The sequence below is a fragment of the Tenrec ecaudatus genome, chromosome 8 (genome assembly GCF_050624435.1).
Source record: "Tenrec ecaudatus isolate mTenEca1 chromosome 8, mTenEca1.hap1, whole genome shotgun sequence".
NCBI lineage: Eukaryota > Metazoa > Chordata > Mammalia > Afrosoricida > Tenrecidae > Tenrec > Tenrec ecaudatus.
In genome coordinates this window covers 123,781,759-123,916,550 of record NC_134537.1, presented here as the reverse complement: position 1 = coordinate 123,916,550, position 134,792 = coordinate 123,781,759, and the positions used below count along the sequence as shown (strand labels likewise).

General features: G+C 46.8%; 1 protein-coding gene across 2 annotated transcripts; it reads right to left on the bottom strand.

Annotated features, from left to right (window-relative positions):
* Positions 1-13,497: 13,497 nt before the first annotated feature.
* On the bottom strand, positions 13,498-91,977 carry ACSL1 (acyl-CoA synthetase long chain family member 1). 2 transcript variants are annotated; one of them, XM_075556824.1, is made up of 21 exons: positions 91,828-91,977; positions 57,161-57,387; positions 44,635-44,749; positions 40,566-40,630; positions 36,414-36,515; positions 35,138-35,237; positions 34,741-34,919; positions 33,141-33,173; positions 32,557-32,608; positions 31,998-32,071; positions 29,677-29,754; positions 28,441-28,575; positions 27,349-27,483; positions 24,565-24,660; positions 23,837-23,909; positions 21,109-21,197; positions 20,366-20,482; positions 18,066-18,209; positions 16,294-16,395; positions 16,108-16,179; positions 13,498-15,148 (listed from the first exon to the last, which is right to left on the bottom strand). In XM_075556824.1, exons 2-21 carry the CDS (start codon positions 57,353-57,355, stop codon positions 15,008-15,010), a joined length of 2,097 nt encoding a protein of 698 aa, XP_075412939.1. In that variant the 5' UTR covers positions 57,356-57,387; positions 91,828-91,977; the 3' UTR covers positions 13,498-15,007. The 2 variants fall into 2 exon arrangements, with proteins under 2 accessions (XP_075412939.1, XP_075412940.1); XM_075556825.1 differs by lacking the exons at positions 36,414-36,515; positions 40,566-40,630; positions 44,635-44,749; positions 57,161-57,387; positions 91,828-91,977 and adding an exon at positions 36,151-36,267.
* Positions 91,978-134,792: the final 42,815 nt, after the last annotated feature.

Here is a 134,792-nt window from a genome sequence, read left to right as displayed (position 1 = left end):
GGCTCTGGATTCTCTGGGGAAAGGTGGGTCTCCATTTCTCAGGGCTCCTCGAAGGGAAAACCACACTCAAAGGCATGGGGACGTGCTGGCTCCCAGAGACCCTGGAGGACAAGTGGGACTGTCGTGTAAGTTTCTGCGCTGGTGACAGTTGACAGAAAGTCCCATCTTTCTCCCGAGGAGGACAACTCACCTTAGCAGCCCAAATTGTAATCACTATGCCCCACAGAGATCTCTCCCTCTCGCTTTAAAATAAATCATTTTATTGAGTATCTTATAGCTCTTATAACAACCCATACATCAATTGTATCTAGCACATTTGTGCATATGTTGCCATCAACATTTTCAAAATTTTTTCATTCTACTTAAGCTCTTTTTCTCTTCCTCTCCCACCCTCCCATCCTCATGAACCCTTGATAAAGTATTATTATGTTCATATCTTACACCATCCTCTGTCTCCCTTCACCCACATTTCTGTTGTTCATTCCCCTTGGGGGGTGGAATGTGTGTAGGGGGTGCATTGTACAACAATCATTGTGATCAGGTCCCCCTTTCTCCCTCTTCTCCCTCCACCTTCCCCTACCCTCATGGCATCGACACTCCCATTACTGTTCCTGAGGGGGTTTGTCTGTTCCGGATTCTGTGTGTGGAGAGCTCTTATCTGTACTTTGTACATGTTCTGGTCTAGCTGGATTTGTAATGTAGAAATGAGGTCATGATAGTGGTTATTACAGAACCAGGGGAATTTTGTATGTTTCATTGGTGCCATACTGCACCCTGACTGACTTGTCCCTTCCTTGTGACCCTTTTGTGAGGGGATGTCAAATTGTCTACAGATGGGCTTTGGGTCTCCACTCTCCTTGTTCACTTCAATATGATTGTTTACTTTTGTTCTTCTGATGCCTGATACCTGATCCCACCAATACCTCATGATCACACAGGTTGGTGTGCTTCTTTCATGGGGGCTTTGTTGCTCCGCTGCTAGATGGCTGCTTGCTTAACTTTATGCCTGTAAGTCTCCAGACACTATATATTTTAATAGCCGGGCACCATCAGCTTGCTTCACCACATTTGCTTATGCACCCATTTTGTCTCCAGGGATTGTTTCACGAAGGTGAGCATCACAGAATGTCAGGTTATTAGAACAAAGTGTAGGTCTTGAGTAGAGGCCCAATGCCCATCTGCAACCTTGATACTTAATATATAAATATATGTACATAGATTTATATCCCTATCATTATATACTAACATATTTACATATATATATGCCTCTATTTATACCTCTATAAATGTGTTTTACCTCCTAGTTCTTTCCTCTATTTCTTTTTACTTTCCTCCTGTCCTACTATCATGTTTGACCTTCATTCGGCTCTCAGTAATCCTTCTCTGCTATATTGCACTTGATCAAATCCCACCAGGCATTTTACACCCTCATCACCATTGATTTTAGATCTCTTGTTGTTCCCTTGACCCTGGGTTTGTTGGGTCCACCCTCCCTTTCTCCCACCTCCTCCTGATCCAGTATTGTCATTTCAAAGCTGCTGCTGATGATTTGTATTGCTGAGGGTGGAGACCAGAGTGCTTCCATGAGCTTCAGGACACATCAGGACAGGCTTAGAACCTAGGTTGGGGTGGGCATTAAAGATGGTTAGTCAAGGACATTAATAGAAATGTGGGGGCCAGAGGTTGATAACTGGAGAGGGGGGAAGGGTCTACAGAGAGAGGAGGGGCTGGCACATAGAGAAGCTCCTGCCCCAGGAGAATCAGCCAGTGAGAAACTCCCAGTGGGGAGGATGGCAGGGCCATTTCCAGGAGAGCACTGGTTCATGTGGAAGCCACTGTAAAATGGTCCTGTGGCATGTTGTAGCTTTTACATCACTGTGTTAACCTTTAGTAAACATTTGTGTCTTGTGCCGGAGGGTGAGAGGTTCCACTAGTGGTGGTGGCCAGGATGGGTGAACCATTGTTTCTGGAAGAGGACTGACAACCAGGAGTGGAGGCAGCTGGGTTGAGAGCCCGGAAATAAGCAGGAATGATGATGTGAGCAGCCAGGGAGAAACTCTGACAATTCCTGCGAGCAAGGACCTTGGCAAGCTGGAGGATAACCAGGTGGTCAGCCCTTGCATTTCATAATATACTTTCACATTTGTGAAATGAAGAGAGAAAAAATGTTATCATACAGTAAATAACAACAAATTATCTTGAATCCTGGGGATAAATTAAAGGAGCCTCTGGAGCCCTATCGACCCTGTGGGATGAACATTAAACCGCTATCTCAAGGTCAGAAGTTCAAACCCACCAGCCACTCCTCAGGAGAAAGAGGAGGCAGCCTAATCCCTTAAGGATTTCATGTCTTGGAAATCCCCAGGGGCAGTTCTGCTCTGTCCTAAAGGGTTGCTATGAGTCAGAACCCACTTGATGGCAGTGGGGTTGGTTTGGGTTTGGTTTGAGCATGAATGCTTCCTGTGGAGCTACATATATAGTTTTAAATGATTAGTTTGAGGTTAAGATGAGAATATGATTCTCTTACAGGATTGTCATGATCATGAGGCACAGAATAGGGAGATTACTAGGTGCAAACCTGAAGGTTTGAAGTTCAAGTTCACACAGAGGGTGCTCAAAATAATAGCCTGGTGGTCCACTCATGAAGAGCCAGCTATTAAAACCCTACAGAGCAGAGTTCTACCTGGGCTCCCTTGGGGTCGCCATGAATTGGAACAGCCTCCATTGCAACTGGAGCCTGTCATTTCTTTTTAGAGTTCTGCAGCTGAACTGTCAGTTCAGGACTCTGTCCACCAGGGGGCAGATCAAGAAAGCTGCTGGAGATTTGAAACTAATTAGAGAGCAGCGTTCCTCATTTTCAGGCCTGGTTAGAAAATTCTGATCAGAGGTTATTTCACACAGATTAATTTGACAACTAGATATTTTAACTGCCCGTGCTTAATTCGTTCCCCTTCCAGAGAGGAATACTTTTCATAATGTATCCAATTCCTTTCTCTAGGTTGCCTCTACCTGGTGCCAACAGTTAACTTGCTTGGTTGCTAACCAGAAGATTGGAAGTTCTAGTCCATCCCCGGGCATCTCAGAAGCACAGCCTGGCTATCTCCTTCTGAGAAACCAGTCATTGCAAACCCAGGTTAGTTTTCTGGCCCACCTGGGGTCACTAGAGTCAGAATCCACTGGGATTTTCTGTTAGGGAGAAAAAAATGTATACTTCTCAAAAATTCCTATTCTCTCTTTTTAAGACTTCCTACAGCAGCTATTAATCAATAATTGATAGTTCACACTCATAACTCCCTAAGCTCAACAGCTCTCCTAAGGACTCAACTGAAGTGTTTATCTGTTTAAACAGACCAACTGCTCCACATCTGTAACCATGACTTTGCAGAACAGGAGGGCCAAGGTGGGGGGTGGGGTGGGAGGGAGTGGAATCAGGAAGGAGGGCACCTTGGCTAAGAAGGCCGCTTTAAGAGAAAGAGGAAATAAAGTTCAGAAAGGAAGTGTTAGCTGTCTTTTAAAGTTGGAGACAGAAAGATTTTCCCACTGTAGCAAGCTTCAGTGAGATTAGATTCCTTCTTTTCTCACACGCTGGTCAACGTTTCTCTGGCTCTTTGCTCTGTAACCAGTGTTGTTCCACTCTTTCCAGATCTTGCTGGCGCTGCTCTGAGCCAAGCTGAGATCACACGGCTAAAGAGGTCTGACCACTGCAGGATGACGGTGCAATGTCACATGTTTCAGATTCCGTTCTCTGCACCCTGAAGGGCTGAGAGAGGGAGGCAGGCATGTGCCAGCAGAATCCAGTATTCCACAAGCCAGAGAACAGCACCTTGCAAAGAAAAGGATTCTGTACTCACTGATGTAAGCAGAAGGGGGCTTCAGAAAGTTGGTGGACAAATCTAGTGAAAAGATAATAGTCTTTCCTTATTAACTATTGAAGCTCCCTCATAGATCAACAGAGCACACACATTCAGACAGAGGTAAGAGATGAAAGAACACCACACACACACACACACACACACACACACACACACACACACATATATATATATGAAAAAATATCCTGAAAGCACTTTTTCTACAGTAGAATCTTCTCATCATAATTCTCTCCCAAGCTGATTACCTTGTGATTGGAACAGAACTTTCTGGGCAAAGGTTTCATGCTTTTCATGAGCTTGTTCCTTCTGACATTACACTGATTGACCCGAGAACACCCACAGTTGCATTAAACAAGTTATTTGACCTTGTTCAAAGAGCATATGACATTCAGTGCTCTTCCTTCCAGACTCCCTCTGCTCAGCCTGGCACTTCAGACAGAGATTGGGTCTGACAGGCTCTCCTCTCTAAGCTGGAAAAAATATTAGCAAAATTAAAGTTACTTCCAGTGTCTTCTGGTCTCAAGAGTAAAACTGATGTCCGCATGGGTCCACTGGTCATGTGTCTTCAGTTTTTTTTTCTCTTTTTCCCTCTGGACATGGAGAAGCCCAGAGTTGCACCTTAGCTGGTCACATGAGCTCTCAGATGCCAGTCATGGCTCACCAAAGGAGGAGGGAGAGCCTGGTCTTTGTGGACTGTGTGAAGCCAGTCGACTTTGGTGTCCAGAGACCATGACCTCCCTCTTTATTCTGGTACCCTATCTCTAGTTATAGATAGATAGATAGATAGATAGATAGATAGATAGATAGATAGATAGATAGATAGATAGATATAGATGGACAGATAGATAGATATAGATAGACAGATAGATAGATAGATATAGGTAGATAGACAGATAAACAGATAGACAGATAGATAGCATTTGCCAATCGCCCAGCGCTTACCTGTGCAATTAAGTGCATTGGCTATACTCATCATATTGTACAACCAGAGCCGCTGTCTTTTTCTGAATGATTCTGGCACCATCAACAGAACTGAGAAGGACTCCCCTTTCTCTCCCTCACACTCCTGGAAACCACTAGTCAACTGTGGTCTTTTATATATTTGCCTGTTTCATATAAGTGGGATCACATACCCAAACCAACTGCCAGTGAGTTGATTCTACTCCTAGAAACCCGATGTATTGGGTTTCTAAAGCTATAAATCTTTATGGGAGCAGACAGCCTCAGCTATCGCCCAAGAAGTACCTAATGGTTTTGAACTGCCGACCCTGCAGACAGCAATCCAACAATTACTTGACAGTACCACCAGGATCAGACTCTATCTGTCCTTTTGTAACTGACGTATTTCACTCTGTATAATCTTTCCAAGCGTTCTAGTGGTGTAATGATTGTGTGTTGGGCTGCTAACCACAACGTCAACAGTTCAAGACCACCAAGCAACTCTTGGAAGAAAGACGAGGCTTTCTACTCCTGTAAACAATTACAGTCTCAGAAAGTCACAGGGGCAGATCTATGGGTCACTAGGAGTTGGAATCCACTCTATGGCAGTGAGTTTTAATGTTTTCAAGGTCCATCTACATTACAGCATATATCGGGACCTCACTTCTTTCTGAGTGAGCAATATTTCATTGTACGTCTATGTCATGTTTTGTTCATTCATTCATCTGATGGACATTTAGGTTGTTTCCACCTTCTGACTGCCATGAATCGTGCTGCAATGAACATTGGTGTAAAACATTCTTTTTGGAATTCTGCAGAATTCTCTCACCCTCTCAACTCTACCTTTGTTGTAGGCCAGCTCACTTATGACTTTGATCTTGTCACTTAACAACAACAACAAACACTCCCCACCCTACTCCTCCATCTCACATGACTACCAGGTGAAAAACATGCTCCATCCTTTGCTTCCTGGCCGTGGAGAATCAAAGAGGGCCTTCTATAAAAGGTGACAGCTGTCATCCATCTGAAGTAAAGGAAGGAAGGGCAGGAGCCAGCAGGGCCAGAGCATGGACAGCGTACACAGAGGCCCAGCAGTGCGCAAGGGCATGGTGCATTCTGGGTCACGGAGTGAGTTCAGTGTGACTGTAAGTCCCGGAGGCACGGTGGTTTCCCGTAGGACTGCTAACACAAGTCAGGAGTTCAAAGCCACCAGCTGCTCTGCAGGAGAATGACATGGTTGTCGACGTTTGTAAAGAGTGGCAGTCTCAATCAAACATTGGGAAAATAAGATGCAAAAACTTCAGAAAGGCATTAAAAAGCACACACACACACACACACACACACACACACAAAACCAACACAAAAAAACCCCCAAAGAGTTGCAGTCTCTGAACCTCATGGAGGCAGTTCTTCCATGTCCTACAGGTCTCTGTAAGTCAGCAATGACTCAATGGCAATGAGTTCGAATAGAGCTGGGGAACTGGCAAAAGATGAGGCCAAGAAGACAAGTAGGGGTCTGCCAGACCCATGCTACCTAGTGTAGTAATAGATCAGCAATGTTAGCATCAACAGCCCCCATCCTGGGGAAGGGCTTGTTAGAAAGGCAGAACTTCAGGGCAGTCTCCAGATTCTGCATTTAAGAAGACCCCCAAGTCAGCGATAGACAACCAAGCAAGCGACAAGCCCCGCTCTCAGCACAGTCAGCAGCTCCGGGAGCCGTGGAAATTTTAAGCAAGGAAATGACCTAAGATGTGTGTTTTAGAACAATCAATCTTGCTATCAAAGCAGAGGAAAAGCAGCTACGTTGGAGAGAGCCCAGCAGTGGAGGCAGGGAGGCCATTTAAAAGGATAGTGTGCCTGTGCAGACATGGGATGGCCACAGCCCCCATGGGAACAGATGAAAGTGGAAATGGGCGGAACAGGCAGTGGGAAGGGGCAGGCCTGGGTTTCTCCCCAGCGCAGGGCCACTGGCAATGCGGAGTGGGTGGAGCTGAGGTGCCAGCAGGGTGGGGGGCAGGCAGCATCAGTGGGTGTGGGAACGCAGAGTCCCTCTGTGCCTGCACATGTTGCTTGTTGCAGAATGTGCTCAGACTGGTTTCCACGCATGCTTCTCGTGTGTCCACGCCGTCCCGGTGCCTGCCTACCACGGGGCAGGTTTCACAAGCCACCCATGCAAAGCAGCGAGCCTGTTGGGAGTTCTTGGAAGGGAAATCCTGCAGCCATGGATGTTGTAAGGCAGCTGCTGCCAGCCCAAACCTCCACCCAAGAGTGCAGCGAATGACGGAAGAGCAAGACACATTCATGAGGAAACCCTGCTTCAGGCCACAAGCAGAGCCACTCGGACCCTGAAGCAGCCACGTTCATTGAGCAAGACTTTCACCTTTGGAGCAAGTCACAGTGCAAAGGGATTAAAGGTCCAAAGGAAAAATCTGGGTTAAACAAATATATATACATTTGCTTATAAGTAAAGTGGGGTAATTTCCCCATGACCCGTGTGAATGAAGCAGTGGATTTAATATGAACACCCAGTTGGGCCAGTTCTCAGTCAGAGATGAACAGTCCGGGGGCCTGGCCTTCTTCAACTCATGTACTGGAACCTGGATTTCCCAGCTCTGGGCAGAGATGGAAGGTCATCTCTGTGCTGGGAACCTTGGGAGTGTGCCTTACCACCCCTGTCACTGTTACGCTAAATGAGGTAGGGCTTGGGAACCGAGGGCCAGGGAAGGAAGTCAGGACTTGGCCAGGCCCACGGACTCAGCCCTCACCCGCCAAGGAGACGTCAGGACTCTGCCCGCTCAGCAGTCAGTGGGCACAGACGGGTTGGCTCCTCTCCTGCCACAGCAGTTTATGCGGCTGTGTCCCGGAAAAGAAACGGGCTGGAAATGCAGCTGAAAACCCGGGAAAGGGAACTCCGAAGGCCGGGGCATTCACCCTCCTTCTGTTTTGTCACATGACTAACTGAAAGCTGCAAATAGGCTTACTCGTGCTGGACCTTTTGGCTGCATGGAGGACTGAGTCCTTAGGATCACTCATTCAGTAGAGCAACTGCACACACAGGACACCCAAGGTGCCGGAGCCCCACCATGTAGGGGGGTGAGGTGGGGGGAGAGGAAGGGCCCTGGAGTCAGAAAGTTTAGTTCAGCTTGTCAGCCAATCTCTCCAAGACCCCATTTCCTCACCCATAAAAACCCAACGCACTGCTGTGAAGTCTCAGAAATCCCCAAGGTCAGGGGCAGTTCTACCTTTTGACCCGAAGGCAGGGCGTTCGGTTTTGTGAGTGAGAGGAAAACCTTGTCTTGTTCCTTTCAAGCTGGCTGGTGGTTTCGAACTCCTGACCGTGAGGTTAGCAGCTCAATGTGTCACCACGGCGCACTCAGCGAGATAATAAAGGCCAAACCAAACCTGCCGCCACTCAGCCCCTTCTCAAGTGTCACTGTGTCACAGGGGAGCACGGCCCCATAGGGCTTTCTTGGCTGCTATGTGAGTGGAAGCAGATTATCAGGCCTTTCCTGTGAGACGCTGCTGATGAGTTCAAACTCTGCACCTTTGGGTTAATAAAGGGCACACAGTTGACACCACCCATGGACTGACGGCATAGAAGCATTCAGTAAGAGCTCCCCTATCTTTCCACCAAACACCTTACAGAACCCACGCGCTCTAGCTCCTCTGGTTGGTTAGAAGAAACATACGATGGATAGGCCTCTCTCCACGTGACTTTGGGTTCCAGCCCCCTCACCTCCTCAGGACTTGCCTCTGTCAAAATCTTCCCCTTCCTGAATCACCTGTTTCTCTCTCCCTATTGAGTCACTGTTACTAGTGTATCACCATGCTCTGGTACCTCCCATCTTCAAAAGAGCCACCACCTACATACAGATAAAGCCGTGCCTCTCCACTTCCCCAGTTTGGATTCACTCATCTTTATAGCAAAACATCAAACAAGAACTGGCTCCTCTTCTTGCCCACTTCCCAGGAATTCATGGTTAAACCCACTCCCAAAGGGCCTCTGTCCGCCTAACTCGTTCCCAAGCTTGCCACCAGGGCCCAATCAGGTGGGCTTCGTCTGTTAGTACCTACACCAGCTTTCAACAGTCTGTGGTATAATTCATTCCTCCATCCTGAAAGAGTTCTCTCTCTTGGCTTTGGGGATGCCATGTTCTTGGTTTTCTGTCTTTCTTAGTTCCTGTTGCTGGCTCCTCTAAGGCCCCTGTAAATATCAGAGGACACCCAGGGTTGTGTCTGGGCCCTTCCTTTACATCCCGTCTACACATCTCTTCCCCGGGCCCATGATAAAGCCCCATAGTTCTAACAACTTCGAGATGCTGACGGACAGCCAGAAAAGAAAATCCACTTGTCTTAGCAGAAGTACAGCCAGAGTGCTCTTTGGAATGGAAGGTGGCAAGATTTGGACGGATGTGCTTAGACATGTTGTCAGGAGGGACAAGTCCTTGGAGAAAGACATCCTGCTTGGTAAGGTGGAGGAGCACTGGAAACGGAGGAGGCTCTCGGCGAGATGGGTGGATGGATAGACACAGCGACTCCAACAAAGGGCTCAAACGGTACGATTGTGAGGATTGCACGGGGCTGAGTAGTGCTTGGTTGTACTATACAGGACTCACGGTTGCACTAACCACAACGTGGCCGCACCGAACAATGAGGTGCTTTGCGGATGGAGCCTTGGTGTCCAGTGGTTCAGCGCTCAGCTGCTAACGTAAAGGCCCACAGTGTGACCCATGACCCGTGGCAGCTAGTAGGCCAGTGTGTAACCCATCATACCACAAGGGTTCCCGCTACTAGACACCCAGAGGCCTTATGCTGCTTATACCTGTCGCCATGGTTGCATCCAGAAGCCCCGAGGGAGCAGTAAAGACTGGGCCGCTAACTGAAAGGGTGCCGATTCGAACCCGCAGTCACTCTGCAGAATGCTGCAGCAATCTCTTCCCAAACAGATGATACCCCAGTCACCTGAAGGCAGCCTGCGCTCCTCTGTCTTCTAGGGTCACCAGGAGCCCGAATCAACTCGATGGCCACGGATATTGTTATATCTCTAGTTTGCGATTCCTAGAAATTCTGAGGGAGCTCATGGATCTGTAGAGCATCTGTTTCTCGGCTTCAAGCATATTTTCTTCCTAACACAGAATGGCTCTTTCTTTTAAGCTTTCTATCCTTCATGGATGGGGGATTATTAAGCCTCGCAGACCGTATCGGTTATGTTTGGAAGCTATAAAACACAAGACTGAGAGCTTCTGAGACTATTAACTCTTTACAGGGGAAGAAAGTCTGTCGTTCTCCCCAGGAGGGGCTGGTGCTTTCTAACTACTGAGTGACCCCGACACCACCAGGGCTCCATTGGCAACCCACAGGGGCAGTTCCACCCTGTCCTACCAGGTTTGCTCTGAGTAGCAATCACCTGGATACCAGTGAGTTTAGAAAGCAAGGGGGGAAAGTGCAATGGTATTAGACTCCCTTCTGGGAAAGAAGCACCCTTAGGAATCAAAAACAGAAACCTGAGATTGAGCAGCAGATCTGCTGGTCCACAGAACCAGTCCAATGATACACTTGTCAGAAACTTCCTTGCCAAGGACTGGTGAGGAGGAGCTGGGGGGGGGGGCGGGGTAGAGGGGGGAGTGGTTGGTCTAACAGTCTAGGCAGCCTGCCACAGACCAAATACCCGTGGGCTCATTGAGTCATGTCTGACTCAGTGATCCTCCCTGACAATGCGTTATGACCCCTTTGGGGACCGAACGACCCTTTCACAGGGGTTGCCCGATTCCCTAACAGTAGCAAAATGACAGTGATGAAGTAGCAACAACAATAATGTTATGGTCGGGGGTCACCACAGCATGAGGAACTGTATGAAAGGTGGAGAACCACTGCTCCAGGACAAAGCAGGACGGTCCCCCAGGGCGTCCCAGGCCATGTTCTGCACAGAAGCAGGCTGGCGGAAGTTTCCGCCTACCGTGGCTGGCCGATTCCAAATACCAGCTTTCTGGTTAGCAGCTGAGTGCTTAAACCATTGTGCCACCAGGCCTCCGACTGACCCAAGGCCCACCAGTAAATGGGGAAGCAAAAATAGCTCAATCTAAATAAAATGCTTAAAAGAAAACACACAAAAATATCTGCTCTTGGCTCACAGCAATTTGCCCATGCATTTGAGTTCATTTTATGATTACAAGCTAAGAGAGGGTGGGGCAAGATATTTTACTGTCCAACGTCAAATAGACTTAAAAACCAGCTGCGTTTCCAAGTGCAGGCACAGAATGAGGCGTGTCTTGGTTGCGGGTGGAGGGGCAGGCGGGCCCAGTGCCTTTCAGGCTGGCTTCTGGCTCCCCACACTAGCCTACCTCGGCCCACGTTTCCCACAGAGGTCGCTGAATGAACTGACCACGCAGGAGCTTGGGGGCACAATCAGCCAGCCAGCCAGCCAGCCATGTTGGGAGCCTCCGTCTGCCTGTTTTTGCTCTGTAATCATGTTGTTGGGAGCTTTTACGGATATCATAACAATCCGTCATTCAATTAGATCAAGCGTAGTTGTACAATAGCTGCCACCATCATTTCCAAAACATTTTCTTTCTTCTTGAACTGATATCAGCTCCCCTTCATCCCTTCCCTGTCTACCCTCCTCCCCAGGAACCCTTGTGATTATGTTATTTTGCTGGAGTTTGTACACCCGCCACCCCAACCCCACTCTCCGCCCATACCTTGCCATGCAAGTCCTGAGCCAAGGTAGCAGTTTGCCAACCTCTTCACAAGCCGAGCTTTGTTCAGCAGTCCAGGTGTTTGTTCAGTCACGGTTTATTTCGTGAACACCTGCGCCTTTATGTTTTTGACCTCTTGATACCTGATCCCACGAGCGCGACCTCGTGATCACAGGCTGGTGTGCTTCTTCCATGTGGGCTTTGTTGCTTCCCTGTGAGGTGGCCACTGGTTTCTCTGAGCTCCTGAGACTAACTAACTCCTTACAGGATAGAAAGCTGCATCTTCCTCCCTCAGGGTTGGGAAGAACCATGCAAAGGAGGTGCTTCTAACCAAGCAAAGGGGCTGAACAGCTTTCTAATGCACAGTAGGCACACGCCGCCCTTGTGGCCTTAGGGCTGTGTAAATAAGGTGAATAGAACCCTAATAAGGGCACTGGCCAGTTTTGCATCTGGCTAAGCCGAAACTGAGCCATCCTACAGACAGACAGGCGGGACCTCACTCCCACCAGGAAAGGGGCGCTAAGAGTAGAGTCTACCCTTTGGAGCAGAATCCCTGCGCTGGGAACCCCCTAGACCCAGGAGACAGAGAGCGAGGGACACAGTCAACAGAGAGACCACAGTGGCAGCACAACCAGGACATGGGCAGGAGGCTTGCTGGCAGAGCGAGGTGCCTCCTACGGAGCTGGAGAGCTGAGAAGCTGTTGGGCCAAGGCTTACTGGCCCTTGTCAGTGGGGCTAAAGAACTGGGAACACTTGCCTAGACTGGGCCAAAGGCCAGGCCAGAAAGCCTGCGGGGCTAAAACTGAGGGAGAGGATAGCCCACAAACACAGCTGAGAAAATGTCCTGACCCAAGCACTGTCTCCTGAACCATTCCTGATCCTGGATTGTAATCCGCTGTTTCTCTAATAAGCACCATAGTCCTGAGTATTACACGTAGTCATTATAATGAATTATTGAAGCCAGTAGGGAAGTAGAGAGGACCAGGAGAAGTCAGGGAGAGGCGGTATGTCTGAGTTCTGCTTTATAAAAATCAGCCTTGGGTCGGTGCGTTTAATAGTGCTTCTGACGTTAGATGAGGCGGTTGGCTAACACTGCCACCATGGTATTTAAAAAAATGCTTTTTTTACAGTGGACTCATACCTGTGAGAAAGGTAATTTTTAAAATATAAAACACAGGGTGAGGTAGCTGCCGCCATAAACAAAGCATCATCTAAGCTCATTCTACAAGAGACTCCGTCAAGTATAGCCGAATTAAATCAGCCACAAAACTACCAGCTGGAGCCAATCATCGTCCAGAGGCAGTATCTCTCCAGCAGAGTGCTTACATTTTCAGATACATGCAGCTCCTGGGTCACTCACCTCTGACTTAGAGACCACTCCTGCCTGCCTTTTAATGCTATATAAACTTGCCCTACTGTGAAACCATTAAACCAAGCCGACATTCTGTGCCAGCCTCTTCACACACAGTTGTGAAGATGGCAATGCATCTCTGAAAAAAGCCTTTGACTCTTTCCTCGCATCAACTCCAACCCAATGCCATCAAGCTGGTTTCAACTCACGGTATCCCCCCATGGGGCTTTTCAGGGGCTGTAAATCTCTACAGGGTCAGATAGCCTCATCTTCAAGCTGTGGAGCAGCTGGTGGATTCGTACCGCTGACCTTGCTGTCAGCAGCCCAGTGCTTACCTGAACAGCCCCGCCAGGGCTCCTTTTTACACACCCATGTGAAGTAAACAAAGCACCGGTTCTGAATGACCCACAGCATCTTGGGAACAGATCTTGTGGGTTCATCCCACTGACACCCTTGCCCAGGGCTGGGCAGGGCCGGAGTAGCCAACGCTGCCTGAGCGGCGGGCGGCCTGGGCACAGGAGGAAACTGCTGGGAGGCAGCTGGGCTGAATGTCCTCCTTGCTCTTTGCCAGGACCCACGTGCCCTCACAGGCTGCTTACCCCCACCTGAGCCAGGACCTTAAAAGAGATGCTTCACTCACTTGAAATGCAGAAATATTTATTTTGGTTTCCTTCATTGTTTTTGGAAATTCTGTTTTGGTTTATAAAACATAGAAAGAGCCAACACTTAAAGCAAACATCCAAAACCCCAAGGTGACAAATTATTGACTTTTTGTGCAATTCAGAATACACAGATGAAGGCAGGCTACCAAATAGTGTTATTACAATGACAGTTCTTTATGCAAACCCTGTTGTGCTTGATTAACACACAGATCCCCACATACCCCAAAAACAACTGCTTCCAATGTATAAATAACTTCATTCAGTCAAATGTGGCAAAGGCTTGCAGTAAAATGAAAAACTGCTAATTTACCCAAATGACCTTTAAAAAAAATTCCCTTGAGAAGTTAAACCCAGGAAATGATTTTTTTTCCTCCAGCTATCTACATTCTAGAATTTTGGCTTTTCAGATACATTTCATAGAAATCAGGTAGCACTGTGATAGAAGACCATTTGCTTATCGCTGCCCATTTCAACAAGGACCGGAGACAATCTCCTCCCGTAATATTTTGCCAAAGACAGACTTTGCCTGAGAGTTTATTGTGGTGGGGGGTGGGGATGGGGGTGGGGGTGGGGAGAACAAAAGCGAGTTAAGCACAGCACACACAGTCGTCTCTTTTTAATATGAAAACCACATGACACACCTGTTGGCCATTACAGACAGAGTGACTGGTACAGTGAAGATCAGGTGGACATAGTTGATCCAGGCCCTCACCTCGGTCTTCACGGTGGAGTCTAAGGCAGATTTTCAATACCCCCTGGGGGGAGGGACATGGAGAGAGAGCCAGGTCCGGAGAGCAGAGTCTGGGAGACTCTGTGCAGCATGGGCGACATCCATTCGCCCCGGTGAGCGTCCATCGGAGACACAGCATTTGGCTCTGTCCTTCTGACTGAGAGGGGCCGCAGGGAGGGGTGTGAGCTTCACCACCTTTAATCAGAAGGGCTGTGTGAGATGGGGAAAGATGGGGAGCGTGACTGGAAGGAAGGAAATCTCTGGTCCACTTTGACTTTCTCCAGCCTGGACAATTGCCTGTGTTTTCCAAGGGCAGTTGTGCTCCAGCGTGCTGTACTCTTCAGCACAGCAGACGGCTGCAGAATCTGTATCAAGTAGCAGACATCTCGGAAATAGCAAAGTCCTAACCCCCCGTGGTTAGAAAAACAGAGAAACAGAAGTTTTAACACCTACTTTTTAAACTCAAGGAAGTCTCAAATAACTTAGCACGTTTATAGTTCCCCCTTTACAATTTTTAAGGCTCGTTTTGGGAATTGTTTATCACTATAGACATGGTCTGCAACACGAGGTGACGGTAAGGCAGTGCTCCATTTCCTCCGACAGTTCTGTGACAAGCACCCCGAGGGGCTACGTCAGGCATGAAGGTTTCCTTCCCTGTGCGTGCTGCAGTCCAAACTACCAACCAAAGGGCATCACGAGAACTGACTGTAGAGGTGTGTGGTTTTGTTTATTTCTGTTTCCCAGGCTCCTTCTTCACATTAGACCTTGATGGTCGAATAGAGTTCCTCTATCTGGGGCCGGAAGTAATTCCGTAGCTCTGGTCTTTTAGCCTTCATTGTTGGAGTCAGGAGGCCATTGTCAACAGAAAACATTTCCAAGTGTAGGACAATGCCCTTGACCTGCAACGAGACAGGGCTATTACAGGAGGAAAGCTGCCACTGGAGTCTTGAAGGCACAGCTACTGCTGTGGGCAGCAAGTCCATTCTGCCTCAAGAGCACCCTGCAGGCCAGAGTCTCACTGCCAGCCATTCCACCGCTAGGGCACCCTATGGAATAGGGGAGAACTGCTCCCGTGGGTTCCCGAAACTGTGACTCTATACGGAAGGAGAGAGCCTTGCCTTTCTCCTGAGGAGTGGCTGGTGGTTTCGAACTGCGGACTCTGTGGTTAGCAGCCCAACAAGTAATCACTATGCCACCAAGGCTCCTGTACAGGACCGAGGAAACTCACTGTCCTCCAGTCAGTGCTGACTCGTAGTGGCGCCCCCCATCGGCATCAGAGGCTGTGGCTGTTTAGAGAGTAGAAAGCCCACTCTATCTCTTGCGGAGATGCTGGTGGCTTCCAGCTGCGACCATGCGGATCACAACCCAACCCATAACTACAACACCAGAGCTCCTGTAGGGCAGAGCAGGACACTCTAGCTCCTCGGCTATACAGGAGGCGAGCGCCAGCTATCTTCTCCAGTGAAGCTGCTGGGGGGTTTGAATCGCAGATCTGATGAGCAGCTGATTACGTAAGTGACACACCACCAGTCCTCCTGAGAAAGCACATAAACCACCGAAAGGTATAAAGACCCCTGTGAGGGCGCCAATCCATCTCTCACCCAGGCCAGGCTGCAGGTAAGCACACTCCACAAAGGCAGGTATTCTATTCTTGGCACTCAATTCAGGATTGTATCTTGACCACCAAAAAATAAAAATGAGAGAAAACTCATACCCTAAAAACTCTCTCCCCTGCCCAACAGTCCCCCAGTGATTCTGCATGGATTTCTTTAGATCATCTCTTTCTGTAGTATAATTTATTTGTTAAAAATTTTAAAATGTAAGTCAATAAATGAGTGGATTTTGATGACAATCTTACCTGTTCAAATGGTTTCAGACCGGAATCCTTCCCAAGCCTCACCATGTCATCTAGGATAGCCTTTTTGACTTCCTAATCAGGTAGAAAAACAAAAGATGTCCTCTGTTGGTGATACCTGGATACCCACAGGTACATGCAACACAAAGGCTAGATAAAGGAGATAGAACGCCCACTTCAGAGCCATACCTTATTTCTGCACAGTTCTTCAAAGGATCCTTCAAACCCTTTCTTCTGGGCCCACTGGACTAAGGTTTCAACATCTGGTACCACAATTGCTATGAGAAATGACTTGAATATGGAGGGACATGGGCATTATTACATGGGTGGATTCAAATACTTTAGAATAGTGCTTCTTTCATGATTCTGGGATGACAAGCCTCCAGGGGCAACCTGATGAAAGCCTGAGCCTCCAGAACATACTTAGCCAGGTGAGAAATGCCTGGCTCCAAATGATGAATGGCATTGGGCATCCTACCGTAAATGCTTGAGAAGAAACACCGCAAATTGCCAACTTAACAAAATCGCTCTTCATGTACTTGTACGTGCACTTTTCTATAACAGGTCCAAGTGACCAGGCAAGGTGATACACATCTAAGCACTGCTTGTTTAAAAAAAATGCTAGAAAAATATGTACAAATTAACTTGGGGAAGAAATCTTCAATACTTTATTTTTTGCAACATAACAATAAAACAAGATAAAAAGCAAAAGGACCGTAAGATTCTGGGTCAAAGGAAAGAAGTAGATGCTGTCTTGCATAAAACAAGAAAACATAATTATAAAATCATTGAAAGTATCAAGATTTGAAAAATAGGCTAAATGTCTGGGAACCAGGCCACCTTCTCTTCCTTACAACCCTCAGCTCGGCACCCTGGCAAATCTGCATTTTTCTGCAACAGCTCTAGGGGTGACCCTGGGCATGCTTTGGTTCACAACTACCCTGAGATAAAACATCATTTAGAATGTGAGTTATCTGTCAACACAACCGTTTTTAAAACAATAATACTGTGGGAGACAGTTTTGAAATAAGCTTGCTTTAATACGCAAAGATTCTTAATAACCTCAGGATTTTCCATCTTAATAAAGTTTCAAAAGACATCACCCCTTCCTCTTCACACACCTTTTCCTTGGTACACTAGACCACTCTCGGTAAAATAAAATGATAGAAGCTAAAGAGAAAAATGTTTTCTGGGTGAGGTAGTTAGTTTATTGTGCCAGCCTGGCTGATAAACACATTTGGGATTAATTGAAGGGCGGAGAGATAAATGGCTCACCTTTCTTGTCTCTCGCTCTTTGATCATTGGACCAGTGTGCAGCTTCCTTGATTGTTCTGTGCCTCCATTTGCAAGCTACACTCCCTGTGGGACACCTAACCTGCGGACTGTGCCGCTGTAATTTGAGGTCCTTTTAAGACCTCCTTCACTATACAATTGGTATTTACATCTCTTGAGCTAGGGACTGGCTGTTGGTGACTTGGCTGACAGGTGGTGACCTCCCTTGCTGTTTGCTGCCTGTGCCGGGATAGCCTGGATCTCTCTACTACCTGGCGGCTCTCAAGACTTGAAGGACTGCCAGTGTCTCACAACTCTCTCACGGGAGTGAGTTGCACTGAGCCATTTGTACTGCTTTATAATTTAACTGTTCACTTCTTGTATTATATATCTATCTGTATAAAATTTAACAGTTCATTTCTTGTGTTATATAATCTATCTATCTTTATAAACATATATATGTATTTATAAAAATTATTAGCAATCTGGTTTTGTCTCTCTAGAGAACCCTAACACACTGGGTAAGAAATAAATGCCACGGAGCAAAAACCAGGAGTGGATGAAGGCCATCCCAGCATATGAGACATGGCAGTGAAGTCATCCTAATCCCCCACTTCCTCTCTCACCTAAAACCCCTGAGAGGCCCACTGCAGCCACCCTGCACAGCAGACTTTAAACCTAGCACATACCTGCAAGCTCTCTCCATGGACAAACACCTGAGCAACAGGTTCACTTCGCATGTAGATGTTTTCAATTTTTTCAGGTGCGATGTATTCTCCTTGTGCCAGTTTAAATATGTGTTTTTTCCTGTCAATGATCTTCAAGGTGCCATTCTGTTTTGGAGAAGGGAGGGGGCTGTGGGTAGGTCCCGGGAAAGCGTCCACCCAACATCAGGCATTGGCAGCAGAGGGTTTTACGTGTACTATTTGTTTCAGCGTCACATCATCCCATTTTACGGAAAGCAAAACAGAGTCTGAGAGAGAGGGAGTAACTTGCCCAAGACCCTTCAGCTGAGCACGGAGACAGACAGGGGACGCCGGAGCCCAGGCTCCATCCCCCTCGCCAGCCAGCAGCGGTGCTATACTTGCTCCTTTTGTGTTAGCCTGCTTCCCCGTTCTTCTCATAGCTGAGCTAGGTACGCGCCTCGCTGGCTCTCCAAATGAGTGTAGCTCCTTGACAGCAGGGACCTGCCGCCTGTTGCCCTGTCGGTTCGCTGCACAGAGCAAAGGCTCCATAACCGGTCACGAGACACAGGCAGGGTTTCAGTGTCTTCTATCACTGTTTTACAGGAGGTGGGGAGGGTGTTACTGGCCATGTAGGTAAGGTGAGCCTCTGCACAAAATACCACACTACCTAACTGCTGGAAGGTTAGCGTCCTGGAACTAATCGACCACACGTCTCCTGTTGGAACGGTAGCCAGCCTCACACCTGGTAGCTCTACGTATCGCTACCCTGAAGCAATGTCGTGCCATCCAAAGGCATCTGCTGCAAGGATTCTCGCTCCCTCGCTCCATACTTCTTCATCATAAAAGGAAGCAAACCGAGGTCGACAAAGTTATAGGGCGTGTTTGCTAGAGTCAGAGCTAATGCTGGCAAGTAATTCCTCTTAACCCTGAAAAGAGGGACTGAGTTTATTCCTAAGCAATGGCTCTGCATCACATCTGAATTGATTTCAGGGGGCATTTTTTACCAATGGAAATTCAAGAGTATCAGGTCCCATTTAAATCTATAACATTAGCCATTACATAACATAAAATTAGCCATTTTAGAACCTGCAATTAAACACAGACCACAGAAAGAGCAGTGCTTGTTTGAACAGAACAAAGGAATATTGCATGGTTCACGGTAAGGAAAAGTGTGCATTAGAGGTCACATCCTTTCCCTTGTTCCATCCGTGTGCTGAGCAAATCAGCCGAGAAACTAGACGATGGGAAGAAAGCGGTGTCAGGATGGCTGGAAGATCCATTAACACCCTGTGATATGCAAAGGACACGGCCCAGCCTGCTGAAAGTACAGAGGGCTTGAAGCACTTATTGATGAGCACCAAAGACGACACTCTCCAGTACGGATTACGCCTCTACATACATGAAACAAAAATCCTCCCAACTGGATCAGTAAACCACACGGTAAGTGGAGAGAATGCGGAATTTCCAAGGGCTTCATTTTACCCGTGCTAGCAACTGTCTGTCAAGACAGCAAGTGATGTATTGCAATGGGGCAAATCTTCTGCAAAAGATTTCTCCTCTTTAAAGGGTTAAACAGCAAAGATGTCACCTTGGCCAGGGTGTGCCTGACCCAAGCCATGGTACTGTCAATTGCTCCATATGGACACTGAGTAAGGAAGCCCCAAGCGGAAGCGAGGCCTCTGAGTTGCAGCTCGGGTGAAGAAGACTGACAGTACCGCTGACCGCCACAAGAAGGAACAAATGTCTTTCGTAGGAAGTGCCTTCAAGTACTCCTTGGACGCGAGGATGATGAGACCTTGTCTCACGCACTTTGCACCTGTTCTCAGGAGGGACCAGTCCCTGGAGAAGGACACCATGCTTGGTGGAGTAGAGGGGCAGTGACAAAACAGAAGATCTGATGGAATGCTCTATTTTTAACAAGATGACAAACCTAAGAAACACCTTTATTCACCAAGCCTTGCTATTCACAACATTCCAGGAAGACTGCCACCGTTTCCAAGGGCCTTTGTTTCCCCCATGCAGCAAGGTCAATGCACAGCATGTACCCTGTACTAAGTCATGACCTCCTTTGACTTCAGAGAGGCAGTGACAGCCAGCAAGCAGCAACAGCAAGCATCCAAGCAAAACACCTAGGCCATGGTTCAAGGGAAAGTCCCACACAAGTATGCGGAGAGTCCAGCCGCTCAGCAAGGAGGAAGGAATGGAGAAGGCGAGGGTGCCGCGTGACAGCCAGACAGCAATGGGGACACATGCTCCCCTGTGTCAGAACAAAACCATCTGTGAACAGGGAGGTGGCAACTCACCGGCAACCATTTCCCAATGTCCCCTGTGTGCAACCAGCCGTCTTTATCTAACACTTCTGCTGTTTTTGCTGGGTCCTTCATATAGCCCTGGAATACATTTGGCCCTTTCACACACACCTGAAGGAAAACACAACAACAACCAACAAATGATAGGTTAATGGCAATTATTGGGGATTTTTTAAAATAAAAAAGCTGTGCATGTATGCAACCCAACCTGTAGCCAGAAACCCTAAATTCCATAATCCAGAGGGAACCATCAGAGCCCACTAGGACCAGAGAGGCACCCCACTCCCACCCCCAAACCCCCGTTTTCCCATTCTTGGTCGCTCCCATGGCAGTCAAACTAGAGGGCTGATGCTTGCTGAAGTCCCGGCTCAGAGCTCTAATCACTTTGAAGTAATTAGTTACCATTAGCAGCCAGTAGCTTACTAGGGCAATTAGCAGATGGAGTAGGGCCCTGACGGCTTGGGTCATAGGAGCCTCTCTTAGCCCGGTCTGGGACCCATGTCTCTACCACGTCAGGCAGAAGGCAGGCGTCCACATCCCCTAGCCACCCCCACCCAAGTGTTACACTTCCAACTACCTTCATAGAGAGGTACCTGTTGGACCCCAGATCACCCATCACGCCAAGCACAGGAGCTTTAGAGGACCCTGTGCTGGGCGAGGGCCCTACATCCCTAGTGGCTGGCTCTTAGCAGAGAGGGCATGAAGAGTGAGCTCTCGACTGATGGGAATCCACTCACCTCACCCTCACCCTTGGAAGCCATGTAATTCATTTCTTCCACATCCACAAGTTTTACATGATTGCAAGGCATTGGGGCGCCGACATGGCCTGCACAGTAAATAAAAGAATGAACACTCGGAATGTCCTTGGGCAGTCTTCACGTTGTATGTATGACAAACAAGCCTCTTTGCAATAAAAGAGAGGCGATGTGAACACCTGGCCTATGCAATTATAGCTGTTCTTCCTCTCATAACATGACTCAGAGTTTATCCCTACAACAGAGACTGAAATGTTACAAGGCTGCTTAGGACACTGCCTAAATGTGCCTCATTCAAACCAAACTCACTGCCGTGGAGTCTGTTCTAGCTCAGACTGACCCCACAGGGTGAACCAGAACTCTCCCCATGGGTTTCTGCATCTTTCTCCTGAGGAACAGCTGGTGGGTTCAAACTGCTGACCTTGAAGTTAGCACTCCGACCCATAACCCACTGTGACACCAGAGCTCTCGGCGGTCTAAGTTTGTTGCTCTGAATTATTTTTCAAAGCATAAGTAATCTAGGTGTGAACTTTGAAGGTGGCCGTGAGTCCTCTTGTGGAAAACACTGACCTGGCTTCAATAATGTGATGCCCCCTGGCTACTAATTATCATTCCTTTTAACCACCCACCCCTCCCTTACACAGACTTACTGTTGTCCCGGTGCTCCACAAGACGGAACAACATAGGCAGCATTGGCAAGTGAGGCAGTTAAATAATCTGGGGTTGACTTTGAGATAATTTCGAGTGAAGGGGTGGAGTTTAGCCTGTCAATCAGGTAGCAGCTTGATGACCTCATTTGGAGGAGCTAGAGATAAATAGCTCACTGGAGGCCAGACCCACACTCTCTGCTAGATTTCCACTTGACAAGTTACATGGAGCTACACTGATGGAGTCAGAACCCTGAAGTTGGAGGAGCCATGTGGAGACCCCTCCCAGAGCTGAGACGCTTCCACCAGCCCCTGGATCCACAAGACTTTCCAGCCACTGGCTTGTGATTTTCCTGCATTTGGCATCATCGCATGTGTTATGTGCATGTGAAGAGGAATTCACAGACTGGTATTGGACACATGGGCTAATATCGGATTTATGGACTTGAACTGGACTGGGCTGTGATGTTTTCTTAATCTATAATTACTCTTTGATAGAAAGCTCTCTCTTACACATATACGTGTCTATCAATTTGTTTCTCTAGTCCACCCAGACAGACACAGCAAGCCCTCTGATCAAGATGGCCTTGTATTGTTGGATCAGCGTGGATAAACATGTTTTACCCTCCAGTTTACGGAGATAAAATAAAGCTTACTCACTCTCTTATCAAACGGTTTGAAGACTGGGTTGGCTGTTACACCAACAAAGTGACCTGAAGTTAGATGTGTCTCAAGACAAGGGGACCTGGCGGCGGCACAGTGGGTGAGCTCCTGCCTGCTCCCCAGAGGCTGGTGATTCAAACCCACCAGTGACTCACTCGGCAAACAGACGGTGTGGCAGCCGTCTGCTTTGGGAAGAAGCCTGATGAGGAGTTCTACTCTGCCTGCAGGGTGGCTAGAGTGCAGCGCTGAGAGCTTCACAATGCCCCTTCCAGTGCTTTCATCCTTCGAGACGACTGAGACCACTACTCCACATTCTCTACATGTTCAGGAACCTGAGATTAAAAATTAATCCAACACCACGGCGAAGATTCGCCAAATGTTAGCATCAAGGCTAGGAGAATCACACATTTATCTAGGCTACCTTTTCCCCTGCCATCAAGTTGATTCTGGCTCATAGCAACCCCAGAGGGCCGAGTTGAACGGCCCCACGGGTTTCTGAGACTCTCTTTACAGAAGTTGAAAGCCTCCTCTTTCTCCCTCGGAGAGACTGGTGGTTTCAAACTGCTGGCCTTGTGGCTAGCCGCCCAACACATAACCACTGCGCCGTCAGGCCTCCTCCCTCTATCTGTGGCATCTTAGAAACCACTCGCAAAGAGTGGTAATGCTTAAAAGAGAGCAAATAAACCAGAGAGGCGTCTTTATCATAGTATAAAGTGTATTCTCAGTGCGGAGCAGAGGAAAGTGCAGAGATTTACAGGCAGGCCTGGGTTGGCATCCTGGCTCCAAAGTATAAGCCAAGTAAGTTCTTATAAATGATCAGCATGCTATCTGAAGCACAGTTTGCAGGTGACTCACATCTCACCAGGGGATAACTGGGATCAAACTCACACTGCACATCTTAACACCGAGCCGAGAGCCTTTTCTACGACAGGTGCTCAATGAATTACTTTTGTGTTTGCCTTCCCCTTTTTCTCTTTTGGGGAAAAAATGAAATGAAGTGAAATGAAATGAAATAAAAAAGGGCTGTACTTCCAACGCTTAGCATAGGCCACCAAGACACGATGTGTATTGGGTCACTATTTGTGTGGAAGCATACATACTTTAATAATTACAAATAATTAACTAAATACAAATAACCAGGCCTGCTAGCTGTAATTTGCCTAATCAATTACTAGGAAGATCTGTTGGGTCAAATATTCTTAAACTGGTCAAACTAGCAAATCGCTCCTGCCACCCTGCTGCTAGACACCGCCATTGCCCTGGCTTCTGAGCTTGTTGCCCCGCGGCCTAAAACTCCGAGCTAAAGTGGCACTAGTTAGTGAAGTGGGTTAGTAAGTCTATGAATGATAAATGAGATCCCAACCACCCGGTTCCCATGAGCAATCTTCGGCCAATCCTACCTGCCGTCCAGTCTCCAGGCATACTCAGGCAGCAGCCGGCAGTGCACTCTGTCTGTCCGTAGCCTTCATAAAACTGGGCCCCCAAGAGATGGCACACGGTTAACAGGGGACAGTCACGCTTTACTGGAAGTGTTAAAGTAATTAAGTTCTTCTAGCTCCTAAGTAACATCTGGCTGGGGTGCAATCTCTTCAAGTTTTCTGTTCAGTAGATTCTTTCATTGCCAATTCCTTATTTCCTATTGGCACCCAAACACCTTCACGCTCATGCCGGACACCAGCGGTGGTCCATGTTCGCGTTCTGCGTAACTGCCTGCAGACAGCCATTGAGAGCATCCAAGCTCCAGGTCATGCTGCGAACCAGGAATGCACCAGCTTGGTCGGCCCCGGGCTCTGTTCCCCACCTGCTCTCCTTGTCACAAGCCCCTGCTGTCTCCTGACCCCTTTGGAAGATGCTCTGTGTGGGTTCCAGGTTGACGTGTGACTCACTTGTGATCCCTTCTTATGCTTTCCTGCCCGACCTCTAAATGCAAGTTGTGCACCTTACCCTGGAGAAAAGGGCACCCACGGTGGGTCTAATCTCTTGCCTAGGGCAGGATATATGCATTCATTTCTCCAAGCTCTCTAGGACTAACACGGCCTTCCAGACAAACACAGAGAATAAAAAAAGACAACATTTGATGAAGACAATGGCTCGGCAGTATAAATTTGGACAGGAAATCCCACCTCACCTGACAGCCAAGCGCTGCTCTTAGAAACGTCAGCACGGTGGCGGACACAGGCGCAGCTCCCGTGATCATCAACCTGACCTTCCCCCCCAGACTCGACTTCGGGGGGAGAGAGGGGAGGAAACGTGTGTTAAACATCTGGAAAGAGGTGGCCCTCAGTGAGAGTAACCTCTTAGATTCCCGACGGCGCATTCAGAACCTAGCCACGTTCACGAAGGGAACACAAAATTGGAGTGGGTTCCTACCCGTGACCATGCCATCCATTCTCAGTAGGTGCAGAGATAAACCAGCTATAAGAAGACTTCAAAAAGTTCAGGGAAAAAAACACCACCCAAAAAACCCTCACTATTTTCCCACCCAGCTTTCTGAAGCCCTCGTCATAGAGAACAAGAGTGCGGTGTGCTTGTGGCAACTGTCACAATTGTGGGGACTTAGGACTTGAGTGTTAAAAACATGATCTCAAGAGTGACCAGCACAGGACAGAGCTGCTAAACAGAACCAAGAAATGGTAGCACTTCCACGATGTGCATGCAACATGCCAGTATGCAGTAGGGAACCAGGTGAGAGGTCTGAGGGGCCGGTGCCAATCCCAACTACATGGACAGCTGCCCCTCCCCACAGAAGAATTTATTTCAGAGGACAGCACTGAAGCTGTAGCTCAGGAAGAGGGACGTGTCTGATCAGAGCACATGGGAGCAAATGAAGGGGGAGGAAGAGAGTGGCGCATATCCTGGCCCACCAAGCCCTGAGGACGACATTCCCTCTGGGAGCAGCTAATCCACAGAGAAGACCATATGGCCGGTCCCACTATGAGACAGGACATCCCTCACTGACCCATAGCCCTACAGGGTACAACACTGGAGACACAGTGTGGGAATTCCGCCCGATCTGATCCCACCACATCGAGGCAAAACACTAAGGGCATGGAACAGGGCAGCAAGGGGAACAGAGCAACAAAGTCCCCAGGGAATATCAAAATTAGACTTTGGGGCCAGGGCTTGGCACCCTGTAAGACTTGACCAGAAAACACTCCTAAAGGCCGATAAACAGTCCTTGAACTAACTACAAGCTTTGTTGCTGTTGTTGTTGTTGTGTTGTATTCTTTTGTTTTGTTTTCTCATTGCTTTTTGTTGTTTTGTTTTATTTTGTTGCTTGGTTTTGCTCTGTCTTGTTTTTGTGCATGTTATTATCTCCGCAGGTCCGTCTAAATAAGATAGGCTGGATGAAGAATCTGGAGGAAAAACAACAGGACCGATAGTTCCTGTCAGGGGACATGGGAGATGGGGAGGTGGGGGGAAAGGAAGTGGTGTTAACAAACCCAGGGACAAGGGAACAACAAGTGATCCAAATCGGTGGTGAGGAGGGTGTAGGAGGCCTGGTAGGGTGTGATCAAGGGTAATGTAACTGAGAGGAATTACTGAAACCCAAAAGGCTGAGCAAGGAAATAGAGGAAAGAGCTAGGAGGCAAAGGGCATTAATAGAGATCCAAATAAAGGCATGTACATATGTAAATATATTTATATATGAAGATGGGGAAATAGATTTATGTGCATATATTTTTAGGTTTAGTATTAAGGTAGCAGATGAAGGTTGGGCCTCCACTCAAGTACTCCCTCAATGCAAGAATACTTTGTTCTACTGAACTGACATTCCATGATGCTCACCTTCCCGACAGGATCGCTGAAGACAAAGTAGGTGCATAAACAAATGTGGTGAAGAAAGCGGATGGTGCCCGGCTATCAAAAATATAGCATCTAGGGTCCTAAAGACTTGAAGGTAAACAATCAGCCATCAAGCTCAGAAGCAACAAAGCCCACATGGAAGAAGCACGCCAACCTGTGTGATCACGAGGTGTCGAAGGGATGAGGTATCAGGTATCAAAGAACAAAAAGTCCTATCATTGTTAATGAGGGGGAGTGCAGAATGGGGACCCCAAGTTCATCTGTAAGGCAACAAGACATCCCCTTATGGAAGGGTCTCGGGGAGGAGATGAGCCAATCAGGGTGCATTGTAGCAAAGATGAAATATACAACTTTCCTCTATTTCTTAAATACTTCCCCGCCCTACAGACCCCCCACTATCATGATCCCAATTCTACCTTACGAATCTGGCGAGACCAGAGGATGTACACTAGTACAGATAGGAACTGGAAACACAGGTAATCCAGGGCGGATGATCCCTTCAGGACCAGTGGTAAGAGTGGTGATACTGGTAGGGTGGAGGGAAGGTGGGTTGGAAAGGGGGAAACCAATTAAAAGGATCTACATATAACCTCCTCCCTGGGGGACGGGAAACAGAAAAATGGGTGAAGGGAGATGTCCGACAGTGTAAGATATGACAAAATAGTAATTTATAAATTATCAACGGTTCATGAGGGAGGGGAGACCAGGGATAGAGGGGGAAAAATGAGGAGCTGATGCTAGGGGCTTATGTGGAGAGCAAATGTTTTGAGAATGATGAGGGTAACGAATGTACAAATGTGCTTTATACAATGTATGGATTGTGATAAGAGTTGTATGAGCTCCTAATAAAATGATTCTTTTAAAAAATGGCAGCACTGTCATGTCTTATAGTGGTGCTCATGCTTATCCAGGGCACCAGAGTTTATTTAGCAGCTTTTATCCTCAAATTTTAGAAATGTTCCAGAATTAATAAAAGTACTTGTTCTTTCTCTTGTCTGCACTACCTGCCCCCCCCCCCCCGCCCTTCTCTCTCTCATAGAAATCTCTCAAGGTCAGACTCTCAGGGCCTGACTTCAGAAGCACAAGGTGCACGCCCACTGGTTACCTGTATTTTGTGGAAGATGAGTTTATCCCACAGGCTGTTGTTTCTAATGATGCCACTGCGAAGCTCTGCTTCTTTTCGCTTGTAAGCAAAGTCCAACAGCCAGCGCTTCACCGCGGTGTTCGCTTGCCCGAAAATCTAAGGGGCCACGAGATGGGAGAATTCTCAGAGAGGCCAGAAAGCTCTGGCTCCCAATGAGGAGTCCTCCACGCTCATTCTGGAGGCTGCTCCTGTAGGGTGGCCCTGGCGTAACGGCTGACAACAGTGGCAGTCTGTCCCTCCCGCCCGGACTGTCTCACAACCACCGTGTGTCAGAGGGAACCTTTGCTCCCTAGGGTCTCACAGGGGCTGGTTTTTCAGAAGCACATCTCCAGGCCTTTCTTCTGTGGCCCTTCTAGCTGGGGCTGAGCCTCTAACCTCCAGTGGGCAGGCAAGCGTGACAACTTGGGACTCTCCCCCAGGGACTCTCGAGGCGGCCGTGAGCCCAGTGAAAGCCGTGAGAGCAGACACTGGCCAGGAAGGCCTGGCTTCTCCGAGACTCAGATTTTCTGCCTTTGATGGGATGCATGCTTCGGGTTTTTCTAGTGCTCTAAGCAGACCATAACTGAGTTTTGCTTCTCTCACAGGCTTCCATCTTACAAAGGTTCCAGCTTTTGCAGGTTTTGCTGTACCATCTGACATACGCAAGGAGCATTAAATTAACAAAACCATTGCGTAGTATTACTTTCAAGGGAGTACGTGAACAACCTTATGAAATATCTATGCATCAGGGGGAAGGAGGTAACCGTCACTTTCGTAGATGAGAAAACGGGGGCTCAGTGATTCAATATAAAACCAAAAGGACCACCCACCTCACATCTGCATTTTGCCTGTCAGTTCCCAAAGAGAGTTCATGTGTTTTCTCTCAGGTAATTCTCACCAATAACTCTTGTGAGGCAAATGGATTCTTATGGACGAGGGAATGCTGGCTCTATTAGATTAAGAGCACTGTCCACCTCGCACAGCTCAATTCCCAATTCCAACCCCAGTGTCCAACCCAAAGTCCAGAGCTCTGTCCCCCACACACTGTGTACCACCCGCCGCCCTGGAAATTACTCGGTCAAACATTCGGTTCAGCAGCCTGGGAACCACTGGGAAGATAGTGGGTTGAAGTGCCTTCAGGTCATCCATCAGCAACCTGATATCTCCTTGGAAAAATCCTATTTTAGCTCCATGACACAGCATGACACACTGCAGAGGAACAGAGGAACAACAACACATGTCACGGCCCCCGCAGTGGTGTGCCACATTATCCTACATGAGCCACATATGTCACACACCAACAATGGTCCATTACACACAAGACTGTGCTTTTACTATCTTTTGTTGTCATGCTCGTGTCATGGGACAACACGGAAGCTGAGCTCTCTCTGATCCTTGGGGAGATAAACAGGTGAACATGAACCCAGCACACCACACGTTGTGTCCGGCGGAGATGACAGAGCGTCTGCTCTATCATGATGAGCTTCATGATGGCTGTCTTTGGGATGACTGACGGGGTACTACATATTCTAGATATTTTGAGCCTTCCCGAAATTTGAGGCCTTAACTGCTTGTCAAAATAAAACTTAACTATTTGCTGACTAAAGCTTATTAAGGTCTCATCATCTTCTTTTACCAGAATCTAACTCAAATTTTCTGAAAAGTGGCTGAGTATGCAGGAGCGATACCAGGACACCTCATACCAGTGCCTCGTCAAAGTACTGCAAAATAGCGCCTCACTCCCCCCAAGACAGCCAGGCTCAAGAAGGCAAGAGATGATGATCGGTGTTGGTGAGGAGGCTGCACATCTCTTCATGTGTGCGTTAGCCATTTCTGAATCTTCTTTGAAACAGTGTTTATTCCGATCCTTGGCCCATTTATTCATCGGGTTATAATAATAATAATAATAATTCTTATAATTATAACTATTATTTATCGAGATATAAGAACTCTTTCTATATGATACATTTGCAGATCTGGTAAGAAAACATTGCCATTTCTCTTTCTAAAATTTCCAAATTTTAACACAAGTGATTAAGATTCTAGAGCCCAGGACCGGGGAAAGGGAGGGTTTTCCTTCTTTGAAATAATCTGCACAATCTCTAAACTGGGGCTAAGTCAGAAACCGCACATGGGATGACGGTGAACGCAGGACACTTACCTGCAAGAGTTGCTCATACATGTGTGGGAGTGGTAAGAATGAAATGTGTGTGTCACTAGCAGTCAAGGTAATCACTGCCTGGAAAACATAACCACTTAGCACAACACAAACAAATAAGCAAGCAACAGGTAACAAAACACAATGCCTACCTCAACAACTCTTTCAAACATGTGGGCCAGAGGCAAGAAAGAAATCAAAGTATCGTCTGGGCAAGGAATGACTATGTTCTGAAAGGAAAGACACCGGCAAAGCAGACAAAGATTAAGACCCAGCAATTTCCCCCATTTATTTCAAGACACATAATACCCCAACTTAAAGGAGAGCTTAACTTGGCTCATGAGCTCCAGTTACTTCTCAGTCAAGACTGAGACGAAATGCCATGATTTAGTTTCTCAGATAGGGTGAAGTCTGAGGTGATTCCAAATGACAAAGTAAAGCTAATCACGAATTTAGTCAAAATAAGGACATTTTTTTGCTCTGAGTGAGATGTTGGGGATTACGTGTTCTAATGTGCTTCCAATTTCCGATTCCTCAGACCCGCTTGCCCCACATGCTCAATTCCATCTTGGGGTTATGAAATATTAGCTATATTTCAATATACAACAGCGGAGGGGAAGAGGGGAGGAGACAGAGCTGTTGTATATCCACCATCCTCCATGGATAGTAGGCAGGTACCCAGAATATTGCAGTTCGATCAACATTTTTAGCTCGGAGCCCTAGTTTGCTGCTGCTGTCCTATGCTGCTGAGTTGGCCGTCAAGTTTCAGGGGCTCATGTTCGGAAGCACATCACCAGCTCTTTCTCCCTGGTCCGTTTTAGTCAGGAAGCACCAATGAAACCTGCTCAGCACCATAGCAACGTGGGCGCCTCCCCTGGGAGAGAGGCGGTAGCTGCCTGGGGGAGCGGCAAGTACCAAACATGGGTCTCCCAGAGAAGACAAAACATCCCCCACTGAGTCACCGCTGCCCTCATCGTGCCCACCTTGACTCCCTGAAAAATACTCCAAATGGCTTCCTGTGAGCTCAGGTTTGTCCTCGACTACAACACTGGCCACGATGGGCCTGTTCCCAGTCTAAGTCTGCACATCACGTTTTCACCCCAGGGCTCCAAATGGGCTTTACTGAGTTATATAAAGTCTTTGCTGTGGAGGGCATCCTCACGTTCTTAACAGAGAACTGTGGCCCAAACGGGAGGCTGCCCACAGCAGCTGCTGCTACATCAACTGGGAAGTGAGAGGGAGAAGCTGTCACATTGCCTAGTGGGTGAGGGGTCCACTTCTGAGCCCTGCCTTCCTGATCCGTACAGCTGAGTCAGGCTTAATCATGTCGTAAGATGTGAGCAAGCCCAGGAGGTTACTGACAATCTCACTTCAATTTTATTCAAGTGTGACCTGTATCCCAACAAATTCTTTGGATCATCATACAAAGAGCCACCGACTTAATTTTCTGGTTTAATAAAAAAATAATAACCATTTAGCATGAACAGAAGTTTTACAAAGTTGAGACTGCCATTTGACATGATGATCGGCTTTCGGTGCTGCTGTTATCAAAGCTCGTAAGCACTTGTCTTGGGGAGTTACCAATGCCTTTTTAGTTTTCTTTGAAGGGAACGTAGGAAATGAAAATCTCACTTTGGTAGGGCACTAAATGTTGATCTCTGCTTAAAAAGCACAAAAGGTAATTTGGAAGTAGGGGCATGTGTGTGGGATTAAGAAGTGGTTATAGCCCTTTATTTTGCAGCCATCCAAGATGTCCCTTCCCCAGTACCCTTAAGCACGGGAGCCTGCTGTGAGAACAGGCCCCAGCCTACATCCAAGAGACCGAAGGAAATTAAGGAATATGTGGAAAGGGCACGGAGGAAAGACATCGAACTGTTGAAGGTAAAGTTAGTACCTTTCTAAAGGGCAAGTCTGACTTGTATCTTTAGCTAGAAAACTTTAAGACAACAAAAAATTAAAGTTCTAGGCTTTAACCCATCTCAAAATGGAAGGCAAATGGACCAAGTAACTAATCATTAAAAAAACCCCAACAAACCAAAACCCCACCTCAGCAACAGTCAACACTTCATTATCAACTTAATGTCATTTCCCCAACCCTGGAAGAGTCAATAACATTGCAGATTTTGTCCTCTGTCTTTTCCTGGGAACGTGTATAGGGCAGGGGCCAAATCAAGTTTCCCCTTCTTAAATGACAGCAAGTTTTCTCCATCCACCTTAATGGGCGCAGGCAAGGGCTGGCGATCAGGATCACAATGAATATCATTTGAGAGGGGAATGTCTGGTAGGATTCCAGGTATGTCTGGTAGGATTCCAAATACAGCGTGGACCTACACAACGCACCGCCCGGGGACGCCAAACCCAAAGGGGTCGCTCCCTAGATACGTTTCTATCTAGCCACCTTACCCCTTTTCTCCTTGAGGCCTAATGCCAAGCAATGAGCATGAACAAAGATGGCAGTGCCCCCAAAGGTTACCTCTGTCGTTTTCACAAAAGCTGAGCAATCGCTCACTATATTTCGGTGGGTGACCAGGGCTCCTTTGGGGTTGCCTGCGGAACACATACGAAGCAGAGCAAAGTTAGAGTCGATGCCACTCTTTCCAAGGATTCTAGTCAGTGAAAAGGCTCAGACACCCTGGATGATTACCATCTCGAGGGCCTCTGGCTTTGGGTCCCCTGTGAAAGCCAATTGTTGAGTAACCTTAGATTTACAGAGCAACCAGAAATCCTTTTCAAAGCACCTCATTAGCTGAAGTCATTGTTAGGAACATGGGCAAGTTTTAGAGGCCGTCTGCAGCAAGGAGGGCAGGACGCCCAGGAATGTGACCCGCACAGCTGGCCCAGGAAAACGGCCGCAGTCAGCACCTGTCTGAGGGAAAGCCCAGCAGTGTCTGAGCATGTCCGCTGCTAACAAGGAGGCCCCACTTGGATTACTTCCAGTCCATCTAGAGGTCGCTCATACGTGATCCCCCCAAAAGGGATGGGAGTCCAAACTTCCAGAAGCCACGGAAAAGCGATCCCATTTCCAAACGTACCTGTAGTCCCACTTGTGAAACAAATGACTGCAAGATCTTCAGGCCCTGGAGGCTACACGAAAGAGAGGGGCCCGTAAGGCATCAAGCTAGCGCTGCCCGTGAGGTCACGCCAACTGATGCAGTGGCCCCCCCTGTGCCGAGGGGCACTGCTCGGCACGGTGTAAAGGGGAGCCGGGGGCGCGGTGCTTCTGAGTTGGGCTGCTGACTGCGAGGAAGGTCGGCAGTTACAAATCACCAGCCCCCTCAAGGGAGAAAGTCGGGGCTTCCTATTCTCCCCGAGTTCCGGTCTCAGAAACTCACAGCGGGCAGTGCTACTGTGGCCCACAGGGTCACTCTGAGCTGGCCTGGGCTTGATGGCTCTGAGTTTGGTTTGGCTTTATCGGTTTCAAGGCTGTCAGCTTTGGGAAGCGGATCACTGGGCCTGTCTTCCCATGGGCCTCTGGGAAGCAACAGAGTGAGCGCTTAAACTGTTTGCACGGCTGGAAGAACCCGAGCCTCAGAGCAACATCCAGGATTTCAACTCCCAAGGAACAGACACCGAGAACCTCACGGGGCTGTGGCAGGGTCTGGCACGAGGGACTCACCTTGGGCTTCCGTCTGTTGGCTTTCCCCAGGTTCTTAGGAAAAGAAGAGGAAGAAATAAAAGAAATCTTAAATGGAATTGTTTTCTAGATGTAGAGAGCAAAGTCACATCAAGTCATGTAAAGCTGACCTTACTGTGCGGCTCATTCATAGCCGAACTAAAGATAACCTTCAAAGTGAACCAAACTACAGCAGTTTTAACCGATCAGAACTGACTTCCTACATGTCTTTCCTCTTCCACGAAACCAGGCATGCGGCCCGAGAACTTATCTTTGAAAGAGAACTTGTTCGGAAGACGGCAACCCATGTCTTCAGAGATGCACTTCTTATCGCCACTCTCATGTCCTATGAGAGTCTTCTAAGCCCCACTTTGGACTATTACCAACGGGTTAGAGCCGTTGGCTAGAAACAGGAACTTTAATGTCCAAAGAAAATGAAATCAAAATAATCAGGAGCTAAAGTTCGACTCATTTGTTCAAAATGTACATGCAGTTATCATATTAAGCAGAAAAAAATGTAAACCAATTTCCTTTACAAATACAGAATTAATATCAACTTACATTCTCCTCTTTAATCATATATTCATATGACATCTTATCTTAAAATTACTTCTCTATTATATAGTTGGAAAAAATCATATCCCCCCCATTATAAAATTCTGTTAGTGTCTTCAGACAAGGAGAGGGGAAGGAAGAAGGAGAAAGGAGATTATAGTCTGTCCAAACAGATTACAAAGAAATGTTTTTAATGGTATACAATCAGCTGTTAATGCAAATGAATGGTCAAATACACCAGTTTGCTCCGTGGAGTTACATTTTGTGGTGCTGGGGAGGGGAGATGGTTCAGTAGAACCGAGAGCAGTTTCCCCTTGACTGACTCCCAGAGCCCTCAGGAAATAGAGTTATATAAACCTTTGCTTGTAGCCTGAAACTCTCGGTCGAGGCAGGAAAACTACAATGCATTTTAGAAACAATTGCAAAGGAAGAAAATGATGTGCTCCATAAATACCCCTCCTCGGTTCAGCCCTTTATCCTCCATGGTGGGTACAAAGAAAGACGCTTCGCAACTTCCTTGGACTGAGCTGCCATCACACTCCAACCGGGACAATCAACCTCGTATATGAACTGCCATCAAACGGCCAATTTAAATGTGGACCACACGCACTTGCCGGGATCGGTTGTGACTAACGTGAACCTTGAGCGATTTAATATGAAAACAGAAAAATCTGAAGCCAACCAGGACTTAGACCCAAGAAATGTAGGAAGAGGGCAGCGAGGCTGATTACTACATCTGCGTCTGCTTCACAGACAGATCAGGGAGTGGAAGGCCACTGTGGAGCCAAAGAGGACATCGTTTCCACCCGTCTGAGTCTGAAATGCACCTTGCCAGCACTCACCTAGCAATGCTGTACAGTGTTTTACAGTGCACATGGGAGCACTGAGCTCACTTCACGGGGGCGCTTTCTGTAGGATGGGCTGTGTGGATACACGGGCATGCCTACGGAATCTGTCTTTGCAATAAAGAGCCAGGGTCGCTAAGATGACCAGCCCCAACGGGGCATATTTGAACCCAAACACTTGCACACAACCCCAAAGGACTCACCTGCAACGCCTGCATGCTTGTGATTTCCACCCCACACTTCTTGCCTCGTTCCGTCAGATCACTGCTGAAGCAGTCCATGATGATAATGTATTTAAGGCCTGGGGTTGACTTATTCTCTACACCATCTAGTAAGACTTTGGCCTTCTCTGCCTTGTCAACAAAAATCAGGGAGAGCTCGGCTGGAAAAGAGGAGCTACAATGAGGAAGATGGTGCTGGGATCCTGAAAGCTTGGCTCAGTAATATCAGGCAGGTGATTATTCTCAGTACCACATTCTCTGACCAGAAGACTGGGAGATGGGCATTTGAGACTCTGAAAAGCCCTGTGTCGAAGCAAATGCCGGCAAACGTCTGGTCACCGAATCTAACCCCAAACTCGGGTGCTGTTGACAGGCGTACCTTTGTTGATTATGTATGTGATCGCGTCAGCTCCAAGGGTGTCATAGAGTGGAACGACCACCATGGAAAAAGCAAAGCATCCCTGCTCGATGATCACCCACTGTAAAACAGGCCGGGGAGAGAAAACACAGGCTTACCGCACAAAGCCTCCAAGGAGGGCAGCACTTGAGAGAGATGTTCAGGGAAGGCGCGGGGGATCGACCGCCCTGTGGCAGGGCACCAGGGAGGGCAGCACTTGAGAGAGATGTGCAGGGAAGGCGCGGGGGATCGACTGCCCTGTGGCAGAGGTTGGAAGAGGACGGCTGGCTCGGGCCTGCAGGGGATGCAATGCCACTGAATTTTTAGGCAAAACAATGGTCGTGATGTTTGAGGAAGTTGTTGGTAGAAGTGTGCATAAGGCTTGGGAACAGGAGAAGGCAGGCACCTACTTGCCTAACAAAGGTCTTCGGGGCAAAATTTCCCCTGGAAAAATGATATAGAAGTGATACAAGAGCTGCTCAGGTACCTCAACTGTCAATTCGGTGAGATCACCCATGTACTTATAATCCCTCAGTGTCCCATTTCCTCCAGCTACAGCTTTCAAATGAAAGGCTCTGACACACAGCATTGATGAAGGCGTGCACGCACGCACGCACGCAAACACGCACGCATACAATCACGACTGCTGTGGGTGCGAGCTTCACCAGTCGCTTGGCCTGAATAGTTTGTTGTGGTTTCCCATCTGAAATGGTTTCCAACCTACCAAGGTTGTGGTCAAGTTCAAGTTTAGTGACAGGAGACAACCAGGGGCTGGCTCTGATCTCTGATTCCTGCCTGTTATCCTTGCTTCCCCAGGCCGGCTATATGCTTTACACACACACACACTCTCTCTCTTTCTCTCTCTCTTACACACACACTTTGATGTGCAGACACACTAGCTTCTGCCATTGCTTCTGCCATCCACCCGCGTTTCCTTTGAGACTTGTATCTGAGGATTATCAAAGCCACACAGAGTTAGTCCCTCATGGTTATACCTCAGGTCTGTTTTGAGCAAAGATGCCAATGTACTGGTCCAGGGAGAGCTTGAAGCCCTTCTGGATCAGCGCCGAGCCCATACATGGCTATATGCTTTACACACACACACACACACACACTCTCTCTCTCTCTCTTACACACACACTTTGATGTGCAGACACACTAGCTTCTGCCATTGCTTCTGCCATCCACCCGCATTTCCTTTGAGACTTGTATCTGAGGATTATCAAAGCCACACAGAGTTAGTCCCTCATGGTTATACCTCAGGTCTGTTTTGAGCAAAGATGCCAATGTACTGGTCCGGGGAGGGCTTGAAGCCCTTCTGGATCAGTGCCGAGCCCACACATTCCGACATTTCTGCAACCTAAAACAGCAAGAGAGACAATCAGCAGAGGCCCGGTCTTGAGTCACAACGCTTCCCTTTGAGGAGTGGACAGGCCTAGACTCTCAGTGAGCGAGCTGGGCTGCACAGAGAAGGGCGGAGGAACAAGCAGGTATTCCTCACGTATGCATTTTTGTGTTTAATAAAAAAGATTTTGTGCACCAGAATTCACTATTAAGAAGTTCTTCCTTCCGCAAAGCAAATTAATCTCACTCCAACAGCTGCAGGCCATGGATGCTTATGTCAGGGTTCTTACGTAGTTCTCTGTAACATTTTGGCTTTTAAAAACAGGTATGAAAGAAACAGCATGAGAGGATGTTTTTATTATTATTTTGATATTATAAAGACCAGAAAAACATGTCATTTTGCATATACAGAGAAACAACAATTTTTTAAAGAGTAGGCTTAAAATAACAAGAGCAAGTTCTTATCATTGACTATGCAATTCCATTCCTGAGAGTATGTTCTTAGGAAGGGGAAAATCAATCATAGGACAAAGGATTATTTTTTGAGTCCTCTTTATGTTGCTTTTTCAAAATTACTAACAAATGCTCAACTCTGAGAGAGGGAAGAAAACACACTAATGACTCCTCAGGAAACAATGGTGAATTTCTGAGAATATGCTGTATACTTGTATCTAACCATAGTACACCTACGAAGACCATACCGAGCGTAGCAGACATCTACAATCATGTCAAATAAGTAAACACACACGGGTATATTATCACTACCACATCCACGTTAACTAGGCGGAGTCACGGAAACAATGGCACAGTCAAATCCCTCCCTCTCTCTGTCCTTTTCGCATGCCCACCCCAAAAGCGTACCATTCAAACAAACAAGAAAACAACCCGGCTTTGGAGTTCTTTTCTTATTTGCAGTTGGTGAGTGCTAAAATGTGGACACCTACCCACATCCAGAGTCAACAAAGCCACGCCCAGCCCTGTGCTGGAACCTTGCTGGTCTGGCCCCCAGCACCATCCCCTTCCCCACTTATGGCCATCAGAGCTGGCACTGGCAAGGAGGCAGCAAGAATTAACATTAGCATGAACATGTTCATCACCCTCATGCTCCCTGCACTAGTTCACAGCGCAGGCTTACATTTAAGTAATACTTAACCTGGAAACTGCTGGCAATTGTTTGTGCAACTTCTTAGGATGACACGCATACATTGTGTTATCTAGAAAGCAGGGCCTGTATCTTCCCTCGAACAACCTCAATGGGGGTTTTGGTCAAGAAACAGGTCAGAATTCCAGGTAGTTCCCAATATATTCCTCTGTTGTGAGTCAGTTCCAAGCAAACTAGATGTTTTCCTTTCAAAGTTTCCATTTATACTACCTTTTATTATCAGTCTTATCTATCTATCTATCTATCTATCTATCTATCTATCTATCTATCTATCTATCTATCTATCTATCGTCTTTTTGAAAATAAAAGCTATTTCTGTGGTGGTTGGAACTATTACATCTGAGAATAACGCAAGCAAATTACATGCTACTACACGTATGTGGTACATATTACTAAGGATAAGATATGCCCCCACCAGGAAAGGATGGTTGTAAACACAGTCTATCATAGTATATCGTAAGTCAGTGGCAACTTGTAGGGGATTAGTGGGAGGAAAAATGACTTTAATGTATCAATCTAAAGTTGGCTTCAGGGAAGTCCAGTTCTACATCTTGGGCAGTCTCTTGAGAGAGGGGGGCTTTTAAAAAGTTTGTGGGAAAATTCCATTATCTTGTTACTCCATTTGTCTATGAACTTTTTGAAGTCCTCTGATATTATAGATTACCATCTTCAGAAGCTCCAATGATTTCTTTTTATCTGCCTTGAAAAGCCAATCTGAAATACACATGATGCATTGGGTTGCTGCCACAGTTGCTAACCACAAGGTTGGTAGTTCGAACCTACCAGCTGCCCCATGAGAGAAAAATGCTTCTGTAAAGATTTACAGCCTCAGAAAGCCACAGGGGCAGTTGCTTTAGAATCAACTCCATGGCAGTGAGTTTTCTCTCTTATAGCCAACAGATACAACAAAAATAATTCAGTAAGCACATGAATAGTCTGTGTGACATATTCAACATGTATGAACTATTGTCACACCATTAGTGAAAATGAGGGAGCCTCAAAAGTATTACTTGGGTGGGAATCAGTTATTTGGCTGTAGTAAGGCAAAGTAAAGACAGAGAAATCCCCCTGGTCACCTGAGATAGGGCTCCTTACTCTTTCTAGAGGTCAGCCGACAGAGAATGAAACACTACCCAAAACATCTCTGGGAAGAGATTGAACAGTAACCCAAACAAAGCCTTCCACATTATGGCTGTCTGCAGTTAGGTAAGCAATAGGGCTACAAAGCGAAAGGTCATTGGTTCCAGTCCACCCAGAGATGCCCTGGAAGAAAGTGCTGGTGCTCTACTTCTGAAAAATGTGCCACTGAAAACCTCATGACACACCATTCGACGGCGACACACTCGGGTCACCAGGCATCAGAGTCGAGTCTCAGGCAACTGTTTGTTGTTTGTGACCCCGTGTCAGAGAAAGGGAAAACTGAGGTGGGCTACAAAGCACTATTCTATAAGGGTGGCTTTGGGGCTCCACACGGAACACCCCATTCCTATTCCAGAACACCAAACAAAAGAACAAACAAACCCAACGTCACTGAGTGGATTCTGACAGACAGTGACCCGTAAGACAGGGCAGAATGGCTCCTGAATAGAGCAAGTGCTAAAAGCACAAACCCAGAAGGGGAGAGTTCATTTGTATTTACAAATGTCCCAGGATTCCCTGCTCCTGGGACAGGGAAAAACAGGAGCCTAGGGACACAGGGCCATTTCCTGGACAGCTGGCTGGGAACAAAAGGCAGCCTCGCTGACAGCACAGCTGGTCCTGTGTGGACTGGAGAAACCAGCGGGCATCTGGATTTGTTGTGATAGTATAAAGAGAAAAAGCACCGTATTCCCTGCTCTGCGCCCTGAGATTTACGTGCTAAGTGGCTGCACTGCAAATAGCTGTAGCTGTGAAGCAGTCAGGAACGCAGAGCGGGGAGAGAGGGAATCCTGGTCTTCTCTGTGATGAGACAGTCACACAGGTGTCTGCTCTCACCGTCTGTGCTGCTTGCTGCCCTGGGGATAATGTCTCCCATTTCCAGGGGGAACATCAGCAGGACTCACTAGAAAGCCCATTGAATGGCCACAGACCTCACCCCGAGGGTCCTGGTTCTGCCACTGAGCAGCTGTGGCCTTGGACAAGCCCTATGCTTCCTGGGGCACCTCTTTATCCTCTATAAAATGACATGGGCACTCCAGATGGAGGCTGTTAGACCTTCTCTGCACATCTCTATGCAGAGGCAGAGGCTTAATCCAACTCCAGGGGGTCTGGGAGAGGAGTCACCTACTTCAAGGAACATTTCTTGAATATTTTTTCTTACCAAGTTTCTTTCCACTTAAACCAGTGTTTTCCAAACTTACTTGACCTACTGTCCCCTAGTCAGGGGATAAAAAAAAAAAAGGTACTCTGTGCCCCCTTAACCCAAACCCAACTCAGTGCTATGGTGTCGATTCTGACTTATCCAACCCTATAGCACAGGGTACAACTGTCCCCGTGGGTTTCTAAGACTGTAGCTCTTGATGGGAGTATAAGTCCCATCTTTGCACTGCAGAGAGGCCAGTGGTTTTGAACTGCTGACCTGTGGTTAGCAACCAATATGTATCCCACTATTCCATGAGGGCTCCTCACGCCCCCCCCCCGGCAATAAAAACACTTCTGTATTATAGATGATAATTCGGGGGGGGGGATGTAGGTATTGGTTTTTATAGGCCCGCTGGATCATCCCAGCAACCCCCTCCACTACCACCCACCACTTTGAGAAATACTGATTCAGACCATCCGCGTTTATCCCAAAGCTCTGAGCTAGTCTGGCACCCAGGCCTTCGAGAACTTCCTGGCTCAAACGTTTAATGGCTCTAAGAACTAAGGTGTCTAAGCACCACAGGCCGCTTGAGTAATCAATCCCCGACAAGCCAGGAGACTCACCTCTTTGTATGAAAGCCACTCATAGGGCTGGTCTGGTTTCCGAGAGCCTAAACAAGGTCCGTTATCTAAAACGACAAACCAAAGGTGAACTTAGCAGGTATAAAAAACCTGAAATTTGGGTTGTATCGCACTTCATTCTCCAGAGCATCAGCTTCTCAGATTAGAAAGGAGCTTTCCTCCTGAGTGTTTGGTCTGCTCTTTCGCTGTCCCGGTTGTTTGTGTGTTTTCTCTCTTAAACAAAGCAACCGAGCCCATTGTCACAGAGTTGATTCTCACTTCAGCTGCACAGCAGGGTAGAAGGGCCCCCGTGGTGGATTTCCAAAAGCACCCCTCTTTGTGAGAGGACACAACCTCCTCTTTCTACCAAGGAACAGCCCACTCGGGGGTTTGAACCGTTGACCCTGCTGTGAGCAACCTAATGCTTAATCCACAGTACCACCAGGGTCCTTTGAAAGAAGAAAAGCAAATACCATATGAAGCCTAGTGGATTTCTGAGTTTCTCTTTAACACACTACTGGTTGACAACAGGAGCTAAGGTCTGAGTGGTGAAAAGACCCTAGTATCGACTTCCAGAATAGCTAGTCTTCAAAATTTCTACAGATGCTTAAAGTACTCTAACTCAGAATATGAACAAGAACCTATCGTTTTAAATGCCCAAATTCTGACGATCGAAGCTATCACCATCTCCTAGAGTCCTAACTACATGGGGGAAGTCCTGATTACAGAGAAACAACAGTCAAGCAAAGATGTCAGATGAGAGGGATGGAGGGGTGTTTATGAGCACAGGCTAAGAGATAGCCTGCTCCTTCGACTTGTCTTGATTCAACTTTGGGTATGAAAGTAGCAGAAAGTCATGTTAAGTTTTCACATTAAGGACTAGCTCTCTCTGCCATTGAAGCAAGGTCAACTCAAACCAATGACCTTTCGGGACAGAGTAGAACTGCTCCTCTGAGTTTCCAGGAAAGTCACTCTTTATGGGAGCAGAAAGCCTTCTCTTTCTCCCTCAGAGCAGCTGGTGGTTTCCAACCACTAACGTAGTTAGTGGTCCAATGAGTAACCACTATGCCATCAGGGCTTCTACTCCCGTAAGAGTTAAGAGTCTCAGAAACCCACAGAGGCAGTTAGTTCTACCCTGCTCTATGGGGTCTCAGTGGGTGGGCATCGATTCGATAGCAGAGTGACAAGGACTAGACTAGTGCCAGGAGTCTCTGGGTGGCACAAATCAGTTAAGCCCTCATCTACTAACCTAAAGGTTGGTGGTTCGAACTCAGCCCCCAAGAAGCGCCTGCCTCTGAGGCTAGGCCTAGGAATCTGCATCTGAAAGACGTCGTCCTGGAACAACCCTGTAGAGCACGTCTACTCTGCACACGTGGGGGTGGCCATGAGCTGGAGTTTACTCAATGCAGGTGGTTTGGAATTTTAGGGACAGCCACTGAAATAACGATAATTATGCAGATTACAAGGGAGGCTCCCGAAAGCTCATGGGAAAATTCCATCATCTTCATTCCATTTTCTTACAAGCTCTTTGACGCTCCATCATACCAGTGTCTCTCGACAGATTGCTCTCAAGCTAACATGCTGTTCACTCTGTCACCTCTGTGTTTAGGCCAGAGGTGGGGCGTTGTTGTAACAGAAAGCGTTGTCTAGCTAAAGATGCTCAGAGCTGACTACAGCCACAAACATTCCCAAATTCGGAACTTGCTCTCCCCTCAGCGGGTCACCCTATTTAAACAGTGACCTGCAGAGGAGCACCTTCCAGAGAGAGCTTTGTCCCTGGGCGTTCAGTCATCTCCCCTCTGCCCACAGTATCCACATTCCCTTTTGGAGAACAAAACACTTGGGGCATCGCCGTCCTCGGTCTGGGTGTTGGGCGATCGGCTGTGGCTTGGGGGCTAGGGAAGTGGGAAGGAAAGGAAAGCAGGGAAGGTCCCATGCGGGGTGCTGGCCAGCCTGGCTCTGCCTAGAGGTCCAGTTAGGAGGCAGTGTTGAGGGAGGGGAAACAGCCCATCACACCCTCCCTTCACGCAGAGCTTCTCTGCAGTCTTTCAAGCAGTCCTGACACAAGCAGGAAGGTGCTCCCGGAGGGCTTTGTTCTCAGACCCTCGTCAGTTAATGGGGACTGTAATGAAGATGGGGGACACATGGCAAATCCCATCCAAGAAGGGAAACATAACAGAGCTCGGCAGACACTGAAGGCAGGGGCAGTTCACTGGAATAGCCATGCTCATTCATTTCTGCACCCAGCAGGGCTGCACAGTTGTTAGGACAGGGCCACGTGGCCCACAGACCCTAAAATATGTACTCTCTGGTTCTTGACAGAAAATGCTTGCTGGTGCCTACTCACACCCCAAAACCAAACCCACTGTCTTCGAGGTGGTGCCGACTCAGGGCGACCTCACAGGTCAGGGTCGTACTGGCCCTGAGAGTTTCTGATGTTATAACTCTTTATGGGGGTCGACAGCCCCATCTTTCTCCTGAGGAGCAGCTGGTAGTTCCCAACTGCTGCCCTTGTGGTTAAACAACCCATAGCCACTGCGCCACGTGGGCTCCTTCTCCAATTGGGGTAAGTAACCTCTAGCCTTATTTGGGGAAGTTATAATACTACACCGAGGCCCCACTGACTCGTCACGAACCTGTAGGACAGAGTAAAACTCTCCCCAAGGGTTTCTGAGACTGTTCATCTTTACGGACACAGAGAGTCTCGTCTTCCATCTGCAAGGCTGCTGGCAGGTTCACACTGCTGATCACGCAGTTGGCAGCCCAACAGGCAAGTACTCCACTGGCATGAGAGGGAGTGAGGTCCTACCCACGGGAGGTCTGATATACCGTATATACTCGAGTATAAGCCAACCCGAATATCCACTGAGGCACCTGGTTTTACCACAAAAACAGCATTATCCTGCAATGACTCTGCAATGATCACAGTAAGAGGAGTGGCAAAACAACAACAAACCAGCTACCTCCTAAAGATTTAAACTAGCCAAGCAGGAGCCCCATGCACGATTTCCAGAGACAACCAGGCGTAAGCATGTAGAAAGCTTAAAACACAAAAGGGTAGGGAGGAGAGCAGGGGCGGCTTTGACAAGCAGCTAGCTGGGGTCAGATTCAGCGCGGGCACCCAGAGAGGAGATCAGCGATGGGTGCCCTGCTCTCGGTGCTATTACAGAGGCGTAGGATGCTGGGAGGTATAAAATGCTTCACTTGGAGGTGAGCATGAAAACAGTAGACTGGGAAGGCTTTAAAATAAAAAAAGTAAAATGCGGTGGACTGTTAAAAGAAGACTAAGACTACATCAACAGCCCTGGCTGAGGTGGGCCGAAGAGGCAAAAGTGCACCGACGTTTGCGGTTAGAAGCAAGCAGGGCCATCAATGCTCTGCAGTGGGATTTTTGGCATGATTCTCGAGAGGGCCATGGAGGAGGGAGCAAACAGGAAAGGAGGTGACAGGTAAGAAGGGGTCTCTCGTGCCATGGTAAGAAATTTGGTGAGCCAGCAGTTCCCAGAGTGTCTGATGGAATGCCGCACCCTTGGGCTGCCAGTATTTCGTTTGTCAAATATGTATTTCGTGGTCAGGTGAGTTTGAAAACTGTTGGACTAAACAGGCTCTCTCCTTACTGCCAGAAATGCCAGAGCCCATCATGGCCGAATGGTGTGCAGGTGAAGGGCCTGGGTGGCGTAGTGGTTGCATGCTGGGCTGCAAACTGCAAAGTTAGCTGTTCAAAACCACCAGCTGCTCCTCTGGGGAGAGACGGATTTCTACTCCCATCAAGAGTCACAGGCCTGGAATCCCACAGGGGCAGCTCTACTCTGCCCCGTGGGTTGGCACTGACTCAACAGCAGCGAATTTCTTGTTTCTTTTTTTGAGGCATTCCAGAAACACAGGATGTACAGGGAGCCTGTGCACTCACAAAGCCCCCTGCTGGGACTTACTCTGGGAAGGTTAGGGAAGGAGAGACAGAGACTGAAGCAACACTAAGTGGGCAAGTGACCTGAGCAAATCTGCCTGTCTTACTTGTTCCTGCGTGAAAACCCTGGCGCCCTCCTCACGCAGCCTCCCAGGGGATGCTTACTTGACACCTGTATGCCCCGCTGAAAGTTTTCATAGAGTGTTCTGACATCGTCATAGTAATAGACCAAGGGCTCGTCACTGCTAAGTAGCATGGATCTCCGAGCGCCATCACTGCCCTGGGGAAAAAAGGAAAACAGACGAGCGTGTTAGAAGGAAGCGCTGAACAAATACCCAGCCCGCATGTCCCAGCGGACTCGCCACAGCCCCCGCCGCAGCCTCCTGCAGGGCAGGGGAGCAGTGATCTGTGTGCAGTGACTGGCAGGGCGTCTGCTGATGTGCTAATATAAATCAATCGCTCACCTGGCACAAAGACAGAGCCAAGACAGATGGCTGTCTAAAGGACCCCTGGGGAAAGGAAACAACTGAAGGCATTCCTGTCCTGACGGACAAGACACGCGGGAGACCAACCACCACCACACACGCTGTGATCCTTTTCAAATGGCCGCCATCAATGGCGCAAGGAGCGGCTCTGCTCGTGGACATGACACTGCTCGATTTCCTTCTACGCTGCAGTGGTCAGCTGCTGTTGTCCAGCTGCTGTGCTGTCCTGTCAGGCCCGACTCCTGGCAGCCCCACCCACAATGGGATGGACTGCCGCCAACTGTAGGGTGATCACTGCTTGGTTGATTTTCCAGTCACTCCTTCCTGCTGTCTTGGTCTGGAGGCGCCACTGAAACCTGGTGCGCATCATTGCAACACCCACCTCTCCACAGACAGAAGGAGGTGACGATTCCACCACTCAGCTGCCACTGCCCCTGTGCTACCTACTTTCTTTCCCACGTTATGGCCATGACTGTACGTTTCCACCAAAAGCAATAAAAATCTGCTAGGAACTCCAGTTTCTCGTGTAGTACTTCATATGGGAAAAGCACCGCAACAACATGTATTGGTGGAAAGAGGTCTGTCTTTATTGGCTTGATTTGCAGCACTGACAAGTATGCAGAGCACGCAGACATGGTCATCCGCCACACCCTTCCTTAAGTTACCTTCACTTGGTGGCTCAGTCAGCACTGTTTGCCGGCTGCTAGCTACAAGACACACCTAACCATACACACAGCACAGTGATACCCTCACGTAGGAGCAGTAGCAGTCTTAAGAAGTAACAGTTAATCAATGTGTCAGCTGCTGGGCTCTCTGGGGCCACAGAGACACAACTGGTCTAGACCTCCACAGGAACTTCCTTCGACATGCATCAGGAAAGACTCAACCACGACGATGTTACTACCACCACGCACCGCTGTCAACTCTTACATGCCCATCCTGAGGACATAGAGATTTAATCTCAGAGAAGAGCTTTCACATTTGTGATGGACAGAAAATGCTTTGTTGGGAGAAATTTGACAACAATTTAGGGGTAGACCGTCTGGTATGCCATTCAGCTCAAAAGCGGGAAAGAGGATTTCTGGTTGGAAACTGGTAGCGTAGTGGGTTACACGTTAGGTTGCTAACCACGAGGTCAGCAGTTTGAACCCACCAAACACTCACCTGGAGAAAAATGAGACGACTTGCCCCTGGAGAGATTGACAGCCTCGGAAATCTATAAGGGCAGGGCTACTCTGTCCTAAAGGGTCACTATGAGTCAGAATTGCCTAGATGTCAGTGGGTTTGTTTTTCACTCAGTATCCCAGAGATGTGTATTTAACTTTTGATAAAACTTCTGACGGTTTTCTGGAGTGAATACCACACAATCACATAGTTTAATCATACACTTTTTTCTTACCTTAGCAGAAACTTTCTAATACCTCCAATCATGAGACTAAACATTTCCTTATAACATGCTACTCCGTGAGGCAGACAAGGGATCCCCCTGTGCACATAAAGACGGGAAGACTCCTTCTCTGGTGCACCATGCAGCATTATTTCTGAGTCTGCTTGCTGTAAAATGGGGATACCCTGTGTCCAATTCCAGGGGTATTCTGCAAGAATGTCCCCATAAAATACTAATGTGTGGGTTAATACTCAGACACCCTATGGGTGCCCCAACTATTATAAAAATCCTGCTCAGCCTATATCTTTACTCCAGAAAATACTCAGACTAAAGTTCAGGAGCAATTGTGTTTCAACCCTAACTACACAAAACTCCCAGGACATCAAGGCCAAGACAGGCAGAGAAGACGGGAAGAGGGCAGAATGGCAGAGAATGGGGAGAATGGATAGGGGTTAAAAAGAGAGAGAAAATTAAGAAGTGTGCAAGGCAATGAGGCAACTGACACAGCTGGGATGGTGGCCCTTTCCCGGGATGTCAGCGCCCTCAGTGTTACCCTCAGTGACCTCTGCCCAGTGGTTCTCACAGCTGTGGGTGGAGGCAGGCGGGAACGGGGGAATCAAACAAAAAACATGTCCTGAAGCAGCCCAAGTCTTATCCTTAAGTCACCAGAGGGACCACAAGAGCCATGGCTCTGGCCGGAGCACTGACTGGACAGAACTGCACACGAGGAGGCCTGGCACTTCCAGAGTTCAGGCTGACCCTAATGTCAACGACCTCACACTGTGGGCTGGGACAACCTGGCCCGAGCAAGGAAAGCACTTCTCCACACTTCAGCCCTAGGGAATCAGACATGCTGGGCATGTGACGAAGTCCCGTGGGATCCAGCCAGTGCTGGGTGTGGAAGAGGACCAGGCCAATGAAAGAATGGTTACACAACAAAAGACTCAGGTTAGCACTGGATATACGAGGGGACTTCAGAAGTTTGTAGAAATGCTACCATATCTTTAATTCCATTGTACCAGGAACTTTTTGAAGTCCCATGTACACGGGCATCACACCCATTCAAGATGGTCTTGCAACTTCCCAATTCTTAGACACTTCCCCGTTCTACCAACTCACTGCCATCAAGTGGATCTCAACTCACAGTGACCTAACCAATACAGGGTTTCTGAGGCTACACATCTTTACTGGAGAAGAGAGCGTCTTCTTTCCAATCAACACTCTACAGTAAAATTTCAGAACAAAACTTTTGGCTGTACAAGTCTTTCACTAGTTCAATTTTCAGTGGTATATGCTCTTCTAGATTTTGAGAAATATGGAGGGGGAAACAACCAAATCAAAGTTAGTGAAGTCAACTTTACCCCCGTGGGGGGCGAAATGGGAATATTAACGGTGAAAATCAGGAAAATGTTGCCTTGCTACCCAGTTGCAGGGCAGAGGCTAATGTCAGGAGGGAATACAGTAAACAGAGGGAGGTGCTAAGCTACAAGATCTGCTGTGAAATGTATCGCTCTGGTCACACTTCGCAGAAAGCACCATCCTGTTCATGGGCGTGAGTGCTGCCAGGCTTCTGAGTGAAAATGCCATCCTTAAATACTGAGGGTCCCACCGCTGGTGTGGAGTGGATTTTGACCATAGCAACCCCATTTGTGTCAGAGTAGGACTCCACTCCGCAGAGTTTTCAATGGCTGATTTTATGGAAGGTCAGGTCTACTCTGGGTGGGCTCAAACCTCCAAATGCATGTGGCTTCTTGGCTAAGCCATTACTCTCGGGGATTTGGTTGTTACAGCACGACATAGCATTTGTGCAATGATACAGTCTGACAGCTGGGTAATGATCTAATCGTCTCCTGAGATATGATACCCTCCATCTGGGGTACACTGTATATCCTGGACCTTTATGTATCATTGTTATTTTAATAGCCTAATGCATAACCGACTACTCCACCAGGACTCCTTAGAGGAGGTCAATGGAGAGAGAAGACAGAGAAGCAAGCAGAGGAAGTACTTCAGTACCATCAAGAAAGAAGAGCCAGGTGCAAAGCCTGTCCTTTGGACCTCAGGTTCCCATGCTGACAACTTTGTAGACCCAGGGGGAGATTGCTGCCAAGACACATGGAGATCTCCAAAGAATGCCAGCCCACAGACACTGAAAAGAGGCAAAGACCTTGCAACTAAGCTGAGAGCTGGCAGAGAGAGAAAACTCTCCAACACAGCTTACTGTGAGAGAATACATTCGTTTGTGAAAGCTCTCTCCTTGTGGTATATCTGTCATAGCAGCACTAGCTAATTAAAGCAGGAGCCAGGCACATTCACTAGTCCTATCACCTAGGCTGGCAACCTACAAAGGTGAGGACGTGCACTCTCAGTGTTGGGAAACACAGCTCTAACACCTGCACCCCAAAATGCCTGTGTCGAGAAACAGAGCCACTTCAAAAACAGAGGATTTCATTATGCAAGTGCATTTCTAGGCACATCTAATAATAAAAAACACTATTATGCCAGTGGGCCTTTGTGGCCTTCTAACATAACCTGCAGCTTGATGGTGACAGCGGGTTTTAGCTGTGCTAAGACATAGGGTCCCAGGTCTGGAATTGGTGGTCATTGGACTTTGGCTGGGATCTCTTGTTTTCAGGGTGCCCAACGAAAGGTGGCCCGGGACTACCATATATTTACCATTTTAAGGGCCTCCTTGCTTTCTTATGACAGGTATTAGTCTGGTAGACATGGTTCTGCCTTAGTGAATGAGTGTCATTGAAAGTCTTGCCTGATCATGAACCTCTGTTTGTAAATAGTGCCCAGTTACTTAACAGATGAATCTGTACAAGTCAACAATTCATGTATTGTGATCTGCAGCTGGCCTATACTTATATAATGTCCTTTTCTCAACAGTGTTTAGCTAAATAATGACACTATCAATAAAACTACATCATGCCCCAGAGAGATGATTTAGAATGTTCTATCATAACATGAAAATGATGCCGCTAATGGGAGACACACACACACATACACACGCGCGCGGCGCGCGCACAGGCGCGCGCGCCATAGACATATGAATGGATTTGGGGAGGGGATTGTATTGACAAGGGGGTACCCACCGCCCCTTCGGGGAAAAAAAACACAGAAAGAAGCTCAGCTGGGCAGAGCTTTTGTAAGATGCATTTTCCCCCGCTGGGTGAGCATCCAGCAACTTTGCCCTCTGAGTTAGTGCACCTGTGGTGTCTCCTGGAAAGGTTCTCTTTGGTCAAAGTGGATTTTTTCATAAAAGCAGTTTTGGGGTATTGTGTGTGTGTGTGTGTGTGTGTGTGTGTGTGATGGCTGATTGAAGGGAAAATCGTGCGGCTGTGAAATTTGTTTCCTGGTCGGGAAAAATGCTGCAGAAACTGTTGAACACAGCTTACAAGGACAGTGTTGCTTACAAGGACAGCGCTATGTGGAAAAACTCAAGTGTACGAGTAGCTTTCTTATTTCAAAAAAGGTTAAATGTCGATTGATGACAAACCTCGTTCTGGACACCTGTCAGCTTCCTGAATGGACGAAACTGCTGACAGGTAGTGCATTTGGTGTTCATGCCACCAGGTCAGAGTGTTAATCAAGCTTTTTATTATTTAGAGGCTCTGAAAAGACTGTAACAGTGTGCAACAAAAAAGGTCTGATTTGTGGCAGACGGGGGACTGGTTTTGCCACCACAACAACGCACCTGCTCACGCAGCCGTCTCAGTGCTCCAGTTGTTGGCAAACACCAGCATGCTTCTCTTGCCTCACATACCTTATTCACCTGACCTCACTCCATACAACTTCTTTTTGTTTCCTTGAATGGAGAGGGACATGAACGGACATTGATTTGAGGAAGTAGAAGAAGTGAAGAAAAAAATGAGGGAGGTGCTATCAACCATCCAGATGAGTTTGAAAAATGTTTCCTAGAATGGAATTGCAGATTTGACAAATGTAGAAAGTGTAATGGAGAGTACTATGAAGGAGATACAGTTGTTTTATAAATAAATAAAAATGCTGATACAGAACTTGGGTGGTGGTGGGGATCCTTTATTCTAGCCCAAATCTAAGAACAATTTGTGATTCTAGCCCAAATCTAAGAACAATTCGTTCTTAGGACACGGTCCTGCTCCATGTTTGCCCTCGTGAAGAGATCACTGAAGATGTGGGAACTATAGCAAAGTGCAGTGAAGAAACCATCAAACAAGCAGCCATCTAAGTGAGGCATTAACTAAGTCCACATGGAAAAAGCACACCAGCCTGAGGGACTGGTATCAGAGTTGAACTTCTCAACACCTGGTTTTCAAAAGACTAGGAATGGCAGGGGAAGCGCAAAATCGGTCTGCAGGGTGGGTGCTCTCATGCATGAAGCGTCTGGTGACCCCCCCGACCACAATGGGATGTGAGTACCCTGGCTACCAGACAGCACGGTAAAGTAGATCATGGAAGAGGTAGTTGGATTCAAAATGTAACACTTCATTACTTGATACTCCTTTTGGACCATTTCAAAGTTGTTTCAGTGTTCAGTATTTTCTGTTTTCTTTGAAGTTAAGGTTTTTCCTGTTTTGTCTAGTCATTATTGTTTTTTGTTGTTAGTTTGCTTCATGTTTGTGTTTTTTATGAATTTCTGTATATGAAACCCAGGATAGGTGGACAGATCTAAAGAGACAGTAGCTGGATTGATCACTGCCTCGGGGCAAGGCAGGGGATGATGGGTGGAAAATATTCTGAAATTGATTATGGTGATAATTGCACAAATCTTAACGCGATTGAACCATTAAATTGTATGCTAAGTGAAGTATATGCCAATAAAACAAGCAAGCAAACAAACAAACAAAAAACGGTCAGCTGAGCAGACAGCTCCCATTGAATGAGGGAAAAAAATCTGTCTTTAAGACTGTGAGTCAGAGGCATTATGGTTCTGTTATTTCTTCTGCTACATGCTTCTTCAAAGTAGTTACATAGTTTCCTCACTTAAAATAAGAAAACATTATGAGTCAAGCACACGACAGTCAAATCCGTGGCCAGGAGTATGCTCTGCAATATCTACACAGGTTAAGGTCCTCTTAAGTTCATGCTCACGATATGGGCTAAATTAGACAACCAAAGTTCAAATTCCCCTTCTGGTGAGAACAGGGGAGGTTGGGATCTGCAAGGGCAGGGTGGCAGAGAACAGCTGATTATCAATGACTTCCCAAGTCTGAAACTCTTGCCAACATGTGACAAAAAGGAGCATTGGATGGTGAGTTTTTTTCAGGCCACTCCCACTTTTACATGCAAAGCACAAAATATCCTGGAGCTTTTCTTGCAGGTAGCATGGCTCAAGCTTTGTAGTCTCATTTCTCGGGCCATTAACAGTTTTGAACAGTTTCATTTATTTAACAGTTTTACTGGCATATAATTCACATATCATGCAACTCAATAGTTCAATCATGTCAAGAAGAGTTGTACAGGCCATTAACAATTACATACTCAAATTACCACTGTTTATTCAAATTACTATGGTTTGTTTTCTCTAAGGAGAGAGGGGATCAAAGGTTGGAGGGGCTGCAGAGAGGAGGAAAGGGCAGAGAGACTCTTGGACACTTGGCTGCCTATTAAAGCTACACCCTGCTCTAGGGAAGAGAGCAGAATTTGGAACCACGGTCCTGAGGGGAAATGACCTTTCCTCCTGCTTCTAATACCCTCTCCGTGAAACACACTCCTAGCGCACGGACACTGCCTTTCCCCCTGATCAGACCATCACCTGCTGCTTTGTACACACCGCCAACCACAGCAGTCTCTGGCCACGCTTGCGTCTCCACACCGGTCCTCTGAGCCTGTAAAGGGCAATCTATTGGCACTTTCTGAAGGACAAGGGCACTTTGGTGGCTGTTGTCGTTAGGTGCAGGCTTCAATTCACAGTGACTCTGTGTGGCCTGATAGCCTGCCCCATTCTCACAAGGACAGCTAGCTATGTTTGTAGTGAGTCCATTGTGGTAACCCAGTGTCAGTCCACCTCACTGAGGGCCTTCTAGATTTTCACTGACCCTCCCTCTACCTTACGAAGCATGGTGTCCCTTTCTAGGCCTGTACCCTCCCGAGACCCGTCTTCAGAGGACGTGAGATGAAGTCTCACCACCTCACTTCTAGAGCACATTCCAGGTATACTTCTAACAAGGCAGATTTGTTTATTCTTCTGGCAGGCTAGGGGCCACGAGCAAGCCAGTATTTAGATAAGGCTGTTTTAAAAAATACCTGGACTCTCCAGCACGCCGAACCATCACGGAGGAGGAGTCACAAGGAGCCCTCAGGTGTTGGCCGGTCTCCCTACGCTGCTCCCCCATTTCCCCAAATCTTGCCCTCAACGCCTCCCAGGAGCACAGAAACAAGAGAGCACAGAAGGAGTCCACGCTGGGCTGTGTAAAGAGGGGGTGAGTGCTCCGCTGAGGGCCTGCTGAAGCACAAGCCCTGTCTGTGGGAGGCAGCTCCCTCAGCAGGAGGCTTTCCCTCGTGGGGTGCAGGGTGGAAGGGGGGGGGTTCACATCTGCAATGTGAGGGCAGCAGGGATTCAAACCCAGCACAGGGGGACAGCTGGCCATGTGAAGAGTTGCTTCTAGTTCATAAGCAAGTCCCAAATCTGTTTGCACATTGAAAATCTCCAGAGCAAAGCTGGGTGCTCTGGTTTCTAATCCTGGGGACGTTTTGTTTTTGCTTTAGTTTTTTTCCCATGCCTTGTTCATGACCCAGCTCCCAACTTCCTGAATTCCTCACTGTCTCCCTCTGAGGATCTGGGTGTGTTAGCGTCACTACTTAACACAACAGAGCTCTGCCCTACCGCAGACACACAAACCTCACCAGAAAAAGAACCAGCCAACCACAGGAGGGGCAATCCCACCCTCTCACTCAGGGACAGGGAAAGAGCATTCAGGGTCCAACCCCCGACCCGCCAAACACAGACTGGTGTAGTGGAGCAATTCTGCCTGCAGGTCCTGATTCCCCTCTGAAGAGTCTGGAAGGAAGCCCTGCTCTGTGTCTCGCCCTCTGCTGACTCTGCCACACTGGGATGAAGCACGTAATTTGTCGAGAGGCATCGAAAGTTGACATTGGTCCCCACCCCCACCCCCTCCTTGGCATGAGTTGGCCCTGCTTGTGGAGAGTCTATTTTTAAACTCAAATAAATACTACAGCACATGTTCCTGTCATTTGAACACACACATATCTCCTTTGCTTCACAAGTCTATGAGGAGCAGGGTCAAGAAAAATGAAGGAAGAAAAGAAGGAGAAAAAAATTGTGGCTTCCTTATCAACTTACACTAGTTTCAGATCTGCTTTCTTATATTCCTACACAGTGGCCTGGACTTTTTCCTTTGATATGGGGAACCCCCTCCCCCCAAATAATTCTTTAAAGCAATCCATCTATCATTATTTTTTCTCTTTTCTTCTTCGAATTCCTAAAGGTGGTTCAAGAGGAAGATAAAAACAAACTCACTGCCATCAAACTGAAGGCGACCCACGATGTCGAAAGGCCCATCTTTGTCCTTGGAGCAGGCGGTGGTTTTGAACTCGTGAGCTTGCAGTCGCAGCCCACTCATAACCACCAGAGCTCCTTAAAGGCAGTTACTTACTGTTTAAAGTGGCCTGGTCTTGGCACAAGGATCAGAGAGTCAGACTCAGGTCTCTGCCCTCAGCCTGCAGTGAGTGCCCCCTCCAACAGCTGTGGTTCCATCCCCAATGGGGATCATTCACTTGACCACCTAGTTCAAAATGACTAGTCACTTTCAAGACGTACTTCAGCGTTAACAGGCTGGTCTAACAACACTAAAGAGAAACTCAACACAGTGTCCTAAAATGCGACTTTATGAAGAAACGATAATTCAATGAGGGTTTTTTTTTTATGGTTTGTTTTTAAGAAAATCTTACAGTTTGAGAAAAGGTGCTAACGTTACCTAAAGGAACAGAATGCTGATGTGCGCACACCATTACTAGAATTACATTTTCAACAAACACACCCCTATAAAGTACACCCTCCTCCCCCAGCCTACCCCCGCTGCGCCAGCTGCTGAGACTGCTTGCTGAGAATGCCCTTGTAACCGGTTTCAGGAAGGCATGTTCAAAAATTCCCTGCGTATCCTATCCGCAAAAGACCCAAACCAGAAGGATGATTCTTTGCACACATTTTCACTCTATCGGTGGCGTGATTCTTTTGCAATGAGGGCCAGAGGGGGAAAGACAAGGAGTTGTGGGGGACAGTGACTGGGACCCAGCAAATGAGATGCTTGAAGTGAACGTGAATGCCTAAAAGCGGTCAAGATGTACATGAGAATCGCTGGCATATAGGAAGCCAGAGCGGCAGACTAGGAGATTCTCCCCAAGTCTCACACGCACTTCTGATTCCCTAGTACAGAGTCCCTTCCCCCAGAGATAAGAATTGGGCTGTTAGGAGGGGGGTTCAAAAGGTTCGTGGAAAAAGAGAATGAAAAGACAATGGGAATTTTACACAAACTTTTTGGAAGACTCTTCGTACTGAACAAATGGCTTTGTGCAAACAACCAGACGCTTTAACTGTTCCCAACATCCTTTTGCGTCTAAGTTCTCATCTGCCACCTCATGCAGAATCCAGCCAAAGGCATCGCCTTACCGATGCTCTGGCACGGCCTCTGCAGCCCTCATGGTGGCATCAGAGAGAGTGCTACCCCCATGTGACCCCACCTGGACAACGTCTCCTCCCCCCCCTTCCTATCCGCCTACAGGACGGTGCTGACCACATGAAGGTGAGCATCTGACATCACTGAGTACGGTAACGGGAGAGCAATCTCAAATTCACATGTTTAGGTCCTTTATTTTAGGCAGAATCAGTTCAGCAGCTCTTCCTGTGGCTGCCATTAAGTCGGTTTGACTCACAGTGACCCAATGTACAGCAGAACAAACCTGGCCTGGTGCTGCGCCTTCCTCACAATGTGCGTATGTTTGAGCCCCTGGCTGCAGTGCCTGCCTGCGTCCTGTTGGGGGCCTTCCTCTTTTTTGCTGCCCCCTGCCCTCCTGAGGCTCACTGCATTCTGGGTTACAGGGAAATAATCAGGAAGACAATAGCCAGGTACTGAAACTATGAGTGTCTCTGATTTTACTTTTTGACTTGATGTGTAGTTTTAAAGTGTCCAGTTATAGCACTTGTATAATTACTTGAGTGGCTTTATACGAAGCTGGGATTTAAAAAATCACCTTCTGAGTGCCCCCAATTTGCATGGAGTGAGAATGAGGCATTTTATCAAGTTATTGCTAACTGCCTGAAATCTACTCTTGGCAACTGGTCTTTTCCTAGTGATGGCAATTCACAGCCCCTCTGGTGGCAGAGAGACAGCAGAGGCTCGCTTGGGTCTCTGAGGGAACGTTAGACCCTACTCACCCACCGTATGCTTTCTAAATGAGCTTTTGCTTTTTAAATAAGCAAGGGGTAATTTCCCTCAGCAGTAATGCAGGCATTCTAATTTTGTATTTTGGCACGAATGAGACTGGCTTATCTTTCACACGTTTTAAGGGTCTCAACTGAATGAGTCCAGGAGACTGTCTGAAACCACACGGACTTCAAAAATCAGCTAAACAACAAAAATCTACTAGGCCCGAGTGTAGTTTGGAAGGGCACCCAGTCTCCTCTCCTCCTGGTGGGAATGAGCCTAGGGCAAAGCAGAAGGCCTTTCACCTTCACATCTGCCACGAGGCACCCGGGGAAACGGCACTTGTTTGTGGAAAGTCAGGCAGACTGAGCATTCATCCTGACTTGGGTAGGGAGGGGAGAGCCAGGACTCTAAAGCAAAGACCAGGTGAGGGAGCAAAACACCACTGAGAACGTGGATCCTTCAATTTTTCAACCCTTCACCTATGTTACTAACCTTGAAAAGAGAGAGGCGGGGGCACGCAGGGAGTGAAGAATCTTTCTGAAGGGGCTTCAGCGGTGCAACCACTGAACGGTGCAACCATGCACGGGGTGGTGAAGTGCTCCCTGCTAAGCCAAAGATTAGTCCAGACCCATGCACAGGCCGTTCCCCAGAGGAGAGCTGCTTCCATGAAGAGGCACAGCTTTGAAAGTCCTTCGGGGCAGCTCTGATGTATTACATAAGGTCGCTGAGGAACCAAAAATCAATCCAAGGGCAATGGGTTTCATTTGGCTCATACCACTTCACCCACTGCGCTGTCATTGTGAAAGATGTGTTCTGGCTTAATTTGGGGAGTTCATGAGCACCACTTTTGGTTTTCCCAAGTCAACGCACAACCATGGCAGCCCACAGCTCAACATTCGAAGCCTCTGAGATGCTCCTGTTTGGTTACCTCCTACTCTAAATTCGTTGGTCATATTTTTCAGGCGATCTCCTGGGTTTTGCCTTATCCTGTAGGAAGGCTGAGTTCCTTTCAACAGGTAAGAGATGTAGACATACCAAAAGAGGAATCCTTCTATCTACAGTATTTGCTTAATAATTCCCTTCCCTGCTGGAGCCAACTCCTGTACAAGAAAGGACATCATAGCTGTCTCTTTTTCCTCTCAGAATCCTCTGGGAACTACCAGAGTGCCCAGGTACCAAAGAGAAATTCACTGTCCTTTCTGGAATGTACTTCAAATCTCACTTCACTTGTCTCTCTGCCACGTCACTTCACCTCAGTGTCCCTCTGTCCTACCTCCAGTTGGACCTCCACCTTCACTGATTCTTGTCAACCACTCTGCTTACCCAGTAGCCACTCAAACTTTGACCGACTGGGACTACGATGCTGATCAACACCACTCCCAGTGGCTCTTTAGGAGTCCAGGGAAATGCGGAGGAAACACCCACTGCAGGGCAGCCCCTCCACTTACCGCCACTTCCACAGACTGCATGGAGAGGTCGCATGGCGGCTTCAGGGCCTTGGGTCTCGTGGCGTACCAGAACGTGGTGAGAGCTGCGAATGCCCCAAAGCCCATGAGCGTGTTGGTGGGGAGCGTGCGGATGTACTGGCGGAAGTCAACGAGCTCCGGCATTCGAAAATACCCGAACAACTCGTGGGCCTGCATTGTCCTGTGTTGGTGGTTCTCTAAGGAGAGTTCTGTTGGGAGAGAAAAATGACACATTCATTCCAGGGAGGCCGGACTCTCCTGCAGCATTCCCAAAGGGCAGCCACGTCAGCTGGAGGGCTGGCTGTGCAAGCTAGGCTTTAAACCTACAGTCTGGTGGCTAAGGTCTCCTGCTGGCCGTCACATGTCATTTTTTCCCACAACGCATGCTAGACATTCATTTACGTTCCAGTTCTCTTTTGTCTCGTGTAAGGTTTTCCTTGCCCACGTTAAAAAAAAGACTTTACACACAAAGACTTCTTTCCCTAAAATGCAAGTGGCATCAGTTTCCATTTTCCTCACTGAGAATCTCTCTGCTTCCTCCCGCCTAGTCAAGTACACTCGGCTCGCATGATCACAGCTAGAGAGGATGAGCATGAAGAGGCACACACAGGCCTCAACCCTCAGAACCTCTATTTATCTTCCTTCAGCAAGATTGCCAACTGGTCAAGCAGTGCCTCAACTCCCCCCGACTCTTCACATCCCCCAAAGAAATAACATCAAATGGTAAGAATCCCACAGATGGTTATTATATTAAAATCGATTTCTTTTACACTCACAGAGCAAAAGAAAGAGAAAAATCGGTATACACAAACTTTAAATAATTACCCAATATTAGAGATTACAAGCACACTACTGGAGAAAAGGCACACAACAGTATTTAAGATCCTAGATTCTAGGACCACATCCTACCTCCCCAGCTTATGAGCTGTATAATTTTGGGCAAATTACTTCAGTAATTTGTGCTTCAGCCTCCTCCATTGTAAACAAAGATGAAAATCATACCTCGCAGGGCTTTCGTGAGGACTAAATGATTCACATAAAATCTTTTGAAATGTATGTATGGATTGTGATAAGAGCTGTATGAGCCCCCAATAAAATTATTTTTTTAAAAGTTTTGAATGGTGCCAACTACCAGAAAGTGCTTAAATTAAAAACAGAAGGCAGGCACAGGAGAGTTAGCCACAAAACTCAGAATTCAAAATACCCAGAAGAACACTGACTTTTTACAATCTGCACATAATAACATGTACAGTTCAGTTCATAAATAATAAGCCTAATTAGAAAACCATTGAATAGCTGTTACCTACCGTTTGTTTGGCCACACAGTAAAGAATCTGAAAAGCACTTCTCAAAAACTCCTGACAAGGCAGTAATTGTTAATGTATCCATGCTAAGTTCCTATGATCTTGGCGAGCTTCTTCCAACAGCATGCTCTTTACAATCCATACATATACATACATCAATTGTATAAAGCAAGCATGCTCTTTTTTAACAGCTAGGTTATAAGAATGATAATCTGTTTCTACTTTGAAATGTAGAAATCAGTTTAAATGTAAGTCTACAATACTATATTATTTCACAGTACCATAATAACAAACTGCCTTTAATGGCCATCAGTCCTGCAGAAGCCCACATAATGTGTGTTGGTTCAGCTCATTCAATTCTGTGCTATAATGGCTCTTGTGTCAAAACACACACACACACACACACACACACACACACACACACACACACACACGGAATTACGAGGCTTTAACCTGACAACCAGAAAGGAACATAGCAAATTCCGTCAGATCATCCTGGTGGAGAGAAAGTACCAGCACTTATAAAACTACTCACCATCTGTGCCACCAACAGCTGACTGCTAGGTGACACACTACTGCAGAAAGAGAAGACGGGGCAGGCAAGGGTGGAGTGGGATAGGGTAGGGTGGGGTGGGGTGAGGTAGGGTGGAGTGGGTGGGGGTTGGCAGAGCTCAGCCAGCCTGCCAAGGTCTCGCAGGGCATTAGTCACATGCCGAGTCCTACGATGCTGCCCACTGGGCTAAAGGTAACTAGCAGACAAAATCTATACTGGACTTCCCAGCAGAACAGGGGGTAGAGGATAGGCCAATGAGGAGCTGGGAGTGGAGTCACCCCACTGCTCCACCCATGGGCAGGGACAGGCATCAGTTAGTGTCCCTTGCCAGTGCCAGTTCTCAAAGCAGACACTGTTTTCTTTCTGTGCAGCTTCTCAATAAGGAGACACAATGGGTATATTTTTTTTAAACCATGCAAATGAATGATCAGATGTTGGGTGGAATGTCTAACCAACATAAGTCATAACAATCGAGAAACAGCTTGATAAGAGAATGTCACACAACAGATTTATTCTAGAGGAGTGCACAGGAATTGAGCTCCTCCAGTCGTTTAACACACTTGAGTGACTAGTGTGTGCCAGGCAATCAGTCGGGAGACACCACGATGACGGCGCAGCCCAGGCACACCGTCTGGTGGGGACGGTACAGAATCAATGAGGACGGACTGCAAGGAAGGGTAAGTATCACCGCTCTGAGGTCCAAGATCAGGGAAGGCGCCTCAGAAGGTGGATGCTTCCACCCAGAAATTGAGGCTATGGAGACCGATCAAGTCCAGATCCCGCACTGCACTGCCAGATTCCACCAACAGTGCTGCAGGCACCCTGGTGGCACGGTGGTTAAAGCGCTAACCACAGGGCTAGCTTGAACTTTCCACAGGAAAAAAGGCCTGGCAATCTGTTGCCACAGAGACTGCAGCCTCACAAACGCCATGGGCACTTCTACGTGCCTGAGCTTGATGGGCACACCGCCACAGCACGACACTGCGGCTCTACCCACGCCCAGCGAGGCCCGAGTGCCGTGTACAAAGTCCGCTTCCCTTCACATCATGCCATCTCTTACCACTCCGCAGCACTCCAGGTCTGCACAGACTCCCCACCCCTCCCACAGGTGTGCAAGACGAAAACCACGTCTCACGGATTAGGGCATGTTGTCGGGGGGGGGGGGGCGGACGAGTCCTTGGAAAAGGACAGCATGCTGGGGCAGTGGAGGGGCAGTGAAAAAGAAGGGGGGCCTTGACAAGATGGACCGACAGTGTGCCTGCAGCAATGGGGATGGCGCAGGGCTGGGCAGTGTCTCCTTCTGTGGCACGTGGGGTCACTAAGGGTCAGAATGGACTGGCTAGCACCTAATACCCATCTGCACAAACACTCATGCCCTTCCTACTTCCCTCCCCAAAGTCACTGCAGTAATTCTCATCAAGCCCAGATTGTGCAATTTTAGAATTTACAAGAATTTGTTCACTAGAATCACGTCCCCCTGTGAGAACTTTGAATAGTTGTTCTTCGGCATACTTCCCCGAGCAAACAGTCTAAGCAGGTGACCATTCTGTTTGGCTGTATACTACTACACACTAGCAGTAGCAAAGTTATAGACAGCGTTATAATAAGTAAGCTCATTAATAAGGGTAGAGAAGAAAACTTGCCTTTTATTTTTTTAAAAATCCTTCAGAAAATGAGTTTGAAAAGCACACATGGAAGAGCATTTTATTAGCTACCAAACTGTACCACTATGGTTCTCTCTAGTGGGTGAGCGGCTAATCCACCCACACCTCTCCTCTTAGTGGGCAGGCAGGTAACAAGCTGCAGACCTACTTCACTAAAAAAACAAAACCAAAAGATCACATGTGCACACACGTGGGACATCAGAAGGCTATAGTCCGGTGATATGCTTAGGTAATGCACTTGGCTGCCACCGAAAGGTTGGAGGATTTGAGTCCACCCAGAAGGAAGGGTTGGTGATCTAGTTGTGAAAGGCCCACGGAGCCCAGTTTCTCTGACACACACAAGGTGGCCATGAGTCTGGGCGGAAGAAGCAAACCCCTCCCCCCCTAAGAGGATACCTCATTTAGGCTGAGATAAAGAGCAACTCTTAATTATGCAACTGACAACCAAAGTATTTTCCCTGCTATTAACTGCTTTTAAGGGCAAAGGCACTTGGGATAGTTAAAAATGGAGGTAAACCCACATTGACAGACAGATGCAATCAATGAGCGCTGAGAGATGCAGAAAGCAGAGACCACATGTCTCACAAGAACCCTTCCTAGCAGGCATCCGACGAGGCTCCAGACCCACCAACCAAAGGCTACAACACAGAGGTTTTATCCCGATTCCAGGGGTGTTTCACTTGGAATCATTATCCTTCTATTCTTTCAGCAGCAGATTTTCACATCAGCATCTCAGGACATTTATAACCCAAGCATATAAATCATGCTGCTGTTTGCTAAGAATATGATTCAATCGGCTTAAAGGCTTAAGCAGCCAGGATTTCTCTGTGGGGAGCACACAAGACTTAATGAGAGCGAGCCCCTCCTGGCTCGACAGCCTTCCTGGGCGCCCGTGTCTGGCCGCCCGGGTCCTCTGAATGTCCTATCAAAGTTTAAAATCAGGATGACAGACAACGTAGCAACGGTCAGGGAAACCTGGCAGAAGCCCAGTGTAAAGCAAGCAGGTCGCCTTTAAATAGCCCAGGGCAGAAATAGAGGAGGAAGCCAGCAGACAAAAAAGAACTGCACTGCCTGCCTGTCAGAAAGCCAAAGCCTGGTACCTGTCTGCCCAGACAATGGTCAGAACAGCTGATGTCGACAGTGCCCGAGTCAGTGAGGAAGAGAGTTTGCAAACCCGTGCGATGGCAAACACGAGCTCTTTTCCAGAGGACACCAAGCCCAGCCCATCGAAGGCTTGCCCAGAGGGCCCTGGGCACAGCGATTCCACCTGACTCTCTCTCTAGCCATGCTCTTTGCTGCATACAAACCATTCCTCGTTCCCGTCAGGCATGGACACTGTGTGCACTGTGAGTGTGCAGGTCATTACTTGCACTGGGGCCCCACAAATCCCCTTCGGTCCAGTCCAGATCAGGTTCCCAAGGGTCCTTGCAGCACCGTACGCCACGGCGTTAAGAGAGTCCAGCATCTTGACATCCGCCTCGGCAATCAGTGTCCGAGGAGCGAACACACCGCCCTGGCCGCCGTCCAGTCCGCCCAGACTCACGGCCACCCTGTGTGTGTCAGAGGAGAAACTGGGCTCCGTGGGGCTTTCACAACTAGATCGCCAACCCTTTCTTCTGGGTGGACTCAAAACCTCCAACCTTTCGGTGGCGGCCAAGCGCATTACCTGAGCATTAACGGAGCACATCCCCTTCCAGGTACGCGGTCTTTCCTAACTGTCAGCGTTCCTGTTGTCCCACGGACTCCTGACCCTGTCTGAGTTCCAGGCCCACTGTAGGTAATGGTTTCATCGCTCAGCACTCTGTTTGAACCATACAAATAAAAGGTGACTCGGGCCCAGAGGTGATCCACGAAGACACCCCTCCTCCAAGTCTGCAAACTGACATCGTATCACTTGTAAACCAAAAAAAGAAGAAAAAAACAAACAAAACGGTGACCTGGCTGGCTCCCACCTTCTAAAGTCCTTCAAGCTTCCAACAAGCTGAATAATAACAGTTGGATGGAATACTTGTTGAGGAATGCAGTCCACGAACAAACCCACAGAAATAGCACGCTGGCCCCGGCGGCAGCAAACTAAGAAATCCTGATATCTTTCCTTAAAGCAGCAGGCCAAGCTGGCAAGATGCTGCCATTCCTTGCTCCACCTCCTCCCCTTGTACAATAGGCTATTTATAAGGCTGAAAGCCCCTCCTTTGTCCTGCACCAGCTGGGCACAGCTCAGGCTGTGGGGAGCAACAAGAGAGCAGCAGCCAGGCCATTTGCTGTTCTTTCACTCTGCCACTCTAAAACTGTTGGGATTCATGCTCCTTAACCCTGCCTGGCACACTACCTAAAGCTAGATTTGCTTAAGCCATCGCCTCTTGAACCAAAAGAGCAGTCAAGCTGTGGCTGATGGAGGAATGCACACAGCAGGGATGCCAACAGACATCGCATGGCCAGAGAGGAAAGCAGAGGTCGCAGTACAAGCGCCATCCCATAGATGGGGCTCTGATGGTGACCAATGCCTAGGCCTGCCCTTCACCCATGCAGGACAAAGACCATCTGAGTAAATTTGAGGTTCCGTGCACAGTGAGTGAGTGGCTCCACAGGGAATTAATTATGCCCATCTACTGCCTTGGGACTTTTCTTCCCAACTAGGCATAATCAACTTTAAATACATAAATAGATAGATAAAAATAAACCACAGCCAAGCCAGTCGGCACGAGCCACCATGGCAAACTCGTGTGTAACACTGTGTGTTCCAGGGGGTTTTCAGCTGTTGTGTTTTACAAGTCGGATGCCAACGTGACCAGAGGTAGAATCAAACTACCAACCTTCAGGTTATTTTTTCTTGTTAGCTCCGACTCACAGTGACCTATGCACAACAGGACGAAAACACTGCCCAGTCCTGCGCCAGCCTCACAATTGTTCTTGATGTTTGAGCCCATGACTGCAGCTCTGTGTTAGTCCACCTGGCCGGAAGGCCTTCCTCTTTCTGCCACCCTCCTGCTAGTGGGGAACCATTTTCAACACCCCGGGACTCATATGATTAATTTAAACTCATTTAATTTTTATTAAAGTGATCCTATAAATCACCGACTTAGTTTCCCAGGAGAGTCAAAACGGGAGAAGCCACACAGAGCTATTTTTATAAACTTGATTTACCGAAATAGTCAAGTCTGCTTGAGCCACTCGCTACTCAATCCTCCCAAAGTTATGAAAGAGTGGGACACAAAACTTAACAAGAGTTTTCAACTAATACGATTAGGCCAAGCATTCGTGCTGGCCACAGGCCAAAAACCACCATATATTTGCTAAGATAAGGCCTTCCCTAATGTAACAAGGGAAACTCGACCAGATAATCTTTCTGGGATATAGGTGAAATGTCAAATATTTTTTATAGTATTTTTTCATTCTTAAGCCACATGCAAACTAGATGGCTTTTTAAAAATTCGTATTTCACAAACATCTTATTGCAATGTTTTGTCTATGCATCTTCCAGCAGGGCCTTACTGCATCTCTAATAACCGTGCCTTTGAGGCATCTACCACAGCTTCCCACGGTCTATCAATACACCTTCCTCTTCCATTTGAGTTGTCTAAGATGAAGCAGGTTCTAACATCACATATGATGCTACCACTAAAAGAATTTCCCAAGTCAAAAGAACACGTTTATGGATAACATTAAGATAGTTTTAACTTTTTGCAGTAAATCCCTATTTATACAACTAGACTTTAAACTTTACTGCTTTTTAGACTGATTAAAAAATACTAATCATAACGATATCCAACACTTGCTTTTGTAAGAGCTAATTCCAAGAAATAAGCTACCTAGATAATATTAAATTTCTTTGCCTTGGAAAAAAAAATTCAGTTAGGTAACCTTAACAAAAACAGCAAATTAGTATTCACTGGGACAGTTATAGGATCATTGTCTGCTTTACCCGCGAAGGTTGGTCAAAGTAAAGTAACAGAGAGTTCTCCATAATGTAGGGGCCTTGAAGACTGGTCTGAGGACTGAGATGAGAGTTCTGGAAGGAGGGGGCAGTTCACGCTTGGATGCGGGCACAGGAAGGTACAAACAAAACAACCCTGCCGGGCCCATTTACAAGGTGTGGAAGCACAAGACTCCAGGCAAATAGTTACGCAAAATAATGACCAGATGGACTGTGAGAACAAGGTGGTGCCGAGCACTGAAGACATGATGGAAGAGAGCGCGCTACGTGGGGAAGGCGCTACGTGAGCAGGTCGTCTGAAAATACGAGCCGTATCCCACACTACAGAGACAGAGAGAGACCAGTAGGGCAACTCTCGACCCATCTCAAGGCTTTCTGGCAAGTCAATTTGGAACAAATAACCATGAGCACAGTGGACAGGTGGGTGTTCGAGACGGTGGGGCTTACTGTGTGCCAGGCACTGCGCTAAGTAACCCGACACAGGAATAACTGCCGTCTGCACAGTAGGCCTTACCAAACGGGCTGCCATCATCATCCACTCAGAGACAGGAAACAGTGGCGGGAGAACGTAAAGGACTTACCCCAGCTCCACACAAGCCTAGAACTAGCTGCAAGCCCTCTAGGCATGCAGTGATTCAAATCTAGAGAAAGAGTTCAACTAGAAGTAGCCCCACTCCCACCGCTGTCAGGTTGAGGGTCAGGTGACCCTACAGGATGGAACTGCCTCACAGGGTTTCCCAGGTTGTAATCTTCAAGGACGCCGACTGTCACATCTTTCTCATCAGGGAGCAGTTAGTTAGTGGGGTCAAAGGGCTGACCTTTTTGCTCAGCACCCACCGCAAACCCACTGCTATCAAGTTGATTCTGACTCCTAGGACCCTGCACAGGGTTTCTGACGCCGACAGCCTCCTCTTTGTCGCGCAGAGCAGCTGGTCGGTTTAAAGGGTCAACCTCGCATTCAGCGCTCCAACCACCTGGACCCACAGCGCTGGCTACTAGGGCTCCTTGGTGTCGACACCAGGACTCCTAAATTGGGATCTGTATTTCCCAAAGTGAGCGACACTGGGGGGCTGCAACAGCAGATACGTATTATATTTTATCCCGCACTGTAGACTACAGGAAAATGTTTTTTAATTCACAATGGGGTTCATTCTTTTCTTTTTTTCTGAAAATGGGGTGGTAGGCCTAATAAATTCGGAAGCCTATGACCTAGATCAGTGGTTCTCAACCTGTGGGTCACAATTCCTTTGGGGGGGGTGGGGATCGAACGACCCTTTCACAGGGGTCGCCTAAGACCATAGGAAAACACATTATGATTTACATTACAAATCATAACAGTAGCAAAATTAGAGTTATGAAGTAGTAACGAAAATATTTTTATGGCAAGGGGCCACCCCAACATGAGGAACTATCTGAAAGGGTCGCAGCATTAGGAAGGGTGAGAACTGCTGGTCTAGATAAACTATACAAAATCCAGATGTCCCCTCTAGCAATACTAATGACGACAAAAGGCCCATGGGACGTGTGCTTTCAAAAACAAACACAAGCCAGATTCTCTTGACTTCCTGGGCATAAATTGGAGGGGGGTGTTGGGAGGAGAGAAGGGCAGAGTTTGCGAGTCCAGGAAAACAGTGGAACAATAGAGAGAACTGAGCAGGATGAGGTGTGTGGCTGGTGATCCACCAACCCAACTTTCCAGAGTTCTGAAAGCACGTCCCCATTTCTGGGTAGATGAATGTTCCACTTCACTCCTCACTGCTCTGGGCAACCTAACCAGCTGGCTCTCTGCCTGGATATAGGCAGAGAAGCAGGTGTCAGCAAGTACACCTGCCCCCCTTACCCCCGCCTGCTCTTCTTGCACCTCACACGACACTTCAACACCTAACCGAAAACCCTCCTACAGAAGACATCCCTCTAGTTCCATGCCCTCTCTGCATCCCCTGCTCCCTGCTCCTTGTCCCTACAGTGCTTTGGCTCTGCCCTGACTTCTACCCAAACAGAAAGAGGCTACCTCGAATAAATTCTAACACTGGCTTCAAGTCAGAAGAAGTCCTTCTTCTGAACTCCAAGAATACTTGACCACTGGGGCGCTCAGCATCTCGTACCTTATACTTAGGGTGCATGGTACCGGGTTTTTTTGATGGATGCTTCTTTCTTCTAGTGGGCCTGGACCAGGGTCCTTTCTCAGCCTTCTTTATATGTCCTCGGTGTTTAACATACTGCCGTAACCAGGAAGAACAGTACACTTAGTATGCATCTATTGAGTCATGAGTGACTGTCTAGGATTCTGACAAGATGTCCCCACAAGATGTAAACATAGGATTTTTGAAGTGTCAAAGAAAGTGGTATATGAAAAGTCATTTTCAAACTAGGAAGAGAAGCAAAACACAACAACAAAAAAAGTTGCAAGCCACAGATTTAAAGGCTTCCTAAAAATATTCTCTTGCCCATAACCCCATAAATATTTTATAGTTCTTCTCAAATTGTTATACTTGGGTATCATGTTGCTCCAACATATATATAATGGCCCTCTCTCACACTTGGAAGGCTTTTGGACATATAGTTAGACACACAAATGATTAGCTGAAAACGAATCAAGACCGCTCATGGGGAGGGGAAGAGGTCAAATACCTCTCTTAAACAGAATAGCAAGTAGCCAGCAGACAAGCGTGGGTCCAGAGTCCCACACTTGTGCTGCCCATCAGCTTCTGTAAGGTAGGGTCCTCCACGTGAGAGGCAGTCTGAATTTCTGGCACAGGAGGTGAAGTGTGAGGCCAGGCCTCTCGTGACGAGAATGCTCCCAGAGAGAACCAGGTGGGTAGCCACCGAGATTCGAGGACTGCTGGGAACAGGACCTGCCCAGCATCCTCCAGAGCAGAGAAACACCCAGCTCTCCTCCCATTTCTTCTCGGAGAGCTACAAGGACCTGATAAGGGGCAGTCACCTGGGAAGGGATTTTCATATTAAGAGCTCCCCAATGAAGATAATCCAGGTCACATAAAGGCCCTGGTGTGGAATAGCAATGTTGTTTTAGAGGGGAACGTTTCCACTCGAAAAAAAAACAAAAAACAGTTCTGCTGTCTTCAGAGACTGATGTAAGCCTCTGAAGTGGCCACCGTGTAAATGCCCAAATGAGACCTGAGGGTTTCCTGGTGAATGCTGGCAAAGGGAGCCGGCATGGGCGGAACAGCCTCTCTGTCAATAAGCTTTGCTTTAGCACATGAAGACAGGAGGACGTGTTTGTTAGGCTGACCCAGCCCGCTCTGCTAGAACCAAGACAGAAGAGGTTTCTGTAGGTGAAGCAAGCGCCCACTCATAAGCGTGATGTCATAGGCATGCTACGTTAGTTGACACTCGGCAGAGGGCGAGCCCCCATGACATCTGTAGGACTGAATGTTACAGAACCTGGCACCAGTCTCAAAGTATTCGGTCACACAAGTGGAGCCTGTTTAACAGCTAGAGAAAGGAATGAAATTCTCTTCACCATTAAAATAATCAGAAGGTCTACACTCTGTATCCTCTGCCCTGAGATGAAGCACAACGGAAACTCTGAAAGCAAGAGGCCTCACTAGGAGAAGGAGAGAACAAGTCAGTAAGGAAGGGAATCAATCGGCTGCCCTTTTACAAGTTCCAGAGTGGGACCAAAGGCACACAGGAGATCTCCTCCACGGAGCCCCGTTGGTTTGATAAGCTTCACAAAGAGAAGCTACCTCAGACCTGGGCTCCCGATGCCCTACCTAGGACCTGGGCTCCCGATGCCCTACCTCAGACCTGGGCTCCCGATGCCCTACCTAGGACCTGGGCTCCTGATGCCCTACCTAGGACCTGGGCTCCTGATGCCCTACCTCAGACCTGGGCTCCCGATGCCCTACCTCAGACCTGGGCTCCCGATGCCCTACCTCAGACCTGGGCTCCCGATGCCCTACCTAGGACCTGGGCTCCTGATGCCCTACCTAGGACCTGGGCTCCTGATGCCCTACCTCGGACCTGGGCTCCCGATGCCCTACCTAGGACCTGGGCTCCTGATGCCGCTGTCCTTTGGTGGTGAATATAAAAGGAGACAGAGCAGAAACATGAGAAGAACACACTCGGTGACAAACACTCACTTGCTAGGCAATGGCTGCATCCCCAGAGAGGCTGCAAACTCGTGAACCAGCTCCTCCAGCTCTGTAAGCCTCAGAGCAGGTAAGGGAGAAAGAAGGGAAACCAGCGGGGAGCAAACAACACCAGGATAGTAGCTCCACCATTCTGCTAGAGAAAGCAAAGATTCAGTCAGGGAATCATGTCCTTCAAAACCCAATGCAAAGGAGTCTAACTCTACCCTGAAAAAAGTGATTGTAGCAGGACATAAGAAAAGCATAATACATGCTTTTAAAAATCAGTTATATGCAGCGAGCCTATGTGTAATAACATTATTTCATTATTCTTCATACTGTGCTATATTTAAATTTTTTTCCCCTCAAGATAAAGAAGAAATAACTGGGTCAGGCCAGTTAATTTCCCCTTGTATTTATTTATGTATTTTCCACTTGTTTCAAAAAGGATTTAGGGTAGCAAGCTGTCATTATAAGAGATTGACAGATGATGGGGGTATCTTAGTCTGGGTTTTCTAGAGGGGTAAAATCGATAAAACATATATGAGGGGGTTTCACCAAGTTCATGGAGAATTTCAATAATCTTTCAATTCAACATTTCCATGTAGAATTTTTGAAGTCTTCTCATAAATAGGTAGAAGGGAGAAATAATTTTAGGAAAGAAATAAACTGAGGAAAGGAGAAGGAAGAGAATATTTTAAGGAAGGGCTCACACACTTGAGGAGGGTGGCAAGTCCCCCGCCTATGGGTCAGGAGGGATAAGACCGGAAGCGTCTCCTGATTCACATGGTAGCAGGGACTGACAAGCCACAAACCAGCAGGTCAGAGGAGAACCTGCAGGTCATGGGGTTGTGGAAGCTTACAAATCCCAGTGTCTGCAGGTCAAACGGGCCGCGGGCTCAGATCTCAAGAACTGGGGTCAGAGGATGACAAGCTTGATTAAGGATCCAGAAAGGGGGAGAATGCCAGAATATCCATCTACATAGGTTACAGGTCACCCTCCCAATGGATTGGCTACTCATATCAGATCACAATGTCAAAGAAGATTATACAGTATCTTCCAAGCCACTGAGAAGCCACACTGCACATAGCCTTAACTATCACAGTCTACCCCTTGGTAATGTGGTGCCTGTACTTATCAAAAATCATATATAATCTCTAAATAAAGATAATTATAGATTCTATTCTGTCTCTTACACCTAAGATGATACAACCTATAAGCATATAACCAAAACCACACTACCCTGTTTTTATCTTATATTTTATAATAAGTCATGAAACGAGAGGAAAGGATACAAAAACATTGTTATCTGAGCATATGTATACAGATATGTTCACTTACAACAAACAAGGAAAACTATTAAGATACTAAAAATATTAAAATACTCATTTCTGCTAGTGGCCACATGGTCATAAGTTGGTATTTATAACCCATTCTAGATTCTCTTTTCCCTCGGCGAATTCCTGAGCTGACGGTTTTATGCCTAGTAGAATAACCAAATCTTCATTCCTGAAGAGTCTGGATCATTAATCATCATGTCAAGATTGTGTTGCATTGTTCTCCATGAAGTTTAATCACGGAGCACCGTGCTACTAAGAAGTAATCTTAAGGGATCTTCTGAATTCCAGACAAACTTTTCTTTACCTCCACTACCTAGCATCAATCTTCCCCCTTTGTAACCAGCATGAAAGGATTCCTGAGGGCGCAGTGAAATAAACACCATGCTGCTAAACGACAAGCCAGTGGGGTTAGAACCTACCAGTCATGCAGCAGGAGGAAGATGACTAAGCTCTGCTTCTCCAAAGATTTCCAATCTAGGAAACCCTATGGGACAGTTTTACTCTGTCCTACAGGATTGATATAAGTTGGAATGGACTCAATGGCAGTGGGCTTAGACTTATAAAAGTCAGGGTCAATCACAATAGCTAATGTAGTAACCCCCTTCTTTGCTTGCTGATACAGAAAGGTTGAAAGTGGCCGGGTGGCATTCGTAATTTCCAGTTCAATGGAATCAATGCTATGTCTCCAGATGGAAGTATTCTTCCATTTGAAACTGAGACCTCTAGACTTGTGGAGCAGAAGGTGGCAGGATCAGGAAGCAAGATTTTGTGAGTGGACCCTAATAATAATAAGGCTAATAATAAGCGGTGCCACTCCCATTTCCACTTCTAGATCCCTGAACCCATGCATCCTGGCTACGAGAGAAACAGCACCATACACAAGATGCTGGCTGAGAGCATCTACAGCATTCTGGAGAATACTGCCCCGACCACACAAATTACGGCTACCTACTTGGTGCTGGAACTATGTCTTTAGGTGGCCATTGCATCGTTTTATCAAGCCAACTGTTTTATAGGCAGCATGATAAAAACCAGTGAATTCCATGAGCACAGTCCCAGCGTCACACTGAATTTGCTGTGAAGTGAGCTCCTTGATCTGAGGCAATGCTGTGTGGGAGACTATGATGCGGTCAGGCATTCTTTAAGTCCGCGGATGGTGGCTTGCCTAGAAGCATTGCATGCGGGGAAAAGAAATCCGTATCCAGAGTGTCTACCCAGTAAGAACAAAATGCTGACCTTTCCATGATGGAAGAGCGCTACTGTTCATCAACCCAGAACCTGGTTGACAGCCGATGTCCCTAAAGCAGCGGTTCTCAACCTGTGGGTGGCGACCCCTTTGGGGGGGGGTGTCAAATGACCCTTTCACAGGGGTCGCCCAATTCATAACAGTAGCAAAATGACTGTTATGAAGTAGCAACGAAATTAATTTTATGGTTGGGGACTCACCACAACATGAGGAACTATGAAAGGGTCGTGGCCTGAGGAAGGTTGAGAACCATGGCTCTGGAGAATGGTGCCACTTTAGGGACTCAATGTTGGTCTCTGCTGCTGACAGATTAGACACATCTGTGGCTGTAGCCAAGTCGCTCTGCGTGAGTGGAAATCCTCTGTTGCTAAGCCTATGCATAATTACCATCCCTGCCATGTTGTTCACGAGTCCTTTGGGCAATGGCATGGGTATTTCATGGGGAAAGAGACTGATTGCCATCCACGGAGCGCATCAGCCATCTACTTGATTCAATCCTCATCTTCCAAGACCACCCTTTGGTAAGCATAGACATGAGACATAAATGTCTTTACTTCTTTAGTTCATTCAAAAAAAGCCTATCTACATGCCTCTTCCTCAAACCTCCTTGTCAATAAATTTCCAACCATGTCCTTTCAAAGTCCTTGATCACACAGTCGATCCACTGGCCACAACCCATTGACCAGTAAACAGTCACACATCTGCCTATTTCTCCTTTCAGGCAAAATGAACTGCCAGGTGCATTGCTAGGTCTGCCCACTAAGAAGACTTCTCTTTACCAACGCCCTTCAGAGAAATTCCAGAAAGAGGCCACAGTGCTACTGCTGTCCACTTCCAAGTGGTGCCTGAATCGTGTGTGAAACAGCTGCACACCAGCCATGAGTTTTATCTTCCACAGCCAATTGATCGGAAAGCTCTCTCTATGAGCTCGTCAGTGCAGATGAGGAGAATAGATGTATTGTGACGTGACGGGCATTTGGACAACTTTCCCATGTAACTCACTTGTACCTCCAGCTCTTGCTTGAATCCAGTCTCATTTATACCACTTCCAATTAATAAGGGAGCTATGCTGGGCATGTCTAAAATCATGCCTCGGCGAGTCACCCCAAACCCAGCTCAGACACAGAGTGGCCCACGGGTAAATGTGCAGTTGCTACTGAGGTCTAGCGTGACACTGTTACTCAGAAGGAGAGTCGTCAGCTACCGAGGACGGCAGCGCTTTGCTCCGAAAGACGAAGGGCCCGAGCCGCTTTACCAATGGGGGCCTGCCAATGTCTTCAAAGAGGTTCTCTTTGACCCTGGCACTGCAAGCATCGCTGAATCAGCTGGACCAGATGGCTGAGGTGCTAGCGCCACCTGCACGGCAGCCTACACCTGGGCCCCACTCAACACTAGCAGCTCTTAGTCTCCCTTGAAAATAGCTCCCAGGAGCACACCCAAATGAGGGGAAAGTTATCTTCAAAATCTAGAGAAGCCAACCAGGCACCATTCCCCGCCCCACCTTTTTTAATTATAGAAAAGGCCAGATGTAACATTGTAGCCTTCACTTTAGAGGAAGAAAATCTTGACATACTCCACACCACTGGACCCCTTAGAAAGTACAATGAGGTGAAAGGCACCTGAACTGTTGCCAGGTTAATTTCCTACGCGGAAGGATAGGGCAGTGCTGCCCCTGGGGGGATTCTGAGGCCCTATCTCTTTATGGGAGCAGAAAGCCTCATCTTTCTCCTGCAGAGGCTAGTGAGTTTAAACTGCTGGCTTGTGGTCAGCCCCACGTGTAAGTATAAAGCACAATTCATAACAATCCTCAGGGTTTAGGGTCTCCTTTCACCAATGTGTTCTTTACCACTGCGGCAAATGGCATGGCCTCTGGGCATTCCGTGGGTGGGTCTCTATGTCCAATCTGAGAAATTGACACTAACAGGACAATTCCCCTAAGGCTTTCAATACCTTCTTCTAAATCAGGGGTTAGGAAATCATTCTTTCTGCCAAGGGCCATTTGGATATTTATAACACAATCCTCAGGCCATACAACATTGTCAACAATTAACTCCTTCCTAATGTGATGGCTGGATGCTTCTCTTGGTGATAATTTCACGGATCCCATACAGCCCAAGGGCCAGCCATTGCCCACCCTGTGTAAAGGGCAGCAAGGCCAGTTTCTCACTTCAAGCTGAGTAAGCGTAGGTCACCACTTCATCCGTACTTCAGTGGGCCATCTCAAGCAAAGAAAAGTGCTACTCTTCCTTTTAACACATTTTTAAATTGTGAATTTGATGAGGGATTACATTTCAGATCGAAGTTGTAGTTAACAGTTGACACTACTCGTCAGACACCCAAACAATGAAGCCTTCACCTACTCCCTGATGTCCTTCTCCTTCTGTGGACTTTCCTCTTGCCTTCCATTTCACCCATGTTAACCTGCAGACACAGTCTAGCTCGCTGCTGCATCTTCTCCCCCTTCCCACCACCCCAACATGTGCTCCCTGCACGATGAGGATGCATCTTGTTGTTTTTCTCCCGTGTCAGTGATCTCATGTAGCAGTTGTCCTTTTGTGAAGAGCTGACTTCGCTCCGTCTATTTTTCTCTAGGTCCGTTCACATCCTGCGGTGCTGCCTGGTTTTCCTCATTTACTTTTTGGCAATATACCGTATTCACGGTGGGGTGTGCACCAGTGTCTCTTTATCCATTCTTCTCCTGGTGGGCATTTCGGTGGTTTCCATCTTCTTGGTATTGTGAACTGCTAGTGTGCACCTGCCTGTTTATGTCATGGTTCTGACATCTTCTGAACATAGAACCAGGAGCAGGGCTGCTGGTAAAGAGCCTTTCCCAACCCCTCTCAAGCTGAAACAATGAATGAAGGATCTACAGTTCGTGGTCCATATCAACACCTCCTTGCACCATTCCCCCACACCCATAATAAATAGCTTTATCCACACATATTCCCTAGGTTCCTGTTTATGGGTGTGCCTCGGGGCTGTATCTTCTCAGCAAACACATTTCATCTGGATGCTAAGCAAGTAAGCAGAGAAGCTGGGTTATATGAAGAAAAATGTGTCATTAGGATGGGAGGAAAGATTATTAACAACCTTGCTTATTTGAAACATTTGCTAGTGAAGAACAGGGCTGAGCCTTCGGTATGGATTACAACTCAATATAAATGAAACCCAAATCTTCATAACTGGACAAGTAGGTAACATCATGGTGAATGGATTTCATCTTGCTTGGATCCATAACCAATGCTCATGGAAGCAGCAGTCAAGAGATTTCATGGGTAAGTCTGCTACACTACACCTCAAAACTGTTGAAAAGCAAGGATGTTACTTTGAGGACTAAAGTTCACCCCATCCAAGCCACAGTATTTTCAATCATCTCACTTGCATGTGGAAGTTGGCACTTGAATAAGGAAGATCAAAGAAAAACCAATGTGTTTGAATTACAGTGCTGGGGGAGAATATTAAAAAGTACCACGGGCTGTCAAAGAACAAAGCAGCCTCTCTCGGAAGAGGCACAGTCAGAATGTCCCAGAGAGGAGAGGATGGCAAGACTTGGTCTCACGTCCTCTGGACTTGTCGTCAGGAGAGATCAGTCCCTGGAGAAGAACGCCATGCCTGGTAAAGCAGCGACAAGGGGAAGGCCTTTGACCAGCAGGATTGGCACAGTGGCTGCATCAACGGGCTCAGTCAGAAGAACGATTGTGAGCATGTCGCAGACCCAGGGAGGGTTGTGTTCTGTTGCACACAGTGCCGCTATGAGCCAACTTGACAGCACCTAACAGGAAGGATCCATCCCACCTTAATCCTGTAACAGAGAACTCCCTCCATAGGTGGATCGTGACCACAGGCATAGAAGCCAGAATTCATATCACCTAAGGGCTTACAGCTCAAAACCCAAACACACGGCCATTGAGTCGATTGTTACTCTCAGCCACCCTACAGGGCAGGATAGAATGGCAGAAAACCTCCTTCTCTTCCTCCCTTGGAGCGGTTGGTGGTTCACACGGCTGCCCTTCTGAGTAACCCAGACCCCCATCGGGGCTCCTCTCCAGAGATCACGGTTAGAAAGGCCATACTGACTGACTCCCTCTCACTGAGGAAGACGGTTCAGGAGACAAAACTGGAGTAACATCTACAAATAGGAACAAGAGGGCCGGCTCTGTCAGCTGAAGAGGAATTTAAGGGCTTGGTGTCCCTGCTTCCTCATTACCTGCCCACATGGCCCCATTTCCTTTTACTCAATGACCTCACAGAAAATATCACAACCCTCAAACCCTCACCATCTGCCACCGACCAGCTATGTAAGAAACACTCACCTAAGCATTAATTAGGAAAAGGATCCGATTGCAAGTTAAAAAAAAAGAAAGCAAGAATCTAAAACTCACATGAGAAGCACCCCCCCCCCTCCCCTTTCCAACCAAAAGGCAATCACCACAAGAACAAAGCACTCGGGGAACTTTTCCTGCTTTCACCAGGTGACAAAAATCCACTGCCTTGAAGTTGATTCAGACTCAACAGGTTTATAAAAATGAAAAGACACCAGTACAGTCTAGTGAACCTTAACCTAACTCAACAAGATGGGACTGGGGAAGTGCTGAGGAAGAGGGCGAACACACTGTGAATGGGACGGGAGACTGGTGCAAGGGTGGCCTGCAGGTCCAGTCTGGAAGCAGGCTAAATCAAAGACAGCAGGAAGGTAGGGGTGGAAAAACAAAGAAAGCCAGATGGACAGCAGCCTGGCCGTAGTAGGGACCTGGCCACCCATAGCTGGCTGTGGGGAGGCTCCACCTCTCTCAGCAAGTGCTCAGTTTATCAGTCCCCCTGTCTCTGCCAGAGACCAGGCCTAGTGAGTGAGACACAGGACAAGACTCAGCCCTTGTCCTCAAGGAGCCCGGCCACCCAGCAGCGCAGAGAGGTCGCAATGATCAAATATCAGTGACCTGGATACGAAGGGTAAAGAGGACGCGGGGCTGGGTAGGGTTACCTGCACCTCTGAAAATAGATCAAGGTTTCAGAGTAACTGACAAACGAGAGAAATGGCTTAGCAGGACAAGTCAATAGGGGAACGCAAAAGGTAGACTTCTCCCCTGAGAAAGGACAAACAGCTACTGACAAGTTCGAGAGACCGCCACTTTAGCGATAGTACAGATTTCACTGTGGACATGCTGCTGCTGTTGTGAAAAGTAGAGACTAATGGAATCTATAAAATATTATGTGGGCACTTCTTGTCTGGCCAAATAAATAACCCCCCCCACACACCATGCGGAGCTGGTCAGAGTTGGCTGATGCAACTCTCTCCGGACCTTGCACTCGGCCACATGCATGCTCAACTGGGAACTAGGAAGTGCTCCCTCAACTGGCTAGGAGCGGGGAGGTGCCTGTGTCTACCAATCACCAGCAGCCTTCCTCATTTGGCAAGGGGCATGGACACACTTGCATCCCCCAATCACCAGCAGCCTTCCTTGGATGTGCTGGTGCCTGCTAATCCCTGATCACCTTACTAGATACGGGGCTCAGGGCCAGCCCAACCGCATGTCTCCCGGCAATAAAAGGATTATCCCAATAGCCCAGAGGTGCGACTCCTCCAGCCCAGACACTGTGGATCACGGGACTTCGCCCAAGCTGGGTTTTTCTCCCCAATAAAGCCTATTTGCTCTAATTCAACTGATTTGGTCTCTAGTGCCTCTCAGTCTTTTCTGACCTCCAAATGTCATCATCTACATGGAAGGCCTTGGCGATGGGTGGAGGGGGCACCCGTGGGGAGAAAGGTTATTCAGGCTTCAGCTCACCGTACAAGGAGGGAGAAAGCAGGGTGCTGGTGACAACCGCGAGACCTGAACCAAGATTACACTGAATTAAATGATATAAGAGGAGGTGCTTGGTCCCAGAAAAGCTTAAAACCAAAATAATCTAATAAACCGCAGAGGTTTACAGGATGCTGACACCCCCCCCCCCCCCCCCCGCGTTTAAAAGAGAGGAAAAAAATGTTTGTTGTTTGTTTGAATACAACTGTCTAATTTAACAATTCTCTGCTTGGAGCCAATAGAGCTAACATGGAGTTGGAGAATGGGGGTATGAGGGCTTTCTTCTCCCTTCCCTGGAGGCACTGTGGGTTAGGCATTGGATGACTAACCACAAGGGTGGCAGTTCAAGCCCACAAGCTCCTCATAGAGAGAAAGATGAGGCTCTGTAATCCTATAAAGATCTGCAGTCTTGGAAACCCTACACAGGACAGCTCTGAGCCAGAATCCCCCTGAAGACAGTAGGTTTATGTTGTGTTTAAAATCTTTATTCTGAAAATTTCCACATCTATTTAAAAGTAGTCAGAGTAGAATGACAAATCACTGTGTACTGATTACCCAGCCTTCACTTCAATGATCAACATTTTGCTAAGATTGTTCCATTTCTTAGTTGTTTGTAAAAATAATTTTTAAAGCAAATGCCAAACATCCCATCATTCAGGTGAAACACCTGAGGCCCCTTCCATGCTAGGATCCTCTGGCTTTGAAGGCCCTCTGAGGGAGAATAGAACCAGCTGACACAGACTCCATCCTGCCAAGGCTCACAGATTTATACAAAGTAAAACAATGCAAATATTGATTTGCCGGAGCCAACACATCATGATATTTAAATGCAAAGAAAAGGTCCATATATTCTGCCTGCAAATATTTATAGAATAGCCCCAAACACTAAGAACTGCTCCAGGGTCTTGGCATAAACCACCCACTTCCGCCCTCCTAACATCACCCCCCACCCCACCCCCAGCCTAGAAGAACTCACACCACCCCCCCACCCCACCCCCAGCCTAGAAGAACTCACTGCTATCCAACTGATCCTGACTCATGGTGAGCCTGTAACAGGATAGAGTAGAACGGCCCATTCAACCCAGGCACCCCTGGACTCCTTTCCCGGTACATGTGACTTAACAAACCCCAGAAACAAAACAAAACTCCGGGTCCAAATGAGACTTCCACGTTGTCAAGTTTAGGGTCCAAAGGTAAAATGTACTCTAGATTTACGCTGAACTTGGAAACCAATTTTGATGTGAATCACACTTAGTTTCAGAGAACAGTTTCTGTTTCCCTTTGACTGACATCCCGAGTTCTGTTCTTTTAAAAAATGGCATTGGGCGTCTCCCTTGGTGGTGGAGAAGGCGGCGAAAATGTTCTGCTTCTCTGTATTTTTAATACTACTTCCCCAATATAAATAAATAAATATATACCTAACGTGCAAGTACACAAAGAAATAAATTATGTACTTGTTACTGTTCCACTATTTTCTGAATATTATAAAATTCATATAGGAATCTTTTAAAGATAGCTAAAAATAACGACCTATAGAAATTTAAAATATTCTATATTAATATTTCTATATGGTACCCTGGAGCCCTAGTGGTGTCGTGGTTCTACATTGGGCTGCAATCCGCTAGGTCAGCAGCTGGAAACCACCAGTCACTCCGAGGAAGAAAAGCAGGGCTTTCTTATCTCATAAACAGTTACAGTCTTGGAAACTCAAAGGGGGCAGTTCTACCCTGTCCTATATGGTCACGATGAGTCAGCATTGACTCAGTGGCAGTAAGCTTTGTTTTGTGTTTCTAACACTGTGCCCTAATGGATGGTCTGGCCCACTCCTGAGGGAGACAGACCTCATTTTGGTGGCTCTCCTAAGCATACCTGGAGCTGCTGTGGTCACCTACTTAGTTAGATAGAGTCTCCATACCTCTCTGGAACCCTCTGTGAACTTTGCCACACCCAGCAGGCCAACCAGTGTCTGCTGAAGCCCACAAAGTGACTACAGCATCAAGGAAAAAGACCGAGACGTTCCACATCACCTCCTGAGGATAAGCAACATGCCACAGAGGGCAGGGCGTCACAGACGAGAGTGAATCATCCTGGGGTGAGAGGTCAAATAGACACGTATTCAGTTCTAGAGGAAGGAGAACAAGGCCTTGGGGCCACGCCAAGCTATGGAACTGCCTCAGCTGAGGTCTGTTTTGGGGACTCCACAGCTTCAGCCCCGGGGGCCTGAGGGCTAAGACCTTCAGCTTCCTGCACTCCTGGCACGAGGGGTGCCTGTCTCTGTCTTGTGTCAGGGGGGCACACTAGAACAGTACTGTCCTCAGATTCTAACTGTAAGCCACACCCCTCTGGGGTACAGCTCTGAGTTCAACCAAGCACCTCACAAAGAATGGGACCTTTGTGAGGTACTTGCAAAGGTTCCGTTCTCTGGGAGGTAGTTGGGTGAACTGCTTGATAGGCAGAAGTCGCTGCAAGCTGCGTACTCTGGGACACCGCCGAAGTTGACCTGAGGCATAATGTGGGTGGGTAACTGTCCAACAGAAAGAACAATCGGCTATTGGTCAATTCCACTAGTGGCACCGAAACAAGATTTGATAGGACATAGGAAGACCAGGTCAACCAAGTCTATGCAGAACACAGTTACACAAGAGTATCTAGAATTGGACACTCATCTCTTTCCATGCCACCTCCTCAAAAGCCCTCCGCCAGCTGTTGCTCCGGCTTTCTGAACTGCACAGAAAGGGCTGGCAGCCACAGAACTGCTCATAAACCCGAGGCTTAACACCATACGCACAGGCTCCAATCTGGAAATGTTTAATGCCCTGGTCTTCGCGATAAAACCCAGGCCTCTTTTTTTTTAATTAAAAGATCATTTTATGGGGAGCTTTTACAGCTCTTATAGAAATCCTTTTATCAATTGTATCAAGCATATTTGTGCATATATTGCCATCATTTTCTAAACATTTTTATTTGAACCCTTGGTATCATCTTCCCCCCCCCCACTGCCCCGTGACCCTTTGATAAATTATGTCTTCATATCTTACACAGACCACTGTCTCCCTTACCACCCCCACTCCCCGACCGCCCAGTTTCTGTTGTTCATCCCCCTGGGGTTGGGGGTTGGGTAGGGTTATGTGTCGATCACTACAATTGGTTTCCCCTTCCTCCCCTCCCTTCTCCCCTCCTGGTATTGCTATTCCCATTCCTGTTCCTGGATCCTGGGTTCTGTGTGTTGTGAACTCTTGCCTCTTATCTGTACCTGCATACATGCTCCGGCCAAGCCCTCAGTGAACGGACTGGGGTCATGAGAGTGGAGGGTGAGGAAGCCAGAAGAATACTGTGTGTCTCACTGGTGCTACACTGCGCCCTGGTTGACTCATCTCCTCGAGAGCCTTCTGTGAGGGGATGTCTCATTGTCTACAGAAGGATTTGGGGTCTCTGCTCCAATCGCCTATTGTCAATGTTTTTTTGTCTGTCTGGTTTGGGTCTTCTGATGCCTGTTACCCAATCTCATCGGCACCTCATGATCACACAGGCTGGTGTGCTTCTTCCATGTGGGCTTGTTGCTTCTCTGCTAGATGGCCGCTTGTTTATCTTCAAGCCTTTAAGAGCCCAGATGCTAGATCTTTTAATAGCCGGGCACCATCCGCTTTCTTTACCACATTTGCGTATGTACCATTTTGTCCTCCGCAATGGTGCCCGGAGGGTGAGCATCACAGAATGTCAAGTTGTTAGAACAAAGTGCTCTTGCATTGAGGCAGGGCTTCAACAGAGACTCAAAGTCTGTCCACTCCCTCGGTGTATTGCCATATAAATATATGTACATAGGCCAATTCCTCTATTTTTAAGAATTAATGTATTTATATATGTACACATCTATGTTCACACCTTAGCTTCCTAGATTGTGCTTCTATTTCCTTTTACCTTTCTCCTGCCCCACTGTGGTAGTTACATGATCTCGTATCAATTTGCAAAAGTGGTGGAGTCTAGCCTGTCAATCAGGTCGCAGATCGATGATCTCATTTGGAGGTGCCACAGAGATAAATAGCTCACTGGAGGCCAGATACACACAGACTCCCTTCGAGACATTCCTGTTGACAAGCCAAATGGAACTACAGTGATGGAGCTAGGGATCTAGAGCTAAAGGAGCTACATGGAGACCCATGCCAGCGCTGAGATGTTTCCACTGCCACTGGATAAACAAAACTTTCCACCCACTGGCCTATTATCTTCCTGCATTCGGCGTCATTGCATGGCTTCATGAGTCTAATGAGGAATTTATGGACTAGTATCATCATGGAGGTAATATCAGACCTATGGAATTGATCTGGACTGGGCTGGGATGTTTTCTTAATGTATAATTGCTCTTGATATAAAGTTCTCGCTTATATACATATGAGTGTCCATGAATTTGTTTCTCTAGTCTACTCAGACTAATGCACACACTATCACACTTGCCCTTCTTCTGCATCTTAGTAATTCCTCTCAGATTGCTGTTGCTCCAAGACCCCCAGGAGCTCTATGCCCTCTTCATTGTAGATTTTAATTCCCTAGTTATTCCCCTGCCTATGGTGTTATTTGCTCACCACTCCCTTCCCCTGCCTCCTCCTCCCCCTAAGTCCCTCCAGAACCTTTGGTCCCACTGCATTCTCCTCAGGCTTGCTTCACATGCCTACCAGACATTGGTAGGCAAAACCAACAATAACGGAGACAAAAAGAAAACAAAAGGTTGAATAAAAAGAGAGAGGGAAAAAATCTATATGTAATATGGGAAAATGCAAACCTGGAATGCATTTAAAATATAACACAGACAAAACAATAACCTGGTCTCTTATAAGGGGCTTTCATAGCATAATGGGTCACACATTGGCTGCTAAACACAAGGACAGCAGTTCAAAACTACCAGCCACTCTGATGAAGAAAGATGAGGCTTTATTGTAAAGATTCGCAGTCTTGGAAACCCACAGGGGCACACCACCCTGTCCTATAGGGTCACTATGAGCCAGAATCAACTGGATGGCAGCGAACTGGGTTTCGTTCATGAGAGGTCTGTGCCAAAACTTAAAGACTACCGCGTGGGTGCCCATTCGGGGACACATGATATTCATATATGAAAAGGCAGATGAAGAACGGAGGCAGGCATGCTATTTGAAATAGGAAATAACCAGTGTGGCCAACCTTCCACTGTCTGGCCCACTAGTTTGGGGCTCATCGTCAGGAGGGATCAGTTGCTGGGGGAGAACGTCATGCTTGGGGAAGTAGAGGGCCAACAAGGGCTAAGGAGACCCTCAATGAGGCAGACTGGCACAACAGACGCAACAATGGAGTCAATCACTCTGGCAACCACGAGGACCCAGGACTGGTACTGGTTCACTCTGATGTACACAAGGTTGCCGGGAGGAGGAGTCAGCTCAATGGAGCTAACACAACATGGCCAGGCATCAACCAATCAGGAAAGACACAGGCCAATGTGCCAGAACAAGGTTCAGGAGATCGTTTCGTGGGCTGGGTTTACCCTTCAGCTTCTGGACTGCGGGGAGGGATCGGTGTGTTCCCGCTGAATGTCAGCCTAGGGTTCCAGTGAGTATTTGGAGTATGAGAAAGGTGAAGGTCACTTTAGGAAAGGTGCCACAGAGCTGCCTGGCTAGGAGAAACAGAAGTGGAATGAGAAATGCCGTCCCAGAGAGGGTTGGCGGCCCGTGGGGCCCAGGAGGCCCTTCCAGGACTTAGGACGGTCAATCAAGCAGAAGAGAGAACTCATGGATGGAGTGTTGGAATACAGAGACCATTGGACCCTAGGCCACCAGAGTTGGTTTTATAAAAATCCCACTGTCAGGGGTGGCAAACTGGTGGCCCCCGAGTAATTTTTTGTGGTCCATGATGCTCTGAAATAAAATGTAACGAGGGAATTGTGTGTACGGTATTGCCTCGATCTACCCTAAGCGCTACTCTATTCATAACAATTTTTTCTATTTTCATTTTATTTCAGAGCATCATGGGCCACAAAAAATTACCTTGAGGGCCGCTTGCGACCAGTTTGACACCCTGCACTAAGTGACAGTGTGGGCTGGGTTGGGCTGGGCAACTGCACGCTGGAATTAGCCCACTGAAGGTCCTGACCTTAAAAACCCACTGATCCTGACTCACAGCGAACCCACGGGCACCTATTGGGTTTCCGAGGCTGAAAATCTTATGGGAGCATGAGAGCCACATCTTTCTGCAGAGAAGCTGGAGGTTTCAAACTGCTGGCCTCATGGTTTGCAAACCCCCGTGTGACCCCAGAGTGCCACAAGAAGCCCAACAGCTGAGCGAAACACAGATCTGGAGCCTTCCCATGGGAGGAAGCCCTGGAAGGCTTCCGAGCAGTGGAGACGCTTGTTAAAGAGGTCTGCTGTAGGTAACTGAATCATCTGCTCTCATCCCCTTTACAACAACACAAACCCAGGAAACTAAACCCAGGGCCTTCCTTGTCGAAGCTGGAGGTGACAGAGTCTGGATCCGTGTGGTCATACTGAGAACGAAAGGCAGAGAGGGGGGTGGTGGTGGTGGTGGTGTGTGTGTGTGTTGGGCAACACTATACAGCAAGTGAGACGAAGCAGAACAGGATGACTAACTGGATTTCAGGGCACAAATCAAGGGCAGCACGGAGGGGCAGAAGTTCCTCGAACAGGCCCAGGGACCAGGAACAAACGACACTGCTGTGCTTCATGACAAGTACCATGGCCAAGGGGAAGAGGAGTTGCATAACCTTGGCTAAGTCACTCCATCTCTAAGTGACCACAGTATTTCATTTGTAAAATGAGAGGGTTGTTTCGAGCAGTAATCCAGGCAGCCTGGGTGGCTCTGAAGTGCCTTAGAGGCAACCAGGGACAGAAAGGAAGCAAACGGTGTGGCCTGGGATGCCCACCTCCTCCTGGATGAACCAGAGTATCTGGTTTAGTTACTTCCTGTGTATATTGGCGTTCTGCCTAAAGTTCCATTGTGGAAAGGGCCCCGTGGATTTCCCAAATTCACAGTTCTAGCATGTTGTCTCTGAAAACTTCTCTCCGTGGCCCGGAACATTCTGAGCAGGCCTGAGATAGGCATCTAAAAATCAACCTCAGTGCCATGGCCAGGTCTGCAGTCTCCTGCTTCTAGGAGCAAGGCTGCACCATGATCTGGGAGCCTCAGTACCTGCTCCCACCCAGCAAACACACGCTCTTCCTTTGGCACACTTGATGCATTATTCATGTGCTTCTACTGTTCTCCAAGACTTTATTATTAGCGCAGTCCATCTTACGAGACCAACTTCCAGGGCAGGGAATGCCTTTTACACTTTCACACACCACAGTCTCTAGCAAGCGGTGGCTGCGCAGAAACGACCTCTCACCACACGCCCAATCCGGCTGAATCACACACGTGCTGCCTGCTGCAGCACTCTGGGGAGGCAAAGGGACTGTGGGAGACACAGGGGAAACGAGACAGGACATCAAGGAGAGGAGACGCCGACGGAGCAGTCACCTGGATCACCTGGAACTTCCCAGGCCCTCTGGGGCCTTCTCCGCCCCCAGAGGCAAGCTCAGCCAACTGATGAACAGCATGAGGCCCTGAAGCCAGACTGCCTTCGGTTCAGATTCTGGTTTGGGCAACTGAAGCTTTGTGCATCTCTTTTGTACAATGTGGTTACTAGTAGGACCTATATGTCCAGGTTGTGGGGGAAATTAACAGAGTCAACAGTCCTAGAACACTAAGAATAGGGTCTTGCACTGTTAACTCTTTTTTTAAAAAATCATTTTATTGGGGGCTCGTACAACTCTCCATCCACCCATCCATTGTGTCAAGCACATTTATACATTTGTTGCCATCATCATTCTCAAAACATTTGCTTTCTGCTTGAGCCCTTGGTATCAGCTCATTTTCTCCCCCTCCCCACACCCCTTCCCTCATGAACCCTTGATAATTTACAAATTATTATTCTGTCATTTCTTACACTGTCTGACATCTCCCTTCACCCACTTTTCTGTTGTCTGCCCCCCAGGGTGGAGCTTATATGTAGATCCTTGTAATCAGTTTCCCCTTTCCACCCCACCCTCCCTACACCCTCCCGGTATTGCCACTCTCAGCACTGGTCCTGAAGGGTTCATCTGTCCTGAATTCCCTGTGTTTCCAGTTCCTATCTGTACTAGTGTACATCCTCTGATCTAGCCAGATTTGTAAGCTAGAACTGGGATCATGATAGTGGGGGCAGGGGGACAGGAAACATTTAGGAACTAGAGGAAAGTTGTGTTTCATCATTGCTATACTGCACCCTGACTGGATCATCTCCTCCCCGTGACCCTTCTGTAAGGGGATGTCCTACTGCCTACAGATGGGTCTTAGGTCCACACTCTGCACTCCCCCTCATTCACAATGATTTGGGTTTTTTGTTCTTTGATGCCTGATACCTGATCCCTTCAACACCTTGTGATAACACAGGCTGGTGTGCTTCTTCCATGTGGGCTTTGTTGCTTCTCAGCTAGATGGCCACTTGCTCACCTTCAAGCCTTTAAGACCCCAGACACTCTATCTTTTGACAGCTGGGCTCCATCGCACTGTTAACTTATCATCATCGATCATGTTCCGATGCTTCTGAGCTCAGGCCTTGGTGGCCCACTGTTGGCCAACACCACCACCAAATGTGATAGTTCATGGTTGGACCTTAGGGGAGAACCTAGTTTCTGCAGCAGCTCTCTCTTACCTCTGGTTAATAAAGGAACACATAAAGCTCAGGGTACTTGGGCCACTGGTGGTGCAGTGGTCAAAGCGCCAGCTGCGAACCCAAAGGTCTGTGGTTGGAGTCGACCAGCCGCTCTGAGGGAGAAAGAGGAAGTCTGCTTCCACGAAAATCAGTCTCAGAAAACCCAGAGAAGTTCTTCTTTGCCTCTTAGGGTGGCTACGAGTTGGAAATGACTCCACAGGTAGACTTGGTTTTGGCAATTGGCTGCGTGGGTGTCACATATAGAAAAATGGACAGATAATACAGCGTTTCTCAGATGCTTAGTAAATCACTCTCAGGACATGGTACCAAAGGCATCCAACCTTTCTAATTGTCTTCCCAAGTCACAAAAGCCTTACTTCAGCCCCTGTGGGCTAGCACACATGAACCCCAAGGTCCACTCCCATTATTCAAAATAACTTACACCATTATTAATCTCAACCGCTTGAAAGCAGAAGACGTTACCAAGTTTGCTCTGATGGGAATGAGCACAGGCCCTTGAAGTAGCTCCTGAAGTCTTCTTTGAGCCAAACCATGACCCACTGGTGGCAACCCTCACTAAGTACGCCCTCAAGGCCTGCCTCGAGCACGGCGCACTCTCAGAGAATTGTCTGTAGGGGATCGAACTGACCACAGCAACTCCGCGGGTTAGTTCAGAGGCATTGGGGGGCAGAGAGTCTACCTGAATGGGAGAGGCTCCATTCAGTAAAGGCCGCAGAAGCGGCACGACTGTGAGTGTCATCATTGCCCTAAAATGTATACAGAGAAATTACTGAATGGTGAGGACCCTGCCGCATATACCTTCAACAACAATGAACATTGAAATAAATGGTTTAAAATGAGGAATACCTCAGAATTGTTCTGATAGGATCATTTGTTCTTCAATATCTAAGGATCAGAAGAAAGGTACACAAATGAATTGCAGCATTCAGTGTATGAAAACACCATGATAAAATGTTCACAGTGTAACTTAGAGGAGTTTATCTTCCATATGTCCCACGGGGGATTATTTATAATGTTTCCCAATAAAATGATGATGAGGTCTCTAAAGCAGACCAGGAACATATATAAACCATAGCTATATGAGTGGGTTTTGAGTCTCCACTTAATTGTAGGACCTAATCTCAGAACAATTAGTTCTTATGAAGTGGTCCTAATTGATACTTGCCCACACAAGGAGATCACTGAAGATATGGGGCTATAGCAAAGGGTGAGTGCCCCGCTATCAGGAAAAAAATAGCATCTGGGATCTTAAAGGCTTATATCAAAACAAGCCATCTATGTGATGTATCGTCTATGTGAAGCACATCAGCCTGTGTGACTCAAGGATTGTCCAGGACCAGAGGAGGGAACTATATTAGAGCTTAAAATCTGAGCACCCAGTTGACAGAAGGCGATGGATGACAGTGAAAGCCTAAAATCCATTTGCAGAGTCCCCCTATGGATTAAGCCTCTGGTGAATCCCTTTAGACCATTGAACAAGGTTGTGAATAGCATTGCTCTAAAACAGTGTTCACTGAAAAGTGGATCAATACAGATGGAGTTAGGTTAAATGTAACACCTTATCATTTGTTCTCCCTTTTGACCTATTCTAAATTTGTTTTAGTTTTCGATATCTTCTGCTTTCTCTTGGATTAAGGTTTTTGTTTTATTGTTGATGGTATGATTTTCTTTATATGTAATTTAGGATAGGTAAATCTGTAGAAACAGCAACTGGATTAATAGTTTCTTAGGGTTATGGTGGGGAAGGGAGGGGTGGGATGCGGAAGAAATGAGGAGTCAATGATAATGAGTACAAGAATAAGAAAATGTTCTAAAATTGATTGTAGTGACAAAAGCATAAGTCTCTTTTTTAAACATATTTAAACAATTTGCATTGTTGAGTATGTGAATTACCTGTCAATAAAACTGTTAATGTTTTTAAAGGCGTAAGAAAAAAAGATTGGGGAAAACATACCAAAATATAATGTATTTAACTTCTGTATCATTATTATACTTTTAGTATTTCTCAATGTTTCTATAAGCATTATAGATTATTTTACAATATAACAATAAACAGCTTGTGGAGGGCTACTTTTGCCCCCCTTTTCTTGTGTAGTGAATTCAGTGAGGGCTGACAGAGCAGGTCACTGTCTTCACACTCAACAGCCGGTGACCGTTTTTTCCCCTCTCATCCGCCAGAGCCTCCTCCGTGTGCCTTCCTTCCCGAGTTCCCTCTTGCCTAACCTCTGAGCAGGGTCTTTGAGTAAGCACGGCCTTTCTGATTCTAAATGGTTGATTATTCTTACATGGCAGTGCATTCTGCTCCGGACCTGAAGAGTGACCGAGGGCCGTGGTCTTTGGGGTCCCCTAGTCTCTGATCAGTAGGCCAGGTCGCTTGTATAATTTGAGTTCTGCTCCACATTTTCCTTCCAATCTCTGCAGGACCTCCTACCGTGATCCTTTTCAGAGCGGTGGACAGTGACAGCCAGGCACCATCTAGGTCTGCTCTCGCGGTTGTGGAGCCTGGTTTTTTAGAGTCCATTAGTCCATTAGCCTAATTGTTCCCATATGTCTTTCCATTCTCATCATTCATCTTCCCTCCAGAGGGGAGACCAATAGTGGCACCTTAGACAGCTGCTCACAAGCTTTAGTCTCTAGTGGCTACTCCCTAACATAAAACATTGCCATTATGAACCATGGCAATGCCAGTTGAACTTGGGGGTGGGGGTGAGGAAGGTCAGATGATTTGGGTTTAGGTAGAAAATAGCTTGTAAATTCTTATTTAAAACTTGAACGCCAACGATGAGTTCATGAAGTGAGTCAGAAAGGGCAGTGGTTGAGTGCAAGGCTGCTAACCCAACAGTTAGCGTTTCCAATCCACGAGTGACTCAGCAGGAGAAAGATGTGGCAGTCTGCTTCCCTAAGGATTGAGCCTTAGAAATAAAACCGTATGGGGGCATTCTACCCTGTCCTATAGGGTCACTGTGACTCCCCATCAACAATGCTGGACCTACAAAGAGTTGAAGAGGTTGCAGGTATGACACGCATTTCTGGCAAAAGGTGCCAGCTGCACAGGGAGAGAGTCCTCAGTCATCTCCAGGTAATCTTTTGTTTACTGGATATGAGGTATCTCTCAGGAATAAGAGAGATTCTAATATACTCGATTCTTCCCTCTTTCTTCCACAAATGTGTCATCTACTGAGTACTCTGCTGTTACCAACACTGTCAAGAACTTAGAAATATCAGCATATATGCATATATATATATTAAACCAGTAAAATGAATATAGCACAGATCACACGACAGCTTTCTCTTCTCATTGTGATAAGGACAATTGCTTCAAATGATTGGCCACCAGACTTGGACAAAAGGAGAATTTCGTATGTGTGTGCACTTAGCATTTTATGGAAGATCCAAGTGGTAAAATGACAACCCCAGAGTTGCTGTCACTAGTGAAAGCTCCCCTATGTTTGCAGTGCAGTCAGTCCAGCTACAGCGTGGCTATTTCACAAAGCTTGAAGACATGGTGTTGTGTTACCGGTTGGGCTACTGCTCACCACAAGGTAGTCTGAAACCACCAGCAGCTCCTGTGGAGAAAGAGGTGGCTTTACTCCTGGAAAGATGTTTAGTCTTGGAAACCCACAGGGGCCATTCTTCCCTGCTGTGTAGGGTTGTTATAACTCTGAATCAATGCAATGGGAATGAGTGTCTTCAATGCTAAAACTGACCTCTACCACTCACCACTTCCCATGAACTCTGCTCACTCACTGACAATTATTCTCCAAGCATGAATGCCAAAGTGATTCTACCTTATCTGCCTGGCCACCTCAGACTGGAGTGGCCTTCAACAAAAACTCTGCCACCTGCAATATCTCGGGACTGAATGACCACTGCCTGTCAGACAATACGGATTTGAAGAGAGCTTAGGTTTCCAACAACTTTGAGTTGCCTTGAAAGAAGTTCTTGGTTTGGTTTTGTAGCAGAAAATATTATGCACAAATCTCACTAACTTTAGTCATGCATCTTATAAGCAAGCCTGTCCATGAAAAGCTAATGGATTCTAACTTAACAGAGTTTGCTTTAAAGGGGCAGATAATAAACATAAAAGAAATACACACCTGTTTTAAATGGCAAACTTGCTCCAAAAAGCCAATGACTGGCCTCTGAGCCTGTACTTTCAGGTTATTGATTAGAAACAAGTAAAAGTTACCTAGTATTCTTAAATGCTTGCTTCCCTTCCCCCACCCCCCCCCACCTCCTATCCCTGAAATTCCCAGCTGTGATAACAAACAGCCCCCAAGCCCCTCCATCAAACACACACGCATTGCATTTTCTTTTTTCACAATAGCCACACCAACACTAAAGGATGGTGTACAATAAAGGGCCGATGACTTTACCACGCGGTAACAAAAACCAGCGCAGGTCTATCTGCTCTCCGCACTCATCACAGGTGTCTCACTACCTGGCAAAGCGTCCTTTTCTGTCAGGCTGTTTGCAACAATGACAACATAAGCATAGAAGGATGCTTATAATCATGGAGGGCATGCGGGTTTTCTTAAGTTTCTGTATTTAGAGTTCAAAACCAAAAGCCGATCCTCCGGAGAAGGACCAGACTGTCTACTCCCTTGAAGAGCTGCAGTCTCGGAAATGCACACAGGCAGGTCTCCCTTGTCCTATGTGGGTGCTATGAGTCAGCATCGACTGGATGGCAGTGAGTTCGGTTTTGATTCTCAATATGTACTTAGTACTTAGACCGTAATGGTTCTTGCTGTGTCTACAGTATTGACAATGGAAGGGGAGAAAGTAGGATGGCGTGCAGCTTTCAAAGGCTTTTGAGTTTATGTCAGGGAAGACAGTCTGTGTTCAAGCTCAATGTTCTCAAGCCCACACAACACACAAGGTGGACCTGCCAAGTCCACCTGAAAAGAAAACACAGACCAGGCCGACAAAGCAACCAGAAGAGTTTGGTTGGCTCCTGGGTGGTTTGAGGCACATGATTGTTTTCATCGAAACAAACAAGGCTCAGTTGTGAAATGTGTGTTGGAAAACGGCACGAGTTTGACCAGCTGCTCTTGGTGTACTTTGGATGTGCCCACACAAGAAAGCTTGTGCGTCCAGGCTACTCCAAGTTTACTTCTTATAAGGGTCATTTTTAAATCCCTTAACCTTGAAGTTGGGAGGAAATGGGCAGGAGTTCTGAACCCCAGTACCTTTACACCGATGAGCGGGGTGCGTCTGTCTCACGATTCCAGTCCACGAGTCCACACAGGCCGTCCATCAGCACCCTCCGTCTGCGCGGCTCGGCGGCAGGCAGAATCCTTGCTTTCTTATTTCAATGAAGGCCAGTGCTCCTTACAGGGCTCCCCCCCCCCCCCCCCCACACACACACACCACTGCCGGGCTATGACCAGCCTCCCTGGGAACTCCGACAGACACCGGGAGAACGTCCACCACGTAAGGGCAACGGGCTTTAGAGGATGCTTCTGCGCTCGGGCGAGCCGGGGCCACCATCACGCCGAGGCACGAGTGCAGTCGGGCTTTCACACGTGGTCCAAGTGCCTCCATGCCCGTCCCCGGGGCAGGGGATGCCCACGGTGCCGGGGGACCCCCACTCCGGGCCGCAGGACCCCTCTGCTCTGGTGAAGCTCCGCGCCCACCTTCCGCGCCGCGCCGGTCCCCTCCGGCCCACAAACAAGGGGCCGAGCGCGCGGCGCGCGTCACCCGGCCGGACCCCACCGTGCACCGGCCCTGCGTCCGCGCCGCCTCGCGCCGCCCGTTGGGAGCGACCGGCGGGCATCCCCGGCTCGGGCACAGGAAGCGGCGGCGGCGGCGGCTCCGGCAGCCCTGCGGCCTCTCGCCGCTGGGGAAACGGAGCCGCCGGAGCCGAGGCCGGAAAAGCGGAACGTCCCCCAGAGCCGACGGGCGGCCTCCCCCAGAGCCTCCGCCCGAGCAGGGGCGCCGCGAACGGTCGTCGGGCCGCGGCGGGCGGCAGGCGCACTCACCTCCCTCGCGGGTCCGGCCGCTCCGCCGCTCGCTGTCACTGCAGCCCACTGCCGGCCCGCGGCCGCTCCGGATGCTATTTAAGGTGCCGCCCCGGTCGCGGCCCGCTGGCTGCGCCCCCGCCGCCGCCGCCGCCGCGCAGGGAGGGAGGCTGCTGGGAGCGCGCGTGCCGCGCCCGCCGGCCCCGCCCCCGGCCCCGCCCCCGCCGCGCGCCCGCCGCCGCCCCCCGCCGCCGGGTCTGCGCGCGCGCGTGCCAGCGGCCGGCAGACCCACGCTGCGAGGCGGCCGTCCTGCCACCCGGCTGCGCCGAGCCGCCCAGGGATTTCAAAGCAAACCTCGCAGGGGCCAGGGGTGAACGCGACTGCCCGCAACCCTAGACCCCGGGAAGCGCGCGTCTCCGGTGCCAGGAGGGTGGGGGGCGCGCCTTCTCGTCTTCCACCGGGCACCCAACCACGTGCCTCGCTGGCCTGCTGGCAGACCAGGGGTTCCACTGGGTGGACCTTGCTGGCAGAGGGCTTTCCTTCCCACTTGTCTCTCCCACCGGGACACCTTTTAACCCGGTTTCACCACGGTCCCCACACGGAGTTTCGCCACAGTCGCTGGTATGGAGGGTCCTCGTCTAGACCTGAAGCAATCCCAGACGAATCAGGCCGCCTGAGGTCGGAGCTGAAGGCACGCTCGACATTGCTCAAGGACAGTGTTCACCTGCCAAGTGCCTCTGACCTGTCCACACCGCTCAGCCGTGGTTGCATGTTGTTTTTTTGGGGGGGGGGGCAGGGGGAAGGAAGGGAAATGCCCTCTTGGGGGTTTACAGGGGCGATCACACACACACACACAAATCCACCCCACCCCCCATTTCAATTGTTTCCTCTGAAGGCCTGAGGCTGACCAGCAATCATCAAACTCTGATTAGCAGTGGTCACAGTTAGGGTGGTGTTTCCTGAAGGGCTTTGAACTTGGTGGGTGAGAACTATTGCTCTAATGAATACCTCTGATAGTGACAGGTACCGTTTATTGAGCGCTCAGTCCTTGCCACAGGTGCTCCATACACAATATCTTGTCTACCTTTCCTTTCGCCCCAGGGCCATGAGGTAAACCTCATTCGCTGCGGTGATCAGCTCTCATACAGTGACCCTATAGGGCTGCCTGGATCTACCCCTGTGGGTTTCTGAGCCCTTAAATCTTTATGGGAGCAGGCAGACTCATTTTTCTCCTGCAAAGGGGCTGGTGGGTTTGAACCGCTGGACTGGCAATGAGCAGCCCAGTGCTAGCACCAAGAGGAAAACGACACTGGGAACTCTGGCAGGCAACCTCCAGTGCATGTGTGTAACCATGTCAAACTGAGCGTGTGCTTACCCTCCAAGCCTTCAGCATGCGCGACTCCAGCAAGTAGTATGGTCAGGACTTCATCTGGCCTTCTCTTGCTTTTTTTCCGGGATACCTGAGCACACTAGCAGCAATTGTTCCCTCCCACAGCAGGCAGGTCACCATGGTGCCCTGATGGCGGGGGACAGCCCACACTTGGCAGCCTCTGACAGCTCAGTACTTCTAGATCCAGAGCTAGCTTTAAATGAAAAAAATTGAATGCCACTTTCACTTGTATTGTTTTCCTTTGGGCTAATCCTTGGCTTCTCCGCTCAGATCTCTTCATCCCACCCATGATTTCATCATGTTAGTCTCACCTGTACTTCTCCAACCAGTCCTTCAGCCCTATGCCTCCTCTAGCACGCCCCACGTTCTGTAGGCAGTCGTCACTGGTTGTCTTACTTTGTCCCATTCACCTTTCATACCACTCCTCTCCTCGTTCCCTGGGCTCCTGCCTTTGATACAAGCCCTTTACATCTTCCCAGTGAAAACTGCACGTATCCAGGGATTTGATCGGGCTCCTCTCTGTGAGAATGGCCCAGAGGTCCCTACACAAGGGCAAAGAAGAAGCCCTCTCTACACAAGTCCAAGACCGATTGCCCCAAGGCAGAGGTCTTCCAAACCTCCGCTTTCCATCTTTCTTTACCTGTACTAACACCACTGCATTCTACCTTTCTGCTGGGCTTGATGGTCCATGGGAACTGTTGTTGTAGTTAGCTACTGTCAAGTCGGTTCTGACTCATAACAATTTGTTGCAATGGCTGTACACAACTCACAGATAATGCTCAAGATTATGGGGGTTTATTAGGGATGTAACAGTAACATTGGTCCACAGCAAGGCTTTTCCTTAGCCAGTAGCTAAATCTCCCTTTCCGGTCCTCAACCTCTCAGCCACATAACCCCTTGTTCTTTGACTCCATGGGCCAGGAAGCCTGACCTCTGCTCTGCTTCACAGATTGATAGGTACTGCTCCCCAGGTGTCTCCTGATCTCCTTGACTCCACCTCCAGTCTCAGTACGGTCTGGCCTCTGTTGCTTCTGTCCCTCCATGCTCAGATTTTAAATATGCTTCACTGGTCGCTCCTCTTCCTGATGGACCTGGGAATGCTCTCCCTTCCTGCTTCTGAGATGCCTCATTCTTAAAGCAACGAGAGACAAATGTAAAAAAAGAAAAGGGGAAAAAAAAGAAAGAAAGAAAAGAAAATGATTAGGACAAAGAATGTACAGATGTGCTTTATACAATTGATGTATGTATATGTATGTACTGTGATAAGAGTTGTATGAGCCCCTAATAAAATGTTTAAAAAAAAAAAGCAACGAGAGAATGGTAAAACTGACCAATCCCAGAGCTAAGAGTCCTTTACACCTTATCTGCATGGTCCTACCTACTCCTTGGGTGGGGATTGCATGGACAGCAGAGCCATGTAGTGGAATTTCACTGCAAGACACTAGCCCTGTGGCAGAAGTAGCTATGTGAAATTGGGGAGCAACTTCACTCCCCAGAACCTAGTGTTCCCCCTCTGGAAATAAAGGTCTACACACAATAATCTCTCAGGCCCCTTCCTACACCAACACTCCTTTAAAACAATAACAGCAAAAAACAAACCTTTCTCCCTAATCATTAAAAAAAAAAGGTCTAGTTGGTTGTCCTGTACCATCATCCAGAGACTGATGGGAGGCGACATTCAACAATGGTTAGCAAAACAGTACCTTACCAAACTTCCACAAACCCCGGATATATTATGGGTTTGGATGATAATACAATTCAATGCCTGCCACAGGAGGAAGGACCAACAACCCACATCCACACTTCTCACATTAGATGAATGTTCCAGGCTCCATCAGTGAGCATTCTGTTTCGTGACTTGGGGAGAGGTAAGGACCCTTGTTTCTACTTTCTTTTTTCCAAAGATCTTTCTAGCCAAATGAGCACCAGTCAATTGGCTGCTGCAGTGGAGCAAATTTCCTAGTGGAATTTGCCATTTAACCCGTTTCGGAGCTTCTTCTACCTGGGCGAATTAGCTGGCACCTCATGAAGCTGTTAGTGCCTGGAGAGCTGACACCATGTCTCATGAATCCTCATAGGTCTTTCAGCTTCTTCGAACCCCTCTGCAAGTCCTGGTATAGTCTTTTCACATTGTGGCTACTGTGATAGTGTTAGGTGCCACCCAATCAGATTCTGCCCAGAGCAATCTCTATACAACAGGAGAAACACTGCCCTGACCTGTGTCATGTTTACAGAGAGAGGAGCTGTCACTTATTGGACATACTGTTCTAACTACTCAGAGTGAACAATGACACACAAAGGGGAACCCAGGTTTGTGAAATTATGTAAGTTTTAAGGAAAATATTTTAAATTATACACAGAAATTATTTACCAAAGTGACTGATTCTCAGACTTGACAGTTGGCAGGGGTGGGCGGGGAAGGGGAGGAAGGAGATGCAATAGGCCAGAGAACAGACAGGCATTAACTTGGGTGAAAACTGGAAACCAAGCTCACTGTCATCAATTCGGACTCATGGTGATTGAGATAAAGTTTATTTGCTAACCTGGCCGATAAACACATGTGGGGTTAATTGAAGGGCAGAGAGAGACATGGCTCAGTGACCCTCACCTTTCTAGTTCTCAGGTCTCTTGCTTTGTGATGGTCGGACCAGCATGCAGCTGCCTTAGCCAGTTCCCTGCTTCAGCTGGCAATGCTCACTTCCTGCAAGACAATCCCGAGGAGAAGCTGCATGGATGTACCCCAGTGCAGCCCTGGGTGCTGGAGCAGCCGTGTGGAGACCCCTGCCAGTGCCGAGATGCTTACATGCTCACTGATTCGGCTTTCCTCCTGCAGTCAGCATCATTGCATTTGTTTTGTGAGATGGAGGAGGACTTTGTGGATTGGTGTTGGACATATGAGTTAATGGGTTAAAGTTGGACTTGTGGGCTTGGGCAGCCCTGGGTTGGGATGATTTCTTGATGTGCACTTTTAAATAAAACTCGCTTTTATAGATGAGTTTCTGTGGATTTGTTTCTCTAAAGTACTCAGACTAACACAGTGATGTCCTGTAGGACAGGATAGAACTCCCCCTGTGGGTTTCTCAGACTAACTCTATGAAAACAGAAAGCCCTGCCTCTCTCCTGGGAAGGAGAAGCTGGTGGTTTCAAACTGATGACCTTGCAGTAATCACTGTGCTAGCAAAATATCCAGCACACCCACACACAAATGATGGAAACAGGGCAAGCCATTGGGGCAGGGGGGCGTGTGGGGGAAAGATTGTCCATAAATCATATAAATAACCTACAAACTTTACTCACTATTTTCTCCAAGCGCTATAATTTTTAGCTGTTTGCTTGTTCATTGCATGTCTGGGTTACATTTTACATAGATTTATTTTTTTAAAAGAGTTAGAATAATTCCAAGTTCCCATAAATTTTGAAAGTGAAGACAAGAAATGTATTTCAAAGACGTGGACAACTTCTTTTGATTAAGTTCTCTTACAAAAGCCAGTTTCCTCTAAGAAGGAAGACATCACAGTTTCCTCTAAGAAGGAAGACATCTAGAAGGTGGCTTCTTCACACAGTGAACAGACAGTTCCCACAAAAACCGCTGCAGTTTATTTCACTTTGAAGGTTGTCTTTGGATGAACCTCACAGTAAAGTCAACTTTAAGTGACTTGATGTGACCTTGCTCTTTACATCTAGAAAATATTTCCATTTAAGATTTTTACCTAAGAACCCAGGGAAGGCCAAGAGACGGAAGCCCAAGGTGAGTCCCTCATGCCAGACCGTGTCACACTCCTGTGAGGTTCTCAGTATTTGTTGATTGGGAGACTCGTAGAAATCCTGGATGATACTCTGGATTTGGATGCCCCCAGTGGAGCAAGCCATTAAGCCCTCCATTACTATCCAGAAGGTTGGCGGTTTGAAATCACCCAGAGGCACTTCGGAAGACAGGCCTGGTAATCTGCTTGGTTTGAAAAGGCTCCAGCCTTCAAAACCCTACTCTGCACGCAAGAGCTCACCCTGAGTCCAAGTTGACACAGCACAACAATAACTTTATTGCGTAGAGTTTTCTTCTCTTTCATGATTTGTAACTTTCTTTTCCCCATCGACTTTAGCCGCAAGCACCGAAAGATCTTGCATTCATTTGTTTGATAAGTGGGACTCCAGGTAAGTTTTGAAGTGATATTGCTTCTAAGTTGTTTCTGAAAGTTCAGACACCACCCACCCACCTCTCCTTTTTTGGATGACTGATCAGTCACTCCTCAGGAGAAAAATGAGGCATTCTGCTTCTTTAGAGATTTATAGACTTGGGAATCTTATAGAGCAGTTTGCCTCTCTTCCAGGTTCACCAGGAGGCGGGAAAAGAATGAATGCATTTGAATTGCAGTGCAGGAGAAGATTATTGGAAGTACAGAGACTGCTAAAAGGACAACCTGATCTGCTGTGGAAGAAGCATGGCCAGAGTGCTCCTTAGGGCAAGGACGGTGAGACTTCCCCTTACCTACTTTGCACATGCTGTCAGAGAGACCAGACCCTCTAGGAGATGAATTGACCCGGTGGCTGCCACAATGGACTCAAGCAAAGGAACAGTTGTGAGGATGATGCAGGACCAGGAGTGTCTTGTTCTGTGGTGCATTGGGTCGCTGTGGGTCGAACCGACTCGATGGCACCTCTCAACAAAAAGCACCAACAGTGAGTCAGAGCCAACTTGATGGCAGTGGGCTTCTGTTGTTGTTTGGAGAGGGTATCTTTTGGTATCCAAAGGAACTTGGTGGCTCAGTGGTGAAAGCATTCAGATGCTAACCAAAAGGTCAGTGGTTTGCTTACCAGATGCTTCTTGGGAGAATGATGTGACCATCTCTTATAAAAGTCTACAGTGTTGACAGTCCAATGGGGCAGTTCCAATCTGCCCTATAAGCTCTCCATAAGTCCGAATGGACTTGATGGCAATGGGTTTGATTTGGTCTCGGGAACCAAGAGCAAAGATCACATTCTTTGGGCAGAGTTCATGTAAACCCCACAGTTTCTGAGACACCCTTCAGAACCCACCCCTGCTATCCTCCGCTCACTGTGATGGTCGATGCACTGTGCCAGCTTGTCTAGGCAGATACTATGTAATCATCTTCAATTTTGTGATCAGATGTGAGCTGCCAGTCGATTGAAAGGGGACACTTCTTTGGGTGTGTGTTCTCCATCGAATAAATACAGATGTCTGGGTAACACTCCGTCTCCTTCTCTCTCTTTTTCTCCCACTTCCCATCCCACTCAAAAGTTAAAAAAGAATTTATCAAAAATGTGAATGACCACACTATTGGGAAAACTTTTCAGGAACCATGTCTCTAATGATGTTTAGGTGTGCTACAGTCTATTCCATCCCATAGTGACCCCGGTGTACAATCGAGCAGAACACTGCCTGGGCCTGGGCCATCACACCATTGTTACCATGCTTGAGCCCATCTGTGCAGAGCCAGTATCTACAATATATATTTCTATTTAGATCAAAAACTTAACATCAAAGAAGACAAATAGTTCATGCAACAAATGGTCAAGTGACTTGGACAGTCCTTCCACCAAGGAGCATATTGATATGGCCCAGAAAACAAAAACTATAAAAAGATGCTCAACATCATTAGCCATCGGAGAGATGCAAATCAAAACCCAATGAGGACACCTCTAATGGCAAAAAGGAAGTAAGCAATAGGTATTGATGAGGCTGTAGAGAAACTGGAACCATCATTCATTGCTGGTGGGAATGTAAATTGGTATACACCCACCGTGCCAAACAAGCAAATCCTTGAAGGTTGAACATACAACTCCAGTATCCACTCAGATGAAGGGAAAGCAGGAAGAAAACCTCCTGTACTCCAGTGCTCATTACCACCCTGCTTACAATAGCCAAGACACGGAGAACAGCTGATGTCCCCCAACAGAGGAGCACATAAGCAAGATGTATTCTGGACACCCAATGAAGGGAATTGAAGTCCTGAGAGATGCCACTACAATGGATGAACTTTGCCGATGTCATGGGATGCAAAATAAGACAGGAGTCCAAGGACACATCATGTGTGATGTCAATGACATGAAATAAGCAAATAAATAGAAACCCAAGCTTCTTAGTGGTTACATATATCATCCTATGTGCTATAACAAACCACTCGGGACACAGATACAGAGGCTTCTTCGACATATCCAAACAACTCCCATTGGTTTACTGGCTCAAGTGCTGTGGGACCACAGTCTCAGGTGACAATTTAGTCAACTGGCAAGCAGTGTCAGAGGTTTTAAAAACACTGAGGTGGCTATCTTACATACAACTGTTGGTCTCCACTTGCATGGAGCAAAATAGAAGGATGGAAATAACAGAAATGAATAGCCTACATCAATTACAAACTCTTCAAACTTGAGCCTAGAACTAGGTGGCGGATGGCTGCCTAGACTGACTGATCTGACCAGGGATCTGGTAAAAGGCCCCAGATAGAATAGAAGAATCTGTGGAGGGAGGGTAGGGTGAAAAGGGGGAAGCGATTACAGGGATCTACATATAACATCCTCCCTGGGGGACGGACAACAGAAAAGTGAGTGAAGGAAGATATCGGACAGTGTAAGATATGACAAAATAATAATTTATAAATTATCAAGGTTCATGCCGGACGGGGGGCAGGGAAGGTGGGGGGGGATGAGCTGATGCCAAGGGCTTAAGTAGAAAGCAAATGTCTTGAGAATGATGATGGCAATGAATGTACAAATGTGCTTTACACAATCGATGGGTGCATGGATTGTGATAAGACTTGTATGAGCCCCAGTAAAATGGTGTTTTTGAAAAAGAGTAGAAAAATCTAGAACAAAAAGTAAATTTCTTCAAAAGGCCAGATACTGGACGAGGACTAGAGGAGTCCCGGCGACTATTGTCTTAAGATAGCTTTTGCATTTGGAATTGGAGCTGTCTTTGTTGATAACATATTATCTCAAATAATCTCTCAAATAATACATCATCAAGTAAACAACAAACAGGCTTGTGAAATAAACACCATCACCTATAAATAACATGCTCCTGAAAACAATGAGATCAAATGACCAACAGGTACCCTAAAATACAGATGAGATGGCAAGGAAGGAAAGGGCTGCGAGGTCGATGGAAACCGAACCAGCAGAATGGAAATAAGGACATGTCAGACAAAGATAAAAATGGTAACAATTGTATCAAAGTGGTTAAAGGGTACTAAAACCACATCTAAAACCCACAGAAAATGTATGATCAAGAGATTACTAGAGGTTAGCTGGGATGGGAAGGGGAAGGAGATGTTGAGTTAATGGTGATAGAATGATGTGGGAGAAGACAGCACGAATGGCTTCACAACTGAAATCATTTAAATCAATGCCAATGAGTTGTGCATGTATCAACGGTTGCAATGGTGTAAGGGTTGTGTACATTTCTGCTACAGCTAAGAAAAAGGGACACAAGAGGAAAACATCCCCCAGACCTCTATTCCTCTTATTCCCAGGAAGATCTGTGGTCTGGAACGCCAGAGTAAGATTAGACTGAGTATTTAACTCGTCAATTAACAGAACGCTAAGAACCAGTTGCCATGGAGTGGTCTGACTCGGATGACTGTGTGTCAGGCGAGAGCCATGCTCTGCTAGGCTCATAGTGGCTAGTTTTTCAGAAGCAGGTCAACAGGACTTTCTCTCAAGGTGCCCCTGGGTGGACCCGAACCAACTTTTTGGGTTGTCAAATGCTTTGGTTGTTTGCGCCCACAGGTACCCCAGCTGCTTGATACTCACACACTGCTGCCAAGTCAATCCTGATGCACAGTGAGCCAATAGTAGAACTGCCCCTTTGGGTTTCTGTGGCAGTTACATACTTTCATGTCAACTTGATACAAAAGGATAGCGGAGGAGTTTAGCCTGTCAATCAGGTTGCAGCTTAATGACCTCATTTGGAAGCATGACTGGGATAAATGGCTCACTGGAAACTGCTGCCCCCACCCCTACCCCTACACTGGGACCTGTGCGAGCCCTGTGATGCTTCCACCGCCGTTGGATCTATAAGACTTTTCACCCACCAGTCTGTGATCATTCTTCATTATTCATCATTGCATGTGACTTATGGACTAGTATCTGGACTGGGCTGAGATGTTTGCTCAATATATAATAACTTCTTGTTATAAAGCTCCCTCTTACACATATATGAGTGTCTCTGGGTTTTGTTTCTCAGGTCCACTTGGCCCACCACAGTTTCCAAGGCTGTAAATCTTTATAGGGACAGAAAGTCTCATCTTTCTCTTATGAAGTGACTAGTGGGTTCGAACAACTGACCTGGCAATTAGCAGCCCAGTGCATCATTCACGATGCCTCCAGAGCTCCTTCGGCTCCTCGATAGTTGTTTCTTATTCCATCCCACCACTCCTCTGTCCATTTGTCAGCTTTTCCACAGTTGTCTTATTCCATTCCACGACTCCTCTGTCTGTCTGTCTGTCTGTCTGTCTGTCTGTCTGTCTGTCTGTCTGTCTGTCTGTCTGTCTGTCTGTCATACTGTGGTGGCTTGCGTGGTGCTGTGGTGGTGAAAGCGATGCCACCGGTATTTTGAGTACCCGAAGAGTCATCCATGGTAGACAGGGTTTAGTGGAGCTCTCAGACTCAGAACAGACTATGGAAGAAGGGATAGACTGTCTACTTGTAAGGGATCAGCCACTGGTAAACGTATGCAGAGCAGCACAACCTTGTCAGCTACAGGGTCAGGCGATAAGCCCCTCAGGTTAGAAGTGATCCAGACTAGACTGGGAGAAGAGCTGCCTCATTGAAGAAGAGTCGACCTTCATGTGGATACGATAAGGTATTTGGGAATTTCATTTGCATTTGGGACATGACTCAATATGAGAATAAAACACCTGCAAAATTCCACTAATAAATAATAGGAACAAGGAAGACTTGTTAACCTTCCATATGGAGATGATACAACCCTGATTGCTGAAAACAAGGAGGACTTGAAGCATTGGTTGATGGGAATCAAAGACGACAGCCTTCCGTGTGAATTGCAACTCAATGTAAAGGAACCCCAAATCTGGAGAATAGAGTGAAGCTGTCAAGGCTCACGGAAGGAACACAGGGCAGATCTGCTGCACAAGACAAAAATGCCGCTTTGAGGACTAAGGTGCCCCTGACTCAAGTCATAGTATCTTCAGTTACCTCATATGCAAGGAAAAGCTGGACATTAGATGAGGAAGACCACGGAAGAAATGGTGCATTTGAACTACGGCGCTGGCAAATACTATTGAAAGTACCAGGACCTCCACAAGAATAAAGAGGTTTGTTTTGGGACATGTACAGCCAGAATGCTCCTTGGAAGCAAGGATGGCAAGACTTCGTCCCATGGATGTTGGCCGTTATCAGAAGAGATTGGTCCCTGGAAAAGGACATCATGCTGGGTAAAGTGGAAGGTCAGAGAAAACGGAACTGACACAGTGGCTGCAATAATGGGATTGAGCAGCAGAAAAATTGTGAGGATGGCAGACCCGGGAGGCGTTTCTGTTGTACACAGGTTCGCTGTGAGTTGGAACCAATTCTATAGCATCTACTGTTGCTATAGTCTGAGCTCCACTGGTGTTTCTCTCCTTCTCAGATCACAACACAGCTATGTCAACAAGTGCTTGAGAAAGAGATACTTACTGTCCCTGTCCTACGGCCACTCTGATAACCCCTCCCTCCCAAGTGCATATTCACTCTCTCCTTCCAGGGTTTCAAGTTTCCCTACGTGATAAAACTGGACTATATGCCAGGAGAAGTGGGTGGGACTTGGATCGTTCGTTTTTCACCTCGTGCCCCTAGAGGCAGAGCCTAGAGTTGGTACATCACCTCAGAGAGATGCTGAAACTGGGTGCGTGAAGCCACCCATGGCCTTCCTCCACTTTTGCTCCTCCTCCATTCTCCCTTCTGACCTCAGGACTCCTGCCTGGTGGGATCACCAGTATGTGAGCATATATTCCCATCAGAGGGCTGAATCTATAGGTTTCTGAGAGTTTTCACGTGGGGAGTCCCTAATAGAATCGAAAGAGCACTACATTTGGAATGAAAAGTTCTAAGTTCAAGGCCTGGTTCTGATTCTTAGCAGCTATGTGACTAATCTTTCTGAACCTCAGTTTCCACGTCTGTGAATGAGGGATAATTATAGCCAGCACTCTGAGTTGGAGAGACCTGCAACCCAAAAGGCACTTAACAAATGACATCTGTTTTCATCTCCTAGGTCCTACCTTCCTAATCCTAGGGAATGGTATGCTATAGCCATTTTCAAGTTACCGGTCACTAGCTGGTTGGCACAGGTAGTCAGTAAGGGGTTGGGGTTTCTTTCTAAATGCAAGCCCTCGTGCAGTCACTCCACTGCATTAGCCACAGTCGCAGGTGCTGGAGTGTGTAGGTGGTGTGCGCATGACGGTACACGTGTACCTGTGCGTTCTGCATGTGAAAGTATTTGTGATTGTGATGTGTACAGATGAAGAGTGTACAGAGATAAATATCATCTCAGAGAATTTGCAGTTGATGATCTAGCATCTATTTGATCCTAGAACTCAGTCTCTCCTAAACATTGTAGCATAAGACGTCTTACTTAATCGCCCTACCACCTTATTCTTGATGCTTCCAAACTTCTGCCCTAGTGCCCAAAGTCTTCAGGCTATTTGGGGCTCACCTGTCTCTGTGAGAATACATTTGTTTCTTGAGCTTGCTAAGTTCAAAACCCCAAACCTTATCAGGTGGGTTCTGGGATAGCCCAAACTGAGTGATATATCTTTGGCCTGAAAACTGGGGCTACATAATGTTTGGACTTCACTTAATATGCTCAGTGTCAATTTTCTCACTGACTGAATATAATTAATTACAACATTGCACTCTGCTAAACTAAAAGCTATTAAAATGTATTTCGCAAGGACCCAATTTGTACTCTTGCTGACACTTTATATTAACATAGGAGCCTGTTCTTCAACGTGGTTCTCCTTTTGAGATGCAGGCAGGATACATACAGGTGGGGTTCTGGTCACTTGGGCTCATTGTTGGAAACATTTGGGGACTCTCTTCTTGTGTGGCCCCCTTTTTCAAGTGAGTCAGTCTACCAGACTGCACTGGAATTCCCCCTTTGCCCAGCACCGCTACTTGATGGTGATCTGGAGAGGTCACTGCAGCTTCAATAGTTCCAAATTTCTGAAATCTCTGCCTCCTGGGTGATGGCCTGCGTCCCGAGGTAGCGCATGCCACATATCGTTCACGTGCATGTTAAAATGAGTAGAACAAGAGGGGAAAACACTGTGGCTGGGGTGAAACCTGAGGTCAACTAGTCTGCTTCAACTGTTCTCCTTTACAGGGACCAGTTGCTCGGCCCCTACTCCTCACTTACTGGGCACCTTATCTTGTGCACAGTACCGGCCTAAGATTGTTGGGACTATAAGATGTGTTTTTTGTTTCTAAAGATTTTAAAAACTTGAGTTGGGAAACTGTGATTTTTTTTATGTAGAGACAAAACATTATATAAACTGACACACAAGCACTTTCAGAGGAGAGGTGCATTCGTCCGCTGATGCCGGTAACGTCGACTCAGCAATCTCAGTGACACATCACAACAAAAGCTTATCTTTCACTCTCCTGACAGGCCCGCCGTGTGCTCCACAGATTGTGTCCCTTATTCGAGTGCCTGGGTGAGAGGGGCAGCTCATCCCTAGGAAGATGGCAAGCTCACGTCAGAGGAACACGTGCACCGGGGAACCGCAAGCTAGCACTAAAGGGTTTGACTCCAAGGTACCATATGCACTTCTGCTCACAGTTTTATTGGCCCAGTCAAATCACAAGCCTGACGTCGGTGGAACGTCAAGTGTTCTTTCGCGGGAAGGGAAAGCAAGTAAGAGAGACCAATAGTCCAATCCACTTTGAGTTGAGTAGGGAGAATCCTATGAGGGTTGAGACGTGGGAAAGTGCATGGGGCAGAGTAGTAGGCAGTGGGTGGTGGGGTGGGTGGTGGTGGTGGCATGTCACTTGGTGATGGTTGAGAACAATATTCTGCTGCCTGAAGCCACACCTGCATTAATCGGTGACCTGCAGGAAGATGACTCTTGTACATTTGTATAAGGGAGCATTACCACAGTGGTAAATGTATAACTTACTTGATTTTCAGTAAAACAAACTGTCTTAGTCCCACAGTGCTTTGTCGTGGTTCCCTGGCACGGGATGATGTCTATTCGACAGTACTGGTACATCAGGGCTCACTCAGCATGGATTTGGATTTGGAGCGTGAACACCCGAATGCTCTGCTAGCTTCAAGACTCAGGTGTGATAGTTACATTATCTGGTGTTAATCTGGGACCTGAGAGGATTAAGAGTGAAGGGGTGGAGTCTAGTCTGTCAATTGAGGTATAGCCTCTGTGTGGGCATGGCCTTCCCCGGAGGATTCTGTGAATTCCTGGGTTTTCCTTGGAGGCGGAAGACACTTCTCTCTCTGCTCACTCCCTGGGAGACATTGCAGCTGATGAGACACATGGATAAATGCTAGTGCCCTGAGCTGTAGAAGCCACATGAACCTAAGCTGGTGTAACCAGACCTCTGGAGCCGGAGAAGCCACGTAGAGAACCCTGCCAGAGATGCTTACAACACCACTGGATCCACAAGACTTCCCACCCACTGGCCTGTGATCCTCCTGCATTCAGTATCATTGCATGTGTTTCATGAGTCTGAAGAGGACTTTATAGATTGGTATCGGACATATGGGCTAATATCAGACATATGGACTTGATCTGGACTGGGATGTTTCCTCAATATTCAATTACTCTTATATATAAACCTCTTTCTTATACACATATGTGTCTCTATGAATTTGTTTCTCTAGTCGACCCAGACTAACACATCAGGGAAGGAGAGTATGTAAGACAGAGGCCCATCTAAGGTATGGCAGATATGGGATGTGCCCGGGCACCTTGAAAGTGGGTGCTACTGAACTGCTTCTCATGTGAAATGCACATGAAGTTGTTCCAAAGAAGGCCATGCTTACCTTGCTTATTGGATGATCAGGAGGACAATGGTTTGGGGAAGCCTGAGAGAGGTACAGAAAGCTAAGTAAGAATGCCTCATCTTCACCAGAGAGATCAGGCTTCCCTCAGGTCTCACTGCTTAGGAATAATCATTTCCTCCTGACTATTTCAAGAAGACAACCCATGCAAACACATCTGTGTCAGTGCCAGCCTTCCTACGTAGCCTTAACCTTGAAGGTCCCTGCATGTCTCCAGACAGATTCTTTCAAGCATTGGTATGCATGTAGAAATTCTTCCATCTTTCTATCTTTGGCCTTCCAGTGTAATCTGTACTTCACTAGATCCTCTGAATACTAGATTCTCCTTCGGGTCCCTGAGCTTGGAGATACACTTTGTCGGGGTCTCAGCAACTAAGGATGCAGGGTGTAGGATGCTAGGCTATGCCCTCCAAGAAGCAGCAGCCAAGGGTTCTCTTAGAGAGCTGCAGGCAGGCCGAAAGGTCCATCAGATCACAGTTCAAATCTGGCCCCAAGAAAAGGAGAGGGAAGCAACTTTGAACAGAAGTATCCTCTACTGGTGAGTAATCTACAGAAAGTCCAGCATGGCAGAGGGGGGGGGGGTCATTGAGACGGTCATCCATCAGTGGAGTCTCAGTCTCCCGGGAAGGAACTTGCAATTAATGCTATGGCCGTTCTCAGTCACTGGCCAGGAGCACCCTGTGGGAAATGTGGCCTCAGCAAATGCAGAGGGGATTTCAGGGTCTTTGGTCAATTATGGTATTTGCACCAAACCAAATCAAAGCCAGGGCCATGAATTTGAGCCCTACTCCAGCCACCCTGTATAGGCTTTCTGAGGCGGTATAGCCTTACCCAGTAGGACCACCAGGGCTCTGCCCAGACTCACGAAACCCCTTGCAAAAGGAGCGCTGTGGCTCCCGTTTGACTCCCATACAGAGTAAATGGCAACATGACACAGTGAAACGGGGCCTGGGATGGGTATCAAAAGTCAGAGGCTAAATCCCTGCTATCACTTATTAGTTCAATGACCCTAGATGAGTCACTAAGCCTCTTAAAGGCTTAGCTTCTTAATCCGTCAATAATACCCATCTCACAGTATTGTTGAATAGGGTGACATGAGCTCACATAGTCAGGGCGCTCTGTACAATACTGACACAAATGCAAGCAAGCTATCGCAAGTGCAAGGCCAGTGACAAGAGTTCTGCAATTTTACTCTCAAGGGAGTCTGAGGAAAGGTTAGGGATTCTTTCATCTTTGGGGTTATATGTGTATACTACTGCATACCATTCCAATATTCAAGTTTCTCGGAGTCCTCGTCACATGGTAGAAGTCACTTATCTGTGTCCTAGTGGTTATGCAGGGCTATGATCTGCAATAGCAGGGGCTTGAAACCGCCAGATACTCTGAGGGAGAAAGATAGGGCTTTCCATAAACAGTTACCATCTGGGAAACTCACAGGGGCAGTTCTACCTTGTCCTATAGGGTCCCTATGATTTGGTATCGACCTGATGGCAGCGAGTTTGGCTTTTCGGATTGATGGAGGTATTTATAAAACTGAAAATTGCATAACCATGGGGGGAAATGCTGAAGATTTCAGAAGGGCCTGACATTGGGGACTGATCACAAGGAATGGTAGCTTCAAGTGAAGCAAGCCAAGCACAAAAGGACAAGTACTACATGAGTCCGCTGAGGTAAGCTAAAAAAAAAAAAAAAATCAAAAGGGGCCTAGGGAAGAAGATGCTGTATACAAACGTCCCTGGAGTGAGGCCCAGGTAATATGGCAGGGGCCAGACTAAACCCAGGGATACATATGGGATACATATGGTAGCCCATTAAAAGGGATGGAAAAAGGTATGGGTAGCCGGGGGAACAGGGCACTAACCCACACAGGGGGAGGGTATTGATTATGTTTTCACAGGGAAAGAGAGACAAGACTTCAACCCGGAACTCCAAGACAAGAACACAACACATTGACATGAAGCAGGGAACCAATAGAGAGGCCTGAGGGGCCAACCCCATTACCAACTAACTGGACGGCACCACCCTCCCCCCAAGAAGAATTCACTTCAGAGGACAGCACTGACACTGCAGCTCAAGAAGAGGGGAAGAGGGACTGGTTTGGTCGGAGTGCACAGGAGCCAAGGAGGAGCATAGGGGAAAAAAATAAAAGTGATGCACATCTTGACTCACCAAGCCCTGAGGACAATGTTCCTGCTCAGAAAAGCAATGCACAGAGATTGCCACAGAGCCAGCCCCACCATGGGACACAGCATTCCTCATTGACCCATAGCACCATTGGGGACAATATTAGATAAACAGCGGGAACTGTGGCTGCCGTGAGCTCACCACGCTGAAGCCAGCCTCTGGGGGCATGCAGCAGAGCAGCAGGGGGGGCAGAGCAACGAAGTCCCCAGGGATAGAGGCAGTGCCACTGCGTGGCACCCCATCAGACTTGACTGGAAAGCACCTGTGAAGGAAAACAGACACTGAACTATTCATACGTTTATGTGTGTGTGTGTGTGTTGTTGTTGTAGCTATTGTTTTACTTTCTGTTGTTGCTTCGTGGTACCCAGTCTTGTGATAATACATAGCATGTCTACCTGGAAGGGATAGACGGAATAAACAAGCCAGAAGAGAGAACAACGGGATGACAGTTCCGGAGGCACATGGGGGTAGGGGTGGCAGGGGAAAGGAAGAGGGTGTTAACAAGCCCAGGGACAAGGGAATAACAAGTGATCCAAAATCAGTCTCAAGGAGGTGTGGGAGATCTGGCAGGGCTGGATCAAGAGCAATGTAACCGAGAGGAATTCCTAAAATCCAAATGAAGGCAGAACATGACAGTGGGACAAGAGGAAAGTACAAAGAAACAGAGGAAAGAACTAGGAGGCAAAGGGTAGTCATAGAGATTTAAATACAGACATATAAAGATGTAAATATATATTATATATTGTATAATATAAATATATATTAGGAGGGGGGAACAGACCTATATACATATATTTATAGGTTTAGTATTAAGGAAACAGATGGACATTGGGCTCCTGCTCAAGTACTCCCTCAACACAAGAACACTTTGTTCTAACAATTCAGCAGTCTGAGATGCTCACCTGCCTGGCACGATTGCTGATGACAATGGGTGCACAGGTAATGTGGTGAAGAAAGCTGATGGTGCCCAGCTACCAGAAGATATAGCACCTGAAGTCTTAAGGACCTGAAGATAAACAAGCAGTCATCTAGCTGACAGACAACAAAATCCACATGAAAGAAGCACATTGGCCTGTTCCGACTAGATCACTGAGGACAAAGTGGGTGCATAAGTAAAAGTTGCGAACAAAGCTGATGGTACCCGGCTATCAAATGATATAGCATCAGGGGTCTTAAAAGCTTGAAGGCAATCAGGTGGCCATCTAGCTAAGAAACAACAAAGCCCACAAGGAAGAAGCACACCAGCCTACCCCGACGCGAATGCTGAAGACAAAGCGGGTGCATGGGCAAGTGTGGTGAAGAAAGCTGATGTTGCCCAGTTGTCAAAATATTTGGAATCTGGGGTCCCACAGGCTGGAAGATAAACAAGGGGCCATCTAACTGAAAAACAACAAAGCCCACATGGAAAATGCACACCAGCCTGTGAGATGACAAGGCATCAAAGGGATCAGGTATCAGCCATCAAAGAAAAAAAATCATAGCATTGTGAATGAGGGGGAGTATAGAGTGGGGACGCAGGACCCATCTGGGGGAAATTAGACATCCTCTTGCAGAAGGGCTGTGGGGAGGTGACGAACCAGTCAGAGTGCAGTGTCGCAATGATGACACATACAATTTTCCTCTAGTTCTTGAATGCTCCCCCCACCCCCACTATCATGATCCCAATTCTACCATACATAACAGCTGGACTGGGAGATGTACACTGGCATGGATAGGAACTGGAAATACGGGCAATCCAAGACAGACGAGGCCCTCAGGATCAGTGGTGAGAATGGCGATATCAGGAGGGTGGAGGGAGGGTGAGAGAAAAAGTGGGAACAGATGACAAGGTCTACATGTAACCTCCTCGCTGGAACGGCAGCAAGGGAATGATCTTCTCCCCCTCTCCCCACATCTTGAAAAGCTGACCCCAGTTGAGGCGAGGTATGGGGCTGAGGGTGGAGTGGGGAAGGAGAGTGGCAGACGAAGTAGACAGTGTAGTCTTAGAATCTAGCACAACTCCCAAATGACATTCCACGTTGGCCTGGTAGGTACAGAGTAGCCAAGGGTGGAGGCTCCACAGCAGCCAAATGCTTCACACCATTAGCAATTTATTCAACTCTGATGAGACAGATCACTCCGCCCAAGGACACCCCGACAGAAGATTCTCTGACCAGACTCCTCCTCTCCCTGCTGATTTCTAGTTTAATACCTTGTATGGTTTTGCTACCACCCATTGGCTTTAAAAAACAAGTGATTTCTCTTGAAAAGCCCCAGTCATGGCTCTCCCTACCCACCTTCTCACCCACCTGCCAGGTCAAAAGGCAACAAGCTGTGTGGTCACAGCATGAGGGAACAAACTAGACCCAGACTGAGGTGTCTGACCAGAGAGAGTTCTGAAAGTGTGGTCCTCCGGTGACCTGCATCGGACTCACCTCATGGGCTCATTAAAAATGGAGATTTTATCAGCTCCCACCAGACCTACTTATCGGAATCTCTCTCTGGTGGTGAGATCCAGAATTCGTACTCCATTGCCTAACACCCCCTCACCCCCTGCCCCAGGAGCTTCTTTGGTACACAAAAGTGTGGGTCCCAGTTAGATCACCTCTAAGTTCTCAGATCCAGAAATCGTATGGTTTCATGATCCTGGTTTGAGAAGTTACCTGATTTCTCAGCCATTTACAGTTTTAAAGTTTAAGCATCCCCTCTTCCCAATTCTCTTTGGACTCAATTCTCTTATATTACTCAGAGACTTATTTTTTTACAGTCTTAACACATAATTTATATAGAATAATATATGGAGGGTATTACATTCAAGGCACAGTGTTTTGCATGGTTTGCTGAAGATGCTTATAGGCAGGAGATGAGCTAAGACTATGCGGTGTGGGCAATGAATGTACAGATGTGCTTTACACAATTGATGTATGTATGGATTGTGATAAGAGTTGTATGAGCCCCTAGTAAAATGATTAAAAAAAAGACTATGTGGTGCAACAAACTTTGCTAGAAGGAAGAAGACAAACACAGGACTGACAGACACTTCAGGAGTCATCGTGATAGATTTCTACTCAGCCGTCTGGGTTGATAAATATGCAGAATATTAATTCAGGCAATAAGTACCATATAAGTGATAGAAACAAAATTCTAAAAAAGAAAACATGAAAGAAAAGAATCACAACTAACTTGATAATGAGAGGAGCTTCATGGAGAAAGGGACGTTTGAATGAGATATTTAGGAGCAGGTAGATCACAATGCCTGGGGGCATTTGGGTCAGGCCATCACAAGGTAGGCTCGTAATATGGGGAGAAGTTCAGTTTGGGTTGAGCAGAGAGGGTAGATTTGGGAGGGTATGTGATATATAGGTTATCAACTGCTGCAGAATAAACCACTCCAAAGCTTAATAACCATGCTTTATTTTGCTCCTAAACCTGTCTGTTGTCTGCTCCACTCAGTGCTAGCTTAACTGGTGTGAGGCTACTTACAGGGCAACTGTCTTCCATGGCTAGGAAATTGGAGGTAACTGTCTGTCCTTCTTCATGTAGACCCACTTATAGCTTGTGCTTTTCACGGTGAGTCGGGAAGAAGAAGTATCCCAAGAGAGCCCGCTGGAAGGTATGTTACTACTTAGGGACAGCATGGTGGATGAGCTTTGAAAGTAAGTCACAGCCCGCCCAGATCCCACAGCATGGAGGTCACATGGTAAGTAGAAATATGTGATGGAAGATACTGTGCCAATTTTGGGAACTATGTAAGAGAACAAACTCTAGTGACACATTAATTATAGTAAAAGTACTTTTTTTTTCCTTTTTAGTATACATGATTTCATTAGACAGTAAAACTGGTGGAACTGGAAGCCGAGGATGATGGAAACATGATAAGCCTGCACCCTGTTAAAGGTGGAGGCCTTGTCAGGCCCATCCCATGGATGGCTCCCAGGTCTCACTGTCTGTTGCGGCAATCCTCTAAATAGGCTTGGAGCAGAAAGGTGGATTTACTATGAAGCTGTGCCTTCAAGGCTCTGCACAAACCCTGGCCCATTTTCCATAAACCTAGGAAGGACTTAGAATCGTGTTTCCATGGTAATGGTTTGTAAATTTGCACAAGTAAGATGTATTAGCTACAATTGGCTAAACTAGTTGTACCTATCCACATCCACTCGATCACATTTCCCCTTCTGTCAGGGGGCATTGAGTGATTATGGGCATTTTGGAGTGCCAGCTAAAGAGAAATGGAGTTATGAATACATTTAGTTTGAGTGGAGTGGGATATACTGATGTGGTTCTCATCAATCACTTCTACATCATGTTCCTACGAGGGCATGAAAGCCTAGAGACAGCTTCCAGGAATACCTCTCTGACTTCTGTGGTGACGTAGTCAATGTGTTACCAAAGCCCAGGGCCAGAGGTCATACAGTATGCAGAATCAGAATGGAAATGAGTGAAGGCTGTAAGATTAGTAAGTCTGAAAGGTGTTGCAAATAAGGCATGGTGCGGGAGTCTAATCTCCTCTTGGTTCACAAGCCGGTTCACCCAACACTCGCAGACAGGTCTCAGGATTAGGAGTCTTATGAGAGAAGCAGCAGGTTTACAATTCAGGATCGGAAATGCCTTGGCTATCAATCAGGACATTTCCTCACCAGTGCCTGCAAACACACCTCTCTCTACGCGTCCTGTCCTCTCAGCCCCACGACCTCTGGTCAGTGAGCGCAACTGTCACCAAGTTCTTAACACTGTCCGAAAGTGCCAAGAGGTACCCTATTCTGCCAGCAAGCCTTCTACATGAAGACACTTCGTTATCTCCGTCTACGGGGCCCAAACTCACGGCAGGGGTTCTTTACAATACCTGCGTTCTGCTGCCTCCCTTGCTAACACCCCTCATTCGCTCCTTCTTGTTATCTCTCACTGTTGCTGTCGTTACAGCACTCTCTCCTTTGCCTGAGGAGTTTCCAGAGCAAAGACCCTAGGTCCCCAAGATAGGCTCCACTTCTGCTCCCCCATTCCACCTCTGAAATCACTCAGTTCAAGCCTCAGGGGGTGGAAAAACAGACGATTCCCCTCTTAGACTGCCATACCTTTTTTTTTTTTTTGGCGTGGTCCCAATATGAGGTTTCTGGAGTGGGTAATACCTTGGTTCTTGGCTTCGCATGATGAAAGAATGGACGTCAAAGTCCATTTTGTAACCCAAGTGGGTTTTATGAAGGACAGGACAACTTTCAGGTTTTATAGTCTCAAAGGGGGTCACAACTGGGCCCGAACAACCACATGGAAAAGAACACCCACACATGTGGATCTTAGGGGGGACCCCGGGAGGCCAGAAGCCCAAGAACCCTAGAGGCTGATAGGATGTGGGCCAAGAGGCTGTGGGCCCTGAGTAGGCCTGGAGTGTACTCAAGTGCACCCACACAGAGCAAGGAAACCCTCCCTCTCTACCTGCCTCTGACCAGGAGCAGGGTAAGAGTGTCCCAGAGTGCTCCCTGTCTTTATTCTAGCCCACCCCCTGGCTGGGGAAAGGCATGGTTGAAGGTATTGATTGACCCCATGGGCTGGATTGAGCCTACCTGGGTGGTGTCATGAGCTTGGCCCTCGTTTTGGCCACCCAGGTATACCTCCCTCCCACCTGGCTTGGGGGCTTGAGCATGCTCAGTTTGGGGTCTTCATGGGTGTCTAATAGCTGCCTGATTTCTTTCCAATCTCCTCTATGGGGGCCTTTGCAGACATGGTGGGACAACTCCCTGTCCCTAGCTCCCTAACACCACCCCAGTGTCTTACATCTTATTTACATTATTAGCTAGCAAAACCGCCGGCCTCAGGATTGGAGGAAGACTTAGTTACAACCTATGGTGTGCGGATGATACATCCTTGCTTGCTGAAAGCAGAACTTGAAGCAATTGCTGATAAGGATCAAAAATTGCAGCCTTCAGTGTGGATAACAGCTCAGTGTAAAGAACAAAATCCTCACCACTGGACCAATGGGCACCATCATGCTCAATGGAGAAAAGGTTGAAATTGTCAAGGATTTGTCTTGCTCAACCAATGCTCATCATCGAAGCAGCAGTCCAGAGGTCAAAATATCCACTGCATTAGGTCAATCTGTTGCACAAGGACCTTTTTAGAGTGTTGCAAAACAAGGACATTACTTTGAGGACTAAGGTGCGCTTGACCCAAGCCATGGCATTTCCTTATTTATTCATTCATTCATTTGTTTATTTACTTTTGTAGCTATTTTAAATACAACTTTATTCTGGTCCTAAACAAAAAGGAAGGAATGGGAATGACAGTTAACAAGAAACATGTGCCATTGACTAATGTGATATGACTGTAGCAGTCTTGTATTTGCATTTCAAGAAAGAAAACCACTGAGTTTCAAAACAGCTAGATGTGTGGGTCCAAAAAAATTTTATTTAGTAGCCACACTCACTGAGAAGTCCGTTCACCTCCTTCTTCAGCAACCCTAAGGTGAGCACATTCTGGGTAGCTCTTTAATCAGCCGCACCACGCTGGGCCCCAGCTTCCTTCTCTCACAGGTCATCATCCTCGTCCGGGAGAGCGGTTGTCTGTGCAACTTCTAAATCATGCTCATCTTGTGCCGTCAAAGCCGGGTCTCTAACAACCTCTGGTGGGGCAGGAGCGGGCACGGCCACAAACTCCAGTCAGACTCCCCAGTGAGTTTTCCAGCAGGCCAAAGGAAGGGCCTTTCAAAGTTGTTGTTACTTTTGGCAGAAATGTCATAGGACTGAAGGCTCTTCTTTTGGTGGAAGACAATGGATTTTGCCTTAACTTTCTCATCCTTAATGTCCCCTTTGTTGCCACACAGCATGGTGGGTATGATTTCACATACTCAAAACCAGGTCTTTGCACCAGTGGGGCACATTCTCGTAAGTGACCCTTTGTTACATCAAACACTATAATGGCACACCAAACCTGGATGTCACAGCCGCCACTCCGTCCTCCCATTGTTTTTGCCAGTCATACCCCACATGTTGAATTTCATAGGTCCTCTGTTGGTATGGAACACAAGGACAGAGATCTCAATGCCTGAGGTGGCTACATACTTCTCAAATTCACCAGTCAGATGCTATTCCACAAATACTGTTTTTCCAGTACCACCATCACCCACCAGTACAAGATCTGATGGATCATCCAGATGTGTCTCCTGGCTTCCTCTGTCTCAAAGTCATGGGATGTTCCATGTCCTTAGGTGCTTGTGAAAGTTGGACATTGAAGAAGGGAGACTGAAGAAGAATTAATGTATTTGAATTATGGTGCTGGCAAAGAATATTGAAAGTGACATGGACTACTAAAAAGACATACTGATCTTCCTTGGAAGAAGTATGGCCAGAGTACTCCTTAGAGGCAAGGATGGCGAGACATCATCTTCCATACTTTGGAAGTATTGTCAAGAGAGGTCAGTCCCTGGAGAAGGATGTCATGCTCAGTAAAGTGGAAGGAGAGCAAAAGCGAGGAAGGCCCTCAGGAGCTGCATTGACACCGTGGCTGCAACTGTAAGTGTAAGTATAGGAACAATTGTGAGAATGGCACAAGACTGGACAGTGTTTCCTTTTGTTGTGCATAGGGTTGCTATGGGCTAAAACCAACCCCATGGCCCCTAACAACAACAACTCATTTCCTTAGTCGGCCACAAGCACCTCATGTGCAAAGTTCTACCCAGTCATTTGGTGGGAGTTATGAAGACTCTGGCTAGAAGAATCATTTAGAGAAATTCACTGTGTGGCATGGTGGTAGTTATGCTTTGTGTCAACTTGACTTGGCTAAGGTTCTCAGTAGGTTGGCAGTAATACCCCATGATGGGATCTAACAGGAACCACAGCCCAACACATAACCATCTATGGGATGTGGTCAGCAGTTCAAAACCACCAGCTGCTCTGTGGGAGAAAGACAGGGCTTTCTACTCCCATAAACAGTTACAGTCTCTGAAACTTACAGGGGTAGTTCTACCCTATCCTATGGGAGTGCTTTGAGTGTCATCAACCCAATGGCAGTGAATTTGGCTTTGGATCCTACACGTACACATGTAAGGGTCACTGTGTTTGCTTATCTAGGACACCAAGTCCGAGAATCTTTAAAACATTCGTGGCAATGTCTATTATGAAAACAAATTTTGTACCAAAATAAACCTGTGCTAATTTGTTCTAACATGTCTGAACAAGAGCTAGCTTGACAAAGAAGATAAGAAGTCCATTTGAAAAGAGCCCCGACCAGAAGAACATAAATTCAGCAAAAATTGAAGCAAGAATAAACATCCAATATGTAATGAGGCTTGGGTGGAAGACTGGTGGAATCATTGATGCTTTGTGGAAAGTTCATGGGGACAACACCCCAAAGAAATCAGCAGTTTACAAAAATAACTCTTTTTAAGAAGGGACAAAATTGTGTCGACGATGAAGCTCACAGCAGAGGCAGACCATCCACACCGATTTGTGAGGAAGTAGTCCTGTGGGTGTCAGAGCAGAAAAGGTCCATCACTTAGCAGCAGAAACAACTGCCCACACTGTTGACATCTCACTTGGTCGGGCCTCCCTGAAAAACTGAAGTTCAACAAACTTTCTGTTCAGTGGGAGCCCAAACTGTTCTGCCCAGATCAGCTGCAAACAAAAGCAGAGTTTTCCGTGGAAATGTAGGTAAGTAGGATCAAGATTCTCAAGCATTTCCCGGAGAACTTTTAACAGGCAATGAAACATGACTTTATCAGGGTGATTTGAAAGACAAAACACACTCAAGGCAATGGCTATATGGATGTGGAAGTGATACAGCCAAAGCAAAGGTCGACTGATCAAAAGCAAAGGTCGTGACAACAGGTTTGGGGGATGCTTGAGGCACTTGCTTCTTACGTTTCTGGAGGATTAGAGAACAATCACATCTGCTTATTAGGAAAGTGTTTTGAGAGGACAAGTCAAAGCTACAGCAGAAAACACACCCGGGAAACTTCACCAGAGCCTTTACCACCATGACAATTTTTCTGCTTTTTCTTTTTATCAAACAAGGGCCTTTTGTGAGAGTTTCCGTGGTGAATCATTAGAAATCCATCTTACAGTCCTCATTTGGCTCTTTCTGACTTCTTTTCTTTCCTGATGTTTAAAAAAAAATTCTTTAAAAGGCACCTACTTCTCTCCTCACTTAATAATGTAAAACAAAAAAAGATGACATTGACATGATTGAAACCCCAGGATGCTCAGTTGATTAGGAGTGTACTAAATGGTTGATATTGTTGGTTATAAGAGTGTCTTGCCCTCCTGAGGGCCCGGCCCCAATCCCAACTATGTGGACAGACATCCCTCCGAGACTTGGGAAACCTCACATGATCAAACAATAAACCTAAGTTAAAATAAATGAAGCTCTTCAGCAAGGTTATAGGAATCAAGCTCAATGTAAAAAATTAATTGCATTTTTATATAGTAGCAGTCAACAAACTGAAAATGAACCTCAATATATAATTCTGATTTTAAATTTGGCAACATGTATGGATAATGTTTGCATGACATGATTAATGCAATTGAGATCACCAAATCATACACTTAAAGATGTGAAAATGACAGGTGGTGTCTATTATAATAAAAATAATTCCATCCGTAAGAGCTCCAGCATACAGTGGTGGCGAGGATGGCTCAGAGCCAGGCAGTGCTTTGGTCTGTGGTTTATAGGCGGACTGTGAGTCCGATCACCTTACTGTCCCTCAACAACAACCCAGACCACATATCAAAATGAACTCAAAACAAATCAGAGACCTACACACTATCTGAAACTCAAAGCTCGTATAAGACAGAGGTGTTAATCACCGTGATGTGACAAGGAGTTCTTAGATCAGACACTAAAAGCACAGGAACATCAGGAGAGGCAGATAAGCCAGACATTTTCAAATTTTAAAAAATTGTACATCAAAGGACATCATCAAACAAGTGAAACGAAAGCCCTTAGAATGGGCAAAAAATTATGTCCTAATAAGAGAATAATGTCCAGAACATGTAAAACCTAATAAGAGAATTAAGGCCAGAAAATATAAAACCACTTACAGTTCAATAGTTAAAAAACCAAATAATCAATTTAAAAATGGGCAAAGAATTAAAAAAACATAGTTTTCTTTAAAAAAAACATACAAATGGTCAACAAGCAGATACTGATGCTTGATATAATTAACCATTGGTGGAATGCAAATTAAAACTCCAATGAGATACACTAACATGACTAAAATCACAGAGATAGCTAGTACCAGTTAATGGCTAGAAAATCACAACATTCCTTATTAAACAAACTCAAAATAAATGAGACTATTATTTCTTTACATATCCCTGATCTAGATTTATCTACTTCAGAAGGCGGTTTTTCCATATCTCTAACCCTTTCCCAAAGAACTCTGGGTCTTCAACTTGTCAGGAGTGGCCTCCGTTCAGTGAGCATCGAAGATTAACACCGTCAAGGAAAACACATCTTGAAAATGTATCGAAACTTAATACAGGTTTTGTCAAATTTGATAAAACTTCAGAGTGTTCCAACAGCAAATGGTGAATTGAGAGAACTCTTTTTAAACTAGCATCAGTATATGAAGAAGCAAAAGATTATTAAGTCATATTTGGTGGCTTATTTTAAAATACTAGTTTTTTCCTCTGGATTTTGTTTCTGACATTGTCACTTTTGTACTTAATCTTCTATTTATAATTTTATTTCTCCTCACCTGAAGGAATCATCCCCGCACCCCCTTCATTATAAGCTTCAGTCCCATAAATCCCAGATCTATCTGCCCTTGGTAGAAAGTTGCCATCATTTAGCTTCTGTTTAAGTCTCTTGATTTTATGCCCCAGCCATTTAGAACAAGAAGTCTGGAGGAGACTCATTGGACGTGCTTGAGAAGGAAAATAAATGACCTGAAAGTGGCTTCCGGGAGATTACATTGACCATTGTTCCAGTACCAGACAGAGGTGGATGGTGTAGCCCCAGGTGTCTCAAAGGAAGAATTGATAGAAAGGCCAAGTGGTTCACTTGGGAAGAGGAGGGTCAAAAGAGCAGGGAGAAGTCAAGGTAACTCTGAGGTTTTGCACCTTGGAGCTTGGGAGGGTGGCAATAGGTAATATATTAGTATCAACAGGCAGAGGTCAGTAGGATGTGGACATGCACTATGTACACTTTAGTCTGCAACTCTTCAAACAACCCCACTAGATTTGAAAACAGGCTCAAACAAGTTAAGAAAATCCCTTCCCCCACCCTCACAAAATCACACAGCTGGTTGAATAGCGTGGTTCATGCTATCTCCATCACCCACTATGTCTAAAGTTTGGGATACATGTACCTAAATTGTTCATTGTTTTTGTTTTGTTTTGCTTCTGTTACTAGAAGATGAGAAATTAGTTTTCCCGTTTCTTAAAATGCTGACTGGATCTAGTTATAGACTAATGTCTGTATAATATTTTAAGTTTAACAAAGCTCCATTGAAAATTAAGGAAAAACAAAGTCGGTTTTTATCTTAGTTATGTAGAGCGGTGGTATCAGAAACAGGACAGTTGGGTGAACTTAAAGAACAGAATCTTCTTTCTCTCAGTTCAAAATCTCAAACAAACAAAACACGCTGCCGATCGCGTTGATTCAGACACACAGCACCCCTGTAGCACGGAGCAGACAGACGTGCTCCTGTGAGTTTCAGACGGTAACTCTTGACGGGAACAAAGAGCCTCCTCTGCCATCCAAGAACGTGCCTGCTGGTTACAAACTGCTGATCTTGCAGTGAGGAGTTCAACCCACCAAGTCACCCAGGCTCCACCTTCAAAAGGCGCTCACTGCCATCATGTTGCTGCCGCCTCATAGTGACCCTAGAGCACAAAGTAGATCTGCCCCTGTGGGTTCCTGAGACGGGACCTCTTGGCGAAAGCAGAAAGCCTCATCTTTCTCCCATGGAGCAGCTGCCAGCTTGAGCCTTGTGGCTACCAGCCCAACTCATTACCAGTGCAGGTCAAAATCAGGGTTGTTCTAGACGCTGGTCCTTCTTTGTCTAGTTAAGGCCCCAGTATTGCCCAATCCTTGGAGTTCCTGGACCCCTAGGCTCTTCTGTCTTTTTGTCATCAGACAGCCTGTGGTCCTTTTAAGCTGCTTACTGATCTTTATAAGTCAGGAGTAATTAGGGGAAAACATCGCCTAATTAACATAACAACGAAAGTCAGTTCCCAAATAGGATTGAGGATTCCAACATGATTTTGTTTGTTTGTTTTGTGGGGAGGGGATGCCACAATTCAGCAGAGGACAATTTCCAATGCACTAGAGTTACAGAAGCTAATTATATTCCTTGAGCAAGAATTATAATAGTATTAGAATATTGCTCAGCTTGCTCTTTATAGTTCAAAATATTCTTTTACGTGCACGTCTTAAAACTTCCCTAATTTTCCCTGTATCTCTGTTGAACTAACCTCGATGGGTCCTATGGTTGCTGCTCAACCGAACCCATTGTGTGAAATGACTTTGCTATGCTTTGGTCTTTGCTTTGACACAACGTGACACCAGCGGGATGGAATACTGTTTCCTTGATTGCTTTGTTTATTATTGTGCTGTCCTTTTAGTCACTGGGGAGAGATTTTGTAGATGCCGATTGGGGAAAGCCTCAAATGTAATCATTTGTGTTGCAGCTGCCATCTTGTGACTGAGTGATGGTCTGCATGAGGGCACCTCCAAGAGAACCACGGAGACCCGGCCCTGCCATTGCTGAGATGCTGAATCAAAGCTAGCGGTCACTTGTCTCCAGGTGTTTGCTCTTTGACCGCTCTCGCTGCTGCCTAGTTACTTTTCTGGTCAGATTCAGCTAAATGCATCCCCAACTGAAACATATCTTAAATCGATGTCACGATTATTAAATGCACCATAATCTTTCCAGAGCTTTTTTGTGGCTACATTCCACTGTGACCTCTCTCATCCTGATGCATACTGATTAATGGTCCATTTTAAATGTGGCAGCAAGTACTATAGTTACCCTCGGCCTTCTGGTCCATGTGGAATTTTGCTTTAACCTATGTTTAAGATTTGTTTTGTTAAGTTTTATCTTACTAACTTTTCTCTTGCCCCTTTCAGACATTTATAATTCAGATTAGCATTTTAAACTCAAATGCTGTCTGGCCATGGAAAAGTCACGAATCATCCTCCCTTTGGAAGGGTTAAGAGCTACGAATTTACAGCAAACCTCTTCAATCCTCTTTCTCTCAGTGGATACCTTATCTGGTATCACTGCTTAGATGATACAGGAGGAAGAAGAGGTTGTGCAACTATAAAGAATTGCAGCTTCAGAAACCATAGGGACCAGTTCTATTCTGCTTGATAGGGTTGCTATGAAATGGAATTGACTTGATGGCAGTGGTTTATCAGATGACTCTCTTGTTTGTGATCATACCCCAGTTCCCCAATTTCTTTTAGTGGTGAAGGCGGTATTTGGGGATGGTGCAGGGGGATGCGCACCTCATTGCAGTGACTTGAGTGTATCTCCCAGGGACAAAGGGCAGGCTTCCTGTAAACCTGTGTTTGACTGCAGAGGTTCTCTGAATGAGGTGGAAGGTGGTGCTCTGAAACTGATGGTGAAACACTAGAGCAGGAGACGGTTGCTTCACCCACCCAGCGGCAGAATAAGATGTAGAAAAGCATGATGATATTAAGAATGGGGATCTTTCCTGGAGTTCTCTGAAGGCATTCTGGCATCCAGAGCTACCAATAACGTAGGAAATGAATGAGGAATGCAAAGGGTTGGCTGGAGATGGCCATGTCCCTGCAACAAGGTGCCAGTCACGGATCTAAATGGGATCACTGAGATGATTATCAACCCCCCCACAAAAGCCCTTTGACCGTGCATGAGGCACTACGTACAAGCTTAAGCACTTTAATATAAGGTCTGGGGTCTTAAAAGCTTGAAGGTAAACAAGCGGCCATCTAGCTCAGAAGCAAGAAAGCCACATGGAAGAAGCACACCAACCTGTGTGATCATGAGGTGCCAAAGGGATCAGTTATCAGGCATCAAAGAAAGAAAAATCATATCATTGGGTGCACACCTCCATGATACGATCACTGAAGACAAATGGGTACATAAGCAAATGCGGTGAAGAAAAGCAGATGGGATCTGGCTATCAAAAGAAATAGCATCTGGGTCTTAAAGGCTTGAAGGTAAACAAGTGGCCATGTAGCTCAGAAGCAACAAAGCCCACATGGAAGAAGCAACACCAGCCTGTGTGATCACAAGGTGTCAAAGGGATCAGGTATTAGGCCTCATTAGAACAAAAAATCTTACCATAATGAATGAGCTGGGGAGTGCAGAGTGGAGACCCAAAGCCCTTTTGTCTGCCACTGGACATCCCCTGGCAGAGGGGTCTTGGGGAGGAGACAAGCCAGTCAGGGTGCAATGTAACAATGATGAAAAATACAACTTTCCTCTAGTTCCTAAATGTTTTCTTCCCCCTACCCTCCCACCCCCACCCCCAAACACTATCATGATCCGAATTTTCCCTTGCAAGTCTGGCTAGACCAGAGGATGTACACTGGTACAGATAGGAACTGGAAATACAGGGAATCCAGGGTGGATGATCCCTTCAGGACTAGGGGTGAGAGTGGCGATACTGGGAGGGTACAGGGAGAGTGGGTTGGAAAGGGGGAACCGATTTTAAGGTTCTACATGTGACCTCCTCCCTGGAGGACAGACAACAGGAAAATGGGTGAAGGGAGACGTTGGACAGGGCAAGATATAACAAAATAATGATTTGTAAATTATCAAGGGTTCATGAGGGAAGGGGGAGAGGGGAGGGAGGGGAAAAAGTGAGGATCTGATGCCAGCGGCTTAAGTGGAGAGCAAAGGTTTTGAGAATGATGAGGGCAATGAATGTACAAATGTGCTTTACACAATTGATGAGTGTATGGATTGTGATAAGAGTTGTATGAGACCCTAATAAAACGATTAAAAAAAAAAAAGGTTAAGCACTTGAGTTCCAGCTGGAAGATGGAGCTTTGAACCCATGCAGATAGAGCCGACAATCAGGTAATCTGCATCTGAAAGGCCACCCCAGGGAACCCTGTTCCTCTGGACACACGGAATTGCCAAAAGCCACTCAACTGCAAGTAACAACGTTGTTCACATGAAAATGTGTGGGGATACTGCACTGTCTAGTGTGATCTTTGAAAGAGCCCTGGTGGAACAGTGGGTATGAATTAGGCTCTTCCTGGAAAAGGTCAGCAGTTCGAAGCCACTAGCTGCTCTGTGAGAGAAGGAAAAGGTTTTCTACTCCCATTCGGAAACCTGTCCTGTCTGAGAGGGTCACTCTGAGTGGGAATCAACTCAACGGAAGTGATTTGTTTGGAGTGTGGTACTTGTTCAGTTGTTATTGAGTCGATTCTGACTCATGAGGATCCCGTGAGGACTTCATGGTGGTCCCAGAGTAGAACTGTGTCCCATAGGATTTTCAATCCTTGTGTGTTTGGGGAAGTAGCATGCCAGGCCTTTCTTATGAGGCATCTTAACTGTTCAGGCCACTCTGGGACTCCTGACTTCTAGTTAAACACACTGAAGTAGACACAGTTTCTGTCTGCTTGATATAACATGATGTGTTGGTGAGAAATATTGAAAAGTACCACAGACTGCCAAAAGAACAAACCATTTCTTCTATCTGGGAAGAAATACAGCCAGAATGCTCCTTAGAGGCCAGGATGGTGAGACTTTATCTCAAAGACTTTGGACATGCTGTCAGGACAGACCAGTGCACGGAGAAGGACTCTTGCTTGGTAAAGAGGAAGGCAGGCCCCCATGAGCCGCATTGACAAGGGGCTCTGACATAAGAAGCATGGTGAAGCTGGTTCCGGTCCAGGTAGGGTTTTACTCTGTTGTTCACAGGGTTGCTATGACATCAAAAGAAACGGTAGAGTTGGGACAAGGGGCTCAGCTTGGGGGGTATGGTAACAGCTTTGAGACCTAAAGGGGAGAGAAGAAATAAGAGCGAGCTCAGGAAAGAGCCCCCTGCCTGTCTTAGTCTAGCTCATCTTTCTTATACGCCGTCTCAGTAGTAGCAGTGGTAGGAATTGTAGCAGCAACAACAACGATGTTATGAATGCGTTGCTGTGGGGACGTCTGAGTTTCTCTAATATGGGGAGATGCAATGGGCATTAACAAAGCAGATTGCCATGAGGCCGGGGTCAGACAGGCCTACATCTTCCGACCTTGTTGCCCCTTCGGACCCCCATGGAGCTCTTGTTCTCGTCTGGATTTGATAGTTCAGCGCAGTGGTCTCACAGGAACATCACAGACAGTACAGTTACGGGATTTATTTGGGAAGTGCCAGGCTACAATTCAGAATAAAAAAACGATCCAAGATATATTCTTTCTATTTTTGGTCAGAACAGCTTCTTCTCAGCTGTGCCCACAGACCCACTTCTCTCTTGCCCAAGACCTTGTAACTCTGTGGCCTTTGCCCTGCTCAGATAAATGTTACGAAACTCTCTAGCCAGTAAGTGCCCAGAGGTACTCGACTGTGAGCAAGGTTCCTGCCTGCTCTTGCTCTATAAATTAGTGAACCTGGCTCTGCCAAGGTGCTCTACTTACTTCACCAGCAAGCCTCTTGCCAAAGGCCTCAGCTCTCTCACTCCAGGGGCCAGCTCTCCATGGCCCTCCCTGGTTCTAGTCTCCTGGTTCTGCTGCTTATGCTCCCACCTTTTCTGTACTGCTGCGTCGGCCATCCCTCACAGTTGTTAGTGTCTGGCTCTCTGTTTCGTGGGTTTAAGAGGTTCTTAGCAGAGGGACTGTGTATCCAAAGGACGAGCTGTATTCTCATCACTTCTTGGCAGTAGTCAGATTCATTTTTTCCTCTACTGCGATGGCTCATGTGAGCCTGGAGGCAGGGCAAACTGAGCAATCGCCTCATTAGGATTCTATATTCCGTATTTGCATGGTTCCACCTTCTGTCGCTTGTCTGCAATTTTGCGTGTCTGTGATGCCTGTGCATGGCTGGGATGCTGGGAGCTATGCCACCCACAGGGTTGCCTTTTATGGAAAGATGTCAGTGGAGCTTCCAGACTACAGCTAGACTGGGCAAAAAGAAGTGATCCACTTCTGAAAGGTCAAGGGAATGGGACATAGTCTGATAGAGGGTCAGAAGATGATGGGAGACACTGCATATACAACTGGCTGGGAAGGGTAGTAGGCTGCCTCCTCATATTAGAATCCATATTAATGATAAGGATGGAGCAAAAAGACTTGGGGACCTTTATTTGCTGATACAGCATGACTGAAAAGGACAAGAAACAGCTGCAACCATACCCAAGTAAGTGAGATAGGGAATGTATGAAGTATGAATTTATGAAGATTAGAGATGTGAAAAAGAAAGGAATATATGAAGATTGGTATCCTAAGCATTAGTGAGCTGAATTAGATGGGTGCTGGCCATTTTGAGTTGGACTATCACATGTAGTAAGCTTGTAATGACACATTCAAGAGTAAATAGTCACATTCATTGTCCAAAAGAACATTTCAAGATATATGCTGAAGTACAAGTGTCAGTGCTGGAATAATACCTGTACACCTACAAAGAATACCAGTTAAGATGACTGTGTTAGTCTGGGTGGACTAGAGAAACAAATCTAGAGACACTCATATTTATGTAAGAGAGAATTTTAGATCAAAGAGTAATTGTATTTTCAGAAAACATCCTGGCCAGTCCAGATCAAGTCCATAAGTCTGATATTAGCCCACATGTCTGATACCAGTCTATAAATTCCTATTCAGACTCAGGCAACACATGCAATGATGCCGCATGCAGGAAGATCACAGGCCAGTGGGTGGAAAGTCTTGTGGATCCAGTGGCGGTGGAAGTATCTCACCACTGGTGTGGGTATCCACATGGCAACTCCAGCTCCAGGACTCTGGCTCCATCAGCATGGCTCCATGAGTCTTGTAAGCAGGAAGATGAAGCAGAGTGTCTGTGTCCCGCCTCCAGGGAGGAAGATAGGAGTTTCCAGAATCCTCTGGAGAAAGCCATGCCTACACAGACACATGATTGGCTTAGACCTGATTGACAGTCTAGACTGTACCCCATTCGCTCATATTGACAGATTATCTAACTGCCACAATGACCTTTATTAAGATTTACATACTAGTCACTTATGCTCAAGGTGAAGAAATTGAAGAGGTTTACCCATATCTGCAGACTAAAATTGATCAAATAGAAATCAAGATGCATTGATGATCACTGGTGATTGGAATGTGAGTGCTGGAAATAAAGCGGATCGGAAATTTGATAATAGATGGTCTTGGTGATGGAAACCATGCTGAAGATTTCACATGATAGGATTTTGTAAGAACAATAACTTATTCATTGCAAATATTTTTTCAGCAACACAAATGATGTCTACATATACAGATCTTGCCCAAAAGAATACACAGATTCAAATTGACTGCATTTGAAGAAAGAAAGTGAGAAGTTTAATATTGCCGGTTAGAAAAAAGGCCGGGGGCCTATGGTCAAAAGCTTGCTCATCTTCAAGCTCAAGGTGAAACACAAGAAAATTAAAACAAGTCCATGAGAGCCAAATGATAAGCTCTATGAATTTAGAGACCATCTCAAGAAGAGATGTGATGCATTGGACACTAATGACTGCAGGCCAGACCAGGTATGGGATGAAATCAGGATCATCAAACATAAAGAGGACAAAAGGTCACAAAAAAGACAATAAAAAAGAAAGACCAAAATGGATATCAGAAGAGATTCTGAAACTTGCTTGGGAATATACCAAAGTTAAACCCAAAGGAAGAAACGATAAAGTAAAAGCTAAACAGATGATTTCAAAGGCAGGTCCATAAGATAAAGTAAAATATTATAATAAAATGTGCAACGATCTGGAGTTTGAAAACCAAAAGGGAAGAACATGACCAATATGCCTCAAGCTGAAAGAACTGAAGAAAATATTCAAGTCTCGAGTTGCAATATCGAAGGATTTTGGGGGCAAAAGATCAAACAATGTAAGAAGAATCAAAAGAAAAAATTTTAAAATGCAGTTAGTGTAGCAAAAAGAATTGTTTGATGTTCAAACAATGTTTTGGGAGGTGGTGTATGATCAAGAGCTGGTGGTACCCGAGGAGGAAGTTCTAGCCTTCTTGAAACATTGGTGAAAAACAAAGTTCCAGGAATGGATGGAATGCCCATGAAAATGTTTCAATAAACCAATATAGTGCCAGATGCACTCCCTGGTTTATGGCAAAAAAAAAAAAAATTGGAAACGAGTTACCTGGCTATTTGGCTGAAAGCATCCCATATTTGTGTCCATTCCGAAGAAAGGTGACTCAACAGAATGTGGAAACTATTAAAAAGTGTTATTACTCTCACACACAATAAAATTTTACTTAAAACCATTCAACGATGGTTGTAGCAGTACATCAATAGAAAGTCAAGCCAGATTTGAAGAGGGCATGGGATAAGGGATATGATTGCTGAGATCATATGGACCTTGGTTGAAAGCAATGAATACCAGGAAGATGATGACCTTGTGTTTTATTGACTATGCAAAGGCTTTGGCTATGTGGATCATAATAACCTATGGACAACATTATAAAGAATGGGAATTCCGGAACATTTTATTGTGCACACGCAGACATGCACTGAGACTAACAGACAATTATTTGACTGGAACTAGAGACTCGTGCATGAACTCAGAAGAGACGGGCGTCAGGGTTCTCCCTTCCCTCATGACTTTTCTTATTCATCAGACATTTTAAATCTGTGTCCTAAGCCAATAATCTGAGAAACAGAACTTTATGAAGGAAAGCATGGTCGCAGGATTGGAAAATGGCTTATCAACAACCTGTGATAGACAAATGACACAATCTCTGATATGTAAATGACACAACCCTGTTTGATCTTCCTGATGAAGATCAAAGAGTAGAGCCTTTCGTATGGATTGTACCACCACACGAATAAAACAAAAACTCTCACAACTAAAATGATTAGTAACATAATAAGCAGGATTCGTTTTACTTAGATCCACAATCAATGTCTGTGTAGTCCGGGTAGACTAGAGAAACAAATACATAGACACTTGTGTATAAAAAAGAGCTTTCTATAGAAAAGCAATTGAATATTGAGAAAACATCCCAGTCCAAGTCCATAAATCTGATATTAGTCCATATGCCTGATACCAGTCTATAAATGCCTCTTCAGATTTATGCAACACATGCAATGGTGATGAATGCAGGAAGATCACAGGCCAGTGGGCAGAAAGTCTTATGGATCCAGTGGCAGTGGAAGCATCTTAGCACTGGCCTGGGTCTCCATGTGGCTATTCCAGCTCCAGGGCTCTTGCGTAGTTCCATGTGTCTTGTCCAAAGGAATGTCTCGCAGGGAGTGAGTCTGTCTCCTGCAGCCAGCTATTTATCTCCTTAGCAGCCTCCAAATGAGGCCATCAAATTGCAACTTGATTGACAGGCTAAACTCCACCCCTTTACTCTTAAGTCTCAAATTGACAAGAGATTTTGTAACTACCACAATATCCATTGAAACACATGGAAGAACACACTAGCCTGTGTGATCATGAGGTGCTGAAGGATCAGTTATCAGGCATCAAAAAACAAAAAATCATATCATTGGGTGCACACCTCCATGATATGATCGCTGAAGACAAATGGGTGCATAAGCAAATGTGGCGAAGAAAACTGATGGTGCCCGGCTATCAAAAGGTATAGTGTCTGGGGTTTTAAAGGCTGGAAGGTAAACAAGAGGCCATCTAGCTCAGAAACAACAAAGCCCATGTGGAAGAAGCACACCAGCCTGTGTGATCATGAGGTGCCGAAGGAATCAGGCATAAGGCATCATCAGAATAAGAAAATTTTACCACGGTGAAAGAGCGGAGGAGTGCGGAGTGGAGACCCAAAGCCCATTTGTCAGCCACTGGACATCCCCTGGCAGAGGGGAGGAGACGAGCCAGTCAAGGTGAGATGTAGCAATGATGAAAAATACAACTTTCCTCTAGCTCCTAAATGCTTCCTTCCCCTCCCCTCCCCTCCCCACTATCATGATCCTAATTCTCCCTTGCAAGTCTGGCTAGACTAGAGGATGTACACTGACTGATACAGCTAGGAACTGGAAATGCAGGGAATCCAGGGCAGATGATCCCTCTAGTACCAACAGTGTGAGTGGAGATACTGGGAGGGTAGAGGGAGAGTGAGCTGGAAAGAGGGAACCGATTACAAGGATTTACATGTGACCTCCTCCCTGGGGGATGGACAAGAGAAGAGTGGGTGAAAGGCGACGTCGGACAGGGCAAGATATTGCAAAATAATAATTTATAAATTATCAAGAGCTCATGAGGGAGGGGGCAGCGGGGAGCGAGGGGGAAAAATGAGGACCCGATGCCAGGGGCTTAAGTAGAGAGCAAATGTTTTGAGAATGATGAGGGCAATGAATGTACAGATATGCTTTACACAATTGATGTATGTATGGATTGTGATAAGAGTTATATGAGTCCCTAATAAAGCGATTTTTTAAAAAAGAACTCAAATGAGTTATTGCATTTGGGCAAATCTGCAGCAAAAGGCCTCTTTACAGTGTTAAAGAGCCAAAATGTCATTTTACGGAATAAAGTGCCCTTTACTTAAGCCATACTATCTTTCAGTCGCCTCATATGCACGTGAATGTGGAATTGAATAAGGAAGACCAAAGAAGGCAAAAACAATTATTCCAAAGCACTAATGGAACACTTGAACCTTAGCAACTACTCTGAAAGGGATCATAGGGCTTTTGGATGATGTCATGTGTAAGTTGAGCTACTCCATGAAATGTAAATACATATATGAGTGAATTCACTCATCATATACTTATCTATCATTTATTGAGTAGCTAGAATTACGATGATATCAGTCTTTCAGGAATTTGCAGTCTATAAATTAGGTGTTTACCTACTGGTTGCAGCTGGATCATGGAAGAATTTCCATAAAAAACCTTGGAATCTCATCTTGCAAATCACTCTCATGCCCCATGAATGTGGCACAAAGATTCTTTTTGTGTCATCTCAAAGCACACACGAGTCTCTTGCTTCCATGATCAAAAAGTCCAAATTCTGCTCATTTGGGTCAGTCTTTTCTCCCCACTTCTCCCAACCCAAATAACATGGAAATGAACAAACACGTAGGCTAAATTATTTGAGGGGTGGGAAGGCAATGTAGAAATGAGGCCAGCAAAGGACATTTATAGAGGTCTAAATACAAGCATGTATATATATAACATTCATATATTACAATAGGAAAATAGATCGATGTCTATATTTATATGTTAAGTATCAAGGTAGCAGATGGATATTGGGCCTTTACTCAAGTACTCCCTCAATACAAGAGCACTTTGTTCTAATAACCTGGTATTCTGTGATGCTCACCTTCTCTGACACGATCGCTGAAGACAAAATGGGTGCATAAACAAATGTGAAGAAAGCTGATGGTGCTTGGCTATCAAAAGATAGAATATCTGGGGTCTTAAAGACTTGAAGATAAACAGGCGGCTATCTAACTGAGAAGCAACAAACACACATGGAAGAAGCACACCAGCCCGTGTAATCATGAGGCATTGATGGAATCAGGTATCAGGCATCAAAGATCCAGAACAAAAAATATCATATTGATGTGATGAGGAGGCCTGTAGTACAGATCCAAAGCCCATCTGTAGACAATTGGACATCCCCTTACAGAAGGGTCACAAGGAAGAGATGAGCCAGTCAGGATGCAGTATAGCATCAATAAAACATACAACTTTCCTCTAGTTCTTTAATGCTTCCTCCCCACAACTATCATGACCCCAATTCTACCTTACAAATCCAGCTAGACCAGAACATGTACAAGGGTACAGATAAGAGCTCAAAACACAGGGAATCCAGGACAGCTAACCCCTTCAGGATCAATAATGAGAATAGCAATACCAGGAGGAGAAGGGGAAGCATGGGGGCCAGAGAAAGGAGGAAATGATCACAATGATTGACATATAACCCCCTCTCAGGGGGATGGACAACAGAAAAGTGGGTGAAGGGAGACATCAGTCAATGTAAGACACACACAAAAAATTATAAATTATCAAGAGTTCTTGAAGGAGGGATGGTGGGGAAGGGGGTAAATGAGAAGCCAATAACAAGGGCCCAAGTAGAAAGAAAATACTTGCAAAATAATGATAGCAACTTATGTGCTTGGCACAATGTGCTTGGCACAATGGATCTATGTATGGATTGTGATTTGAGCTGTATGAACCCACCGATAAAATGATTTTTTTTTCTTTAAAGGAAAGAAATGAGGCCATTGGGGATTTCCTGCATTGCAAAGCCCCAAGACTACTCTCAGTTTTGCTCTTTGGTAAGAGCAAGAATTAGCAGAAATTTCTGGGAGAAAAGGGGCTGATACAGGTAGCTTATTAACTTCTGCCTGATATTTTCCAGGTCAGCTTTGAGAATTTCTAGAAGTAGGTTGTTAGGGGTCTATTGTGAATAAGGGAGAGTTAAAGTGATTTTTGTGAGATATTGCAGGCCTGTCTTAACAAGGATACAATTCTGGAGAACTAAGAGAGAGAGAGGGAGGGAGGGAAGCTCAATGTTTTGAACACTAATGTTAACCACCATTTGAATGGAGCAGAGTGTGCTGGATTATAAAATATAGGAAAATACTTCTGGAAGCTTGAAGGACCAAAAACCCATGATGGAGCAGAGTGGCCCACAGAGCAGCAGGCACCAGCAGTTTCTCTCACTCGTTAAGTTCTGATCTCTTCTCACTCTTGGGGTCGCAGGGAGGGGAAGGGAGAGGGGGGATGGGGGGAGGGGCGGGACAAAGACTTCTCCTAGAGCGAACGGGTGCTCTGAATTCAGACTTCTAGTTTCCTGAAACTTCGAGAGAATAAAAACTTTAAGTCACCCACTGTGTTCTATCCCTCTCATAATAGCACTACATAAAAAACAACATCATCAAAACTATGTGCTCTTACTGGAAACACAGCCAACTGGATTTTCTAGTCATCTCTGCTACCAAATGGGACCAATGGAAGTTATACTGTCACTTAGACCGAAGCACGTTTTCTTCCCACTTCTGCCATTCACTGGCTGGTGTACACTAAGGTGATGCTGTAACTACGCGTTGAAGAGGGCAGCCCGGCGTACTGTGGAAGGAATCGTGTCCTGGAATTATGGGCAAGTTCACCCATCTTGCTCTTGACTGGACTGTGAGGTCAATCTTTAGGGTTCCAAGATTGCTCGATACAGAAGTTGGCAAACCCTGACTAATAAAGTCCTGTTTTCATTTACAGTGGATCAGAGATGACAGATGTATTGGAGTAGCCTTTCCCCCATAGCACACACATGGCACTCCATCCGTAATTTATAACTCGCACGCTACTTATTTTGCCTTCGTTTGGAGTCATATAATTTACATCTCCTCCAAAAGAGGAGTAAGGAGGTTCAAAGCCATGGGCTACTCCTTGCAATTTACCTCTGCTGCTGTCCCGGCGTGGTTCTCAGCCACACCGACTGCTCCCCTCTCAACAGCCCAAACACGTCACGATTCCTCCCTGCTCTGGCCTGTCACCAATACAGCCACAGAAACCAAACCGTGTGGGCTTCTTTCAGGTCCTTTGATCTAGTTTAGTTTGAAATACCGTGATCAGCTTACTTCCTTCATGAGGAACTCAGCAAGCAGTGCCTCTGCCCCCGCCCCCCCCTCCCCCCCATTCACTGGGCCACTGAGCCGCTTACTCTTGCATCAGCCACAATCGCACTTTGTCAAGGTAGCCCACAGCTTTTCTGCTTAAACGCACTTCCTGCTTTTTCTGTTATGTTCAGATGTGAATGCCCATGCCTTATTCCGAGAACAGGCTCCTGCACATTCATCTGTTTCTCTTTAGCTTGAGTGATCCCTTTCACAGCTATTCCTTGAATACTTATCTCCAATCATTTCCCCTTGGCTCTTGGGTAAGAGAACCCATTTTAAAGTAAAATCTCGCTCACACAGAGGTCGAATGTTTCTGCTTTCTGACACCACCGTGGCACCGAACGCCCCCCTGGACTTGTCTTGGTTCCAGCCTGGTGCAGGACAATTGGAACTCAAAATACCTGGTGGCAACTCAGATCCCACGCAAGAAGTCCACCTTGCCCTCGTTTCTCTCACACATCTCCCGATGTTCAAATTTCTCTATCAATCGACAAGTCTGTCACTTAAGTAGATTTTGCCAGGAGCTCTGTCATGAGAAGAGAATCAATAGCCTATGAGACTCACTCACATGAACCCACTGAGTAAGAGCAAGACAGCATATAATTCCAGTCACCCAGTGTGACATACGAGGTGCATTCCGGATTGTAAAGCAGAGAGATCCATCAGTTTGGCATGTAGGGAAGGGGCTTAATAAAAATAAGGCTGAGCTCTTGAACTGTTAGTCTCGCTCCCTGCCACCAAGTCCAAAGTACGTGGCACCACTGCCTCGGGACCTTAGGAATGATCCTGGGGCCAACAAAAGCAGATGATCTATACTTTATCCTGGTATATGGGCTATAGTTCAAAAGTTTCTAATCACCAGCGGGGTGATGAGTAACTTTTTTTTTTTGCTGCAAAAGGGGCTGTAGGCCAAATAATGTTGGGGTCCTGTGGCTAGAGTAATAGAAAGGGGCAGCTTGTCCGTGGAAAGAATATCAAGAACAAAGACACAGAGACAGAAATAAATCACTGTCAGAGGTGGAACTCTCTCATTGTGCTCCCTGTGTCTCGCACCAGGCCAGCCTCTTCACGCTCACTGAGGTATTTGCAACTCCCACCCAACAGCTTCATGGGACTACACAAATGATGTGCTTCTTAAGTCCACCTGAAGAACTGGATGCTGTTAAATGCCGTCGAATCAGTCTGACTCACAATGACCATGCAAGCAACAAAAGGAAACATTGCCCAATCCTACACCATCCTAATAATTATTGCTATGTTTGCAACCACTGTGTCAGTCCTTCTCAATGAGAATATTTCTCTCTCTCTCTCTTGTCAATTCTCTGCTTTACCAAGCATGGTGTCTTTCTCCCAGGATTGGTCAGTACTCGTAAGATGTCTTTGGTATGTGAGATCAAGTTCTACCATCTTCACTTCTAAAGAAATGTCCGATTATATTTCTTCCAAAACATACTTGCATGCTCTTCTGAAATTCCATGGTATATTCAGTATTTTTCATCAACATCATAAGTCAAATGCATCAATTCTTCTCCAGTCTTTCACATGCATCTGAGGGCTTTGAAAATACCATGATGTGGGGCAGGCGTGCCTTAGTTCTCCAAGTGCCCTACATGTTCTTCAGAATGGTAAAGAGGCCTTTTGCAGCAGATTTGTCTAATGCAACGTCATTTGATTTCTTGACTGTTGCTTCCATGAGTGTTGATGCGTGTAAAATTAAATAATGGGCAACTTCA

Coding starts and splice junctions, on each gene's coding strand:
- ACSL1 (XM_075556824.1), bottom strand. CDS start 57,355: ATGCAGGCCCACGAGTTGTTCGGGTATTTTCGAATGCCGGAGCTCGTT. Junction 40,631..44,634: donor GCGGGGCATACAGGTGTCAA/GTAAGCATCCCC, acceptor TTGTCGTTTTAG/ATAACGGACCTTGTTTAGGC. Junction 36,516..40,565: donor AGTGGCTTTCATACAAAGAG/GTGAGTCTCCTG, acceptor TTGCTGTTTTAG/GTTGCAGAAATGTCGGAATG.